General features: G+C 38.8%; 2 protein-coding genes across 2 annotated transcripts; both read right to left on the bottom strand.

Annotated features, from left to right (window-relative positions):
* Positions 1-1,624: 1,624 nt before the first annotated feature.
* LOC128739154 (protein rolling stone-like) lies at positions 1,625-61,740 on the bottom strand. Its single transcript, XM_053834571.1, has 6 exons — positions 61,128-61,740; positions 27,897-28,136; positions 27,605-27,827; positions 5,911-6,030; positions 5,649-5,829; positions 1,625-3,270 (listed from the first exon to the last, which is right to left on the bottom strand). Exons 2-6 carry the CDS (start codon positions 27,990-27,992, stop codon positions 2,994-2,996), a joined length of 897 nt encoding a protein of 298 aa, XP_053690546.1. The 5' UTR covers positions 27,993-28,136; positions 61,128-61,740; the 3' UTR covers positions 1,625-2,993.
* An 8,063-nt stretch (positions 61,741-69,803) lies between these two features.
* Positions 69,804-106,344, bottom strand: LOC128740516 (uncharacterized). Its single transcript, XM_053836060.1, has 4 exons — positions 104,581-106,344; positions 98,054-98,114; positions 71,168-71,815; positions 69,804-71,104 (listed from the first exon to the last, which is right to left on the bottom strand). Exons 1-4 carry the CDS (start codon positions 106,187-106,189, stop codon positions 70,201-70,203), a joined length of 3,222 nt encoding a protein of 1,073 aa, XP_053692035.1. The 5' UTR covers positions 106,190-106,344; the 3' UTR covers positions 69,804-70,200.
* Positions 106,345-107,503: the final 1,159 nt, after the last annotated feature.

The raw sequence follows: 107,503 nt of genomic DNA, 5'->3' as shown, positions 1-107,503 counted from the left end.
ACTTTTTTAGACGTAGATTAGAAATATAAACCATATTTGCAATGTGCACCGCTTAGTTGGTTTCGAGGTACGATGCTGGTCTGACACGCCAGTTGTCGTATGTTCAAATCTCGACTAGGCGGTGCTGCTAGATAGACTCAGCAGGATTGTTGCACTAGCACCGTAACTGTTCTGTAATAGCCGGCTGTTAAGTCTGTCGATAAAGAAAGACCAAGTCTTAAAAAGGACGGTTTTTACAATTGATGGAGGGACGGTAGGGGAAAGCAATGAAAATTTTTTTGAGAAAGGAAGGGAAAGAGTGGAAAGGAAGGGGGGGGGTAATAGGTAGCTACGCTTAACGAGTTGTCGTTGTGACTCCTATCTTTTGTCCAATGCTGGAAAGTGCATTGGTCGAACTAAGTTATAATCAGAGATTATGACCGGATTTGAACCCACAACCCCTGCCAGGGCGTGTGGCTCGCTGGTACCCGTATACCTTTGAACCATAGAGGCGCTGAACAAAAGAATTCTGCACAACCCCCCTTATTAATGTAGCGACGTATCTGGTTTTTGGGGTTATTTTTAGACACACAGATTGTGCCTCTTCATCCGACAACTGTAGAAACCACCGACCGAGAAGTTTTAATCTAACTTGTTTTTACTTTCAGGACGACGACACTATGCAGGCCCTTACGACTTGCAAGGTACTGCGTGTGACGTTGTTCGTCCGTAAGCGTGTTAGTCCGCGTTTCTCAGTGCGGGTCTTCGGAGAAAGGCTCCGTTCCTATGAAATTGACCAAACTCGTGTTTTAGTCTTTGACCTTGAAATGCGGTCAGGCATTAATATAAATATTTTTTGAAACGATGGTTTTTACAATTAATGGAGGGAGCCTTTCTCCGAAGACCCGCGCTGGGAAACGCGGACTAACACGCTTACGGACGAACAACGTCACACGCAGTACCTTGCAAGTCGTAAGGGCCTGCATAGTGTCGTCGTCCTGAAAGTAAAAACAAGTTGGATTAAAACTTCTCGGTCGGTGGTTTCTACAGTTGACGGAGGAAGAGGCACAATCTGTGTCTAAAAATAACCACAAAAACCGGATACGTCGCTATATTAATAAGGGGAGTTGTGCAGACTTCTTTTGTCCAGCGCCTCTATGGTTCAAAGGTACACGGGTACCAGCGAGCCACACGCCCTAGCAGGTGTTGTGGGTTCAAATCCGGTGATAATCTCTGATTATAACTTGGTTCGACCCATGCACCTTCCAGCATTGGACAAAAGATAGGAGTCACAACGACAACTCGTTAAGCGTAGCTACCTATTACCTCCCCCTTCCTTTCCACTCTTTCCCCTCCTTTCTCAAAAAATTTTCAATACTTGCCCCTACCGTCCCTCCATCAATTGTAAAAACCATCGTTTCAAAAAATATTAATATTAATGCCTGACCATGTCAAGGTCAAGGACTAAAACACGAGTTTGGTCAATTAAAAAGGACGTTTAAGGCCAAGCAAGGGTTTGCTTTTTTTTGCAGTTTTCCGTTCTATTTTATTACTTTTGTGTTAATTATGTTTGTCTGAAATGGATGTGATTTAAATATCTAGGAATATTTCATTCAATTAAATACTTTTTTTTATAATTGATTGCTAATGTAATTCTATTACCTGATATTTGAAGCTTTATAGAGATAGTGGGTAGATATGTAAAAACTTTTCTACCTTCGATATAAATCCTGCACATTTCTACTTATCAGTAATAAAAAAAATAAACAGCATTTATTCAGCATCCTTAGTTACTATGTCGTAAGTTACTATCTATTACGGGAAGTCATATCAAAAAATCAGTTTTATATGTGTTTCTAAATGTAGCCAGATTCTCCATTTCATTTTTTGTATTATGTTTGTTTGTATCAAAAACAGTTCATTTTATTTTGTAATGAAAAGTTTCCATTAATTTACAAGGTGCTGAATTTGTTGTCTAAAACTATTTGAAAATCTAGATCAGTGATGGCCAGTGATGGGTTTTCTGCGGCCCGCGGACTGATTTGAGAGACTTATGAGTAACTTTTTTGATGACACAGGGGTCACTTAAATCAGCCGTAATGCCTCGTGCATTTTGTAGTTTCGAATGCTTTTCGGTTTAAATCTTGTGGTAATCCCCAGAAAATGGTTTTTATTGCATTTTGTTATGCACAGGAACGGCCAGAGTAATTTGCGGCCCGCGACATCATGGGGCGATCTCATTTGGCCCGCACCATGCCTATACCTGGCAGCACTGATCTAGATTATCGTATACATACATGGTTGATAAATTATGCACAAACTATTTTATTCTATTGTAGATGGATCTACGGATGGACAGTGAAAGACGGTCTGTATGCATGTTGGAATCCCTTAAATCACAGTTTCACTAGCATATCCACGAATCGTTCAAGAGTTTTCGATATAATGTATGTTTAGCAATATGACGAGAAATCTGATAGTTTTGCTATCACATATTTCGTTGGAAATGCTCTTTATTTTGATCGAGAATTTTAATTGTTAACGTATATCGTATGCCTTCTAATCATATATATATTTTTTTACAAATTACAATTTACAATTTACAACCTTTAAAACATTAATATAAATTAATCTCGTGACTTAAACTAACAGTAACGCCTAATATTCATTCATCTTGTCTTATTGTTAATAATATCCAACACAAGCTATGCTTTCTGTTTCGCAACACCAGTTTTAGTAAATGTCCTAAATTTAGCACAAATCCTTGTTTTCTAGAAAAAAGCGTGACGCTTTTTGCTGTAGGGGACATTGTGGGTTGTCGTAAATCAATTCGAACTGCGCTCTAATGCTCAAGAGTTACATCTTCTAATAACACATACCTATTTATTTTATGTAGTTAAACAATTGAAGTTTGTAGCTGTTAATTTGACACATTTCAATACTTTTATTTACATAACTCAAAGCGTGATTTTCATCAAACTTGCGCAGTAGTTGCTAGTACTCCGTATTGCATTTTAATACTTTTCGGAAACGGCAAATCCAGGGTTATCGCCCCCGTACACCATCGATATACCGTCGCAGCCCTTACCCTGCTGCAAGTTGATGGTGGAATTGGTCGGCAGAATTGGTTTCGGGTTGAAGTAGCGCAGATAGCAGAAGCTACGCAATTTGTACGTAAAGAGCATCAGCAGCTGAACCAGGATGGCCAACACGATTGTCCCAACGACGGTCACCATGGCTCCGCTTGGTTTGCTCCAATCCAGCACTTTGTAGATGTAATGGCGACCTTTTCTGGAATGGGAAATGAACGTTGTATCAATTCTAGTTAATAACTCGTATAAACCCTTTTAGAGGTTCCAGCGTAGTAATAGTAGTAGAAAAAATATAATGGCTGAAATCATTCGGAATACACTTAAATTTATCCTTGTACTATCAAGCAATACAAGGAAACCAGTTCTTGGAGAATACTACCCAAACCTGACCGCAAATGCACTGTAAGGACACCGAAAGCCATCAAACGAGTAAGAGAGCGAATTCGACGGAAGTCAGATAAACATGGGCGTAAGATGGCCAAGGAACTAGGAATTTCCATGTCAACCTTGAAGAATATTTCGAAAGCTGCTCAATCACGGCACTGCTGCTGGCACGGTGCCAATGGACCATTTTAAGTAGCTTTTGCACATGCTTACCGCTAGATGGGCACTAAAGCCGCACGTAGCATATTTAGAGTAAACTTTAAGGCTGATACAGATTACACGTCATAATTTCTTGCCGTTCCGTTGTTGTTGACGGTGGATAACGGTTAAACTGAGCCGATCTTTTTAGGTGGACCAATCAGATTGCAAGGCAGTTTGACAGTCGTTCACAGACGTTCGTCGAGTGTGTTTGACAGAACATGTCTATGCTGGAGCCATCTGTGAATTTTTTTAGCTTTTTCTATGATCCATTGTGAAATTCTGTTTTCGGACGAAAAAATGTTCCTTGTACAGGATCACCACAACCAACAAAATGGTCGGATATATGGGCACATCTTTCTGATCTTCCTCGGAACCAACTAGTTGTTCAAAGGTTCCAGAATGTTTCCAGGGTGAAAGTAATGGAATGTTAAAATCAACACTAAATATTACATCAATAACGTTTTGAATTTGCTTCCCATTGCCCAAAACACTACAAGATTGCACCATACTGCTCCCAACAAGTTTCTGCACCGTCTCACCAGGAGAAAACTACACAGGCTTTGTGTGAGAGTAATTTTCCGGATTTTATTTCTTCGAAAGAGTTGCCTGCGTCTTCGCCTGATTTGAATCCTCTCGTCTCGACGACTATGCATGAGGTTACATGCTAGGAAAACTAGCACGCACCAAAGGATTGACTGCGGATATTTTGAAGCAACTTTTGAAAAAGATTTGGGATGAAATGCCTCAGGATGTCGTGCGTGTCAGTTATAACGCTTTTCAACAACGATTGCGACCAAAGGAAGAAAGATTTGAAATGCACTAAAAGACAAATGTTATGGATATACACTCGAATCTCGTTTCACGTCCACTATTGGAGAGACGTAAAAAAAATTGGTCGCAAAAAAGAGGACGTTAATTCAAATTTTGGACGTAAAAAAGTGGACGAAATCACGCGAAATGAATGGACGTAAAAAAAAATTCTAGTGTACTTTATACTCAAAAATTAAATCTTTTGCAAGCGCCTTTTTTGTGACCATTAACTTTACTGACAGTTATTACTACTCACGCTGTAATGAAAAGTAAATTTATGAGATTCAACTCGCTGGAGTGGGTTTTACCGCACTGTTAAATTGCTCTCAATCTCTTCAGATTCTACCATATAATAAAGTTCAATAAAACAGCAATGTTAAAAATTATAATTGTTTGCAATTTTCTTGAAAAAGACACAAATACGAGATTCCACAGAGTCACCGATTATTAGATAATAGTGATTAACTGGGGGGTCATTAGAAGACAGTAAGACCTAGTAAGGAAAGGCCCTATTCAATTGATCAAGATTACCCATTTTTCTCTTAGCAAGTGGACAGCGGAGTGCTTTTGTTCGTATGTGGCTTTTCTCCCCGTCAGACAGGAATGTTGGTTGGCACCCTTAGCAATAAATAGCAAACATTCCTCTACATTAGGCTCCTCGACATAACGGTGAGTATAAACTCTAATGCAACGCTAATATCTTCAATATGGGATCTCTGACAAATTTCTCGTTACCGTTACAGGCGCCGCGTTTGCGTTATGTAATTCGTTTAATGATCGTTCTCTGCTTATGAGCAGTCGATAGCTCCAAAGCGTGGTGGACCCTGACACTCGTGCCCACGACGGACGGCACGCAATTATAAGAAACTGTACCAACAAAGTACTTGCAGCACAGTACAGTGGGCAATAATTTTACATTGGACGCACAAAAAAATGCTACAGACATTAGCCGTTTAACAAGAACATAAACTGATCGGTACCGTGGCTTTTAGAGCATAGTTTGCAACGTTGTAGTAGGTACGTTTTCCAACTGCAAGCGTCATTAATCAGTTCTGCTGAAAAGAAAAAACCGCGGTAACATTTTCTTTGTTGGTGATCAGCGGTTAGTTTTATGTGGGAAAACACCATTAATGAAGCGCTCGGCTACAAACTTCTGCCACGAATCCTCATGAGGATACTTACTTGTCGGTTCCATCGCACAGATAATATACCACCGAAAAGAGGCAGTAAATCAAACCGAAGAGGATCGGTTGCACCACATGCCAGAACCGCACCGGATAAGCCACAATGATCAGATCTATGATCATGAACACACAGTTGGTTGCGTGGATTAGGATATTGTTTGCATCCACTGGCATCTCCTCTGCAATGCGGAAAACAAAATGTTGATGTTCAACTATAGTTGAAGAGCGTTACTCGTCGAGAACATTCCAGAAAAACTCACCATTGTGTAAAATGCCCCAGTAGATGACGGTAATGCACATCGATACGACCAGCGTTATGTTGTGCATCATCCAGTAGACCTTGAAGATGCGTGGCATATCCTCGCAGTTGCATATTTTTTCTGAAAAGATTATGAAGAAACAGCTTAGTTAGCCTCATCTGACCACTGCACTGGTAAGCCGAATTGGTTGATGTCACTCCTTTAGAGCATTTTTCTTTAAACTTCATTGTTAAGCTCAAAGCGGAGTTTTTATCGTAGTCTTTAGTTTGTAAATGGTTGCAACATTTTATGCTGATGTTATATTATCGCTGTTTTGAGCTTGACCTATGGCATGGGCCCCTAACTGGAAAGGGTTGTTTTTGTTGAAGTTGTGATTGAGATAGCCTAATTTATTCGCATCTGAAACCTGGCTGTGATTCAACGTTTTACTGGCAAAGCCTTTCGACCGAGTCTCTCACGATAAATGACTACACGGGCCCGAGAGCAAAGCAAACAGCATGAACTCTATCAATCCTTCGGTAGATAATAATCAATGAGGTTTGAAGGTGCGTCCGATCGGCTGTGCCACTGTTACAATCGATGCAGCCGACACGACACGATGTTATGTAAAGATGTCGCGACATTGGTGGTCATTCCGTGGCCTCCGCTCAAAATCACTTGAATTGTTTGCATATATTTTACAGTCAACTCTGTTGTAGAGATTGATTGGAAAACAAGTAGAGTGTTCCTGTCCGAAGCCTCCAGCTATCTGGGAGTTTGTTTGCAACTACCTACAAGGTTTTATTTGTACCGTATACCGGATCGTCATAAATTTATAGGGTATTACAATATCACATTCCGCTTCCTAACATATTCAGTGGGATGTATAAAGGATATTTATGAGTTAAAAATGTTAAAAATAATTAACTCACATTAGAAAGAAGCTAAGGTTTCCATTCGCACCAAACAAGAATAATTTCAATTTTCCGCTATTTTCCATTCGCGTGTTGTCTCACTCTATTGAGTACTATAAACATCTTTAATTTGATTACTTTCTTCTTATCATTTAATGGAAAGACTACCGTTATGAAAAATTATAAAAAAAAATAATTATTTGGTCGAGCACCAGGTGAAGAATAGTCTACAGACGGTCTTTTATTTTTCTTATTCAAACTTCAACTACAGATATATCGGAAAACACGAGTAAACCATTTAAAGGACCTACAATAAAGTGGTAAAATCCACCATTTGAATCTAACTGTGAATAATTGAGTCGGGCACGATTTATCAATGCGGTGTGGACCTGATAGGTATTATACTCAGCAGGTCCACGTCTTGTTGATAAAAATCTTGCCCGACTCCTACTTGCAATCATTTTTTCTGTATAAAGTTCATCTGTCCTACGACTACTATTTTCATCTATTATGTCATCGTGTTTTTCTGTATTCCGTACTTCATTCTTTTGCACTGTCGCTATCGAGTGAACGAACTATTTATTATCCATATGTCGATATTTTCACGCTTTTTCTTTTAGGTTTTTGTTACTTTTCAACCCCATTCTCTAGTCCAGAAAGTGCAGAAATTCCGGCACCAGTTTTATCTACAACCCACATGAAAGGTTCAGTTCTGAAAGTAAAACAAGTCTAGTCAGGTTTGAATGCGCAAAACTGACACTGCAATGGACATCTTTAGAAAATACGTACATAATATTTTGCGTCAAAACTAGCTTATGAAAAAGGTCAGTTGACTAAAAATTATCATTTTGATTCATTTGACTATATCGTCCCAACCAAGCATAATAACGGGTGGCAACTAAAATTTTAGAATTTTTTCGCGGCCCTTATGCTCAACAACGCTGCCCTTATACTCAGAGAAAAATGAGAGTATGTATGTGTTAGCTCTCTTTCTCCTCTTTTTGTTAATATTTTTTGTTTTGTTTATGATTGCCCAGTTTTGCTAAAAATGGCATCAAAATAAGAAGCACTTCGGTAGCGCGTTGTACACTTCTACGAACTGCAACCGAAATCTTGGCAAAAAGTATACGGTACAACATTTATAAAGCAAACATGTTGCAGCTTCGACTGTTTACCACCCAGATAACCAATAAGCATTTTCAATGCAATTTAAATGCAAACCAATACTTAAATTATATTTTGGCAAAATATGCGGCTACTTTACAGCTAGCCCTCTTGTAGTGGTGAAAATGCTTATTTGCAGCTAGTTACCGACAAGAAAAATTTAAATAGTATTGTGGATGCCAATTTACAAGAATTATGCAGTCAACCTGCAGTAAAAAACGCCAGGGATGCTAATGAACGATTGATTTACTGCTTATATATATGCTTATTGATTACCTGGGCATATCCTAAGATGCCCAACAACTATTCGCAAGCAAGGTAGTGGAAGACCAGCCAAAATTATGGACGCAGAAGGACATCGTTCTCTTTCTCGTTTCTTCAACAACAAGCCCTCTGGTTTGGCTATCAATTACGATGCAGCAGACGAATGTTTGAAGAAAATTTTGATCCCGTTTCTACAAAAACATCGTGCAGATGGACAATACGTGTTTTGGCCGGATAGAGCATCATCGCATTACGCCAATAAAACACAATCGTTCCTGAATACCCATTCGATCCCATTTTTACCCGAAAACCACGACCCGAAAAATCTGTCTCAGTGCGTCCAATCGAAGAATTCATCGGGACTTTGAGTTCATTGGTGTACAAAAACTGCTATAGTCCTACGTCACTCTTTCGTACAACACTTAGGGCTGTATCTCCTTTTTCGGAAGTTCTCTAGAACATCAAACTTATCCTTGGCAGTGAAATACTGGTTCGCCGGAAGATATCGAAGTTTGCGAAAAAACTACAAGGTATACAGCCCTAAGGGCTGTACGAAAGGGTGACGTAGGACTATATAAGATCATTAGACCAAAAACTAATATAAACTGGATTTTTGGCATATGTATGTTTATAAGAATCTGTGAGTGCAATTGTTTAAATGAATATTTAAAAGAGAAGAGCGAAATGTTCATATTCAATTCTTCATTGAATGCAAAGGTTTCATTTGCTTGATTAGCTCTCGAGTTATGAGGAACTTTGTATTTCATTTGTATAGGAGCCCCCTCTCCTAAAGTGAGGAGGGGTCCCAGTTATTCATAGAAAAAATTTTTGTCTCCAAAAACACCCACGTGTCAAATTTGGTTCCATTTGCTTGATTAGTTCTCAAGTTATGAGGAAATTTGTATTTCGTTTGTATAGGAGCCCCCCCCCCCTCTTAAAGTGGGGAGGGGTTCTAATTCACCATAGAAAATATTCATGCCCTAGTAAACTCATGCCAAATTTGGTTCCATTTGCTTGATTAATTCTCGAGTTTTGAGGAAATTTGCATTTCATTTGTATAGGAGCCCCCCTTCCTAAAGTGGGGAGGGGCCATAATTCATCATAGAAAAAAATTTTGTCTCCAAAAACAGCCACGTGCCAAATTTTGTTCCATTTGCTTAACCGTTATGTGTTCGGCTTGGTACCCGGGTACCTTTTGAGACTTTATAGCCTCGAAAAACAAGGTTTACGACAACTCAGCCAGCTAAAACTCGTAGAATGCTCCTAACTAGTGGGAATAAACCATTTGTCATCAACAGATTGCCTGTAGCAGCAGCGGGGGTCGAAGGGGGGGCCTTCGAATTTTTTTACCCCATAAGTGTTCGGATGGGTACCCGGGCACCCACCGAAATGAAATGCTTCTAACTTTATCAATTCTTGACCGATTTTGGATCTTGAACCGTCAAAAGATTGAAAAATTTGTCTATTTTTAGAGCATGAGACTTACCAAGCCTGGGACCACGTCTGGTTCCCGTAAATCCGGATCTCCGGGACCATGTTCCGGATCCAAAACAAATGTGTACAATTGTCAATAAAACCACACAATATTGGTATCAAAATTCATGAAATCACTCCAGGAGTTGACGTTTATCCATTTTGAGTCCATTCAACTTATAGTCTTTGGAATGGCCACTCCGGAACAAATTCCTGTGGGGCCTTACGGGACCGCTAACATATTTGGATAGAAAACCCTAGCAATATGTATATCAAAATTCACGAAATCACTCCAGGAGTTGAGCTTTATCCATTTTAAGTTCATTTGATAAGCTGTCCCTGGAATGGCCACTCCGGAGCAGGTTCCTGTGGGGCTCTATGAGACCAGTAACATGTTTGGATAGAAACCCTAGCAATATGTATATCAAAATTCGTGAAATCACTCCAGGAGTTGATTTTTATCCACCTTGAGTCCATTTGATGAGTTGTCTCCAGAATGGCCATTCCGGAGCAGATTCCCGTCGGGTCCTATGAGGCCACTACCATGTTTGGATAGAAACCCTAGCAATATGTATGTCAAAATTCATGAAATCACGCCAGGAGTTCATTTTTATCCATTTTGAGTCCATCTGACAAGTTGTCCCCGGAGTGGCCATTCCGAGGACAACTCATCAAATGGACTCAATATGGATAAAAATCAAATTCTAGAGTGATTTCATGAGGTTTGATATACAACCTGCCGAGGTTTCTTTTTATATCAAACAAGCTAGTGGCCATATCGGGCCCCTCGGTAAGTTACTCCGGAATGGTCATTCCTAGGAAAACTCGTCAAATCGACTTAAATGGAAAAAAATCAATTCCTGGAGGGATTTCATGAATTTTGACATACATATTGCTAGGGTTTCTACCCAAACATGTTAGTGGCCTCAGGGCCCCATGGGAATCTGCTCCGGAATGGCCATTCCGAAGATAACTCGTTAAATGGACTCAAAATGGATAAACATCAACTCCTGGAGTGATTTCATGAATTTTGATACCAATATTGTGTGGTTTTATTGACAATTGTACACATTTGTTTTGGATCCGGAACATGATCCCGGAGATCCGGATTTACGGGAACCAGACGTGGTCCCAGGCTTGGTAAGTCTCATGCTCTAAAAATAGACAAATTTTCCAATCTTTTGACGGTTCAAGATACAAAATCGGTCAAGAATTGATAAAGTTAGAAGCATTTCATTTCGATGGGTACCCGGGTACCCATCCGAACACTTATGGGTGTTAAATTTCCCGTACACATAACGGTTAATTACTTCTCGAGTTATGAGGAAAATTGTGTTTGTTTGGTACAGGAGCCCTCCCTCTTAAAGTGGGGAGGGGTCCTAATTTACTATAGAAAATATTCTTGCCCTCGAAAACCTTCACATGCCAAATTTGGTTCCATTTGCTTGATTAGTTCTCGAGTTATGAGTAAATTTGTATGGAAGCCCCCCCTTTTAAAGAGGAGAGGAGTTATAATTCCCCTTATAAATAGGGGAGGGGTCTCAATTTACCATAGAATAAATTCTTGTCACCGAAAACACCCACATGCCAAATTTTGTTCTATTTGCTTGATTAGTTGTCGAGTTATGCAGAAATTTGGGTTTCATCTGTATGGGAGCCCCCCCTCTTAGTGGGGGGAGGGGTTTCTAACCATCACTAAACCCTTTCCTGGCCCCAAAAAACCTCTACATGCATATTTTCATGCCGATTGGTTCAGTAGTTTTCGATTCTATAAGGAACATACGGACAGACAGACAGACAGACAGACAGACAGACAGACAGACAGACAGACAGACAGACAGAAATCCTTCTTTATAGGTATAGATTAGCATTTGAAATCTTTCATTCAAACGTTACACTTCTATTTTCGTTTTCACAAAGTGCTACCCAGTCCCAGTATAGTAAACAAAGACGTAGTCCTACGTCAAAATTCTTGATTAGACAAGCAATTTGCTCATGCGGAAAGCGGAGTACACATTTTGTGACCACAGATACCATGAAAGTGTATTTGAAAAAGTGTCTCTAAAAGCGACTTCTTCCTCTTCTAAAGTCTCACAACTATCCTTCGATCTTCTGGCCGGAATTGGCTTCATGTCATCACGCAAAGGACGTATAAGGCAGATAATGTCGATTTCGTGCCAAAAGACCGGAGCAGCGGCCAATCGAGTTACCAATGGATGAGCTACCGTATAGTACCGTAAATACAAAAGTTCAGCAATATTGGAGATAATAATTAGTTCCCATACATACAGTTTTCAAATTCTGATTGACTCAGGTGCTATAGTAAAATAGATCAAAATTGAGTCTTCGCTCCGTCCTTGAACGAAGAAGTTAGCCATCGCAGGGCACTTCGTACCTTTTACTTCTAGCAGTCGAGAGCCGGGGTAGCTCTTGCCGTATCAAGAATTCCTCTCCACAGTACTCAGTCCAGTCCACACCCAAGTCGGCTTCAACCTGGTCGAGTCATCTAGTACGTTGTGTCCTATTCCTGGTGTCGGTGTGGTTCTGGAAGCGAACGGATTGCATTGCACAGTCATCTGGCATCCTTGCGACGTGGTCGGCCCACCGTAGTCACCCAACTTTCGCCAAGTGTGCGATTGGAATCTCTCCAAGTAGTGCTTGCAATTCGTGGTTCATACGCCAACGCCACTCTCCGCTTTCCGTTCGTACTCCACCAAAAATAGTCCGCAACATCGTTCGTTCAAATAAGGTAAGTGCACGTATGTCTTTCGTAAACAAAGTTATTCGCTGCAGTCTGTGTAGGTCTACCGGTCTGATTAGCGTTTTGTACGTCGTCAGCTTTGTGCGGCGGTGTATACTTCTATGCGTCTTGCGGAGGGAAAAGTAGACTTGACTTCCAGCTTGAATGTGTCGTTGAATCTCTCTACTCGTATTATTGTCAGTGGTGACCTGAAATCTCAAATATACTAACTCATCAACCACTTCCAGTTCATCACCGTCAATAGTCACTGTCCGTAGGAGGCAAACGTTGCTTTCTTCCTAGCCTCCGTTTTTAGTCTGGCATAGCTTGCACCCGCCGTCCCAAGGTTTCCAGTAATGATGTCGAGGTCGCCTGCAAAGACTAGGAGTTGGCTACTCTTGCCGAAGATCGTTACTCTCGTTTCGATGCCCTCTCGCCGGATCACACCTTCAATAGCGATATTGAATAACATACAGGACAATCCATTCCCTTGCCGCAACCCTCTGCGCGATTCGAAGAGACTCGAGAGAGTGTCCCCGAAACGCGCACGTAGTGCCCCGATAAAGCCCGCTTGAATTGCTCTACGAACTCTCTTGCTATTGGGAATAGACGACGTAACAAATCTGGGAGAGCACCTTATATGCGACGTTGACCAGCTCACTTCGTATCCACCGGATGAAGCATAAGTTGAAGAATAAAGAAATAGTCGCTAGTGACATTGGTCAGATGAAGAATCGGTAGAACTGGTAGAAGTGTCCCTGAAACGCGCACGTAGTGCATCACTCGCTCCAGCGTAGCTTTGATTAACCACGTCAGTTTGTCCGGAAAACCGTTCTCGTGCATTATCTGCCATAGCTATTCGCGTTCAACGGTATCGTATGCTGCCCTGAAATTCACAAAAACAAGATGCGCGGGCACGTTGTACTCCCGACATTTCTGAAGGATTTATCGGAGAGTAAAAATGTGATCCGTAGTAGCACGTGCCCTCATAAAGCCCGCTTGAACTGCTCAACGAATTCAGTTGAACAATAAGGAAATAGTCGCCTGTGACATTGGTCAAATGAAGAATTGGTAGAACTGGCGGAAAAAGGCGTGTGGCACGTGATGAGTGACTTTTCTATTTTGGAAGGCATTACGCGTGCTTTATATTATACACTTTCATTTGAATTTCATTTTTGAAGTTTTACTATTTGTTCGGTAATATGATGAAATGCTTAGCGGGAGGAAGACTTTATTCAAACGTAGAAGTGTATGTTGTAGTTGGAGCAATCTAAGAAGAAGCGAACAATAAAATTTTAATTTTGTCACGTAAAAAAACAGATTTTGGATCTATATAGGAAATCTGGAGATTATAGTTACAAAAGTTCACCAGGAAAAAGGAAAACAATGACAATTTATTAACTTCTCACGTACAGACTAAAATATCTACGTTTGTCGGATACGGCAGCTTGTTACAGCATTTCATAGTTGTATGACCGTGTCGCTGCACCTTAATTAATTCGGAAATTGTTTTTCATAAACGATATTTGATCAAGACGGCAATAGCCTCTCAGTGATCCCGCACTGGACATACCCAATCATTATTATTTCGCTTTACACACCGAATCCTCTTTTTAAACCCAATTCAAATCTGTAAGTGTTTATTCAGCCCTCGAATGGCAACTTACCAACGTAAATTGTAAACCTCTGACGCAAATAACAAAGTACGGCAGCAATCAATCGTACTCAATTCATCCCAGGCAAGATCAGATTCTCCACTTAACCGCGCCGGACCGGACTGGTACTTCAAATTTTCAAACAGTTCTAAAGAAAAGTAAAGCTTCCAGTGTATGTCCGAGTAAAAGCAACAGTCAGCGTGAGTTGGTTCCAGAGAAATACCTACTCTTACACTTAAGCTCGTGCTTCTTCAGACAGCACACGAGCACTCATGACCTAGCAGGTAAATCAAAACCATCAACACCGACGATGGCGTTGGCCGCAAACGTCATTAGAAGGCGGAACTGAATGATGAATACAGTCTGTGTTTACTAACATTTTCGGAAATTGCGCTACCAGTCGGTGCGGTGCGGTAGTGCCAGTCTTTTAGTTTAGCCCATATGGCTTCCTATGGAGCAAAGAACTTAATTGTTTTTTCAGAGCACACCCGTGCGGGCTCACTTACCGAAACCGGCGAACGAACGAGGTTTTGATTAAAAATATAGTAACGATTGAGGAAATGTATTCGTTGGATGTTAACCTTTTTAAATACTCGTTAGCGGTGCATTAATGACATACGTGCGTCGTGCTGTGCTGCGGGAGGAGACCGGTTTGGAGACATCCAGTTTACCGACCGGCTGCACGACAGTTTCAGCAGACATTTTTGGTCCTAATATTTACCACAAGCATATGATAGGTATGCTGCAATTTTTATATAAACTTGAGCGACAGATAGGTCGTTGACAACCTTTACTGCCTTATAGTAAACGGATAAAATTTTAGTGTCGAAACACTGTGCTAAGTCTGCTTTGAAGGATAAAATGATGCATTATCTATAGGTATAACCATCCTGTTTTGTCTAATAAAATATTTCAGGGCAGCATACGATACAGTCGAGTGGAAAGAGCTATTACAGATGATGCACAAAAATAAATTTCCTAGAAGAACAGCTTTCTAACTTCTAAGTAAAACTCAAGAGTATTGAAAATTTTGAATAAATGTTAGTATTATTCTCAATACTCGTTTATTTTCCACACAATTTTACTAAGGTATTGTAAACTCTGACCAACTCTGGTTGTTCAGGAAAACATCTTTCGTATGCTTCGCAATGTACCGTACATTCTCATTACATCTGCATTTAGGAAATTCTGCCGTAGGATTTACCTAACTGCATGGCGTAAAATAAATGATTTTGACCTTTAAACACGACAGAGCGATTGCCGTATATTATTGCCAGGCATGTTGAATTCTATCTATGCGCAGTGTTAAAGTGCAAACCGAAGCGAGCCTCCGTACGTGCGTTTCTATCCGGTAATTGGGTAAAATGAACAAAACACAAAGCTACATATGTATGAATCTAAACATTTTCGCCGTTTTCAGTTTCAGCTTTTCATCACTTTCCTCATTTTGCTGTGAAATGATTATTAATTTTTGATCGGTTACAAACTGCGTGTTGCAGGGAGTGAACGTTTGTTCCGTTTTGAGTTGTGGTCCATCACATTATTAGGTGAAGATGTTGAAAGCGTTGCAATGCAGGTGCATGAGTATCTCGGTGGGTTGAGGTTATTTAGTGTTTCTGAGAGCAATGATGGCAATTTTTTTAAAAACGTTGACAACGCTTAATAACACTGCTGTTATTACATGGTCAGGATCGAATTGCAGAGTTCTAAATTGCATACATATTTGCATCGTTGCCTATGGGTTCTCATTTTTTATTATCTTATTGAGAAAAGTTTTATGATTAAACAATCCATTTGGAATCATAAACCAAATGTTTGCTCATTCGTGACACTTCATGAGCAACGTATAGCAAACAAAAAGCTTATCACAACTTTACCAACAAAGAAGTTCTACCAAGTGGTTTTATTGCGATAATGTATACTTCATGCAAATTCCTCTTACACCAAAATAAACAAAGATCTTTAAAATGAGCAAAAACTATTTTTATATTGCAGTGCAGTTAACTCAAACCGGTTCTGGTGAATCAATTTTGTTGAATTCTTGGTGGTACTGTGAAATCGAAAATTAGTTTCATTTCATGGCAGCACCTGTGGTCGAAAGGTATGCATACAAGCGAGTTGTGTTTCCATTATAATAAACTTTTGACGTCAATCGCGGACAACATTAAGCTGTTCAATCAGCTATGTCGAACCAATTGTAGTTCAACTGAACACAGCTAAAATTCCCGCTGCAAGTTGAATAAAATGCATCAACTCTCACAATAGCAATTCTTTAAATAAATATTTTGATTTATATACAATAATTGTTATATACACTAATTTACGAAATTAAATTGTCGATATTGGAAGCTTCATTTATTCATGTAATATAAACGGAAATGCTTCATGTACTTACTGAAGCAGCTAAGCTAGGAGGTGCGAACTAGAGCGCCTGTTCTCCAGGTGAGGGACGGCTCACACAGCGTCCGTCTCGTAACGGGCGGCTGAATATGAAATGCTGTATCCCGCAAGCTATACCTAAGATGGCAGACCCATCAGCGAGATGTAGGTATCGCGACCCCGGTGAGGTAGTATACCGAAAACTCAATTACCACGAATAACGAGAAAGAAATTCAGGACGGAACAATCGGTATAGGACACGTCAAGGGACAAGGAAACGATTAAGGGATAACGATTGGAAACTTGGTACCTGGAATGTCCGAAGTCTCCATGAACCAACACGGGCTGGCTTGCTTGCTCGAGAGCTGCATCAACTCGGAGTAAAGATCGCTGCTATTCAGGAAGTTCGGTGGCCAAATTCCGGAGAAAGGGAGTTCCGTGCAGACCCTATTGCAGGCACTTCTTTCAAGTACCACATCTACTACAGTGGCGGCAAAAACAAAAGCAATAAGTTATCCGGTGGAGGCCCGTAAATGACCTGAGATGTATATGCGTGTTGAGGATTAAGGGCAAATTCTTCAACTACAGTCTAATCAACTTATACGCACCGGCAGATGATAAATCCGATGATGCTAAAAATGAGTTTTATGACAGGCTTGAGAATGCCCAAAACACGACGTGAAAATCATCATCAGAGATGCAAATGCACCGATCGGGAGGGAGGAATTCTTCCGTCCAGTCATTGGAAGACATAGCCTTCATCTATCGACCAATGATAACGGTCTGAGGCTCATAAATTTTGCCGCGGCCAGAGGAATGGCCATCTGTAGCACCTACTTTCCACGTTTGAATATTCGGAAACACACCTGGAGGCATCCAAATGGAGACTCTAGCTCTCAGATCGATCATGTCTTGATTGACGGACGACACTTTTCGGATGTTTTCGATGTACGGTCTTTTCGGGGACCAAATATCGACTCTGACCGTAGTCAGTCAGATTCGCGCAAGGCTGTCGAACACGGCGAAAGCTCGCACTGAGAGGGCGCTGCGTTTCAACATCCAGCGGTTAACGGCAGACGGCGTAGCAGTGGAGTACGCCAGGAAGCTTGACCAACGAATCGCAGAACAGCAGGTGGAAGGAGAATATATAAATGGGCTGTGGAGGAACATCCATGGTGCCATCGAAACAGCTGCGAGAGAGGTGGTAGGCACGACGCGTGGAAAACAACGTAACAGCTGGTTTGATCCCGAATGCCAGAGAGTGACAGATGAAAAGAACCAGGCCAGGAGTCGCATGCTCACTGCGGTAACGCGTCAAAACAGAGAGAGATACAGAGAGACTAGAGCTGCGGAAAAAAGAATCAATCGCCTAAAGAAACGCGAGTACGAGGAGCACGTGCTCGCCGGCGCAGAGGAGCGATACGCCAGAAACGACACACGGAGTTTCTATAAAACGGTGAGAAGCAGGAATTTTGCCATGCCTGTGATGTGCAATGATAGTGATGGCAACCTGCTTACCGACAAAACGGCGGTAGGCGCCAGGTGGAAGGAGCACTTCCAGACACTGCTGAATGGAGAGGTAAATGCGGAGATCAGCAGGGACAGGATAGGAATTGTAAGCGATGGTCAAGCTGTGGAGCCACCAACACAGGAGGAGGTTAAAAAGGTAATCAGTGAGCTGAAAAACGGTAAGGCTGCTGGGAAGGACGGTATCCCGGCTGAACTTCTAAAAGCGGGGAGCGAGCGGCTGTACGAAGCAATCCACCGGATCATTGCCAGGATCTGGGAGGAAGAACAAATGCCGGAGGAGTGGTTGGATGGCCTCATTTGCCCAATTTTCAAAAAGGGACATCGAATGGAGTGTAAAAACTATGGAGGAATTACATTGCTCAATTCTGCCTACAAGGTGCTTTCCCGTATCCTGTTCTGCAGACTGAGACCGCTCGCGGAGTTCTTCGTCGGCGAGTACCAAGCTGGTTTTCGTGAGGGATGCTCCACGACGGATCAGATGTTTACCCTGCGTCAGTTGCTAGACAAGTTGCGGGAGTACAACTTGCAGACACACCATGTGTTTGTGAACTTTAAAGCGGCGTACGATTCAGTTAAACGAAATGAGCTGTGGCAGATAGTGCTAGAACATGGTTTTTCGACGAAACTAGTTACGCTGATTCGTGCGACGCTGGACGGATCCAAATCATGCGTTAAAATAGTGGGTGAGACCTCAGGTGCTTTCGTGACGTTGGATGGACTGAAGCAAGGGGATGCATTCTCTAACCTGCTATTCAACATTGCCTTGGAAGGTGCATTACGAAGGGCAAACGTGGAAAGGAATGGAACTATCATCACGAAATCTCACATGCTTCTTGGTTTTGCGGATGACGTTGATATCATCGGAATCAACCGTAGAGCAGTGGAAGAGGCCTTCAGGCCTTTTAAAAGGAAAGCGGCGAGATTGGAACTTACCATTAACACCGCCAAAACGAAGTACATGGTTGCTGGTAGGGAACGTGGAAGCTTAAGTGGTGTTGGTGCCGAGGTGGAGTTAGATGGGGAGCGTTATGAAGTAGTGGAGGAATTTATATACCTTGGTACACTCGTGACTGTGACAACGATGTAAGCCGCGAAGTGAAACGACGAGTTGCTACGGATTACGTAGCCAGCTGAAGTCCCGTAGTTTGCAAATTCGCACAAAACTGGCGCTCTACAGAACACTAATCCTCCCGGTGGCCCTTTACGGACACGAATCATGCACGCTAAAGGAAGCTGATCGGCGAGTGCTTGGGGTTTTTGATCGTAAAATTCTGCGATCTATACTTGGTGGCAAAATGGAAAATGGAGTGTGGCGCAGACGCATGAATCACGAGCTGTACCAAGTATACAAACATGCTGATATAGTGAAGGTAGTGCAATGTGGCAGGCTGCGGTGGGCTCGACACTTGGCCAGAATGCCCGACGAAAGAGTAGCCAAAACTATTTTCAGCAGAGAACCAGGAAGAGGCCGTAGACTCCGAGGCAAACCCCGCACCCGGTGGGTGTGTGCTGTCGAAGACGGTGCACGATCAGCTGGTGTTCGTGGGGATTGGAGAACGGCAGCCCAGAACCGACTCTACTGGAGGACCATAATTCGTTCGGCGCAGGATCGGTAACGGACCGTTGTCACTAAAGTATAGTAAGTATCAACGGAACTTTTTCTTGAAGACAAAATTGTCAAAATACTTACTAGGATTGCTTTTGCTATGAAAAATAATCAAGCGAACTTCCACATTTTCGGGTTTGTCTCTTGTGAACCATTCAAGTTAAAGTAATTGTGTTTTTCTCAAACTTGTTTTTTCGTGCTAGGCCACAAAAACTGTTTGTTAAGCATCTTTTTAATAATGTTATGTACCGTTCTGATTGTATACCACCGGATAGAGGACATTCTAACAAACACGGTGATATATAATAACCATAATATTTTATCATATTAGCGATACTAGCGAGCATTTTACTGAAAGTGTTCGAAGTTTGAGACTGTTTTAAGTTTGAATTAGAACGGTATCGTTTTTAAGATTTTTAATGTAATAATATGTAAGTTTGTTCTTATCACAAGAACACGTAACCAATGGTAGTCTTTATTCTTAGCAAATGTGATTTAAAATTAAAAATCGCCAAATGCGACTTATTGAAAAAAATATAACCAGAAGTAAGAACTAAGGTCGGTTGTAAACCTGTTGGTTGTGTCATTTAGTAACGGTGGAATGTGTATGATAATTTTTTTACGCAGATTGGAACACCTGTGAGAATACCAAAAGATGAACATATTCCACAAAAAATTTAAATTTCAAACCGCTTGAAAGTGAAATCATATATACGCAAATTAACAAAAATAAAATTCCTACAGCAGACCAGACTTCCTGAGATGGGGGTTCGGTATCCAAACGAAATAAGATCAAAACGACCCTGAAAAATGCGTTTTGTATCCAAGTAAAAGGAAGAAGTCGCCGCTTCGCGGTTAATAAACAGCGACTAGCTTTAAAAAAAGCCAATATGCTGCGTCCTGATAGGTTGAATATTCAAGAGTTGTTTTACCACACAACAACTAAACTGGTTTACTTTAGACCACTGCGATGGACCATACGGTAGGTATTTTTTTCCTTTTTCTCTCTTTTATGTACACAGCTTTTGGTATAAGATGAAACCTTGAACTTGATTTGTCGATCTGCAACCTAACTAACTGGCCACATACCTTATTTATTATTGTTTTTTTATTGTTGCTGAGTAGTGAGTCCATTAAAAAAAGCTTACGCTTCGGTTGACGTGATAAATACAATCGACCGCTGCGCTGCTGCTATCACGAACGCCAATCGCGGTGTTGGCCCGTTTCCCTTCTTTTGTTTGATTTTACTTCCACCACCAGACCATCAATTGAATATTAATTATCGTTAATATAAACACGTTCATCCGAAATATCACTTCATGCCGTGATTGCAACCGGTGAGTCAGCGCGTAATTTGAACAGGTACACAGAAAAACCAGCTCATATCTCAAGTGTTGTGATGGGTTCGATGTCCGCTGCTGTTGCAAACTTCGTTAGGGCTTCGTCATCGTATCACAGAAAAAAAGATCAGATCAGAATCCACCTCATAAACATGGCAATTAAAATTAAACTAGATGAATATCAAGTTCCCATCGAACTGTAACATTATGGGAAAATAAGAAGTGAACGATGAGTTTTACTTTGCTCGATTTTCATCGATTAAAATGTGGTTTTAATTGCGTTACGCTATACTACCGTCTATTTATTATGCAAGCATTGTGTTGCTGTATTTATTTGTAAACCTTGAGACAAGGTCAAACCAGCATGGTGGTTAGTGCCTAATGCTTCCGTGAAAAGTTGCTATAAAACTGCTTGGTCGGTCAATGCCGATCGGTTTAGTTCCGATTACAATTGTCGGTTTATTGCTAAAATCTAGAACTCTAGACTGTGACCGCCGTGACCGACCGCGGTCCAGCTAATATATATATTGCATGGGTGGTCACGAATGCAGTGGTTAACATCGGAACTTGCTCATGTCATCACAGGAAGTGTTTCTGTCAAAACTTAAAGCGAACCTATTTAGCTTTAATTAGCGACTAGGTGCCGCTAAACAATGAAAGGTCAGATTTTCTACTTCCGAAAAAGCAGATTTAACCAGCAGAGCTAGTCTTGTTAGTTCAATGAACAAGTCATTGATTAACCAGAAACTGAAAAGAATCACATGCTGTATCGGCTAGAAACATTAAGATCTTTATCTTTTTAGCCTCAGGCGTCGAAAATTAGAGTACTGGGGATCATATTTTTTGCACTACCGCCATTGATTTTTGTTCATTTTCTAGTCAGCTAAATCTAGATAAATATGGACTTACAATACAACCAAATCCCATATCCACCACCCATTGCGAGCCGGAATATCTGTGAGAAAATTATTCCAACATATTTTTCACCTTAATCCCAATTTAATTTGGTTTATTTAAGATTATTTGCATTAAAAAGCCGAAGAGTCAATGTTAACATAATAAAATACCATACCATACCTTACCATACCATTAACACGCTAATTTAGTGCACATAAGTGCGTTCGAAATAACCCCCGATAAGATTCTGGTAGGAGCTAAAAACTGAATCGTTCATGTTGTCCTGGACACGATGGTATTCCAGCTGTAGTCCTGGTTTATTATGCAATGGCGTTAGCAGAACCTTTACGCCAAATATTCAAGGAAATTATTCGAGTGTAAGAAATTACCGACGATCTGGAAGCATGCAATCATGTTTCCTGTTTTTAAGCCGTCAAAACTGTTCGAATCTATCGTGGCATCAATACACTATTCGCGGCGTGCAAACCAGAGCTTCAACCGATCCTTTTTTCCTACCGCTGTCACACCACCGCGCATTCAAATTCACACCGTCTGTTTAGTGGTGGAATACGAGCCTGTAACTGCTTGCATTAGAACATTTTCGACGATGGAAGAGCTATTCGACTTCGGACAACCATCGCATAAGTTTGTACAAAGACTACGTAATAGAAACTTTTAATTAGCAATTAGTATTCATGTAGACATTGTCAGATGAATTTAACAGAATAAATAAATAAAATAACGCCACTAGCAGCAGCGTGCTCAGTCATACCTCCGTTTTGAACGGTAGAACGAACGCATTTTAAACCTTTTTAACATTTTCGTTTCGATCAAGTTGCCTTTACCGTTTGGAGCAGCGAATGACTGCAAAACAGTCAAATGACTGGCAGTCACCACGCTAACGGAATGCAACCGCGCTATCGTATGATTCAATACTACAAAAAACAACTACTACATGTGCATGGAAGAAGTCGGTCGGACTCAGTCCAATCCAAACGAACATTTTGCTTGCGTCGGACCGACGTCCGGGTGACAAACTATTACTGTGAGCAGCCGATTTGGAGACAAAAAGAGAAACGTAAAAATACGTCATCTTATGCTTCCAGTCAGTTTGCAGTTTAGATTCTTCGGTCTGAACGTGCAAAGCGCCAGTACGACTGTTGGCTTTTCTTGAGAGGCCGCATGAATTATGAGACGGCAGCAGCGCAAGCGGCAGATTGACTGGATTTAAAAAACAGTCAAATGATCGTTCAAAAGCGCAGGTTGAATGCGAAAAGCGTACGCATTCACGCAGTCACATTCAACTTATGATCCCTTTTCAAGCCCTGGTGCAAACTATTGAAATAACAGTGAATAATTTTATTCTTGCTAGAACCAAATGCTGCATTTCCACCGACAAACACGGATTTATGCCTAGTTGCTAACTACGCTTGTTTATCATTAAATAGTGAAATATGTCATACGCATACACCGTACTCTTGCACGCCGTCAAGGATTGTTCTTAACACCCACTGTTCGAACTCTGAGTGCTCGTGGGCCCTCTTCTAGCAGTGTCCACGTTTCATGCCCGTGGAGAATAACCGGTCTAATTAGCGTTGTGTACAGTTTGCACTTTGTAAGGGGGCTCAGATTGTTCGACCGCAAGTGTTTGTGGAGTCCGTATTAGGCCCGACTTCCGCTGATAATACGGCTTTTAATGTCACGGCTGGTATTGTTGTCCTCTGTTGGCAGTGAGCCAGGGTATACGAACTCGTCGACTACCCCAAACTCATCCCCGTCGATTACCACAGTACTGATCAAACGGGCCCTGTCGCGCTTGGTCCCGCCCGCCAGCATATACTTCGTATTAGACGTATTTATTTTCAACCCAATCTTCTTTGCTTCGCCTTTTAGTCTGGTGTACTGATCTTCCACCGCCTCAAATGTTTTACCGACAGCATTCACATCATCAGCAAAGCAGACAAATTGACTGTATTTATTGAAAATCGTGCACTGCATTTCGATCGCCGCCGTCTTATGACATCTTCAAGCGCAATGTTGAATAGCAGGCAGGAAAGACCATCTCCTTGTCGAAGTTCCCTGCAAGATTCGAATGGGTCCGACAATCCACTCGAGATTCTCACACAGCTCTGGATCAGCATCCATCGCAGCCATGAAAAGTCTAGTAAGCTTAGTCGGAAAGTCGTTTCCGTCCAAAATTTTCCATAGCTCTTGTCGGTTTACACTATCATATGCGGCTTTGAAATCGATGAACAGGTGATGCGAAGGGACTCGAAATTCGCGGCCCTTCTGGAGGATCTGCTGCAGGGTGAAGATTTGGTCCGTTGTGGACTGACCTTTCATGAAGCCGACCTGATAACTTCCCACAAATCTAATGGCTATTTGCTATAGTCGATGGAAGGTGACTTGGGACAGCACTTTGTAGGCGGCATTCAGGATAGTGATCACTCGATATTTCTCACAATCGAGCTTATCGCCTTTCTTGTAGATAGGACAAATAACCCCGTCTTTCCACTCCTCCGGTAGTCGATCCGTATCCCAAATCTTGACAATCAATTGATAGATAGCCGGCCAACTTGTCCGGGCACATTTTAATAAGTTCCGCTCCAATGCCCTCCTTTCCCGCTGCTTTGTTGTTCTTCAGCCTCTGGATGAATTCTTTAGCTTCCCTTATCGATTGGGGTTGCTTGCTATACCACTGTGGTCATTTTCTCCGCTATCATGGTGTTTCACCTGCACGCCAATCAGATGTTCATCGTAGTCTTAGTGCTGCTTCCTTAGTAGTCCACCTTTCGATCACCGCACGGTCGTCAGTCAACATACCTCCATCTTTGTCTCTGCATATTTCGGCCCGCGGCACAAAGCCTTTGCGAGATTTGTTGAGTCTCTGATAGAACTTCCGTGTGGAGTGAAAGCGGTACAGTAAGGAGAGGGGCATAAGTGTGGTGAGGGTAAAAGTGTGATTGAAGAATTATCAGTGCACATTCCGCATAATTTGACAACATTGGTATGGATGGGTAACTACTTTGGCAGCTTGAATTGCATCGTAAACAAAACACGAAGAATAGTTCCTCATTTAAGTGGCAATGTTTATTTAGTGCTGTTTAGTTGTAAAATTTCGTTTTAGACCATGTTATCCTGTCACGTAAAAAGACACAGTAATTTGCAAATACATATTAATATTGCGCTTTCCTGTGTTGGTACTTGACATAACGCGAGGTGCTACGCGGGATTTTGCTATGTAGAAAGTGTCCTACAAAGTGATTGGGCAAGCTAAAGACCCAAACAGAATGCTGCGTCAACGTATCCGTTACCGTCAATTTGACAGTAAGCCTATGGAAAAACTGTCAGAATAACGCTGACGGACGCGTTGACGCAGTATTCTGTTTGGCCCTTAAGGCAATATGCTATAAAAGCACTTATTGTATAGGTCAGGCCACATGCATAGTCAGGGTTTAGCCACCATAATTTTGAGCGTGGAAGCACAATAACGGGTGACAACTAAAATTTTGGAATTTTTGCGCGGCCCTTATGCTCAACAACAAACGAGCTTAGAGAGAAATGAGAGTATGTATGTGTTAGCTCTCTCTCTCTATGTCCTCTTTTTGTTAATATTTTTAGTTTTGTTTATACTTGCCCAGTTTTGCTAAAAATGGTGTCGAAACAAGAAGCATATCGGGAGCGCGTTATACACTTCTACGAACTGCCACAGAAATCTCGGCAAAAAATATACGGCACAACATTTAAAAAGCGAATATGTTGCGGCTTCGACTGTTTACCATATCCTAAGATGCCCAACAACTATTCGCGAACAAGGGAGTAGAAAACCAGCCAAAATTATGGACGCAGAAGGACATCGTTTTCTTTCTCGTTTCTTCAGCAACCCTCCCTCTGGTTTGGTTATCAATTAAGATGAACCAGACGAACGTTGGAAGAAAATTTTGATCCCGTTTCTACAAAACCATCGTGCAGATGGACAATACGTGTTACTGAATACCCACTCGATCCCATTTGTACCCAAAACAACAATGGATAATGTATCTATAATTTCGGTAAATCAGATCTTCTTCATGTATCTTTGTCTTTTTTGACAGCTTGAGAAAAAAAATCCAAAATTTTAGTTGTCACCCGTTATTCCCTAGAAAATAAAACAAAATTTATATGATAAAAACCTATGATTGTCAATCCCAGTGATAGTTAGTGATTCTAACCTGACGGTCAATGATATGCTGAACTCAGAAATTGTCCGTTTTAACGGGAAACTAGCAGTCATTAACTTTTCGTCGGAAAGCCCAATTTTGGAAGCAGTTTTCGGCCCAAAAGCGGGATTCTGTTTATAACAATGTTAATACTGCATTCTTCTTGGCAATCTGAACACAGCGAATATATTTTCATGAACAGAATTATTGTTTCAAACAAAAAAACTGCTTTTGAAATTGGCAGAATCGATGACGACTAATTTCACCTTAAAGATTCCTATGAACAGCCCGCAGGGTAATTGCATTCAGTATCAATTGGGTAGGGGTACCACAATGTAACCGTATAAAATTTATTTTGAGTGACTTTCACCAGACTTGAATGAGCAAGCCTACTACAGTGCTTACGGTGTTGACTCAAAGTAGAAATGAGTTTGATCCTCTTTATTTAGCAGTTCACTGCTGTTAAAATAAAATAGACTCTAATGGTGCAATTTTGAACAACTTAATGTTACAAATGTTTAGAATTCGTTCATCTTGAATAAACTTTCATCTGAGCTCAAGTGAGATTATTGGTTATTTTATTTTATGTCATGTCATTTTATTTCGTACAATGCATACATCTGTGAGAACAGTGAAAAACTATCAATAAACAACTTGGCTACTACTGTAGTACTATTCAAATTGACCTGATTATTGTGAAACACTACTGAAACAAGCATTGAGAATAGTTTTTCGAAGTTTTTATTGATAATCTTTGAACGAATGTTGGTGTTATGTTAGTGGATCCAGAAGAAGATTTTGTTTAGATTAAAGTTTTTAGGACCAGCAATCAAACTGTACTTTTCTTTTTGTTACACCACGCGTCAAGACTGGATGGTCTTATATTTAGAAACAGACTGTAAATAGCTAGGTATAAGATTAGATAGGTAGGTATAGATTACAGGTTTCATAGTACCGAATCACACGCACACGTAACTCTGCTTCCAGCTCCGGACGCGCGCGTCTATTCACAGAGCTGGGGCTGCTTACTGGGTCATCGCCTCTTGTCTTCGGGTGTTTGACCATTTCAGAAACGCTTGAAATTGTGTCATGCATTTTCGAAAGCCATTTATTGCCGATAGTTTCCCTCCGGTTAATCACTACAATACCTAGCAACATGTCAAGTAGTTTATTGGTCTGCGAATAGAGGCAGAATGAAAAAAAAAAAAATTATGCAAATGCGCAATCAATAGTTTTAATGTCCAAAAAAGTAACACTATTGTTGGCATGTTTCCCACGTGACAAGCGGCTCAGCTGTTTTGGTAGTTTATGCTTGCAGAGTGGTTGTACGGCGTTTCAGTCAAAGTGGTGTGGAAGAGAGAAAAACAAATCCTAATCTAACACTATTTCAACCCACGGGGACTTATTCGACGTTAGCAATAATGGACTATTTATGTCGCCGTGACAGCTTCAGTGACATTACTATTTCAAGGCTAAATTTGGATAGAAGTTATCTGAGCCCGCAAGCTATGCTCTGTCAGTTCAAAGTACCCTCTATCGGATATTTTTTCTCACCTGAGTACTCTGGATGGAAGTACCATCGCGCAACTAGGGCAGCTCCCAGCACACTCGTTGCCATGCACATCATAATGCCCCAATGCGTGAGGTAGATAAAATATTTGCCCCAATCTTCCGGTGTGACGGCCATCACGATTGAGTTGACGACCACCGCCGTGAAGAAGACGGCCAGCGCCAACCGGTACAGCAGGAATATGCTCGATTTAGTTCTGGTTTGCCACTATGGAAGGGGATAATTAATTCAGTTTAATGTTTACTATTTAATATTTAGTATTTAATCTATTAATACCTGTGATTTGACGAATTCTTCGGCTGGAAAATGGCCCATGCCACAGTTGTGGAGTTCCAGCTCCTCTTTACACGCTCGTACAATTTTTCGTGTCATATTTGTTGTGTCACTATCTTCTATGCCAGTCTTGCTTGTTCGGATCTTTGATGTATGCTACTTACTCGCTTAACAAAATACTTTCAAATAAAATGGCGACGACTTCATTCAAATGCTGTTTGACGGTACTTATAATTCGCAATCCTGTAAAGTTTAAATGAACAAAAAAATAGAGCTTTTTAGTAAATGCAATAAAACTTGTTGCATGCGAATATTACTGTAGAAACATTTCAATAAAACATAGATATATACCCAAGCTATACCACATTCCAAACATTCTCTAAACACTGTCATTACTTCTATATACTTATGCTTACTGTAATTTCACAGCCAAGTTTTGACCACTAAATTATAATACGTTTCCGAATGACATTTATGAAAAAAATGTTTTCGTTATTTAATGGCAATCAATGCCCATTAACAATTCCGCTTTATTTTGTTTGTAAGACGATAATTATTTAGCTGGAAAAATAGTACCTCCATCATTTCCTATTGATGTGACGTGAAGCGGTGAAAAATATCATAATACCGAGAGATATAGTCGTTTAATTGCGTTCGTTGCACGTCAATTAGGTACCAGAGCGACTAACTATCTACTAGACTTGGAAACTTTATGGGTGCGGTCAAAATCTAAGTATACGCAATCAATATTGATAAACCATTCGAGCAATGTATCGTCAACAATCGAGGCAGCAATAAAGATAAGTTCAATATAATCTGTCTTTCTTGCATGCGACGAAATTGCATTGATCTAAGTTTAGAAGTAAATGTTAAGGTTGCACAATGAGGAACGGTGTGCTGTCCCAAGTATGCTTTTTCCAGCCATCATTTTGCAATTTTCATCGGTTTTGGTCAATAACGGAGTAGCAGCACACGGGCGGTATCCTATGCTTATGCTTATACTTAAAGGAGACCACATTAAACAGCTGGTGTGGGTGTGTTTAACTATCATCCCTGCCTGTGTAGGAAGGTAATTATGAAGAAAATTTTTGGGGAAATTTGACCTTGAAACTTACATGCATTTTCACTATTAAAAGTGTAAAAGCTTGTTATAAATATGGTACCTGCTGTAAAATTGCTGGGCATCTTAACTGTCGAACTACATATTAATAGTTATGTTTCGTTCAGTAGTATAGTAGCTATTAGCATTTGAAATCTTTCATTCAAATGTTACACTTCTATTTTCGTTTTCACAAATTGCTACCCGGTATAGTAAACAAAGACTAAGTCCTACATCGAAATTTTCCGGTACCATGATCAGTACTGACGGGAGAAAATAAAAGATTAAAGATAAAAGCAGAGAAATACGGAGATACGGTACCCAGCTTCTCAAGCGTTGCTTTAATAACTCTCCCTTACCTAAAGAGAGCAAAACTTTCCTATTCACGCCTTGTCCCATTCTGTTTGGACACTATCAACACCTTTGCTTCATCACTTTTTTCTACCGTGCTCTCTGTCGATTTTAAAAAACTACTGTTATAAAAAACTCAAGTTATAAAAAATTTATGTATATTTTTATTATATCTTTGCACGCATCTGCCTTGCATTGTCAAATTATTATAGAGTAGGGCGAGGCATAGGTGCGATGTTTGAAGTTGTCATCAATTTTCATGAGATATAAGGAAGGACATCAACGTAATATATTTTATAGTGATGCAGTAACTCAATGTCTTCACATTAAACTACAAATTATCTACGGTAACAGTGTTTTGCAAAATAAATTCTTCTTTCTTCTAATCAAGTGCCGATTCGCGCTCTTACCCCACTCGCGGGGTAAAAGTACGAATACCGCGGGGCAAAAGTGCCAAGCTCGAATCCATGAAGCCCTTACCCTCCCTTACCTACTGTACAAACGTTTGGAAAAGTTAGCTATTCTAACAAATCCATATTATCTTCAATCTGCGTTATGTTTCCTTAAGGAATATTCTCAATTTGCACCTTTCTTATTTTGCGCTGGTGTATTGCAGCCTCCGTTAGATCGAAACTCTTCCAAACGTTTGTTTTTTGTTTCATCAGCGGCACACAGTTTTCTGCAGATCTTCCATTTCTAGTATCTGTAATATAGTGCCTAAAGCTGTATATAATTAGCTATACATTTTTGCCTCGTCCATGAATCGCACTTTTGCCCCGTCCGTGAATCGCGCTTTTACCCCGCTAGGCGCTTGACGGGGCTAGATTAAATTACGGAAAAGCGAAATATATTTTGTAAATTCTTTTCACCGTATTTTCAAAACAAATATGTGAGTGGTGTAAAACGCTGCTACAAATTTTCAACAAGTAGTATCCTCCTGTTGATATCGTATTTGCCGTATAACGAAAAATTACATCAAAACCGTCCTAAAATAATATTTGCACATAACTCAGCAACTATGCTTCGTAAGCAACCATAGTTTACGTTAGATTCAAGCTGTCAAAGTAGTCACCCATCCATGCCAATGTAGTCAATTTACTCGGAATCTGCACCGATAAATCATTGAATCGCACTTTTACCCCTCCTTACTCTAATCATAATCTTTTATAGAGCAGCGAACCATTGCATTGTCTAGAAATTTTGTATTTAATTTACCACACACAAAAGGTAGAAAATGCAGCTGATCGAACGGGGTTAATATCGCGGTATCGCAACTACTACTTCCGGATCTCCTTAACGGATGTAGTGTTGGTAGCTAGAACATGGGCGGCAATTCGTTGTGCATGGCAGTAAACTGTCGCTTCCGAATGGACGAACAGCAACCAATTAAATGGATGGTACGGATCATGAATGGCATCTAACTTGGATTTATTGAATGGAATAGTGGCTACAATCAACTATTTCCGTTCAGCGCCTTCCAGCAAAAAAAAAAATTTTCCGGATTGAATCAAGGTCGCCAAACACAACAATCATACTCGTTGTTACAGTAGACAAATGATTAGCAAAGAAAACCGATGCGTTCTTAAAATGAATCAGAATGGTAATTCCTAAACACATGAGATGATAGGTGGGAAATTCCTCACATGCAGAAGAATATAAACTGTGGTGCATTTCAATTCACCATTTCGATTCACAAACGAGGAACACAAACGATATCCACACTCACTACGATTGGTTAAGTATTTGACTTTGAACATTCCAACGAGTAGTAAATCAAAAGGTTTTCAACGCAACTTCCTACCGGTCTTGATTTACTAAATAGGTAGTTAGTTACCACATCATATGAAGCAGAACGCGTGTTTACCGTAGAACCGATAGCGGCTTGAGTAAACGACGAAAAGAACTATCTCGATGGTAAGTGTTTGGGTTTGCCCCCCCTTGTTTATACCAATTGTGGTGGGTACTTGAGGTTCCAAGAGAGGTATCGGTACTAAAGAACCGCCGGCCGGCAGAACGTAGATTCGGTGTGTCCGGTTGCATCATCGAAACAGGTGGTCGGCCGACCGTTCTATGTTTACTTTCCGCCAATTAAAAACCAAACTGTGCCACTTTGTTGCCGCTCCCTCAATCAATCGTGCGTCGTTTCTACGGTTTCGCCTTTTCTGCTCAGAATAAGTTATGAATGGATCATAAATAGAAGAAAAAACTAACGTTCATATACAGCTAACACAGCGAAAAAATAACTTTGCGGCTGTGAGCCTGCGGCAATACTCGTGCGATAGAAATGAAATGTAATCATCCTGTACGTGAGAATCGAGAAAAATGTAACCATTGAAGTAAAGATCAGCTTCGTGCCCTTCTAGAATGTAGGGACTCGTGGATAATGAATCATTTCGTTTCATTTATCATTTTTATGTCATTAAGATGAAAACTTACAACCTATTAGATTTTTAATTTGCGCCGCAAATTTATATAACTAATTTTTTTAAAATAACTAATATAATACGTTTGCATAATATTTCTGATAGTTGCTTCTTGAAAGTTTCATTCAAGTTTCGCTTGTTATTTTCGTAGCATTTTAGAGCACTTGTAAAATTACTACCACTATAAACTTTGATTGAGCACTTACAAAATTTCTTTTGGTCAAGCGCTCTGTTACAAAATGCTATTCTATTAAATAATGAAATAACGACAGCAACTCGAAAGGTTAATGAAATCGTAGTCAAGCTTAACATTGTTAGCATCTAAGATGACACGGAAGGTGCATGGGAAACTCTATCTTGTGAATTGAATGGTGTGCACTTGCAAGCTGTTTTCCCACGTATTTGATTCTTTCGGTTGCGATCGTATTACACTACAGTTGTGGCGAACATGGTTCCGGACAGCGACTCAAATTACGCGGATTGCAAAGGCAAACCTTTATAGACGATCAATATCAATATAAGCATAAGCTTACCGCGGGGATCCTGTATAAAATTATTGCCAAGAGGAAAACACCATGCCAATTTTGCAAACTGCGCAACTCTCTGTGGGTGGTACATAACATAAGCTGTCTTGCAGCTCAATCACTAAGATTTTATCTGAAAATGGTCCTCGTGAAAATGTCTCCATCAAGATGAGGTTATTATATTTAGCAGCATTACTTGTCCGCTCATTTTATTGAAGATCCCGCCCGAGTAGAAGTGCTGCAGTTCGGATGCTGAAGGCCGTTTACAAAACAATTGCCGATGTGGAGTTTTGTAAAACCATGCCTAGATCAAGCAATCTACTACAAAAGTAACTAACGAAGCAATAAAATGAAGACTGTGCATCATAAAACAGCCGAGCATAGAACGGTTTGACCTAAATAATGGACGGATTTGTGTACGAATGACCCTGCTAACCATGCGGCGAGATAGACTGCGTGCCGTACTCCGTCTGCCCTAAATGGATGTTGAAATTTCAAGTCGATAAAATTTGGCTTGCAGAAACGTCAGTTGAACCAAAAACGTGTGTATAATACTATGTACCAACTACTCTTATTTGGGTAGACGAGCGATTCAGGTATTTCCGAAAATGAAAACCTCCCTGCAGCGTTTGAAAATTTATGAGTATTTTCCAGATTAAACTGTTAAAGCGCACGTTAATTGTTATTACAAAGTATCATGAGAATATTTCATATATGTCGACTCAATTTATGTATTCAATACCTTTCTTTTTTGCGTTTTCAGCTTTAAAAGGTGATTTATTGGATATAATCATTTATGATACAAATGGACATTCCACGCTCCATTTCACCAGTGTGCAGCGAAAGCCATACGTTGACCAGCCAACGACCACGATACGATTAATAAAAATGTCAGCAAAAGGTGCTGGAATAAGAAAAAATAGTCATTTATCTACTCTGTTGTCGTGTCTGGGGCTTTCACATTGGCTTGTTGTTTATGTACATTTGAATAGTTTACGATAACCGATGCCACACAAATTTCAAACGAGTTTGCAATGTTTGGCAAAATTTCTGTTTAGTTTGAGCGGCACGTACTGCATATGATTCAACCAACGAACGACTAAAAATGGTTATTGTTTCGTATAGTGGGTTTCCGAAGCGTCATACAAATCGAAACTTATATCATTATATTTTTTTCTCTTAGCCGTCGTGGTTGTTTCTGACTGGTGCTTCCAAACGCTTGATGCTAGCGAAAAATTTGCAGGATTAGACAATTTGGTATATGGCAGGTTTATCAACATGAAAAAAATAGCTTCTTTGCATTGTGCCCTATTTGGCGTTCCACGAACGAGAATGACAAACACTGGCTGCAGAAAGCCAACCGATTTTAAAATTTCCCGAAAATTTACAAAAACTTTGCTGTTGAGCAACTAAACAAAACATTCTTCGTCACCTTCTTTATACATTATACTGGTATAACTGCACATTTGTGAAATGTCAAAATAGGTTGTGGTTAAAGGGTGTCTACGGTAAAATTGCAACACAATCAAATTGCTCTAACTTTTGAACCGTTGCGACTGAATTCAACTGAAAATTTATATGGAGAAAGTTTAAAGTGCATTGTTTATACTGTGCGAAACTTTGCCTGAACCGAACACAGAGTGTAATATTGTGGAAAATTCGGCTACATACCACAGATGGATCGGGAAACACCAGTGAATCATTCGACCATGTTCCGCATGGTGAAATCATTCAGGGTGACCCAGACGAACCAACGGTGGTCAGGCAGTGGCACGGAAAACCGTAGACAGTTGACCTGGTAAAGGCCAGAAAGGAGTCTGTTAAAGCGTTGGCCAAAACTTTCAAATCACAGATGTTTCCATCTGGTTTGTCCAAAAAGCGATTAAACGGGCTGGCCACTACCTCTTCAAAGCCCGGAAAGTACCGAACCGAAACGACAAACAAAACGTGATTGGCAAAATCCGCGCCAGGAACCAATTATACCGAAAGTGACAGACGAAACCGAGGTGCGTCGTGATGGACGACAAGTCTTGCATCAAGACGGACAACAATCAGGAGCTTCACATTGCCGCATCATGGTTGGCCGTTCCTGAGGAGGTAAGGAAGAAGAAAGTGGCCAAGTTCTCCAAAATGTTTTTAGTTTGGTAGACTCTCTGTGATATTCGCAAATCTACGAGGAGAAGTACCCCCAGAAGCTACTGCTGCCCTTTTTACGGCCGCATGGAGGTGAGACGCTGCTGTTATAGCCGGATTTAGCATCATGCTACTACGCTCGATCGACGTTAGACTGGTACAAAGATTACAATGTTGTTGCCAGATGTCAGAATACGTAAAACACCTGAGGTGTTTAATAACAAGCTGGCATTAAAGAAACAGTGGGTGAAATTATCAAAAGTTGGTCCCAACATAGCTCAAAACTTTATAAGTGGTGTTAATGGCAAGGTGCGCGAATTCGGTCATGGAGAGGAGATACTATAAAACAATTCCACGCGAAATCGTCAAAGCAAAGCAGAAATTTAATTCAATTTTCATTCTTTTATTAATAATAGTTTTGTTTTGTTGCTGAGTTGTGGCCGAAAGACTCGGGTTTCCTGAATATTCATCTGATTCAAAAATTTATCACTCTTGAACCAAATAGTACTTACGTTGTACAAGTAACAAAGCAAAGGCTTGGGTCGTCTTTAAGACTTGGCCTTTCTTAACGCCCTCAATTACAGGGCTAGTACAACAATCCTACTGACTCCAGAAGTAGAGAGACTTAGAGAGTCGCCATCTGAATCAAATAATCTGGCAACAATGCAGTTTCATAGGGTTTATTTCTAATTCCCGTCGAAGTAAGGAAAGCCACTCTAATTTTTATCATTTCTTAGGTGGATTTAAAGAATAGTCCAAAAGTTCTGAGCTGATTTGACTCAAACACACTTACCTTCCAATCCGTGCCCTTTGAATTCACTAAATAGCGATTATTAAAGCATTTTATTGAAATTACACGACTGACTTTATATCTTAAATTCGTCGTACCGTTTTGAAATCCGTCCATCACAATTTTTCATCGTCCGAACTAAAAATCACAATAATGTTTACGAAGCTAGCGCGCATTTATTTGTGTATGACGACCTGACAAATGTTATTCTGCAAAATTTCTGCAGGTCATGCCAGTTTTACCGGCTGCAGAATAACGACAATGCCTTGCGTGGGTTATTTTCATTTTATGAATGACGGAAATTGAAACGATTAATCGATATTTTCTTCTTCGTCGCACGAAAAAACGTAGGAAATTTGGCTGCTAGAAATTCTTTAATGAAAAAAGCATTCAAATAGATCTCAGCTCACTTTGATTGATCGCGTATGATAGTCAACAAACTAAAATATTAAGGAATAACTAATTTTGCATTATGTATCATAAAAATCGCTGATATTTTTAATAATTTGTGTTGGATAGGACGCGAATAGACAATTACGACGAAGCAGCAACATTACCCTATGTCAGACGCACAGATTATTCTATGATCAACAGATATTTGGAATAAATTACCTTTATAGAATCTAGATATGAAATTCCTTTTCTTGATAATTTTACTGCGGTTAATGGTCGTACTGTAAATAGTCATGCTGCTGTTGTCGGTTTATTGCGAATTCTTTCGAGAAGCAGCGATTTAAATTAAAAATTTTGAATTTCACGACGCTGCATATGATAATAACACACTCAAGGAACCTTTCTTTGAAGTTTTTATTTAGAATAGTTTATAAAAAACTGCCAAAAAATTTAAAAAATATGTCCAAAAAATGTCTCTGGTTTAAGATTGCGTCTCTCTTTTTATTACACGCTCCCTAGTCGTTACTCTTTTACCGGCTCTCTAATAGGTTTTTTGACAAGTCTCTGGTTCGATTGGACTTACTTTTGACAACTGATTCGGCTCGATTGGAATTTTTAGTTTAAGATGGGGACTCTCTATCCAGAAGTACCGCCCAGCCGAGATTCGAATATACGATGAATGGCTTGTTAGATCAGCATCGTAAGTTGAAGCTAACTGGAAGGTTATACAAGCGAGCAATAAATTTCTTAGAATATTCACAGATGGATTACCAATGAATGTAGGGGTAGTCCGTCTCTTGCTGCTCTTGGAAAATAGGAAAAAAGGAACATGACAAAAACCAAACCAACAGGATAGAAAAAGACGAAAAACGCCAGAAATAGGGAGAAAAAACTGACATGAAAAAAGAAAAACCAAAGAAAAATAGTGACATGGAGGGAAAACGGTACGTATAAAGAGAAACAAGTGAAAAAGAAGAAAACGAAAGAACAAAGGGAAAACAAGGCAAAAAAGAGTAGACATAAAAAGAGGGAGAGCGGAAGAGAAAAGAAGAAAAGAAAGAAAATGAGAAAAAATGAGGATTCATTTCTGAGAATACGAGAAAAACAAAACAGAAAAGAAAGGAATGGGATAGACAAGGTGAAAGAAAAGGTAAAAATATGGTAGCCGGGAAATTGAGAAACGAGAACAGAAAAGAGAAAAATAGAGAGAGAACAAATAAATTTTTTGTGCAACGTAAGAGCACCACAATCACTAGACACAATCGCGGATTACTTTTAACTTACACGTCGACCGGTTTCAGGCATCATATGCCTATCTTCAGGACGAGAGCCGACATCGGTAATTTGTTTTATTTTAACATTTTGTAAGAGTTAGAAGTGTCTTGTCCGCGATTGTGTCTAGTGATAGAGAGAGAAATATGAAACGGAAGACAAACGAAAGAAAACGAAAATAGTATGAAATAGAAAAAACGAGAAAAAGCAGGACATAATAAGAAGCAGAACGGAACAGACGACAAAACAAAACAAAAAATGTTAATGGGACAGAAAACAAAAAACGAGACTGGATAAGAGGAAAAATGGGCCTGAAAATGAGAAAAAATGAAAGAAAAAACAGCAAAAAAACAGAAAAACAAGCGAAAAATCAGGACTGATAAAGGCGAGTGAAAACCGGACAGGTAATGTATAAAAAGAGGACCTTAAAGGACCGTATAAAAAGAGGACTCCTAAAAGTTCTAAGTTGGGAGAGCACTATAAAAGGAAAGCGGAAGGAGCAGAGGAAAAAAAGCCCAAAACAGAATAAACGTGACAGGAAAAAAAGAACGGGGCATCTAAAAAAGGAGAAGAGCAAAACTAAAAAAGTAGAGAAGTAAAACAAGAAGGAGAAAAGTTAGAAAAAGACGAAAACCAGAAGCAAGAGGAAGGAAGAGAAAAGATGGAAAACGGGGGAAAAATATAAAAAATAATAAGAAAAAAGAGAAAAAAAAGTGGAAATACAAAACTGCAAATAAAAAAATGGGGCAGGAACCGATGAAAAACGGTACAATTAAACAGAAAAAAGAAAAATGAGAGAAAAAAAGAAAATGGAAGAAAAAGAACAAAAGCGAAAGCAAACCCAAAACAGAAAAGAAGAAAATGGCAAAAAAATTAGATAAACGGAACTGGAAAAGAGAAAAAAAAATATAAAAGGGGTAAAACATGGAGAGAGTAAGACGAAATATTCCATCCTAATTTTAAAACCTCGTGTCAATCAAATTAAATACTTCGTGTTTAATTTCTTGTGCATGTCCAAATTCATATCCAATTGCATATTTGATTTTAAGCCTAATTTTAGGTCTAATTAATTCCAATTTTAAGTCAGATTTAAACTCTGATTTGTCAATCAGACTCAATCAAACTCAAAACTCTATTCTCGTTCAATTTACGTGCAATTTCAACTCCAGTTGTAAGTTCCATTTTGAGCATAAGTTCAAATCCAATTTCATGTCCAATTTCAACTTTAACTTCAAATCCATTAGACAGACCAACCTTGTGTTTTAGTTTGACCTTGAAATGAGGTCAGGCATATAAACTAATATTTTTTGAAACCGTAGGTCTTTTACAATTGACGAAGGGACGACAGAAGAAAGTAATGAAAATTTCAGAGTGAAGGAGAAAGAGCGGAAAGGTGAGAGGGAGGGTTATTAGTAGCTACGTTCAACAAGTAGTCGTTGTGACTCCTACCTTTTGTCCAATGCTGGTGACCCAACCAGTGAATCCATATTGTCAAGTCGAATTCCAAGTCTAATTCAATTCTAATTGCAAGTAAAATTTCAAGTCTAATTACAAACAAAAACTTTAAAACAATTTCTATTTATAGTCTGATTTCATGTCTAATTCTAAATGAAACTACCAGTCCAATGTATTTCAAATTAAGGTCTAATTCAAATCCTATTTTGAGTTCAATTTCCAGTTTAATTTGGAATAAAACTTCAAGCCCACATGAGTTCAAATTCAAGTCTAATTTAATGCCCTATGTCAAGTTCAACTACAAGTCCAATTTCAACTGTGATCTCTAGCCCGCTTCGAAGTCTAATTTCTAGTCCAATTTCAACTTTGATTTTACATCCAATTGTACACCCGAAAGTTCGGATCTTTTAAACTAATCGGCCGGTTTTTATGTGTCCAGTAATAATAGATTTGCCATCCTATGATTTCTAGATTTTCCAGGCCAAAATATTCTTCTGAAAGGTCAGGTGTCCCCGCTTTCGTTTATGGCTGGGCATTCCAGTGACGATAAGTGACGCACCCAATACATTTAGTTTGTTAAATTACACTGTGGACATACGTGTGTAATGGGATTTTCTTAAAAGAATGCGCTAATTGACAAAAAACTCATAAAACTTTCCAATCGTCCGTAAAACCATGTGAATGTAATAGTTTATAATAGCTGTGATTCGTAAAATCGTCCAATAGCCACGTAAATACCATTCAGCGTAAACTCCCAAAAGAGAAGAGGGAGAAAGTGGGCAATTTGAATGTCCAATTTTGATAATTATGCTAGATTGCTTTCGATATAACTATATCACAAGTATGCAATAAGAAATCAAAAAATATGCCTAAATAATATGATCTTGACAATGTCAATTAACATCAGCAAAGTTAATTTGATCGGAAAGAAATTATTTCCTTCCAAATTAAGACTTTTTATGTAGGGCAACATTAGCTGATTACACATTGATAGAAGAATTTCAGCAATGCTCAAAGCAGAGGTGAACGAACGCAGAAAGCCGATAGAGCAAAAACAAAAAACCCACTTCGCAAGATACCTACTTCAGCTACCACCATGTGCGGATATTCGACGATGACGCTTTTCTGACTTCATTCACCATTGGTTGTGTAGCAAAGCAGGCCCCCAGCCTCCTTTGGAACCAGTCTCCAGTGCATTACCATACCGAGACTATGGTGGGTCTGAAAGCAACACCGCGCTGTCATGTCATGTAGGTTAGTTGCTCATGTTTTTAGCCTTCTACCCGAAGGAAAGCAGGTTTCTCGCCTACTTAAGGGTCTGAACCCTGATGCACGCCATCAAATCCCTTCGTAATTGCACCATCTAGCGTGTAACGTAACACCAGTTCAAACCTTGAAGGAAATAGGTATAAGTGCCCGCCAGAAAGGGGTGAGATTTTAAATAAAATAATTTTAGATGGTGATGCGAACCAAAGCCTTAATTAAAGCCCTTACACTGCAGCCCTTAATAACAGCACAGCAGTCAAATGTGGTCTCTAGTCCACAATCCGTAGCTCGTACCTTAGCCTGAGGTTTGCAACGAACCGCAGCCGGGTTGTCGTTGTCGATCACCTTGGCAATGAATGGTTGAATTGATAGAATCTATTCTCTTATTCGTTTTTTGTCTGCTGTAATGCTTTGTTCCGCGATCAGTGCTCCTATATGTTACCAGCTCAGACAGGTACATCGGACAATTATCGGATGCGCTTTCATATGTGACCGCTCGCGCTGTACATCTGCCGAACAAGTGACAGTAAAGCACTGACTGGCAAGGTCTGTCGTGTAGATTGTATCGAATGGGTAATTTTCCGGTCATGCAATGTGTTCTAATTCTAGGCTTGCATAACTTTTTTTGATAGATAAAGCTTCATATTTTCATCAGCAAATAATTTGAGTTGCTAAAGGTAGAAGCAGTGACGGAGCACAACAGCGAAAAATATGAAAGTGTCATACATATTTATTTGGCTTGACCTACATTGTAACATCGCTGAAGAAAGCGGCTGAAATTAGCAGCAGGAGATTGCCCTATTGGCCGGTTGATTGATGATATTGATTGCATTAGCATTCCATTTAATAGATGACTGTCTGGAAGTAATTGTCATCTTGGGGGTTCGATATCCGAATAGAAATTGCCTTTAATGATCATTTTGAACGTGAATTGCAACGATTGTTAACTCCTTTACTCGTTTGGCGAAATAAAAAAACATTACAGGTAAACGTACATTGTGTGTTCAGCTTTCATTAGACAGGTGCCTCGTTAAATTTTCCCATTTGCCGTATCATTTAATTGCATCACACAAGCAGAGCGCTTGTCGGCAAATTTGTGACGAATCAGGTTGAGGGTATCAATAATTTCGTTTCACATGGGTAACAATCAATTTGTTCAGGGTCAGCTTACAGCAGCGCAATAGCACTGTCTAATAAAATTAGTATAAAAAGTACAATGGCCATTATAATGATAGCTTATTTAGCAAAATTATCTATTATTTTGTTTTACACTGCTTTCTTTCAACTTTCCCATCCGGGTTTTGACGTTTACATCACTATAAAGTAATTCGTAAATTTTCATCCAGACCATTTATAATTTTTCTAACAAAGGTTTGTTTAGAACTCTGGATAGTAGGGAAAAATTCATTTTGAATGTTTCTGTTGTAATCTTTAAATTCAGAAAAATGCTCTAATTTCATTGAGTTGCAAACACCCAGGCACAGAAAATAAAATATGATCAAAAATACCTTTTTTTTGTAAATTCAGTTTTAAATTCCTGAAACAAAAATATAAAGAGTACTGGTGCACGTTTTTTCACATAACAATGAGTTCTACTTATGCTTAAAATACCATTTTAAGGTAAATGGAGTCTATCATGATTCATCATAACAACGCTCCATTTAAGGTAAAGAATGCATATTGACAAAATATTCCACTTTGATTTAAATTGTTACATGCTCCTCGAGCCACAAATGCCAACATTCTAACCAATGCGAAAAGTGTTTCAAAAACATGAATAGTAAGTAGAGTACCTATATCGAATTTTAACAACGGCTATCATTCCATATGTCGTATATTCAATAGATATTTTCTAAAGCACTAGTGATCAACGATGTGTTGACCACAAGTCGCTTGTCTTGAAGTTAGCAATAAAAGATCTGAGTAAAGCCGCTGTTTAAGTGTTTTGTCAAATATCCAGCAGTCAGAGCAGTAAATCGGTATACTATTCAGCTTTTGACGCTGTAATTTCACTCGTGACAAAAAGTAGTCTGTTTAAGATACGTCTTTTGCCGGAGATAAAGTTATAAAAAGCAAATCTGAGATTCTGAGCAACAATGAAAAAGATATTGGGTATATTGCTATATTGTCGGTCATCGGGGTGATTCGTAGCCAATACTGATCGTTTAGTGTTTTCGAGATAATGGCCGATAGCTGGTCTCAGATACCTAGAAAAGCAAATAATTCATGCAGATTTTACGCTATGTTTTTGAATTGCTACCGTCAATGTAGCTAATATCGCTTCAATATAGGTTTATATTAGGAGGACAGTTCTGGTAGCACTGCGCGCTCAATACAGTCGTCATTTTGTATGTGCTTCAAAAAATGTTTTGTGTTCCTCAGTAAAAAGGAATGTCATCGTGAACGTAATAGAAAACGTTTCGTATAAATCATTATGTGTTGTGCTTTGTTGAAACTACATTAACTTTGAGTTTAAGTTAAATTGCAGCTGCAGTACGGACTGCAAAGTGGGGCAGTATCCCAGTAAAAATTTGTCGCACGATGTCGGGCAGACGTAAGCAAAACGTTGGCTTGCGTCGGACGAAAAGGTCGAAACAGCAGATTAGATTGAAAACGCCGGACTTTTGGATGCGATTGGTTTTAAATTCAATCTACTAGAAATAAGAGTTAAAATTGGACTTTGTCGAATTTTACATTGGCGATTAAATTACAAGACTTGAAATTAGACTTGAATTTGGAATTCAATTTGTACTAGAAATTGAGCTTGAAGTTTTAATTTACCTTGAAATTGATCTTAAAATTGGAATTAAATCAGAATTGAAATTGGGTTTGAACTCGCACCTGCAATTGAACTTGAAATTGAGCTTGATATTGGAATTAAATTAGATTTTGGAGTTTAGTTTTTCTTGAAATAAGTATTGACATATTTTGCTTTGCTATTTTCTTTTTTCAGTCCCATTTTTCAACTTTTGGTTCCGTTTTTTCTTCATTCCTGCACCAACTGTTTGGTTTTTGCTCGCTTTTCCTTCGTTTCGTCTTTTTGGAACGCATGTCATATCCTTCACGTTATTCGTCTTCGTCTGTGCCGTTTTCCTCTTTTACATGCCTCGATTTTTTTCTGATACGTTATTTCGTATTTTGGCGAACTTTTTCTTTTTGCTCTCAGGATTTCGCTTTCTATCCTCTCTTTTTATCTTTTTTTCGTCTTCTTCCTATGTGTTTGGTCCATATTTTCTGTTTTTCATTTCTTATTTTTTGACTAATTTCCGCATCTCATTCCCACTTCCCATTTTTCTCTTTTTATATGACCTCTTTTTTACGTTCTCCTCGTTCCCTCTGTAGGATTTTCTCTCTCTCACATTATTCTTTTATTCCCTTTTGGTTTCTCTTGTTTTCTGTTTTGTTCTCGTTTTCTTACCTTTTCTGTTACATTTTTCCTTTTTACCACCCGCTGTATACTCTTTGTCTTCTTTTCGTATCCTGCTGTTCGCCCTTACAGGCTTGATTTTCCTTTGTTTTTCTCTTTACTGTTCCATTTTCGTTTTTTTTTCTCATGTTTTACTTCATTTTCAGCCCGCTTTCTCTTTTTCCAGTCTCGTATTTCGTTTGTTCCGTTTGTTGCATTTCGTTTTATCCTGTATGTCTTTTGTTTTTTCTCTCCATATTCCTCTTTTTCTGTTCTCGTTTCTCAATTTTCGTGCTCATATTTTCTCTTTTTCTTCTCCTCATTTTCTAACCCTTTTTTTAGCTCTTCTGTCCAGTTTTATTATCTTATTTTTCATTTTCATCATTATTTTTCCTTCCTTTCTCTTATTTTTCTACTTTTCTCCTCCATTGTCCGTATTTTTTTGGATCATTTTCCAGTTTCCCCCTTTTTTCCACACTTTTTCCGTCCCATTGTCGCGATTTTCCTTTCTTTTTTTCTTTTTTATGCTTGTTTTTCTTTCTTTTCTATCTTGCGTTTTTTCCCTTTAGCTAGCCCATTTATTCAGTATATGGCTTTCCCCGTGCTCTTTCCCGGTTTTTCTCCAGGAGCAGCAAGAGACGGACTACCTCTAGATCCATCCGTAATCCATCTGTGAATATCCTAAGATTTTCATAGGAAGCTGTTTGGTTCTGAGATATGAATGTTTGAATTAGGTAGTTAAATATTCAAGAAAACCAAGTTTTCCAACCATAACTCAAAAACAACAAAAAATGATTTTTTTTTATTATTATTAGACAAATTGACAAACAAGAAAAAAATATTCCAAAAAATTTGCATGGGACAGAACATAATTTACCGACTTTTCTTTGGAGTTTTCCCCCATCACTTAAAAAAATTAAAGACTGTAGATTACAGAGACGACAAGGCTATTGATCAGTACAAATTCTGCATTATACAACATGTTCGTATGCTTTTCGGATCTTTAAATTCTATTTTTAAATTCTAGCCAAAAACAATTTTCTACTCGCGACATTCGAATTTTATGTTGCTTGATATTTATCTGGGTCCTGAAAATTGGACAGGAGAACTAGAGGACAATACTCCGCTTTGACTCAAATGGTGAGTGCCTTGTCTCTTTAATATACAGTCTCTGTAGAGCAGTTCCACTTGAAATAGGTAAATGACAAAATTTGAACCAAAGACAAACAGACGAGACACTCGCGTTAATTCCATCATCGTCCGTTCAAAAACAACTTATTTTTCAAAAAAGCATGTTTCGCAACATAGCCACACCGCGGCGCTCGAGTGTTACTTCGAGTTTCCAGTATAAAACCATACAAATGTAAAAAACCGTACAGTATAAAACCCTGCAAATGTAAAAAACCTACAGCATAAAACCCTGCAAATGCAAGCTACTCCGTAACATGCATAACAAAGGGCGCTGGTGTGCAAGCAAAATGTGTAGGACGATGGTTTTTCAAGAATTTTCTTCTATGTGTCATGTCAGTTCGTCAGTGTTTGAACCTTTCTCATTTAGATGAAACTTAACAAACGTGTTTGATAGGAGGAAATATGCACCTTCCACGGGTTTTGGCGTCATTTTGATTCAAGACTCATTTTTAAATAGGGCGTATTTATTTTCATGTGTATTATGTTTGATAGATTGTATCTCGAAAAGTATCGATTTTACAAAAAATTATGTCAAAGAAAACGTTGTAGAAAATTGATTTTTGAACATGAAAATCATGATTAAAATCAAGATATCAAAAATATACCACTATCAAATTTTTATAGATAAAATAGAAGTAACTTGCAGTCTTTTAAGGCCGAAGCAGCGCAAGCATCAAACAGCGTTGGTGCGATCGATAGAGATAGCATTTTAAAAATCTTAAATATTTCTTAAATAACCCTACAACATAGTTTTTCGAATACATCATTGTGTGTAAAACGCGTACCTGATATGATACGTCACTACAGCTGAGTATTCAAAACCGTCTAATAAAAGCACACTTTTGTTGAAAATTTTGCTTCGTCTTTTTTCTTTCTCTAGTGCGCTGGCTTGGCCTTTATTTATTTATTTATTTATTTATTTATTAAGTCGACATCAACAGACTATAGTCCCAATGATGGATAAGTAGCTTAATCTAACACACACAGTCAAGAAATTACAATTACAAACACTAACAATTTTCTTAGTCGTCATTTGTTGAAAAAAACATAGAGAAGTTACGACGGACCGTTTCACGTGACAAATTAAAATCAAAAGCGAATGCAACCCGATTGAAAACTCGCTGTATACCAGTCAATGAGCTGTTTCGTCCGTAGTTGGTGCGTTGAAAAGGTACCCTCAGCATTGAGTTGTTCCGCAGTGCCCTGGGACGCACGTTTAGATCAATCGCCCCAAGAATAGCAGGACAATCAATTCTTCCCTGCAATGTGTCGACAGCAAACAGAGCTCTTGCGATGTTCCTTCGTGTCTGTAGTGTCTCCAAATGTATTAATTGGCAACGACTTTCGTAACTCGGCAACTGGAACGGATTTCGCCATGGTAGACGACGGAGAGCAAAGCGTAAGAAGCGGCGTTGAACTGCCTTAAAAGTTATTCTGTGATGGAGCAACTTTCATGAACCAACTTCGTAGAACAACGGCTTTCATGAATTTTTTACAACTTGGGATTTTTCAAGTAATATATGAGAGGTTCATTTCAGATTTTAGCTTTTTTGGACGATTTGGCATAGAATTGCTCTGTAGTTTTACTCGAAACCATGTTTTTTCAGCTGGCGGTACGTGTGCGTGTAACTCAAAACGTAGTGTTTCAATTTAGCTGAAATTTCTTTTAGCTTGTAAAAATAAATTATCTAAATTGTTACGTAGCTCTTTTCTGATATCTCAATTTTTCAATTTTTTATGAGCTCCCAATTGACGATATTTGACCTTTATTTTAGAAAAATTATCACCATTTTAGTCATTTTTCGAATTTTCCTAAAGCTTCAAAATCATTCTTGAGATCAGTTCTCCGATACTCCGTTAGTTCCTGGCACATATCGCCAACAAGGAATTGTTTTCTAGAGATCATATACGCGCCCAACTGCCACCAGCATAATAATTACTATTTTGGCATCCAAAATATACAAAATACATCGCATATATACCTTAACCGATAACCAGAATACCCCGACACTTAACTTTAATTCTAGCATCCGAATTTTTTTTTCGAAAATCCATTATTTTTCGACCTTCCAGAGTAGGGTCCCCACTTCACAAAAGCAAATACAGTGGACTCTCGGAAAAGTTAATCGATTGGGGAATGGGTCGATTAACTTTTCCGAAATATTAACTTTTCTGAGTAGTCCTAAAAATCATTGAAAATGATAAATACAAAGGCGTAAGATGCATTCCAGGATATAGGATACACATTTTTATGTATTTAGAAGTTCTAATTAAAAGAAATATGTAGTAAGATCTTTTTGAAATAATAATTAGTTCCTCTCAGTAAGTTAAAATAGTCGGTTCACTAGTTTACTTTTGTTTTTTCGTAGTCTGACTACGTTTTGATAATGTTCGCGCTTATTTTTAGTTCCTTCTTTTGCATGTAAAATTCAATCTGAGTTTGCGCTTTTCCAGTATGTTATTAATAATCCTGAAGTAACTATGTGCCCGTATTGAACTATTGTTGGAACTGGTCGGTATAAGAGTTTAATTTAATCCCAGTTATGATACTACTCTGTATGAAACTGTGGAAAGGCGACAATAAACCGAAAAATGAGAAATAAAGATAGAAGGTAAACACACGTGTGTGTGTGGACGAACGCTTGGACAACCAATAAATTCAAACTCTCAGGAAAGTTAAGGCAAAAATTAACTTTTTAGAGCGTTGCATGAGAGCTGATATTCGCTTAACTTTTCTGAACAATTAACTTTTCAGAGAGTTAACTTTTCCGAGAGTCCACTGTATTGGTAAAATAGGGTTTATTTCTAATTCTCGTCGTGGTAAGGAAAACCACTCTAATTTTCATCATTTCTTAGGTAGATTTATTGAATACTCCAAAAGTTTTTGTGCTTATTTGACTCAAACACACTTACCTTCCAATCCGTATACTTTGAGTTTACTAAAAAGCGATTAGTAAAGCATTTTATTGAAACTACGCAACTGACTTTATTTCTTAAATTCGTCGTACCGTTTTAAAATCAGTCCATCAAAATTTTTCATCGTCCGAACTAAAAATAACAATAATGTTTACGAAGCTAGCGCGCATGTATTTGTGTAGGACGGCATAAGTTCATGTGTAGGACGGCATGTGTTATTCTGCAAAGTGGGTGCTGGTCCCGGCTGCAGAATAACGACAATGCGTTGCGTGAGTTATTTTCATTTTGTGAATGACGGAAATTGAAACGATTAGTCGACATTTTCTTCTTCGTCGCACGAAAAAACGTAGGAAATTCGGCTGCTAGGAATTCTTTGATGAAAAAAGCATTTAAACAGATCTCCGCTCACTTTGATTGATCGTGTATGATAGTCAACAAATTAAAATATTAGGGAATAACTAATTTTGCATTTTGTGTCATAAAAATCGCTGATATTTTTAATGATTTGAATTGAATAGGACGAGAATAGGCAATTACGACGAAGCAGCAACACACCGTTGGTCCTGTTTTATACAATTCTCGGGTAATTTTTCAAACAGACCTATATGACAATGAGAGATTCTTTTCGCGTCTCTACTATTCCGCTTTTCACGGAAACATAAATGCATAGAAAAGAAAATTTTCAAAACATTTAGCTAACTAGTGACTCCGGCTACCAATTCATGCAAAGCTGATGTGTTAAAATGCATCAGTATCGCTGTAAAACGGAGGAGAGGTGACACGAAGAGAATCTCTCATTGTCACATAAATCTATTTGAAAAATTACCCGAGAATTGTATACAAAAAGAGCGATATTACCAATATTTGCCTTTGTGAAGAGGGAACCCAACTCTGAAAGGTAAAAAAATAATGGATTTTCGAAAACAAATCGGATGCAGGAATTCAAGTTACCCGAGAATTGTAGATCACAATTCTAATATTATTAAACTAAAAATAAGCCAGAATAATGCTTATAAAAATTCTGCTCGCGCATTATCAAAATCCATTTTTTTGTCAAGTCGACTTGGCAAAATCGCTCAAAGTGTCCAAAGCAACTGTGACCAACGTTATTAAAGTATTCGAGTAACGCCTGACGATTACTAAGTAGTAGAAATCAGGTGGAAACTGAAATTGGGATGTTTCAGTGACCGGAAGAATAATGGGTAGTATTTTCAAGTGTAATCCTAACCTTTTCTTGAAGATATTGGAAACAAATTGAGAATATGATACACCACAGTGCAAAGAGCCAAGAATCTAACCGGACTGTCAACCTACAAGGTTACAGTGACAACCAGTCGTTGAGAATATAATCAACAAAGCAAAAGCACCACGGCCACAGTAAGAGCGCATAAGTTGTACCTACACGAGATTGTTGACAAAGTTTGATTGCGTCATGATGGACGATGGAACATAAGTCAAGGCAGATTTCAAGCAGCACCCAGGTCAAGAGTTTCACATGGCTATCGGGAAAGAAAAGTTTCAAGATAGGCGCATAAAATTCTGTTCACAGAGAAAAGCATGTTAACCGTTGATCCTGATGGCGAATGATCGAACCGATCGTAACTAAAAAAATCCCCGTAGACATGGCTGACAAGTGCCACAAATAATGTGCTTAATAAAGTATTCTGTTATGGTGCTGATAAAATGGATACGGGGCTAAACAAAAACGTTCTAAGCAAAGCACATCTCGAACTCGAAGTGGCTGCAATAACATCTCATTTCTAGACGAAAAATATGTAGCCACTATCCATTCCTGATATCAATCCACAGAATTGCTTAGTATGGTACATCATGAAGGTCAAGGCCTGTTGTAAAAGCCACTTAAACACAACAAGCTCCAGACAGACATTGACCTGTGATTGGAGACATATAGACCCGAAATATATTATTAAAACCTGTCACGCATCCAGGAAGCAGGTGCGATAACAATCTGATCGTCAATTAACTACGATAATCTTAGGTGGCAATAAACATATCTTTTCTAAATGAATGGAAAAATTAAATCAAAAAGTCGTGGCTTTTTTTGGTTTTGACACTTTTGGAGTGTACGTACATGTTTGTCTGACGCTCAATGGAAAATCACGCAAAATTCTACCATACCATGGGCATCTGTCAAAAAGACATTAAACCCTGTTTCAAGGAGTTAAAAGCATAATTCTCATTTTCTATCCATTACCATAACCAAACGATTAAGCACAAAAATTTTAATATTCAACGACCTTGTGCCAGTAGTGACCCCGTTTCAACGAAAATTACTCATTACAGAAATCCCCGCCTAACGTAGCGCCATAAGACATATGGTTAATGGCTAGGATATCAGCTAAAGACATGGCTAAGTCCGTTCTGCCTTAAGCAACATAACGGCACCACAATTCAAGGAGCTCAACATACAAGGTGGCTCGTTCAGATTGAAGGTGACTTGCATACATTGAACTCTAAGAGAAACTAGCGACACGTACCTAGTTTAAGACCGGTAATTTTAGCATACTTATCATTAGTAATTATTGCGTACCGGAGTGTAAACGAAGTATGTACCTACTGTGAACTACTTTTGGCAGATTTTGCGCCAACTATTCATCAACTGTTTGTGAGAATAGCCATAACCTTTTAAAATGCATTCAAATTTTATGAATGTATGTTTATCTGATTGTGAATTATCATTACAGAATACTGATTAGTAATTATTGCGTACCGCGTGGCATACTAAGTTCTGTGAACTAGTTTTGGCGATTTTCGCGCTAACTATTCATTAACTGTTTATGAGATTAACCATAGCCTTTCAAAATGCACTGAATTTTTATGGGTGTATATTAACCAATTATGAATTATCATTGGAGAATCATAAATAATGAACTGATATATTGCAACTGAAAAACATATTTTTTTTTTTGACTCGGTAGTTCTTTTACAATTGCCGAAGGGACGGTATAAGAAAGTAATGAAATTTTTAGGGAGTGAAGTAGAACGAGCGGAAAATGAGAGTGGGAGGGGGGGTTATTAGTAGCTACGCTTAACAAGTAGTCGTTGTGACACCTACTTTTTGTTAAGCGTAGCTACTAATACCCCCTCCCCTCTCATTTTTCCGCTCGTTTTCCTTCACTCCCTAAAACTTTTATTACTTTCTTCTACCGTTCCTTCGTAAATTGCAAAAGAACTACCGAATCTAAAAAATTAATTATATAGGTATGCCAGCCCTCTTCAACGTCAAGACTCGTGGTTGGTCATTTTTTTTTATTAACTTTTTCCAAAATTTTGTCTCTTTCGTTCTTACAATTTGCTTTAGGTCCTGCCATTTTTTTAGTTTCTGATCTGTTACAGCGTTACGTTACTTGTTACATCTGGGCTGATCAGCACGGGTTCTATCCTGGCCGTTCAATTAACACAAATTTGGTCGAATTCACTTCATTCTGCATCCGGAATATTAAAAAAAGGAGCTCAAGTGGATACTGTTTACACTAATATTAAAGCCGCTTTTGATCGTGTCAACCATCGTCTGCTTTTAGCAAAGTTAAGATGCCTGGGAGCGTCTGATTCATTCTTACGCTGGCTAACATCGTCCCTCTCCAATCGCTTTCTGACAATAAAGCTTGGAAACTTCAAGCACAGACTAACAAACGTAACACTTCGAACAAATTTTCTAACAAAATATCGTTTCAATGACATCCTTAAAACTTGGAAAAAACACTAGCATCATCTGGTGCAGTCTTCGCGCTACGCAAAGCAGCTTGTTATAAATGAAGCAATGCTATAAATTTACTTGTACATTATGTGACAACAGCGCCAGCGCGTGAGAGTGGCGTTCTCACGCAGCGACTGTTTAAGTTTTGGCTTAAGTGAACATTTGAAATGATCGTTTTTATTGGCGATGGAATGAGGCTTCAGTGTTACGTCTGTTAGTCTGTGCTTCAAGTCTCAGGAGTTCCAGATTAAGTCAGGTGTACCGCAAGGTAGTAATTTGGGACCGCTGTTATTCTCGTTTTTCTTCAATGACGTGTGCCGGATGCTTCCAGTTGGATATCGGACTCTTTATGCTGACGACCTGAAAAATTTTTCTGTCGTACGGTCGAAGAAGGACTGCACGCGGCTTCAACAGTTAGTCGATTTGTTTAACGGATGGTGTGCGTGCAACCGTCTGACTATTAGCGTAGCAAAGTGTATGGTAATTACTTTTACTAGGCAGAAATCGCCTTTAGACTACTGCTACACTATAAATACCCAGCCAATTCAATGTGAAATAGTGGTGAAGGACCTTGGAGTGCTGTTGAATACTGAATTGACTTTCCAGTGCCACTATAGCTACATTATTGCAAAAGCAAACAAAAACTTAGGGTTCATCGTGAGAATAGGGAAGGATTTCCGAGACCCCTACTGTTTGAGATCACTTTTCTACTCGTTAGTTTAGTCTACCCTCGAAACAGCAGTAGTTTGGAGTCCTTATACTACATCGTGGTCTACAAGGATTGAGGCTGTACAAAACAGGTTCATTAAATTAGCATTGCGATTCCTTCCATGGACTAACCCGTTTGAGCACCTTCGTGAACGCGGGTAATTCCGATCAGCTACTAATTCTGATCACTCAACTAAAGTAGTCGATTTTTAGAAGTTGGAATCAAAAACCATAGTTTATGGGAATCCTCATGATCAAAGCTTACCTGAGCTATAAATTTTAATTCAATCTTTTAAAAATCGGTTACTTTAGTTGAGTGATCGGAATTAGGAACTGATCGGAATTACCTGCGTTCACGGTAACTATTTTAGAAACCGTATCTATAATTTTATTAATTTTGACTGATCGTATGTTATTGTTTTAGTATAATCATGTAGACCCTGTTGTGCGATGATGTAAATGAATAAATGTAAATGAAATTAAAAGTTCTATCGTTTAATGGAATTCAAATTTTGATTAAGGCGAAATAAAAAATTTATTTTTCTTCAGCTTCAATATAACATATTCATGTGTTCTAAAAAGTTTAGAAGCATATTATTACAAGAAATTTTGCTATGACAGTAATCCTCTATCTCTTCAGCGAAAATAAAAAAACCTATTTCTTATACCTTCACGTACCATATTCTACGTTCGACATTTTTATGATTCGTCCGCTATTATAAGTATTCTAGATTTGTATTAACAACGCTGATAGCAGCAATGTGTAGTGCTACGGTCTATAATATTTGGTAAAAAATTTGGGTATTTAAAGTCGACCAACAGTTGAGTATATTTTTCGTTTTGTAAACTTGTCCACGGTGCCTAATTCTGCGCATTTTCTTGCCCGTGTTCCTAATTCTGCGCACCCAAAAAGTAACAATAAATACTTATATCAAGTTCTTAATGTCTTTATATACTGAAAGCACACCAAAAATCTGGCATTAGCCATTACCATAATTAAATCCATAAGCCGGCCTTCTTGAGCTGTCCAGGTGGCACAGGAATATTATTATCATTTTGATTGGCTCGTTTTAAATATTTTCTTCTCGATGATAACGTGAAGGGCAAATTGATTCGGGTTTTCTGCATACTGAACATGACACTAGACTTATATTAAAAATTGTGTTTTCATGAAAAACCACTTTCGCACTCCCTGACAGCTCCATGAGGTTGGACATTCAAAAAAAAAAATCAGAAGACATGGTTCCATGAATTGATGCACGTAGGTTTGAACGTCTAGACGCAGCACAGGATGCCAATCAATGGAAGTTAAAGGTTCTACTTGAATTTTTTTGCCTCTATGCCTCAGCCATTTGGGTGAGGTTGCGTATTTTTTCCCGTTTTCTTGGCAGGATATGTTACTGCGCATAATTTCGAGCAGAAATAAAAAATATGTGCCTAAATCTGCGAATACTGCATCGCATTTTTCTAAGAAAAGCACTGAATGCAATCACTCTTTTTGACTGAAACATGACTAAAACTAATCATGCTGGCTAATTTGATTATTGCAAAGAATTTCGATCGTAAAATGGTTAATTTTCTAGAAGAACAGTCTTAGCGTTGATATTAACGACGATGTTTTCTGACAAATAAAATACTTTCAATTTCACTTTATATTATTTCGCTGTCAAATATTATGGCCCGTTTGTAAATAATGGCGTAATATTCAACAGACATTTATAAAAAATACAATGATCATAGTTATGCACAATATTAAAAAATACATGTATAATGAAAAATGCGCAGAATTTGGAGCGGTCACGGTATATAAATCGTTAAAGCATTTTTTTTATTCTAGTTCTTTTTGTAGTTGTTGTATGACTTTTTTATGTTTTACAAAGTTGTCAAATAGTAAAAATACACAACTTTGCTGAATATAGGATACCTCTATCTTTACTTGTTTAGGAGCTGTAGAACTTTTATTATAAAAATACCCTGATTTTGACCCCGAATTAGTCAACTATGCGCAGACGAATACAAATTAAATCACATGAATCAGAAATTATATGGAAAAAATACAAATTCCAGAAGGTTTCATTTGTATCCCCCTATAAATGAAGCCGATAGTCGAGTAATTCGGGATTAAAATTAGGGTATTTTGTATAATAAAAAGTTCTACAGTTCCTAATCATGCAAAGATAAAAGTATATTATATTTAGCAAAGCTGTGTATTTTTACTATTGGTACAACTTTGTGAAACATAAAAAAGTCATACCAACTACAAAAAGAGCTAAAATAAAAAAACTGATTTTAACGATTCGACAGTGGTCCAAAACCAAAAACACGTGATCGTTTGACTTTTTGGTAGGAACGAAAATTAAAACTTGGTGTTAGATTTGAAAAACCTTTGGAAGAGTTTCTTAAAATTAAAAGATCTATCGCCTGGTGGAATTCAACATTTGAGTAATCCCCCTAAAAGTTAAACAAAAAAAAATAACTTTCTTCAGTTTCGATATAACACATTGACATGTCCTGCGTTTAGTTTTAGAACATATTATTATAAGAAAGTTTGCTGAAGACAGTAACGTTCTGCAGATTTCCTACAACGAGTACAACAGTTCAATGTCATAATACACCGGCTAGAGAACATTCTAACGAACACAGTGTACAATATGTATAGTATTTTATTCTGCTAGGCATACTAACGACCATTTTATTCTGAAGTGTTCGAAGTTTGAGACTGTTTGACGTTTGAATCAGAACCGTAAAGCAACCATTTCAGAGCAATTAAAGAAATGCGTGTTTTGATACCTTCGGGATCACTGTGTTCGAAGTTTGAATCACGTTTTGAGGTGTGATTTAAACTTCGAACACCCACGAATAATATCCGGTTTTTCCGAATTTTCCTTCGGGAAAATGAATTATCTGCATTGTAAAGCTGTACAAAGTTAACTTGCTTTAGATGTTGTACATAGGGTTTGAAAATATTAGCAATTGACTATAGAAGTACGGATTGAAACTAATGATTGTGTGAAAAATTTAAATCATACTGTTAGGTGGATTGAGTGTTTAGAAAAAGGATGAAATTTCACTTATTTAAGTTGAATGACACTAAAAACATTAATACTTTCCAAAGTAATACAAGTGTTCGATATCTGAGACTGAAATATTCGAGCTTTGAATGTCGACCATGAAAGTGTTCGAAGTTTGAATCAAAACCGAACAACAGTGTTTTAGTGTTTTTCAATGTAAATTAACATTTTATCCTCATTTTTAAAATTTTAACACGATAATTATTAAATTGTCATGCTATTAAACCATTTACGGGAGTAGAATAAATATGTTTTCAAACTTTTTTCTTTGAAGAAAATTTCAGCATAGCTTAAGTGTTCGAAGATTGAATCACGGTACGCTGCGCACGGTGGATTCAGCCAATTTCAACGACTTCGAGGGTTTTGAAGTGGATGCTCAAAATTAATTTTCGGTTCGCGGCTTCCATCAAGTATAACTTTTTTAAAACAAAAATCGTGCCGAACTTTACAACACAGCACGAAGAAACATTTAAAAAAACACGATAGGGTGACGGATCCATATTTCGCCACTTTTATCTAAAAAATTTACATGAAACAAAACAGAACAAGGTTCGATAAGTTCAGATATTCGATAACATGAAAATATTATATTTCGGACATTTCTTTTACTGATTCAATCATCATATTCATACTAAATTGTGTATTTTTTCGTTATATTGAATATTTAAATGTGTATTCTGGGCCCAAATTTCGCTACCCAGTTGCCAAATTTCGCCAGCCTCTGGACCCAAATTTCGCCACTTTAGAAAAATCCAATTCAAATAGATTTTAATGTCAAATTTATAAATGAATTCTCTATATTCCTAATAAATCCAGTTGTTAAATAGATTTTGCTTCGTTTTCAAGTGATTATTTATGAAACGTTTTTGAAAACCAATAAAATACCAATAAAACCACAAATAAATCAATGAAAAGCAACAAAATAGGAGAAATATTTTTACATATTGAATAAAATTCACTCATAAAGTAACTTAATTTTCTTCTGTATTAACCTCTCTAAGGTCTACATCATTTACAGCATCACAAAATCCACTAGAAAGGTCGTAACTTTTTTATCTTTCAATATTTTTTCAGCAAATTTGGGGGATTTCCCGAATATCTTTTGCATTTTCATAAAATCTATAGATAATGACCATATAACTTATGACCCCGACGTTAGTCCGGAGTTCCCTGGGGTGCCGTGACATGGGTTTTTTAGATGAAGATGCCAAATATTTGAAATTTGTCTGAAATCTGTTGATTTTTGTAACCATATCATCGACCGCGGACATATCAGTTACTTTGCCGTAGTTACGAGTAAAGGGGCATTTCAACGTCAGTAATATATGTCGTGTCGCATGTCAAAAAACGTCACAAAATTCGACAAAATAGCGGTTGGCAACCATCTCGTGTCTCTCAGAAGCCATGTGACCGGTCCCTGCCCCGGGGGGGTTTCTTTTCTGATTCAAGCACGGAACGGATTTCGAAGGAACTTGTCCGAGACCTGACTTCTGAGAGACCTGAGATAATTGCCAATCGCTATTTTGTCAAGTGGTGATGTTTTTTGATATGCGACACGACATATGTTACTGATGCTGAAAATTCCCTTTTTAGGAACCGGTTCCGGATTCATAGTGTCCCCCCGGATCCGGATGCGCGCCATGGCTCGTAACTGCGGCAAAGTAACTGATGAGTCCACAATCGATGATATATTTATAAAAATCAACAGATTTAAAAAAAATTAAATATTTGGCAACTTTATCTAAAAAGCCATGTCACGTCCCCCAAGAAACTCCGGAATAAATCCGGGGCCATAAGACATATGGCCATTAGCTATAGATATGAAAATAGAAAAGATTTTCGGGACATCCCCCAAATTTGGTGAAAAAAATATTGAAAGATATAAAAGTTTTTAAAAAAAACTAATTTAGTGAATTTTGCGATGCTAAAAATGATATAGACCTTAAGTGGTTAATATTATTTTCTGTCAAATTATCAAATTGTATTAGGGGGAAGTCACACACATTAATCACACATAATCGCCATTAAATTTTCTGTTACAAACTTCGCCGACTTTAATTACACTTTATTGAAACACGATTTTCCCTGTGAAACACTTCGTTTAATTTTAAAAATATGTTTTGTATTCCCGAAGATTCCACAACAATAATTCACTTGTCGTCCCATTAAAATTGAATAGCAGGGAATTTCGTGTAGTCAATGGCACTGAAATCCAACTGATGAAGTAATAAAACTCTTAATCCACTTTTAAAACTTTGTACCGTTAGGGAAACTGTAATATTCAAGATAATTGATCGATATTTAGTTAACTAACTTTTTTTATTGATTTTGTTCTAATTTCTGCAATTTTTTAAAAGAAATCACATAACTAGAGACCATACAAAGAAAACCGGTTTAAAAAAATCAAGTGGCGAAATTTGGATCCATGACTAAAAATGGATACCATATTTCGCCACTTTAATTTTGATGAATTTTTTAAAATTATCCAAAATTTAAAGTGAAATCGGCATAAAATTAGTTGAAATATTGTACATAGAATCATATTAGTCAAGAATAATTGAATAATGAAACAGTTTGAGTACATTTTTCCCCAATAGTATTTTCGCCTCTCGTTTTGTTTTTGTAAAAAAATATACACTAAGTATGAGATGGTATTTTCAAATCGTAAGTAATACATGATAAATTAATAACAAGCCAAAGTATCAATTATTTTTGGTAGTACATGCCCTTGATTTTACCAATTCGTCAAATAATTTCTTTTAAGTTGACCAAAAATATGCAAAAAAGCTTTGGATTCATCAAACTGGCGAAATATGGCTCCTGGCGAAATATGGATCCTCTACCCTACTGTCATAATATTTCAGATCCACTAGGAGCACTGCAGTAAAATAAACAGCACGGCCAGATATTAAATGACTTGAGCTTTACCAATGTTCTGGATATCTACCTACTGACAAATAAAATATATTATCACAATAAGATATTGCACAGTGGGGATTTTTTCGGTAAAAAGTCCTTTTGCTCTATATCTCCAAATGCCGCTGAGCTAGGATCAATCTTTTGATGTCGAAAGAAAGATATTTTTATTAGGATTCCAATGGTGTGATGCTTGATTACGGCACGCATCTGTTTCCAATCGTTTTTGCCAAAAGAAGGGCATTTTACCGTACTTTTCTCGGCATGAAAAAATTTAAAAGTGTATATCTCCGGATTCCACTGGGATAAAATTGATCTTTTTCTGCCATAAATAAGCAGTCTTCCAGCGTAATCCGACGGCATGATATTTGTTTACGACAAATGGTTGTTTCTTGTTGTTTTGGTTAAATAAACTGCATTATAGCCTGGTTTTATCAATAAAACTGAATATCTCTGGATTCCGCTGAGATAAATTGAAACTTTTAACGTAGGACTACGTCTTTGTTTACTATACTGGGACTGGGTAGCACTTTGTGAAAACGAAAATAGACGTGTAACGTTTGAATGAAAGATTTCAAATGCTAATAACTACTAAACTACTGAACAAAACTGAACAATGTATATGTCGTTGGATAGATAAAATGACCAGCAATTTTTTAGGGGGTAAGAGAGCAATTTTAAGGGGCGCGTAAAAGGGGGACTCCTATACAAATGAAACACAAATTTCAAAACTCGAGAACTAATCAAGCAAATGGAACCAAATTTGGCATGTGGGGGTTACAGAAGGTAGGATTATTTTTCTACGGTGAACTGAGACCTCTTGTCCTTGGGCTCCCGTACAAATGAAATTCAAATTTCCTCATAACTCTAGAACTATCCAAGCAAAAGGAACCGGGGTTTTTTGGAGGCATGAATTAATTTTGAATTTATTTATTTTATACTTTGAGACCCCTCACCCCTGTGGTAGGAGGATAATTCATTACACTCTAAAAAATCGACACGTCGCATCCACGTGAAAAATCATGTAAACTTCTGTACAGCAACTGATATCAACTTCATGTACTAGTTAATGGGAAAGCTAAACTGGTTAGTATGAGTGCGAGTTACTAATAATTCACGTGAATGTTACATGAAAAGAGTGATGGATGAGAATTACCTATGTTTTCACGTAAACTTGACGTGCCGATTTTTTTGAGTGTACCATTTCAATCTTTATGATGCACACAAGTGATTTTTAAAAGAAATTTCCATGTCTCAAAGGTTGCAGGCGTTGTACTTATGAACCACCGTCCACGTATTTTCAAAGCCACCATTGCATCCAATGAAGACTTGAATCTGAATATTTCGTTCTTCTCTTTTAAACATTCACTTTAACAATGGCACTCACAGATTCTTATAATCATACATATGCCAGAAATGCAGTTTACATTAGTCTTTGATCTGATGATCTGATATAGTCCTACGTCACCCTTTCGTACAACCCTTAGGGCTGTATACCTTGTAGTTTTTTCACCAAAAGCAAGTTATTTCTATATGCATTCAAACAGTTTAGTTTCTTGTAGTTTTGGTCAAATAAAATTCATGCTACCCTAATTTGGCAACGTTAACTGAGAAAATTAAGGTAAAATGTCTAATGGAATGTAGCCCAGCGGCATTTGGAGATATTGAGGTAAAGGACTTTTTTGCAAAAGAATCTCCACTGTGTATTGGTACGATAGCCTTTTGTAATGGCTCCCTTGATTTGTTGATTTATTACCGTTTTACTGATGGTTATGCCGCGATATTGTTTCAACACCAAACCGTGCATCCCTGTTCCATTCAATAGTACACTAGCAGCATCGACAACTTTTAATTTGCTTTTTCCAGAAATTATTATCGCCAGCAATTAATAATCTTGTATATTTTAAGGTCAGTATCACGAAAATGCTCGCTAATCAGTCTTTGCTACTAATTAACCTAATAACGGTCAATGTGTCCTATCTTTTTCATAGTTTCTCAGAATATAATCGTAAGTAAACACATAGATTTGATTATTATTATTCGCTTACTACTGCACGCCGAATCTTAAAACTCGTAGGGGTTCGTCACCTTTGGTTAGATCATTTTTTTTAGAATCTAATATCCGGAAAAGACATGACTTAAACTGCTTACTTTGTCGTCACGAACTAAATCACCTCGTCGTTTGAGCAACTTCTGAACAATAAATTTACTGAGCTATAATCACTCAACACCTGGCAAAACACTTGAACTGTGGTGTCACTCGCGCGCGCTTCATTATTAACTGAGACATTAATCACCTGTGACCAACAAGTCATTAGTTTTTAGTGGTTTAGAAAATATTCATTGAATTTAGTCAGGTTTAGTCAGATGTGGCATATATGGCATCAAACATAATGACACTCGCTGTTATTGAAAATTGTTATTATGGTCCATCACAATTCAGGTTTCTTAAACATGAAGGTTAATAAGAATGTCAGTACTTGAAACTCAGGTAGCAGGTGAGAACATAGAAAATTGCACTAAAAATATGCTTTAATTTTTGATAACTTTGAACTTCATGAATAAATGGTAATTATAAAATCTAAATTAATTACAAAGAATTTATTTGAAGAAAACAAAGCATTTATTGCAATTCTATTTGATAATATTTTAGGAAAACATTATTTTTTGTTTCAAATTTTGGTTATATAGACTTTTCTGTTTATTTAGATACTAGTTTTGTAACGATCCGGAAGTAAATGAAACATCCTTCTATGCCATGTTCCCTTCTACCAAGAACTACAACTTCCTAAGAACCAAAATCATCAATGACAAGTTGTAACGAATAATTTTGAGATAATATTAAAATTACCATAGTTGAAAGTCTTACGAGCGTAAAGAAGGATAACTTGTTGAACCGATAATCGCTGCACACCTGCGTGGTCTATTGCCGCATTTGCAACTGTACACAGTGGAACACACAGATGAATTTGAATAAATGCCACCGTACAGCATACCGGTGTGACTTCGGGGGAAGGAATTAAATTGAACGGTCAAATCGTGAGTGAAATAATTGATGCCATTATTGTTGATGCGAAAAAACCGGCTTAAACTTGCCAACTGTTGATTGGTCCCTAAAATTTTGTTTTTTATAAAGTTTAAAAATTATGAAAAAGTTACGAGAAGCAAAATTTTCTGAAAAATCGAAAAAAAGTATAAATTTTTGTAAAAAGTTTACATTCCTTTGTTTGCATTTTACGGAATTTCAAAAAAGTCATTAATTTTGCTACGGATAACGTAAATATGTATATTGAATGCAAACTTAATTATTAATTTAAACTGTTGCTTTTCTCTCTTGCCCTGAAACAAGAGACACCAAAACTTATCAGTATTATTTATGCAGGTACATATTTGCTTGGTTCTGCACAAATTAAGCGAACACTACTGTAACTCTGATGGTCATGGAGTGTCAGATTTGCTATCTCAGAAATAGCTAAAGAAATATAAACATTGACTTCATGATTTTGCGAACACTTGAGAAAAATATATTGTAAGCAACACATTCATCACCATCGAGTTATACCCGTCACTAACTATAGTTGAATCACTCGTAAGTAACTTACCTATGACAACGGATGTTGCAAAAATGTGGTGATGCTATTCAAAGTTTACAAAAAAAATTATTCTTGATTGTACTAGAATAGCTTCAAGCCATTTAGTGAAGTGACAGACACAGGTTGAACAACGGAACCACAATCAGTATTATTCCACAAAACACTTAACTGCACCAATTGTATCGCTGACCAGCAATTTCAGCGAACGACACGGTTGATGAGTAGAAACTTTTAATTGCAGGCAAGTAGATAGATATATCAAAACACGATAGATGGCTACCTCTCTTACGCGGTTTGATTTCACTGAATATCCTATATCGGACGGAAAAATCAGGCTATTTGCAAACAACAATTTCCACGCACTACTGTTATCAGTAGGAGGTGCGCTTTCAACTTGAGGCAAACACTCAGCGCGGCATTAGAGACAAACTTGCAACATAGAGCTGATAAAGAAGGGGGCGCGAAAACTTCAATTTTCTCACAGCACCATCAATCGAAAGCAAAATTGTTGCACGCAAAATTTTGCAATACAGCAAAACCTATCTTCAGATCCGAAACTGTTTTCTTCAGAACAACCCAACAGTGCGATCTCAAACGAAAACTACAATTCGCGTGTGCAAGCACATCCGTACGCGTAGAGCGATGCGCGAGAACTAACGGAAGCCCCGCGCGTGCAAAGCCGGCAGAAGGCTTCTATACCAACCTGCCTGCACCAGCCAACCGAGCATTGGTGAACAGGGAAGCCCCCTCGGCAGTTGGACACCATCAGTATACACAACGTTGAGCTCCACTAAGAGTGAGAAGTGACCAATTCGTGGTGAGCTGCTGAATTGTGGAAAGCATGCGACGGCGACTGAATAACGACTAGGAAGCTTTAGCGGAAACTTTGGGGAGCTTTCAATTGGGTTCAAGCTTTGCGTATCATAGCAAACAAGTTGTAACTCGGGAAACTAGAGTTTGTTTACCAATAATGGACCCTCTCTGTTATGGAATCTCGCATATTATTTTGGATTATGTGTTTGAATTTCTTATTTGTGGAAATGTCTGAATTGAAACAGGAAAAGGTAAACACAACGTAGCATTTGTTACGTAAAACAAGTTTTACATGCGATAATATAGCATCAAGTCACACATTTCCAATGTTTGCTACATAAACCGCAGAAAGCCCAATTCGCAGCTGAAATTCATCGTTTTACTTCGCGTCTTACGTCGTTGTCACATGTCACGAGCGTTCCAAGGTATATGAATTTCGCTACTATTTCATATCGATCCCAATTCAGTTCCACATCGGCACCAACATCATTTGGACTCCCACGTTTTCTACCAACAACCACTGTACTTCGTTTGTTAATGGTAAGTCATGCGGTAATCTCACTGCCTTCCGCTTTAAAGCCTACAGGTCTCAGGCCTACAGGCATTTTGCACATTTTCCCCTATTTTTAACATTTTTCACCCTTATTGAATTATTCCAAGCAAGGTTTTGAGAAAACAAACCGCAAAAATCGACTAATTTTGTGTAAAAAAGTCCGCAGAATCGAATAGGGCTTATCTCATTTATTTTAGAGCACATTAATTTTTTTGGTTGAATTCCCCTTTGGTATGGTCGGTTTGATAACGGGAGCTCAACCAAAAAAAAAGCTAAATGAGATAAGTTCTATTCGATTCTGCGGACTTTTCTACACAAAATTATTAAGTTTTTAACTTTTGTTTTCTCAAAATCTTGCTTGGAACAGTCCAATAAGGGTGAAAAATATTAAAAATAGGGGAAAATGAGCAAAATTGGGCACTTCCCGATGATAAACAGGAAAGGGGTCGGCATCACGCGATTCTCCGGCAAATTTTACATAAGATCACCTATATTTTATAAGCATGCAGGCCGTATCTTAATTGCGTCCGTTTTTTCTCTCCTTTTTGCCCATAGTGCACTGTCCCATGGTTCGCGATGATAGTCCCGTTCCTTTCCACGTTTGTTTTTCGTATTGCACTTTCCAAGGCAATGTTGAACAGCAGATTAGAGAGACCATCTCATTGGTTCAGTCCATTCAACGCACCCCGCTGTCACAAATGTCATTCCCATACATTTTTCGTGTAGCCAACATCTCATCTAGCCCACAACAAACTTTGTCTCGGACAAAATGTATTTGTGAGTAGCCCGCTCTAACTTCAGCCTCGGATGAATGTGTATTGGTAAAGTTCCCGAACAAAGTTACTTTTTTGCTTTTTTTCTTTTTGTGTCGGACGTGTAGGAAGCGTAAAAAGATGTTAGCTACTTCTTTACCCTTCAGTTTCATACGCCTGATCCAACGTCACCAAAGCGGCTGAGGTTTCACCAGGTATTCTGACGTAAAATTTTGATACATCCAGCGTCGCACGAATCAGCGTAATTAGTTTCGTCGGAAAACCAAGTTCTAGCATTATTTGCCGCTGCTCATTTGGTTTGGCTGAATCATACGCCGCCTGAAAATACACAAACAGATGATAAGTCTGCCGGAATTTGTCTAGTAACTAACATAAGATAAACATTCGGTCCGTTGTCGAGCGACCATTACGAAAATCATTTTGGGACTCACCAACGTAGGACTCCGCTAACGATCTTAGTCTATAGAACAGGATACGGGAAAGCACCCTATAAGCAGAAGTGAGTAATATAATACAGTGGTATCCTGCCATTTATTCTACATTGAAAGGTTTGCCTGAGGTGTGTAATAGGTTATGGTGACTTAATGTTGAGTGGGTAGCGTGTAACTGGCGTTTGGGGCGAGAGAGCAGTGAGGTTATGAGGAGTTTACGAAAGTGGTCGCAATAAGTACCGCTTGATGGCTGTAAGTACGGCTTGCCACAAATACGTCGATAGTTTTTACACTCGAGTCGCTGTCCTTTTTTGAAAATAGACAGTTTTTCTTCCTTCCAGATCCTGACAATGACCTGATGGATTGCTTCGTACAGCAACTCGCTACCCGCTTTTAGAAGCTCAACCAAGTTACCGTCCATCTCATCAGCCTTACTTTTTTCAGCTCAGTGATTGCTTTTTTAACCTCCGTCTGTGCTGGTGGTTCCACAGCTGAGCCCTCGCTCACAATTCGTATCCTTTTTCTGCTGATCTTCGTCTTTACTTTTCCGTACAACAACATCTGGAAGTGCCCCTTCCACCTGGCTGCTACCACATGGTCAGTAAGCAGGTTGCCTACACTACCATTGGCACATAATAGGCATAACCAAATTCTGGCATCTCACCGTTTTGTAGAAACTCATTGCTGGTAAATTTCTCCTCAGTACCGGCGAGTGCATTCTCCTCGTACTCGCGTTTTCTAGAAGGTTCCTCTTTTATTACGTGTCTCTTGTGGTTTTCATGACCAATTTCATAAAACCGCTAATACAACTGAGCTCCACCAGAATTTTCTGATAACCGCTATAAAACTGATTTCCGACCAAGGGGCCCATTCTTTAGAAGATTTTTATAACCTCTTTAAGAATCAGGTTATAAGCTTAAGTCTTATCACGTCCTGCAGAAAGCAACAATAAAACCGATCATGCTTTTCGTTGTTTGGCGGAAACCGCCATAATTTAATAAATCTTTTCGCTACAAAGCTATAAAGCATGCAGCTTGCTCTGGTAAAAAGCCATATCAGTCAATCAGCTTTGTTAACGTGAAAGTACAGCCGTGAGCAGAAAAGTTCAAGTTTTAATGTCAGATTATCCTGATTAATTTCGTTTATGGCGACCATAATAAAATATCCGATATAATAAATGATAAATTTTCAGCAGTTTTCGTAATTGTGTAGCATATGCGCATTAAATTTTATCGTGCATATTATTGTGCCTTGCAACAATTTTACGAGTCCTACGTAAATTCATATTTTAATAATAAATATCCTGTACTTACCAAATACATTGAAAATATGCTTGTCAAACAAGAAGGGCTGCTCTGGGAAGGCCATGACGAAAATGGTTCAAATTGCCTAATTGCAACCGTGGGTGGGACACGCAGAAATTAGTCACGCTAATAATTTTCGCGTGGGAGTCTAAAAATTTGGAAACTCCGCAATATTATGATAGGTGGATTTTGCATTCTGATCGTGATTCTTTGCATTTGGTTAGACCACTACAGCTCATATTCCAGAAGTCCTTCACCCGTCACCTCGTCACCCGTGGTATTTTTCCGTCTTGCTGGAAATTTGCTCATATGCTTCCTGTACACCAAAAAGCATAAAAAGGGCACCAAGCGAGACGTGGACAATTACCGAGGAATTACATCGTTAAGTGCTATCTCGAAATTGCTCGAACTAATCGTCTTGGAGTCACTTTTTTACATTGTAAGCAATATTTGAGCGCAGATCAGCATAACCTAAATGACCTCGACCTGGCCGACGGCATTGTTTTGCTCGCACAACGCCGAAACGATATGCAGAGCAAGTTAGATGACCTCTTCGAGAGCTCCCAGGCAGCAGGTCTCACAGTCAATGTAGCTAAAACTAAGTCTATGGTAGTGAACACTGACTATTCCACCAACATCACAGTAGCGGGACAAAAAGTTGTGCAGGTAGACGCCTTTCAATATCTTGGTAGCCAGACAACGCCCGATGGTGGTACCAAGACTGATATAGCCACAAGGATCAGGAAGGCCAGGGGTGCCTTTGCAGGTCTGCGAAACATTTGGCGCTCAAACCAGATCACTCTACGTACGAAAACTCGAATCTTTAATTCAAACGTTAAATCCGTACTGCTGTATGCCTGCGAAACGTGGTGCGTATCAGCGGAGACAACGCAAAAACTTTAACATTAACCGGTGCCTGCGATACATCCTTCGTGCTTGGTGGCCTGATAACTGGATGTCCAATGAGGAACGGAGGAACGCCATCGTAGGTGTCATCAACGGCCGATAGCCACAGAAATTCGTGAACGTAGGTGGAAGTGGATTGGACACACCTTGAGGAAAGGAGCGAACGAGGTTTGCAGAGAAGCCCTTGACTGGAATCCACAAGAACAGCGTAGAAGTGGCAGAGCCAGAGGCTCATGGCGACGGAGCTTAGCCAACGACATCTGGGCTGTAGACGAGAACCTGTCCTGGCGACAGGTAAAAGCCATGGCGGGTAACCGTCAGCAGTGGAGATCTCTGATTTCATCCCTTTGTTCTGCCGGACCAGCGGACATGGACACATAAGTAAGTGAGATCAGCATGAATTCCTCCCTGGTCGATCCACTACATACTACTAATTTGCTGTGCCTTACTACGCGCATCGTCGACAACATGTCTGCAATGACGCAAACCAACGTCATATATAACGACCTGTCAGCCGCCTTTGATAAGCTCAGTCACGTAATCGCAATCGCTAAACTCGAAAGGCTTGGAATAACCGGAACTTTCCTGTGATGGTTCCGTTCTTATCTAACCGATCGTCAGCTGATAGTTGCCATCGGTGATTGTGCCACCTCAGGTATTCCGGCTGGATATCTTCGCTAATTGGTGTACCTTAAACAGAATGGTTGTAAACCCCTCAAAGTGCTCTGTAATATCCCTCTCGCGTAAAAAAGATGCTGTTATCTTCAACTACACTCTGCTATCAAGCCCTATCGAGCGGGTTGCTCATATCAAAGACCTAGGTGCAATCTTCGATACAAAGCTAGCATTTAGACAGCATGTTTCGTATATCGTCAACAAATCCTCTAATACCCTGGGATTCATTTTTAGAATCGCCAGAAGTTTCACAGACGTCTACTGCTTAACAGCATTATTCTGCTTCCTGGTCAGATCGGCTCTGGAGTACTGTTCTGCGGTTTGGAACAGTTCTGAACTAATCGAATCCGGCCTGCGCTGCGTTTTGCTCTTCGTCGGTTGGCGAAATCCGTATCACTTAACGAGCTACGAAAATCGATGTATAAACCTGGATACTCTCTCCACACTGAGGGATAAATCTAAAGCCCTACTACTCGCCGATACTCTGCGAGGAAAAATTGATTGCCCTCAAATTCTAGATTACTAGATCCCTTCGAAATACTGCTATGCTGAGGATGTCACATCACCGTACGAACTACAGCAAAGACGGGATCTTCAGCGGTCTCCAGAGGACGTTTGACAAAGTAGCATCCATATTCGATTTTCATCTATCGCGCCAAACCCCACGTGAGCGATTCAACTGCTTCTTAAGCCGGTCCAATTAATTTGTTTACACGTTTTTATTTATATTTATGTGAATTTATTAATATTTATACACTTGACCACTAGTTTTAAGAAATTAAGCTATCACTGGGACCATGTACGTCTGTTGATGTAATAAATAAATAAGAAATAAGAAATTTGCATTTTTCATGGTAAATAAGAATTTCATTATACTACCTTGCCGGGGCACAGTGGGACCATTCTGGAAAAAGGCGGTCAAAAGTCTTTTCTCGCTTAGGTGTCTTAGGAGAAGTTTCATAAAAAAGTATTCTGCATCTAATGACATTTTGATATAATTATATATTAAGGGGATAACAAATTTGAAAAAAATAATTTTTTATAGAAACTAGATAGCATGGTCATGTGTTCGGCATATTTCGAGATATAATTGACTTTCTTTCGTGACCCCCTTAAAATCAGTTTTTTAAACTTCTTGTACACAAAACCTTATCTAACAGGTTCGACATGTTCTACAAACTTTTGGATACTATCAAAATACGTAGCTTTCTAGAAGGTGTATATATCATATGTTGCTTTATTGGATTCAAAAATGGATTTAAAGCATAAATTTTACCGTTTTTACAACTAATTTTTTCCGTAAATAGGCAGCTACTGGCAGCTAAAGTTAGCATCGCTTGAACCGCCATAGAATGTAGTATAAGTGTGCCAAAAAATTTTGGCCGGGTCTGGCCGGGCATTTTGGTTATTTCAATTATGAATTACTTACATATATGCTGGTTTTAGTAAGTTATCAGGGTTTTTTTATTCGTACATGTTCATAATAATTTCACAGGACCTCGTCCACGTCTGTTTCGCTATCTGTTGCAGAATTATTTTCGTTCTGGTATTTTTGTAAAAGTTTGTATGCTGCTGGTAACAACCGCATTGATTTTTTTTTACTTTTGGTCTTCTTAAAGTTGAAATCAATGGATCCGACGTCATTAACAATTTTTTGTTAAGCTCGAAGCTCTAGCTCGAAAACGTCAGGAAAAGCAAGAAAAGACTTTTGACCGCCTTTTTCCAGAATGGTCCCACTGTGCGGGGTTGCAATACCTACATCCCGCTGAAGGGTCTTCCATCTTAGGTATAGTTGCGGGATACAGCGCCTTCATATTCAGCCGCTTGCTCCGATACAGACGCTGTCTAAGTCGTAAGGGACAGGCGCAGGTATGGCCATCGGTCATCATCTTTTGGCTTAGATCTTCGAGTAAACGTTAGGTCTTGAGAGGGACTTGAGAGAGTCAAAGCTATGTTTGACGCTCCTTCCGACTCTCCCCATTTCATACCCGACAAAAAACAGTTTGCTACCTATTAGCAAGATATGAACTGAGTAGTCTCATTGCACTAAGGGCGAAGTTAAATCGCGTTCGAAATTTGACGCAAAGTCTGCAGCGTTGAACTCTATCAAACGCTTTGGAGTAATCTAGCAATAGTAATACACTTGTCAGCATTGAGTGACTTGTACTCCAGGTAAAGAGCGGCTCACGACAGCGTTTGATCCGGAGTGGGCTGCTGAATTGAGAAATGTGTTGTCTCGGCACTATAACTAAGTTGGCAGCCCCAACAAGAGGCTCGGTAGCGTGGTCGTAGTAAGGCAACCCACCTAAAATAGACTACGAACAATCAAGAAAATCCGATTCGGAACATTCGACATGGACAAAGGCGACTTAATATGGCAACGTGCAACAGCTGTTTTGCAGAACATCGGCAATTAGACAACGGATAAGTTGCCGCGAACTACGTGCGCTTGCTTAATGAGATTTTGTTTTTTTCAGTATGGCTAGGAGATGGAAAATTGGTAGGCTACGGTGAACCGGACACGTCGTAGGAATGCCGGACAACAGTGCAACGAAAATGGTTCTCTTCATAAACCCCAATGGCAAACCGAGGCACGTGCAGCTTCAGACACGTTCACGAACAAAAACGTAGTTTGCTCGTGAGTGAATCGAATTCATTTTAGACGAATCTTCAATCCTTCTCTCTAATCGAGCTAATATTTTGCTTAGAGGTATTTTTCGAAATAAAAAACATGCCCTAGCATAGGTTTTTCCCGACTGTCTACTTTCAATATGTTACATGAACAGTTTGACCCACTTAAATATTTGTTAATACATCAGTGTTTAATAAATATCAATAAAATGCTTTTAACTTCATAAAGTTTATGTCACTTGTACTCGATATTTAATTGCATACTCTTGAATAGAGATCGAATTTCAATTTTATTTGTCGATTATCTATTGTACCTTTCTTTGCTATGTTGGAAGTTCAGCAAATTCAATAAAAGTAACTAAATAAGAGTTTTTTTAATTCCACTCTTCTTGGTCATTCAAAAGTAAATTATTATAAGAATATGTTTAATCAACTGATTTAACCAATTCGTGCAGTCAAAATTGTTTTTTATGGTGTTTCTTAACGCTGGTATATGTCAGTAGTCTGACGTGATGTTAATGTGACTACACATTGCACATTGCAGTAGTTCAATTTCGTGATTCCGGACTGTGAGATATCAAGGTTTAATTGTTTCAAAGATAATTATTTGTATAAAATTTATATATTTGCACAAGTGGTTATAAATAAATGTGTTTATCGTTTATGAAAAATGAATGTGTTGCTGCTCAGCAATGTTTTATGTACCTAAATATAGTCTAATACATCATCAATGTCAATTCAGTTACTCCACTTTACAAAAGAGATCATCTTTTTTATGATCACTTCATTCCAAGTCACGACACACATAAAACACTTTACTACCTAGCGCTTAGTCACTCATTCGTCTCTTTGGCACGGGTAAAACCTATTACTACAATTTAGCAACCGTAACAAACCCATTTTCCTAACAATCAGTAGCGGAATGGCACGTTAAACATACCGGAAAATGAATCCGGTACGGTACTAAAACTACCGACAAAAGATTCGTCGACTCCTTTAGGATCGTGGATCAAACACCGCCCCGTAGAACAATGGCAAACGGGTGGGATCGTGACGAACATAAATCAGGAATGGCTGGTTCACGTTGAAGTACACCGACGAGCCGGCACGATCGATCAGGGTCACCGTAACCGCAGCACCCTCCGTGCCACGCTCGTCTACGCTGAGGTTCACTTTGTGTTTGATCTGACTCACGTACAGCGGTGACTGTCCCTGGGCGTCGGCAGCTTGATTCAGCATCAGACGCAAATTACTATGCTGGGGGCTAAAGATGGACTTCACGCCTAGGTGACGGAGAGCTTTTTCCACATTGGTGCTGCTTTCCAGTTGCATCCGGGGGAAATTGACCGTACTGGTACGAAGCTGCATTTTCGATAGGATCGAATCGAGTCGGGCTGCCGTTAATTGACCCTGTAGGGTGCGCAACTTTGCTCGAGTCGAATTTTGCGGCATTAGAACGTACATCGTGGTGGCATTGTCACTGTATGGTAAACCTAACACTCGTAGTCCAATATCTCGTTCGAAGTGATAGGGGAGACATGCTGTCAGGGTCATTGTGTCCACCTTGAACGACGGTCGATCTAACCCGTCCGGGAAGAAGTTTTTCGGTTTCGTTGACTTGGCGATGAACTCCGTCATCCAGGTTGCCTTGAAGTAGAGTGAGCTGACCAATACCATATTGGTATCCTGGGGAAAACTGCCACTGATTATTTCGCGAATTTTGTTGTTGGTTGCCTGAGCGACCCATTTGTTGATGAGGGATGTAGCAGCCAGCGAGTCACGGAAATTTACGCTCTGTGTACTAGCACCGTACAGTTGACTGGCCAGTGTGACGGTTTTTTCGTTCAATGGCAGTTTTGTTTGAGCGAAAATAGCATTGGCAATTCGAAGATCCTTAATACTGAAGACATAAAAATATCGTTAAATATCAGTAGCAATTACCCATAGATTAACGGGTACAAACCTCGTTGTAGTAGCTGGTGGTAAGGTTTCTTCGTCGGAGTATTCAGATTCTGCACAGGATCCAGCTTTCCAAGCCAGTTGATCCAATTCCTGAGGGTTGTTGGACAACAAGTTTTTCAACATTCCTGCCGCTCTGCGGTGATAAGCACTGTATGATGTGCGTCCGTCCAGTTTTAATGCATTGAGCAGTTCGGTTCTCGTGGCATCCTGGGCACCCAACAGCAGAAGGTTTAAGACTCCCATGATACTGACGGGTGAAAAAACTTCCGCCGTGCTTGTCTGGTCCGATAAACTGCGACCAATACTCAGGGCCAGATCTACGACGGCACTCGAAAGCTGCTGATCGTTTTTTGGTGGTACGACATTTTGCGGAGCCGTTGAGGTCTCTCCAAGTCGCGAACCGATTCCACCGGAAAACCGAGAGTTGGAGATTGATCCGAGACGAGCTTTGGTGTTTCGAGCAGTGGGAACAAGGTTGGCAAGTTTCTTTGATTCAACTCTGAACGGTCTTCGTTGCTCGTAGCTGTCGTACCACCCATTCGTCCGTAGCACATACCTGTTCGAAGGATAGTTTGCATATTGCTGGGCAGCTGCCACTGATAAGTACACTGCAAATGTTAGCAGTGCGATGTTTGTTATCTTCATGGTTCTGGAAGAGAAAAAAATTGTAATTAATACCTAAGTGATGTAAGTTCTATATCAGCTTCAATCAAATCAAATCTCATCCCATCCCATAATGTAACTATTGCAGGACCGTTTAGATTATCACATTATTTGCTGCCCTCAAATTTAGTTTCTCACTGTTTAAACAAGAAAGGAATTCAGCAAGTGAAATTATCGATCAGACGTAGGAAAACGTGACAAGACATCTTAATGCGCGAACGTAAGTAACTGAATCCGACATTAGTCTTGCACGTTTTCAAAACAAATTGCACGTTAATTAATTCCATGCCAGTGATTTATAGCCTTGCCGTGCCTCTCCGAGGCTAAGCAAGGAATCTAAGTACAGCTACAAATGCATTTAATTAATTATTATGAATGCGCATATCATTGTTAGGGCAAAGCACGTACTACCTGTCATATCAAATTATTCTGTTATCCTGACGATTCTGTCATCCAACCTTGATGAAAAATCAATCCAATGCTCAAAAAATGTGAAATAAGAAATGATGGAAAATTTTAAACTATTAGGTACATTGTTTTCAATGCTTCCGTACATTCAAATTAAAAATTGCGTTCTGAACTTCAAGCACGGAAATCAATACCAAAACAGCTTCTAGAAACACGTCAGTACGGGTCTTCTCTCCATTTAAATTGTTTTGTTAATTAACGACTGGTATTTTTATTTAAATTGTTCAAATTCCCTCACGACGCTGTTTTACTTAGCTGTTAGGCAGAGAATAAACGATTTTCTTCCGCTACTGTCGTTCGTACAAACCCAAGACGTTTAAACACGTTTGGACTAGAAAGCCCCAGATTTCCGGATAGTATCAATACCAACGTGCTTATTATAACCGCAAATATTTATGTGCCTGCCGCTGCCGTTTTCTAAGCCAGGACCCGATTTTAAATGATGGTGTTCAACGTCCTGGGCACGTGTAGGTACAAGCGTTGACAAGTGTGCAGTTTACTCAGTTGATAATTTTTGTAATATTGTTAGAAAAATTCAGCAATTCCATGAAAAAAGATATCAAGATTTCAAAGTGTCTCAGTATTGTTTGGTGTACCTACTTGATACTTTTCATATTTTATATAACATATCAAATATTTGAAAATGTGTTATGTGAATCTATCATGGCTATTTTCGATCAACTGTATCGTATGCTGCTTTGAAATCAATAAAGATACTGAGCATGTCGTATTCCCGACATTTCTCGAAGGTCTGTCGAATGGTGAAAATTTATTTATTTGTTTATTTATGGAAATGCGTTTTTCGTGCAATTGCCCAATTAAATAAACTGCTTCAAACTGCAGTAGATGTGCTAAATTTTTTAAATCGCACAACACTTCTATAACTTTCTTAAATATGTTTTCTGTGTCTACACGCCGAAAATATTCAATATGTCATGAAGATCATAAGTTGCTTACGTAATGCAAAAGCAAGCGATTCAAATAGAAAATTAAAATGTTGAAAATGTTTTACTAGTGGTTGCAGTGAATAAAAGGTTCATGGAGCTTTTATGTTTTACAATAATAGTTACGGCAATTACAAGGCATAGAAAATTTAATTAGTATAAACCTAAACAACATGGAATGACATAAAATTGAAAACTATACAGACGAAAAATAACTGATAAGGAACGTGACAATGAATGTATATTCCGCTTGACATTTTTTAGCCCGCAATCAAAAATTCATTAAAGCAAAGTGTGAATTGCGCAAATAAAGTTGTTTTCAATCTTCATGTCACCGGAAGCAACTAAAATGATTTTGCTAGAAATTGAGATTGAGTAATCAAATATATTTATTTTGTTAAAACTAGTTTGAAAAAAATTGCAAAATGTCGATAACGCGTTAATTTTATCCACCAATCATACTATGATGCACTATAATATTTAATGCGCATATGCTGCACAACTACGGAAACATGAAAATTTAATAGTTATTCCATCGGATATGTTGTTGTGGTCGCTATAAACCGAATCGAACAGAATGATCTGACAGTAAAACTTTAAATTTTCTGCAAACAAACGTACATTTGCAAGTTAACAAAGCTGACTGAAGACTGACTGATTAAGCCTTTTACCAGAGCAAGCTTTATGCTTTATAACCTTGTACAAGAGCTGTCAGGCAGTCATGGTAAAACTACTTGATCCGTGAAGTGTTTACAAGTGACAACCTGATTCGTGAAGTCTTTACAAAAACCTTCTGCAGTGTGGGCCGATTGGACGCATTGGAAGTGTCGATAATCGCATATTGATACGAATGTGGCCTGGACAATTTTACGACATGTAAGTAGTGTGCTTCAATTAATCAGTTGATACCGATCTGTATACGAGGGCAAATCTCTCCAAGGTAGTCGTTGTAGAGCAAACCGAACGAATCGTTATTGTATTTGTTCTATATGTCGTTCCAGTACTCCTGCTATAGGCCCCAGATAATGCAAGCAGTTTCTAGGAGAGGTCTTACCAAAACGCAGTACAGCGATCAAAGCACAGTACAATGGATCACTGAACTCGTTACAAACCTTTTTGATAAACCCCAGCTGCCAGTTTGCTTTTTGTATGATGATCGATCGATGCATATCAAAAGTCAATTTACTATCCAATGTAACGCCTAGGCCCTTTACTTCATGAGCTTTTGCCAAAAAACTTCCTTCAATAGTCGTGAGTCAGATAGTCGTGAAGTATTGGATTTTTGTTACGCATGAATGGTACAACGCAGCATTTCTCGACGTTTATGATGATACGGTTCCACTTACACCACTGTACAAAAAGATAAACAATTTTCTGGAACTCTCGTCATTCTTCAGTGTTTCTAACAACCAGAAAAATTCAACAAACTTCGTTTACGTTAAATAAAAGCTTCAAGGGACCAAGATTACTGCCTTGCGGAGCCCCAGATAAGTTAGTGAAGGCCCGAGATTCAACATTTCCGAACTTAACTCGAAGCGTTCGATCAAACAGGTGAGAACGCAGTCATTGTGTTAGACAACGTGTCGGTTCCGAACTTAGAAATCTTAGTCAAGAACAAATCGCGTTCGATTCTATCAAATGCTGCTCTTAAATCTGTGTAGTTAGTGTCAATATGTTGGTGATTCTACATAGCGTTAAGGCATTTGGAGGTGAATTGTAGTATGTTTATGTTAAACGAGCGACTGGCGTAGGAACCGTTCTAATCGACTGAGATATATCGCTTATATTCAAAGAACAGGTAGTGATAGACAATCAGCTCTAACAATTTGGAGGCACCTCATAATGATATAACTGGTCGATAATTTTCCATGTTTCACTTTTCGCCTTTTTTGAATACAGGGAACAAATATACTTCAAATTGAACTGAAAGTTAGACTTTAAATGAAACTTAAAAATGATCCTAAAGTTGGACTTGAATTTGCACTTGAAATTGGATGCGAAATTGGACTTAAGTTTGGACCAATTCACTAGACTAGTAGCTTTACGACAAACTGAACTGGATTTGTGTCTTAAACAGAGCTTAAAATTGGACTTCAATTTGACTTCAAATTGGACTTGAAATTAAACATAAAATAAGGCATGAAATTTGACGTAAAATTTTACTAGAAATTATGCTTGAAATTTGACTTGGAATTAAACTTAGAACTTTACTTGAAATTGGAGTTAAATCGGACCTAAAATTAATCTTTAAATTGGACTTAAAATTAGACACGAAATCCAACTTGAAATTGGATTTCAAGTTGAAATTGTAATTTAATTTAATACAGGATTTAGGGCTGGATCTATTTTTGCGCATTTAGTTTATTCATCGCAAAAATAAGTGACTAGTGACTTATTCATCGTACTTCACCTCTTATGTAAGTTTCTCAAGCTTTTATTGTGAAAGTATTGATACAAGTATCGGCGTTTGAGTATCGATACTGGCTGATATCGTTGCGCTGAGTATCAATCAACAATATCGAAGTGTCGCCCCAAAAGTATCAATTTTTTTATACCGATGCAGTGTTGCCCAATGCTTTGGTTGCAAGACAGTTTTATAGCGGTCATCATAAAGTTCTAGCGAAGCTCATCGTTTTATTAGCGGTTTTATGAAATTGGTCATGAGAACCACTAGAAGAATGTAATAAAACTTAAATTGCTGCTAGGATATTCGTTGTGTCACAACTTTCAACCATATAGAGTCAATTAAACTCACCCAACTCTATGCAATACTTTTAACTCACGGTTTGTTTTCATTTGATGAATTCATTATTTTAAATGAAAAGAAAATGGAAATCTACACCACAGACAAACAAACATAACACTTGGAAGAAAAACCAACAAAAATTATCGTACCTCGCATTTTGCCTGAACACTAGTACCATATATGATCGACTTTCCCAAATATCAAATAGCAACAGAAGTATCCCTCGAATTAGCAAGTATTTTTTATGGGGTACTCCCCCTCTTTCATTGAGCAAAACGGAGACATTCCCAACTAAGCCCTAATTTGAAATCGGTGCGAAGAATGGAAAATGAGTGTTATGTCTGTTTGTCTCTGCCCACACTGAAACTTGACTATAAAAGGAGTAAGAGGTCAAGCCAAACATCCAAATGCCAATGTAAAATATGATGGTGAAAAATAGCGGTTTATGCTTTTCATGAAGTTTCCGTATCCGGTGTGCTAGGACATAAGATCTATTTTCGTCCAATGAAGCCTGAAAGTTTAAACTATATTCAAAGATTATGATGAAACCATATTTGTCCGAAAAATGTTTTCAATACCACTTTGGTTGCTAACATTTACTAAACATCTGAGTGCATTTTGAGATCCAAATTTTGCTGGTGAAAATCATTTTTCCATTTCCGACGAAGTGCAACGTTGTGACCACAATGGATGTCGAGACCCACTTGAGCCTGGACGACAACGACTGACAGGGAACCGGGCACTTTACGTCCCCCTTCAAGGAGGTAAGCGATGACACCTACTATATCTCCGATGTTCCCGAATAAGGTTCTTCTGTGGCTGACGTCCAGCAAGAAGGGAATGTCCAAGCCCCCAGGCTTGTTATTTCCTCACTCATTGTGCAAAAAGTGCAACTTTTTTTCCAACACAATGAGCAGAGCTGCTGTCAGAAATGAGAAATAAATCCACGCAAGGAGAAACAGACTAAACATAATCTAATCTAATCTAATCTAATCTCACACTAACGCAGCCAATTCTGGAAGGCATCCTGGAAAATGACGATTACTTGAATCAATCATTTTTCTTGTCAACGGCCAGGCCAACTGCGCAGCATGTACCGCAGAGAGAATTCCAAGGAATCAAGTGGAACTAGAAAAAATACCTAATTCCATCAAACTCCTTGAAATCAAGGGAAGGAAGAAAGCGTGGACCTCCCGTACCAAACGCTTCCCATATACATAGATGATTTATTTACAGTCGTTGGGAGTATCTTTGCTAATAAGGGTTAAGTGATACTCCGGACCCTCAGGGATGAACTAATGGCATTTAGACCAGAAGCCAGGCTGCAATTGGCCAAGGATATAGCGCCTTATTTCGCTCTCTGAAAATAGATTAGTTTACCAAAAAATTAGTATAAATCATATAATACTTGAAATTAAAGTCGTGTGGTTTAATGGTTGCCTAAAACTACATTTGTAAGGTTAGGAACTGAAAACCGCACGACCCCGCACCTCCTAGCTTGGCTACTCAATTATACAAATTGAAGTATTTCCAGGTATGGCCACGTGGAGGCGCTAGGTAGGGGCTTGGGATGGCTAGAGCTATGTTGGGCGCTTCTTCCTAGTTGCCTTCCCCATTTCATACCCGCAAGGAGAAACAGACTAAACATAAAGAGAAAAACTAACGCGCAGAAAAACTTCTTATTGCGCTCTTCAAATGAGCAACTTTCGGTTTTGCTCTTGGTCTTCTCGATACCTTCAGCAGTAAGTGTGAAAACGAAACAACCGGTGCGCGTACAGAAACTATAGACTCAGAGGCGTCAAGGCAAACAAAAGTTGTTGAATTTTGAATCTTAGCAGAGAATTATCTTTGTTTATAATGGGACTTTCCTGTAGGTGCGCGTCAAGAAGCAAATGCATGGAAATTCCGATGTTACCATATCTAAATAACATTTTTCGCACTGTTGCCGTTGTGACATGCCTGACCAAATAGATACAGTTGCGTCCACAAGCAGCCAAACTCAACTGAATATACTAAATGTAAGAATCATGATTCAACTGCATTAACGAATTAATATTTTTCTGATGGCAATGACCGCTATTTACAATCGTCGTTTTTTCTCAACGCACTAGCCATGTTAAAACTTCCCGTAGTTGCCATACGTCAGCGCATCGCATCAACGTATTCAAAGTGTATTATCATACTGTTGCTCCTCAATGAGTAGCACAATGTGCGTTTGCTCATACAACTACGTTCAGTAAGAAAGAGAAAAGTCAAAATGAAACGGAGAAGAATATATCGCGTTGAAAACTGTGCACAGTTTGAATTTTTCTCTTCTCTTTTTTTCTTCTGAGGAGCAATCATCCCTGCAAACCCCTATACAACGGGGAGATACACAGTACGAAGTACCAGTCGCAATTTGCCGCCTTCATCAAGAAGTAGCACGCGAAGAAGATGGATCTGTCCTCGGTCCGTTGTGCCAAGAGATAACCGGAGCAGATGGACCGGCTGACGTTGAACGTTTTCCGAAGATCGCCAACCCTCTCAACGTACTTCAGCTGCGACCGATTGGAAATTTTTGGACGACGGACGGAGGATCTGCATCGATAATTTCGTAGCTAAAACGGAAAAGTAGATGGTCACGAAGAAAACAAAAGAGCTGAAGATTATGTCGGCTCCCAACTGTCCATCGAGCATGGCTAAGGTTCAGGCCAACATCCGTAAGGCTGCCCAAAAAGCATGTTTCTAGAAGGGTTAACCAACGTGCGTTTAACCCTACTTTTCTCGAAATAAAAAGATGTAATGATATTTGTATAGTGTAAATGTAGATCTTTTCTTTTTTAACCCTTAAATGCGCAATGTTGTTTTAAAACAACATAGTGAAAAACATCCCCAAAGTGTATTATGTTTACCGCCTTTAGATAAGTAAGTTTTCTTTTTAAACGAATTTTTTCAGCGTGCGCATTTACGAGTTAAAGAAATTCATTCTCATCCTTACATCACATCGGTAATTAGCTGGGTCAGGCAGATCTTTCTGTGTAACAAATATATTCAATGACCCAGATTTTGGTACGTATTTTCCGAAAAAAAACCACAGATTAAAAATGTTTTCACCTCTTCCAGTGCAGATGAATATGAGGCAAAACTGGTTCTAGTTTCGTTGAGCATTTCAATGATGTCATACTGTTTGACAGATTTGACTAGTTCTAGTCATCCAATTTATTGTGCCAGCAAGTTAGAAGACTGCCCTACTTAAGCGGTATTGACGCAAAGCGCTTCAATATGAAGAAAAGCGGGAAGGTATTTTTGATGGATCATCTCTATAATCTATTAAACAGGTGAGAGGTTGCACGTAAAACCTCTCCAAATGCAAATGCATTGTAATTATCACTCCCGAGGGATTTTCCCTATTCGGCCAGCGAAAACTGGCTTCGTTAACCCTTAAAAATTTGAATAAAGAACGAGCAATTCGAATATTCACAACATTTTTGTTAGCACCTATCTTAAAAAAAACTATGTTTGTTAGCATTTTTACATATAAACAAGTAGATAGATAGCGCAAAATTGTTGAACCGATTTGTTGAATGAAAAAGATTTATTTTCCAAATTAGGTAAGTGTTACATTCACGTCAATGGTTTTTCAGTTTCGCAAACCAAACCCTTTCAAATCATTTGCTATCGTCATTCCAGCACGAGCTTTGCAGACTTAACGATTTTCTCGTCCTATCAAACCCATGGCAATGACACCGGTTATTTGTGGTTACAACGCACTTTCAAATATTTGACTAAGCCACCAGTTGTAGCTGAAGCATGATGCTGGTGGTTGCTTGGTATAATTCCAGCAATTGATTCATTACAATAACTGCTTACCCAGAAAGTGAAGCTGTTTGTAAACATTTACATAACATTCGGGTGATGGCCACCGTCGGCACTAGCGAACTATTTGACGACCGCTGCTGATGCAAATTGATTTAACACCTATTCAAACCGTTTAGCAACTGATCGGTAGCTTGCTTACTATCATCGATAGAACCATTGATCAATTGATTGAACAAATTTAAAAATCGGCAGATTCCAAGAATCTCTTATTACCCACCATATTTGTAGAACATGATTTGCGTCTAATTGGGATTATTAGAAATGATGATTTTTTCTCTAAAACAATATTTGAAAATCCGGAACAATTCATCGATTTCAGATGGTTTAAGTCACTGCTTTTAATTTAGATTGGCCTATGAAAGTTTTTCCAACTAAACCTTTCTGAGGAATGAAAGATTCAGATTGATGATTTTCTTCAGTTCAGAAAGCGCTTGGAACTGCCGACGTTATTAGATACCATGCGTCATCTTTACTTCTGAGTTGAGACGGGAGATGCCTTATTGATCAAGGATCAGCGATGCCGTAGAAATAACGTCCACAAGTTGAAGATTTAATTCTCAATGAAAAGGGTAATTAGTGAACGTCTCAAGAAATCACTTTATTAATTGGTTGTACTTCTATCGATTTCATTTGAGCTGGATGGCGCCTCCATCGATCGATTTGAAGGGATGGATTGTTGGTTTTCAACTGTAAAAAATCAACGCAACAAATCAATAGTTGTTTAAAATTTGTAGTCGTTCGTTTCTCAAAATTTGATGCACTTGAGAGAACATTATTTATTATTTTAAGCAAATGCGGAATAATGCATAAAACACAAACCAAATTAAAATTGGTTATTTTGTCTGGAAATTTTTAACCATTTACAATCGATTTTAAATGAGTTGCACAAAAAACACAACGCAAACAACTACTATTACTATTTTCACCCAGTTCCAGTCCCAATGAACGAAAATTTTAGTTGAATTTCTAAAATTTCGTGGTACATTTCCAACTTTTTCGGAATACACGCGATGATGTAACGGAAAAAATTTCCCTTCACCTTGTCACACCATTCCCAGACATTCGAGCACCATTGGTATAACTAGATATCATTTCCATATTGGCTCAACTCGAATTGATTAAGGCAACTGCCGTTTCTGGGATTTGATTTCTTAAACTGCAACTGCCAAGTAAAGCACTTTAAATGTACAATCGCGTAAAACACTTAACTGTATGTACTTGGAGATTATCTGATCAGAATCAATTGCGTTGAATCTTCCAAATGATCTAACCACACCGTTTTTTTCTACTCTCACTGGCATTTAAATTACAATCACGTTTAAGTTACACGGCCCAAGCTGTAAGCTGAATAAATTTCATACAGCACTGTCCACTGCCGGTCGGCACCCAACCGGTCTAACTAATTTATCTTCCACCATCAAACGCTTAAGCAGACCAATTATAATTAAAACTGGCTTAAAACACTCTAATTATCCCCACAGGACGCCATTTCAATTTAACTTACGATTTATTATTCTTCCACTCGGCTCAGTCTTCAACGTCGAGTTCGTCAACTGGTCAAATTATTATTGCTCCGCACGAAAGTAGCTACTTTCGGTCCGTTTTATTCACATGCGCGTGCGCGTACCTTTCGAATGTGCTGCGGCGGCTCCCTCGGTTGCGATACTGAAGGTTCGCCAGCTCGAGCAGTCGATTATATAGAGAGATGAATCATTTTCATGCATTCGCGCTGCAAGCAAGCGCTGCTGTAGTTCTAGTATAGTAAGTATCCATCACCGCAGATAAACAACCCGAAGCCCGCATCTGTCCAAGCGAGCTCGCTGTGACGCACGGAAAGTAAACAGCAAGCAGTTGAGGAGACGCTTTCCGACCGATCGTAAAGATTCCGAGAGTGAATTTTAAAAAAGCGCGGATAGAATAAACACCCAAGGGTGATAAGTGTAGATGTATCGACTTCGTGAACAGCGGAACGTAGGGGAACATGTGCATTGGATAAAGCTATTTACCTTTGAACCCAAACATTAGCAACGCTTACCAGCCTAATTGGTATTCATTACGAATCTGGTTCGGACAGTAGATAAACACAATGTATCCGTTGTTAGTTCTGTGAATCATTCCAATTTCTTTTAAAAAGTTTAAAGAATAGACTGATTATGCAGCTTTTTATGAAGATGTATACCGTTTATTCTATGGAACACTCTTTTCACTTCGAAACACATACCTACGTTTTAATCGAAATGTAGTGTTCTATCTTTCCCAATTTTTTCCTATTTTTTTTGTTCTGTGGTACTGAAAAAAGATACTCGCCGGAAAATTGAGTTACAATCGTCAAAATCATATTTTAGTGTTTCATCGATCTTAGACCCAAAAAATGCCGCGAAATTGTTACTCCAATTGATTCATTTAAATATAATTGTGCGTTTTAATGGACAACTTGTAACTCATATTTACAATTCAGTGGATGTCTTGGATGTTTAACACGACCAGAATGTTCGTTTTAGTAATTATCACATTAACTACATTTTAAATGTCCAAAGAAGGTTATATTTTTATAAAGACTAGAATCAATTATAGTTGGTAATATTTTGCAGGGCAGTCTTCAAAGAATCTTTAAAGAAAACTTACCTCCCAGTTGGCTTCGAGGTATGACGCTGGCCTAAAAAGCCAGTCGTCGTATGCTCGAATCTCGGCTGGAAGAGGCTATTAGAGTCAAAAGGATCGTAGCAACTGGCCCTGCAGTTGTTCTGTACTCTAACAGCGGGCTGCGAAGTCTGTCATATAAAAACAGAAGGTCAAGTTTCGATAACGGAATGTAGCACATAGGCTTTGGTTCAAAGAATTACCAAGACAAAAATCTTATGTTCTCTCGACGTTCCGATATTGTATTGTTGGCTTTTTCCAGCTAACAAGGAAACATCACTATCGGTCACAGGCTTAGAGCTTAACCATATATTCCGTAGTGTAGTCCTGTCGATCCAGAACTTCACTGCACTGCTCGTATAGGTGTAGCCTATAGAACTTTTTTGAGAAAACATAACTTGCAATTAGTATGGGAATGCGACTCAATGGAGGCGCATGGTACATTGTGAATATTGTAACAGAACAAAAAGAAAACGATATCGCTTCAAAAAGTATGATTTTATTATGCAACAAACGTTTCTAAAATCACTCTTTTGTTCACCTGGAAGTGGTATTATACTTGTCTCCTGCTACAGGATTGAATTTCCTCTCTATTAAACTTGATACTGTGGCATAATTGGAGCAAACTTTCAACAATGTTTATAATACGTTTGCTGCAGACAGAGGTGGGCACAATTCCGCTAATCCGCTAACAGCTAATTAGCTCAGCTAACATTTTGGTTAGCGGTTAGCGTTTTCGCTAATTTTTATAACCGTTAGCGTTTTTGTTAGCTTCCGCTAAATTTATGTACCGCTAAATAAACCGCTAACTTTTTTTTGGCAGAAGGAAAATTTGTGAGAAATATCACACAGGCTTCGGTTGAAGGGTTCCAAATTCCAAACTTTTGTACGTACTTTCCCAGCCAAGAGCCGGGGTGGCTCTTACCGTATCAAGAATTCCTCTCCATTGTACTTCTGGGGTGACATTGCGATTCTCGTTTCGAGTGATTTTGGTTCGTTTCGCCCATTCGTTTAACGTGGTCGAAACGAACCAAAATCATTCGAAACGAGAATCGCAATGTCACCCCTGGGTCCTGGGCTACTCGTTTCCAAATCGTTACGCGTCTCGGCACATGCAAGTCGGCTTCAACCTGGTCAAGCCATCTAACTCGTTTGGCCCCTCTATTCCTGGTGCCGGTGGGGCTCTTGTAGAGAACAGATTTTACTGCACAATTGTTCGGTATCCTTGCGATGCAGCCGGCCCACAGTAGTCTCCCAACTTTTTCCAAATAGTGACTACAACTCATGGTGCATACGCCTATGCCACTCTCCGCTATCCGTTTGTACTCCGCCAAAAATAGTTCGCAATACCTTTCGTTCAAATACGGCAAGTGCACTTCCGTAAACAAAGATGCTGTCTCAAGTCCGCAGAGGACTACTTTTGTACGCGGGCTCAAATAAATCGATATTTAAAAAAATTCGAGGCCTCCTACATTCACTGAAAACATCAAGGGAGATTTTTCAATTTTCTCGGACATCACTAGTTTAATAAATTCATAAGTGTTGGGCCAAGTATCAACGCAATAAAGTTTTCACAACAACCAAGGACAATTATTATCAACAAAATATGTTTTTACAAATTTTCTACCTGCTAATTCCCTTTATTCTGATTTCATTGTATTTTTACTAAAAACTTGAAATTTTATTACTACCTTTGAAACAAAAATTATCTTTTATTGCCGAAATCAGCGCTTTTCGCTTAAGTGTTGATTCTACAGTGCTAACAAATTTAGCTGTTAGCGGTTAGCGTTAGCTTCCGCTAAATTGTTGATTGATTTAGCGGTTAGCGGTTATCGAAGCTAACGTTTTGATTTAGCGAATTAGCTGTTAGCGAAGCTAAAATTTCGGTTAGCGGTGCCCACCTCTGGCTGCAGATAACCGAGTCAAGCTTTCTTCTATATCTTTTCTGTATTACGTATCATGTTGTATAAAACAGCAAGAAACAAAGCTTATGATTTTTATGTACCAAACTTCGTTTTGTGTTGTTGTTGTATTAATCATTTTCCCCCTTGTCAATTGCTATAAACGGTTGTCGGTGTTCCTACGAGTTAGGTGAAAGTCGAACCTAGCTGATCCTTGGCCAAAAACTCGTTATAGCCTAACGATGTCCCCGTTTGCTGTATAATTAGTCCTTTGCAACGGTACTTGGAGGAACATTCTGCTACGAAGAAATCGTGGTTGAGCTCGTAGATTAATATGATTGAGAAGCCATGGGCAATCGGCCCTCGCCATCAGTATATCAGCTACAAGGATTGCTCGGTACAGATTTCTCCTGGTTGCTGGGGTGTCCAGTACAATTAGCATCAGGCGCGATCGTATCTTGGTAGCTGGAGCTGGTTGTTCCATGGTAGGCGGCGGAGCACAAATCGAATGAATCTGCATTGTATTTTCTCTAATCGGTCAACGCCGTTGAGATAAAGGGAATTCCAGACCACCGAGCTTTATTCCAGCGTCGAATGGACAAGCGCGCAGTATAAGTTCTTTCGCAGTTCTCATGATTAGGCCAAGACTGCAGGATGCTTAGGGGCAGGCCCAACAAGCCGCCCTGGAAAACAAAAAGTTACCAACAACGAAGAAGAAAATAGGGATCGGAACAATCGGCGTCGACCTACGCGACGAAATAAGGACTACGATTGGAAACTCGGGACATGGAATTGCAAATCGCTCGGCTTCCCGGGTTGCGATAGGATAATATATCACTCCGTAGGACGCTGCGATCGAACAAAATTCGCCACCGCACGAAGTTAACAATCGTCTTGTAGATTGTTGATTAGACCGGTAGTCCTTTACGGCCATGAGACATGGACTATGCTCGTGGAGGACCAACGTGCCCTTAGTGTTTTCGAACGGAAGGTGTTGCGCACCATCTACGGCGGAGTGCAGATGGAAGACGGAACGTGGAGGAGGCGAATGAACCATGAATTGCATCAGCTGCTTAGGAAACCACCCATCGCCCACACCGCAAAAATTGGTCGCCTGCGATGGGCTGGGCACGTCGTGAGGATGTCGGACGACAGCCCGGTTAACCCATTATGACCCAGCGTATGATATATCATACCTCGTCTTCAAAACCTGTTTACTGCTGAATGTCAATAGTTAGCATTGTTAATATATCACTACAAGAGAGATAAGACATCAATCTGATGTGTGTGTGCTATAATTTGTCAGTTTTTGTCATTTCATCTGTATTTTCAACAGTGCAAAGTTGTGACAAATGGCGGAAAAAAAGTTGAAAAAATGGCGAAAAAATTTTTGTCTCCAAAACGCATGAAAAAGTCTACATTTAGTGACGAAACATTACCTGACATGTAAATTAGTATTTATATGTAAAGTCTATCACAAAATTCGATAAGAAATCTGTAAAAAACTTTGTAATTTGTTTGTTTGAAACTGAGGCTATAAAATATTTAACCTGCGATATTTTGGCCTTGAAAGCATTCCAAATGACGATTTTGCGTTTCCCGACACATTCGAGCCATAATATAATAGATTACAGAGTTTCACTTCATTTGGTCCAAATTTAGGTATACCCGGGTCATAATGGGTTAAAAAAGTTCTCAATAACGATCCGACTGGAACGAGACGGCGGGACGCGCAGCGAGCAAGGTGGATCGATCAAGTGGAAGGCGACCTGTGGACCCTACGTAGACTACGTGGCTGGCGAATTGCGGCCATGGACCGAGTGGAATGGAGACGACTTCTTCGTACAGCAGAGGAAACTACGGCCTGGAGCTGATTAAGTAAGTTAAGTAAGCGGGATGCGTTAGCAACGATGCAGCTAATGTGCTGCTTGTAGGTGAGCTGTGAGTCAAGGAAAACTTCCAAGTTCTTGATGCAGGACTCTCGTTTAATCAGTTCCTCGCCTAGACCCTAGATGACAGTTGAAAAGGATTGGCTGTTTTTTCCTGGAGAACCACACAGCCGAAGAATTGCAAATGTTGAGCATCATTCTATTTTCGTTACACCATCTAGGAAAGCTCTACAGTTGCTGTTGAAGGAACATGGCGTCTTCCACTTTTTTGACCGCGAGATAAATCAGATCATCAGTAAAGGAAAGCCTGAGTCCTCGTAGTGAGTTTACATCGTTGAAGTAGGGTAAAGTGGTCCAGAATGCACCGCTTAAGCAAAGCATCATTTTGCAAAGCAACGGCTCGTTTGTTCCACGTTTTTCAACTTCTAAAAGACTTTGAGATCTTTTTTACACTTACTGCTGGTGAAATTTCCTAACAACAACCAGTATTTTTTGTTATTTTTGACGATTTTTGGCAAGAGTCAAAATCATTATGTGAGGCAAAACACCAAAGCCCGTGAACAAAACGCACCAAGTGTGCGCAACTAGGCGTTAAACGAAACCAGCATATAATGCACATAGAGTGACTATATACAGAGTGGCGACAATGTCAAAATTGGAATGATAATTATCTGTCAGTGTCATTCCAATCGAGCAGACGACCTATCCAACGCGTATGCAGGAAAGAGAAAGAAAAACCTTGGAAAAACCGTATTGCATACATTTGGGATGACTTGTCGCCACTCTGTATATAGTCACTCTAAATGCACATAATCACGTGTTGTATAAACTCCTAAAACTAGGCTGCCAAAATGGCGTTCGTTATAGCGTTTGTTACATATGCTTGTTTGCTGGGATACAATGGGTTCATATCTCAACATAATTGGCAATAAAAATTAATCATGTACTTTTCTCCAACTGATGTGTGATGAAATATTGTAAGTTAAACAATGTACAATTAGGTTTAAGGCAAATTGTAAGTCCTATACCATACATAATATTGCTACATTTTTAATAAATAATCCGAAACAAAAGATGTACTGCAAATTAAAAATATTTTATAACTGTTCGATCCCGCTGTGATGCATTCTACCCTTGTTTTGTATTTTGAAGTTTTTTGCAATATATGTGAAAAATGCCTGGTTAATGCCGTTTTTATGATGAATCATCGAGTATGACAGTATATCAATTAGATAGACTGTATTTATTATGAAATTTGCATACCAAAAAGCTTCAGAGAAAACCGTGATTTCTTACATGTGGAATGAGATCGCGGATAATCGCTTGATTTTATTGGATCTAGCTATGTTTGATGCTTTTACATTCTACACAATTATGAATTAGTTTCTTTTACACCAAAATAAAATGCGCATTCATAATTTTACTAAATAGTTTCCGCGTTTTTAAACAATTAATAGCATGGGCCATTCTGCCTCTGGTCAATGTAGATTGCATCCGTTTGGAAACGCCTCGACATGGTATCCGTAGTATAAACAGCTTGATAAATAGTAAAGGAGATTCGTCGTGGTTAATCGACGTGGCATGAATTCATGTTGAGAATCGTCGATGAATTGAAATGGTAGAACACTGGTCCCAAGATTACTTTTTCGAATAGCTTGGATGCGGCGCACAAAGCGGCGATATCATGATAATTATAGCTGTCCTTTTCATGGCCTTTATTGTGAACTGGAAATTTAAACACCATTAAAGATAAATTGTAAAGATGGTGAAGAGGAGCAAGCAAACCTGTGGTGCATTTCTTGAGAAGAATAGCGGGGATCTCGTCAGGTCCAACGGGGACGACATAACTTCGGAGTTGGTTTTTTGGATTATAGCATCGCTCACATTAATAACATTCAACGAAAGCCCAGAAAGCGGAACACTATTTGCAGCCAAGGAGATTTGGTCAGCTGACCGTGTCTCATACGAAAAGGCACTGAAGAACGTACGCATCATGCGAAAAAGAAACTTGTACGAATTTTTGCTTTTTGAGATGTTCTCATTGTGAAATACACTAGTGCTTCAATGATGTGCTCGAACATCGGGACACAAAAGTGTTGTAAAATGTGAGCTTCCTAGTTTAAATTGCGACGACAGTAGTGTAACATAAACTTTGATTTATTACAAATACAACTCATGCTTTAAGTCAGAGATTATTTAAATTATTATTGTGCCTTTCAGCCAAATCTGTATTATTTACCCTAATGCCAATTGCCGTTGTTGCTTTTTCTCTTTCTTACGACAGTGATTTCAGTATGTCGCAGTTTGATCGTAGTTCTGCCGTCGCACTTTCAAACTGCGGAGTCCCGTTTAGTGGGAAGTGCGGTGTAAAATAACATGTAAAGAGTAGCGTAATGAAGAGAAAAGATTAATAACACTTCCAGGTGGGCCAAAAATTGATTTTAGAAACGCTTGTTGCATAATAAAATCATACTTTTTAAAACAATAGCGTTTTCTTTTTGTTCTGTTACAATATTCGCAATATACCATGCGCCTCCATTGAGTCGCATTCCCATGCAAATTTCAAGTTAAATTTTCTCAAAAAAGTTCCATAGGCTACACCAATACGAGCAGTGCAGTGAAGTTCGGGAACGACAGGACTACACTACAGTGTATATTGTTAGGCTCTGAGCCTGTGACCGATAGTGATGTTTCCTTGTGAGTAATTCTCGCTGAAACGAGGCCACTACTGACACGAGGTCTTCAAATATTGTAACTTTTGCGCTTAATTGGTTGAAAATAGTTAAAAAATAAGAATTACACTTTTGATACCTCGAAATAGTTCGTTCGCGAAGGGGCCTAACAGTTTCAAAAAACTTGAATTTTGAGCAAACCTTGCACCTTCCAGCATTGGACAAAAGGTAGGAGTCACAAAGACAACTTGTTAAACGTAGCTACCTATTACCCCCTCCCCCCCTTCCTTTCCACTCTTTCCCCTCCATTCCCAAAAAATCCTTCTTCATTACTTTCCCTTACCGTCCCTTCATCAATTGTAGAACCATCGTTTCAAAAAAATGTTAATTTTTTAAGTCCTTTCCAGAAAAAAAGGTATTATAGTATTTTCGAAAACTATAGCACCTACAAAAAAATGACTTTACTTTTAGAAAATCTGATCTGAAAATTAGAATTTTCATAAAAAAATACTGAAAAAAATAAAAAACATTTCTAAACTGAGAAAAAAGGCATTTTAAAAACTGAAGTTTAGTTGGATTAAGTTGTTGATTAATTTAGATTTGGATTAAGTTTGGTTGTTAAGAATCTTCCATAGAAGAAATTTTTCAACGGTGGTAATAGTCACTTGGTGCTGAATGCTGAAGAAAACTTGTTTTGATTTCAACGAATTTACTGCCGTCACCAAAAAATAGATAATCGTGGAGACCCAAGCCTTGCATGTTTAATCGTTTCTCCAGTTTCAACTATCGCTTAAAGCATACAGCAAAAGCAACAAGGGGCATACTACAATAGTTCAAAATAATGGACACAGTGGTAAGAGTACCCAACAGAAGAGGAAGAGGATCACTCAAAGCAATACCGGACCTCCTGCAACGAGGTGTAGGGACGAAACGAAGAGTGGCGCAGCGAACAACACCAGGTTGAATAAAATCGTTTAGTGTCCGGCCAAGTAAGTAACTAAGCTAAAATTATACTAGCCATTGATTCATGTCTGTGTTTATAGGCTTATTTCAATTGTTTATCGTTTTTCACCGGCAGCGAAATTGGCAGTTAGGTTTTTGTTTTGTTTTGTTAGACATCTGGCCAGTGTTTCTAAGTTTCAGATTTCAATCTCGCAAAAATTGCGACGTGCCGAAGGCTGATCTCAGCTTTATTCGTAGCTTCTGTTTACATAAAAAAGTAAACAACGTATGTCACCATAGAAACTGTAAAGTATATCATTGACAGAGAAAAATAATTATTTTATTCATCGGAATCCTATCAGAAAGAGAATCAAATTTTTCGTGTACCAAATATTAAAATTCCTATAACACAGTATTTTTATTCCTTTCTTTTTATTTCTTTAAATCTAATCAAATCATGGTAAACTAAAATCCTGAAATCATCAACATAAATTCATTAAAAAAAAATTCAACAGCGCTTAAATCACTGATCACGGCAGTGAGACAGTGATATGTTCCTTTACATCAAGGAACATGTGTGCCAAGTTTGTTGGAGAATGGTTGAGGGGTTCTGGAGGTATGACAGAACACACAAACATATAAACTTACGGCCACTTTTATATATATAGATATCAATTTAAGTTTCCATAACTCAACTTTAAGCTGTCCGTCCATTTAGATCTTCTTCCATTATTTGAGAGAAAGGAATTTTCCCCTCATAATACGGTCAATAAAATCATATCAAGTTTGTGAATTCATTCCGCATATAAATTGGCTCTGAATCATTTGTCGGCCAGATCAGTTAAAATTTATTTCTCGCTCGTAATTTTCAAAAGAGCTAATGATAAGAAAACTTCAGTTAGTTTATTTGCAAGTCAGCTTATAGCTGCTGAGTCCGCAAACCACTCAGTTATCCAATTATAGTTTTATTTCAATTGAAACTGACCGTAGAATCAAAACTAATTGGCTTTCGTAGTTTATACCAGCATTGCTGGCGGACAGTGTCCAAGAAAATGTGTAAACATATATTGGCAATGGGTTTTTCCAGATTCCAGTCTGGCATTTGCAGCTGCCTGATTATTTGTATTGTTGTTTAACATCCCCAATACAATATGCCGACATGTATCAAGCGTTGTTTGTCGTTATCAGTGTTTTTTTATTAAAAAAAAATATGCTGTCACAGTAATTCAAAAGGTCTCAATTGCAATTGTATATATTCTGCAGAAGCGGCTAATAAAGATAAAAAGATAAAATTTCAATCGATATTTAAACCTAGTTTCAAAGTTATAGAGCAAACCTTAAAGCTTCGAATATATAAAATCAGGCACATTGCGAATATACAATTGAAATAGTATAAATTTTTCGCTGATCTCACCAGTTCCTTTTATTTGAATCAATTCAGGTTATGAAATAATATATTAGTGACGAAACCTAAATGTTGATTAAGCATCTGTCAACAACTTTGCCGAAAAATATATTTTGATTAGAAACGTAACGTCATAGTTATAATTTTTTGAAAACGATAATTCTTAGTCAGTCCTGAAAACAGGAAAGATAGTTATGAAAATGAAAGTTATAATTTTTCGCCAAAACCTGCAGGTTTTACGCAAAGTTAAAACAATTAATAGCCTTGAATCAATCTTTTTCAAATGAAATCCAGAAATAAAGTGAAAAAGAAAATTAAAATACATAGCCGTATAAATATATACGAATAACTGGATAAAGTTGAATACAATACAAAGCATTCAACTATAGAGTTGAAACTTGACGATAACAATTCAATTAACTGGTCTGCTTTCGCTGCCAGACGGTAGTTTGATTACAATTGCTCGGGGGCACGGTCTGATCGAGGGCGAACCTCGTCACGCTTATTGGTTTATGGCAGCGTTTTGGTTTTTCCAGACAGCGTGCTCTCATCAACACTTCGCAGGAAAACAGGATCATTGCACAAGCCGTGCGCGGACTTCGTACCGATCGATGAGACAACCAACGGCAGCCGTGTAGGCTTAGGTGTGCAAAATAGTCATCATAGCTGACGGGTGGCACATTTCGATATTAATATAAACTGTCATCCATGCAGCTAGAATTCTGCTTCCCAGCTTCCCACAATGAAATGAACGCAATATTAAATAACCTTTCGTCGATTATTCTTACGTCAGTCGGGTTGTATTTAACAATATCGCATACAAGCTGTTGTTTTGCTTAAACTCATTGCTTTTGAGATTGCAACGAATCAATTTGAGAAACATACTATCGGGACCTCCCAATTACCCACCATGCGCTGGCAAAGAACATGTCGATCTTATCAAACATTTGAACTAACTCGAATGAAATCACCTGGATGAGTCTGTACATCTTCTACGGTACAACATGATTGCTTGTTAGAAGCGTGACTTGCGGATCCTGTCTGGTTTTTTCGACGGATATATCGAAAATAGAACTCTCCTAATGAAGCCGTGAGAAACACCGATTGACTGGAAAGGTGATGATACGTATAAGGTTAAAGTTCAATTGTGGATAGGATGTTTTAATTGGTTGAAAACAAATATAATTTGTTCTTGAGATTGAAGAGATCTTTTATTAATCACACAATCTGCGCGGTTTACTACGAGAAAGAAGAGAAATTATAACTTTTTCCAGATCAACTGGTATTTCGCGACAGATAAATATTTATCGAATGATTGGGATTTGGCCGTTCAGTTATTAAACTATATTAGACACTCAATTTTCATTTTTACGCCAACGTTTCGATCTCGATTTGGATCTTCATCTAGATCTTTTCGTAAATCAATTTTTTTTCTTGGATAACATTCGATAAGTAATGCATCTACGGCATTTAAAAGAAAGCCATGCACCAATTTGTTACAGCATTCAATAGATTCAACTAAAGACCGGTTGTGCCCGAGGGAAGTGAATTTAATTAAATGAAAGTTAGGGCACTCGACCTTTCAGAAGAATGTTTTGGCCTGTAAAATCGAGTAATCGTAAGGTGGCGAATCTATTATTACTTATCACAAATATACCGACCAATTAAGTTGAAAGCGCCGGACCGCCTAGACATGAATTTTGACTAATTTTGGCTTGAGGGTTTATTACAAATTGAACTGGAAATTGGAGTTAAAATTGACTTGAAATTGATATGGGAAATCCAATTACACTCCCTCCACAATTAAGGATCACCCACAATTATGGATCACTTTTGTGTTTCAAGTTAAATAACTCAGTTAAACAAATTGTTTGAAGGTCTGAAGTATTTTTGCAACAAAACAATTTTAATGAGCGTACAATGTTGTTATCGAGAATCTATCAAAATGTCTGTTATTTTTACCTTTGTTATAGTATACTAGCTGACCCGACAAACTTCGTATTGCCATAAATTAAACTGTGTTGTACATAAATCCTGAATCTCGGATGACCTTTATCACAATTTTGCAATTTTGCTCGAATTTTGCAAATTTCCGAGGAGTTCATGGATGTTTTAATATACAAATTTTCCTCACAGTAAAATAAAAAACAACACCCCCCTTTGCTTAGCCTGATAAAATAAAGCGGATAGAATTTAAATATTCGCCATCATTACAAACCATTTCGCCGAATACCATTTTGCGGAACATCAATTCTCTGTTGACCATAACGCGGAATATAGAGGTTTACAGAATACCATTTCACGAAAAACCTTACGCGGGATGTACCATTTCACGGAAAATCTTTTCGTAGAAAGTACCATTTCGCAGGGGTGACCTAACTGAAGGAAAGTAATAGAGGTCAGTAGATCTAGGAAAATAAATAAACCTAGATAGAGGTGATCTCTACGGTGGGCTGAATCCCTTGTCTCCAAAACCAAACATGCCAAATTTTGTTCCATTTGGTTGATTAGTTCTCGAGTTATGCATAAATTTGTGTTTCATTTGTATGGGAGCCCCCTCTCTTAGTGGGGGAAGGGGTCTCTAACCATCATAAGAACCTTCCCTGGCCCCAAAAACCTCTACATGCAAATTTTCACGCCGATAGGTTCAGTAGTTTTCGGTTCTATAAGGAACATCTCGACAGACAGACAGACAGAAATCCATTTTTATAGGTATAGAAGATAACAAAGGTTTTTTCAGTCAGCATAAGCAGTACGTTCCTCATTTATAAGGTTTCTGTGTGACATAATTACCCATTTTCGTGCAAAATATGACTCATATATAAGATCAAGCTAAGTTCTTTACGATTGAGCGAAATGTTTTCCATTTCCGGTTTTTCATTTTTTGTTTTATTTTTCTTTCTTTTCTGTGCCGTTTTCTTGGTTTTTGCTCTCACTTTTATTTTTATTTTTCCTCCGTTCTACCAGTCTTTCTCACGCTTTTTTTCTGCCCCGTGTATTCTATATTCTATTCTACTTCATTAAACTTTTCTTAGATTCCTGTCCTTATTTCTCTTTTCTATTTTCTCTTATTTTCAATCTTGTTTTTCATCTTATTATTTACACATCACATCGAAAATCCAAAATGAACCACATTACGAATATACAATTAGAATGGTATAAAATTTTTTTCTTATTTTATTACTTTAAGTTTCATTTTTTCTTATTTTTAGTCTAGTTTTTGCTTTTGTTTTCACACATTTTTTGCATCTTTTTCGCGTTTTCCATCTTTTCTTTTCTATTTTTTTCTTTCCTCTTTGACAGTTTTCGACTTTTTCCAGCTCTCCTCCTTCTCACTTTCTGTCTTCGTCTATTCCATTTTTTCTTGTTTTTTATACAGTTTTATCTTTTTTGGACCAAATCGTTTTTCTTGTTTTTCTTTTCTTCTTTTTGCGTCACCTTTTTACCATTTTCATTTTGTCCCATCTTTCTCTTTTTATATCCACCTTGACTTGTTTTCCCTTTTCATCGATTCCTCTATCGGTTTTCTTTTTCCTCTCTTGCTCGTCTGCTGTTTCATTTCAGTTTCTCTTGTATTCTGTTCCGTTTTCTATTTCTTATCTCGTTTCTCTTTTATTCTCTCCAGTTTGCCCACCTTTTCTGTCACGTTTTTTTTTCTATTCTGTCCCTCTTCCCTCTATTTGTTTCCCTCCTTTTCTCTCTCAATTTTCCCTTTTCCTGACCCATATTCACCTTTTCCAGTCTTGATTTTCGTTTTGGTTTTCTCTTTTCATCTCTTTTAGTTTTCTATCCCGTTAACTCTTTTTCATTTTATTTTGTTTTCGTCTGTTTCACTCTTTCTCTTAATATGTTCAACTTTTCCTCTTTTTCTGTCATGTTCTGTTTTTCATTTTGTCTTTTATTTTCCTTTTGTTTCTCCATTTTCCACTTTTTCTGTTTTCGTTTCTCAATTTGCCTACTCCCGTGCTTTTCTTTTAGTTTTTTCTTTCTTATCTCGTTTTTCCTCTTTTCCTCCGTCCCACTCTTTTTATGACCAGTTTGTCTTACTCATTTTCCTCATTTTCTTTACCGTTTTTCCTTCTTTTCTCTAATTTTTTTCTTTTATCTTCCGTGTTTTCCTATTTTTCTATACAATCTCCACTTTTTTTTGCCTCGTTTCATTCTCCGTTTGTTTTTTCTAGTTTTTCGCTATTTACACCCGGTTTTTCCCCCCAATCTGTTTCGTCTTTCGTTTTTCTTTTTTATGCCAGGTAGGGTTTATTTCCGATTCCCGTCGTAGTTAGTAAACCCACTCTAATTTTCATCATTTCTTGGATGGATTCAATGAATACTTCAAAAGTTCTTGTTCTGATTTAAGTCAAACACACTTACCTTCTGATCCGTGCATTTTGAATTTACTAAATCGCTTTTTAGTATTAAAGCATTTTATTGAAATTACACAGCTGGATTTGTTTCCTAAATTCGTCGTACCGTTTTAAAATCCGTCCATTCAAAATTTTTCATCATCCGAACTAAAAATCACAACAATGTTTACGAATCTAGCGCGCATGAATTTGTGTACGACGGCATGACAAATGTTATTCTGCAAAAATTTCCGCTGGTCATGCAAGTTTTCCCGGCTGCAGAATAACGACAATGCGTTACGTGAGTTGTTATCATTTTATGATTGACGGAAATTGAAACGATTTGTCGACATTTTCTTCTTCGTCGCACGAAAAAACGTAGGAAATTTGGCTGCTAGGAATTCTCACCCCATTTAAAATTAGCTTTAAAAATTGGGGTAGCAAAAAAATTGTTGAACATGAGTCAAAGAGTTTTGTGTGAAATAAGCTATTAATAACCGCAAAACGGTAACAAAAATCTTTCGATCTTGTCTCTCTTTTGGCAGGCTTTGGCACGCAATAATAACGTGTATATGAAAAGCAAGACCTGAGATAGCTTTCAAGATTAAAATTTAAATATAATACTTAAATTGCCTAAGTTTTCTGCCTCAGGAACAACAAAAATTCATGAAAATTTTACCATTCAAAGATTAGAAAATGACAAAATAGTGCTTTGATCAGCCTTGAGCCAGTAGAGCCTTGAAAAAGAATATATTATTCGAAACGTTGGTAAAAGAGAAAACAACCGTTTTTCTGCTACATTTTATGACTGCAAACCGAAAAAACTGAGTGACCAATCGATAAAATTGATTGAAAATAAAAAAATTAAAATTCGAACTAGAAGTTGAACTTAAAAGCATGTAAAATTAGATATAGAATCGAATTTTAACTTGTGCTTAATGTTGAACTCAAAATCAAAGTTGAAATCAGACTTGGAAATAGACATAAAATAAACATCAAATTTCACTTAAAGTAGGAATTGAAATAGGCCGTGAAATTGGATGTACAGTTGGATCTGAATTGCATTTGAAATTGGATTTGGAATTAAACTTAAAGCTAGACCTAACATTGAACATGAAATTGGACTTGAAATTAAACTTTAATTAGGCTAAAACTTGAAATTTGATTTATAACTGGGCTTGATATCGAACTTAAAATTATTTTTACGCAATTCCTTATCTATTATTCCTTATATCGCAAAAGTTGTGGCAGATTAAATCAAAATCTGCGACCTTCTGAGTTTGGGAAATTATTTGGCTTTATATTAAATTTTAAAGTAAAGGTTGCCAACCAACGTTGTGGAAACTGCTAAAACTTGCACCGAAACGAAATCCTTAAATATGGGATTTTGAAAAACAAAAGGGGTCCAAAATTTAAGTATGTATTGTATATAACAACCCGATGGATCAAGTCAGTAAACATAAACATCAACAACACTTCATCGCCATGAAGCCATTAGCAAAAACCAGACGACAGCAAAAATGGGACAACACATATAGCGGCATATCGACCAATTCTATCTGAGTATCGTCTCGTGTTAATAAGCAATAAAACAGTTTGATCTTATATTCTAAATTAGGAAAGCAGTCAAAATTTATAGAGATTGAATAAAATGAAAACCTCGTGAATTGGAAATGAATCGAAAATTGAGGATCACATTAAAATTAAATCAGATCAAGTTAAAACAGGTTCAAAAAATAATTCTTTTGGTAAAAAAAAATATTTTGAATCGAAATACACTTATATCTCTCGACATCAAATGACTCACATTAGTCATTAGTGTTTAGTAACCAAACACTTCAAATCCAGATGGCACATCATTTTAGAAATTACTATTCACATGTGACTTCATCATAAAGCTCGTAAAATCGTCACTCAGAAATGATTATACTTTCTACGTCTTGCCAACAGGGCCGTTAGGGCACCGCGGATGACATTCGCATATGTTTGACTCATTATGACATAAATCTTCATCCCGAACAGCTCGGCTGGGAAAGGTTCTTTGATGTGCTGTAAAAGGAAATTCCGAAAACAGTACGTGATTCTAAAAGTCAACAAAATATTATCAGATGACTCAATTGAAAACTGTTTATCGACAGCGCCGGGCTGATAAGAGGTGTTGTTATCTATTCTGATGAGAAAATTCTTTACCACTGTTTCAGCGCGGCGGCGCCGTTCGCTATTATTACAGGTGGTAAATATCTGACGCGTCCCTGGTAGCTACGTCATACGTAGCCTTAAAGCGACTGAAAAGCATAATAAAACTTGAAGTCCACAATTATTGAAAGCTATAAACTTTAGGCCGACTGAAGCCATAAAGCTCGATGCCGAATGTCATTAAGCTGCACACATGACGAGTGGGATTGATGTCACCTACAAGGCTTTACGTTTCTCACACTGGAAGACGACTACACCCTTGAACTCATTCAGATTCCATCCTGGGTAAGTTGATATATTGAATTAATTTTATCGCACGATGGCATTTAAGCCTAAATGATTTAATATTTGTTAGTCAGAAATCTTGCACCTTTGAATTAACATAATATAAAAGATTGGTTTTCCCAGCTACCCAGTCAAACTTTTAAACGAAAAATTTCGCTAAATGCGCCAACTTGATTAAAAGAGTTTTTCCTTTCAACTTAGTATTTTCAACGAACGAATTATGCATTTGAGCATATAATAGTTTAAAAGTCATGATTTGTTATTACTTAAAGAAAGAGTATTAACTTTTAATCAAACATAAAACTCAAATGTTAGCAAAAAAGTAAAAATGCAAGATTATTATTAGGCGGATTATTATTTAGTATTTTGCATCAAAACTCGCGGAATGTAGACTTTTTAGGAATGGAACTGACTGTTAGAAGTCTAAAATTGATGTTTCATGCCAAAATTAAACACCCAGTCTCCGTCTTGTATTCCAAAATCTGTTCCATATCTGTTCTAAAATAGTGTAATTTGCAGGGGTGTTCATGCAAAATGCTAAAAAGTTCGCCATCTTGGATTTCAAAATGGCGCCAAACGTGGATTTCTTACCCCTGCAGTAATGCTCATCCGAAAAAATACACTTTGTATAGGTTAATTATCTAGTGGTGATGAGCAGGCAGGATGCACCAAAATGAACCAAATCGACCATATTCTCATCGATGGTCAGTTTTTCTCAAACATCACCAATATACGCTCCATACGGGGTGCGGATATCGCCTCGGATCATTACCTGATAGCAGCATATGTGCGCTCACCATCGCTATATAACTCGCGAGAAAGCGGCCCTCTTCGGTTAAACATTCGGTAATTAGATAACCCGCATGTTTCTGAGAACTACGCATGCCTACTGAATGAAGCTCTACCTTCCTCTATGAAGCTAGGTGCTTCGACCTCCGAAGAAGGATGGACTAGGATACGCTCGGCCGTTAATAAGGACGCAACCGCGGTGCAAGGTGGAGAAACCTCGTGTTCACAAAATGACTGATTCGACAGGGAATGCCAACAGCCGATGGAGAGGAAAAAAGGGCTTGAGACATTATCTGAGCATTGCCACGAGGCAGAATTTAATAGTACCATCGAGCGCGAGCTAACCACGATGCTGGGGAAGAAAAAGCGTGAGGTCGTAAAGAGCTAGAACAACTATTCCGGGCTAATAAGACGCGCCAGTTTCATGAGAAGGTGAACCCATCTCGGGATGAGGGACGAGAAGGCAAAACTGGTCACAAACGAATAATAAAAGGAGACGCAACGAAAGTCAACCTCCCAAGTAACAATTTGAGTTTTATTACACTCTTATAATGGTATTTAAGACCAAACTTGGTCATGAAAACCAACCATAAAAGTACAATAAAACTCACGTTGTTGCTTGGGCTAGGAGTGCCTACGTGCCGGCTCCCGATTTTGAAGAGATCCGGCGAGAAATCGGTCTGCTGAAGAATGATAGAGCCGCCGGACAGGACCGACACTACAAAAATAACAAAGAACCACTAGCAACGGCACTTTACTAGATAATTTCAAGGATATGGGAGGAGGAGAAACTACCGGAGGAGTGAATGAAAGGTGTAGTCTGTTCCCCATTTACAAAAAGGGCGGCCGGCTAGATTGCTATAACTACCGCGGCATTACGTTGGTCAACGCCGCCTAAAGGTGCTCTCCCAGTTTTTGTTGCGTCGTCTATCCCCAATAGCAAGAGAACTCGTAGGGCAGTATCAGGCGGGCTTTACGGGGACCCGTACTACTACGGAATCTTCCAGAAATGTAGAGAGTACAACGTCCATGCATCATATATTCGTGGGTTTCAGTGCAGCATACGATACAGGTGAACGCGAACAGCTATGGCAGGTATTGCACGAGTACGGGGACACTCTCGAGTCATTTCGAATCGCGCAGAGGGTTGCTGCAAGGGGATGGACTGTCCTGTATGTTATGCTATTGAAGGTGTGATCCAGCGAGCGGGCATCGAAACGAGAGAAACGATTTTCAGCAAGAGTAGCCGACTCCTAACCTTCGCAAACGACCTCGACATCATTACTAGAAACCTTGGGATGGCGGAGGCAAGCTACGTCCGACTAAAAACGGAGGTTATGAGGATAGGGTTACAAATCAATGCGTCGAAAACCAAATATAAGGTAGAAAGAGGCTACAAAGAAAGCAAGGCTTGCCTCCCACGGATAGTGACTATTGACGGCGATTCCCATCGTACACCTGGCGGAAGTTTGGAGCCTACGGAGGGCTGTCCACGTATGCCGAACGACTGTACAGTGAAATTTCTTCTCTTCAAGAACCTCACCGGCATCAGGAATAGAGAGGCGCAATGTGATAGATGGCTCGATCAAGTTTATATCGACTTGCGTGTGTCGAGACGCTCAACTAATTGGCGGCGAGTTACCCAGGACCAAGTACAGAGAAGAGGAATTCTTGATACAGCAAAAGCCACTCCGGCTCTATGCTGTCAGAAGAAGAAGATAGGTTAATTATCTTGAATAGTCATTAGCCTCCCCCGTTCTAGAAAAGTGTATATTCAAGTGTTTTCATGCAAAATGCTAAATAATAACATTTTAGTAACAACTGTATTTACAGTGGACCCGCGTTCGTTTGAACGATTCCTTATGCAAACTAACGGGGTTAGTTTTTAATTTGAACAACTGGCAGCCCCAAATATACTGGAACTTGTATGAACTGGACACCCTGCTCTTTGTTATTGTTTTGGTGGTTTAAATCAGTTGGCAGTTGCAAGCAGCGATATTTCATTCTCCGATCGGATTTCTGTCATAATCGTTGGGAAAACGCAACGTGAAACAGATTAAACACGCTAGATCAGTACAAACAAATCGTGTTTATGTGCATTGTCTGCATAACCAAATGATGCCATGTTGAGAATGACATTTGAACCATTTTTAATTTGCACGTCGTGCAAACCAACGGGGCTCAAATTAAAAAATGTTCAGATTAAAAACGGTCAAACGAATGGGGGTTCACGGTATTGCCAGTTAGTCTGGCAATTTCAAATATATAATCCATATCAGTTTGTTTCCCTTTACCACAGAGGGAACCGATTTTATATGATGGTGAAAAGGTGCCATTTTGTGTTAAAAAGAATGATTTGGAGTACTAGGTATCACTCTTTTAGTATTCACGAATTTCCTACAAAGTTCTAATTCAAAACTTAACTGAGATTCATTTTGTCAACGCGAACCATTACGTACTATCGCCCATTGATAAAAGGGTCCTAATGTAACCCCACAGTCTGTTGACTGGTACGGACTATTGCCAGGCATAGGCTAATGAGCTGTTGGTAAGGTATACCTCTGTTGTGCCGTAATATTATTTTAAAGACGTCTAGGAACGGGAGTCGGCAGTTTTGCTCTATTTCGGATGTAAATCTAATGTCCTTCTTCTTAGGTGGCTTGCCGTCCTAAGACAAAGCCTGTTGAACAAAGTTTCTCCATGTAACTCGGTTGAGGTCTACCGCTCTCCAATTCCTCGAACACCGAGTAATCTCCGCGAGACCTCGCTTCACCTGGTCTAACCATCTTACTCGCTGCGCTCCTGGTCGTCTTGTTGCTACCGGATTTGAGGCGAACACCATCTTTGCAGGGTAGTTGTCCGGCATTCTTGCAACATGGCCTGCCCATCGTATCCGTCCAGCTTTAGCCACCTTCTGGATACTGGGTTCGCCATAGAGCTGTGCGAGTTCGTGGTTCATCCACCGCCTCCATACTCCGTTCTCCTGTACGCCGCCGAAGATCGTTCTTAGCACTCGTCGTTCGAAAACTCCGAGCACTCGCAGGTCCTCGTCGAGCATTGTCCATGTTTCATGCCCGTAGAGAACAACCGGTCTAATAAGCGTCTTGTACAGGGTGCACTTTGTACGGGGACTTAGTCTGCTTGACCGCAATTGCTTGTGGAACCCATAGTAAGAACAACTCCCGCTGATAATAGGCCTCCGAATCTGCCACTGCCACAAATGTTCTGCCGATAATATCCATGTCATCGGCAAAGCAGACGAATTGACTAGATTTGTTGAATATCGTGCCCCGCGTGTTGATATCCGCTCGGTTCATAACACCTTGTAGCGCTATATTGAACAGCAGGCATGAAATACCATCACCTTGACGAAGCCCTCTGTGTGATTCGAATGAACTTGACAATCCACCCGAAATCCGAACACAGCACTGTGTACCATCCATCGTAGATTTAATCAGTTTGATGAGCTTCCTGGGGAAGCTGTTCTCGTCCATGATTTTCCATAGCGCTTTCTAATGTCTTTGTGGATGTTATTAATAATATCTACATTAAGAATAAAGCATGTTTTATAGTGCGAAAACAAACTTTTATTTTACGAATTAGTTCTGACTGTTTCGTACATCTAGACAACGTCATGTCTGTACAAATTATTGTATTTTGAAAAATGATTCATGCATTATACGAATCTACAGAAAAGCTCACAATAAAAATAGTATAATACCGACACCTGTCGAAAAATAGCGAAATCTCTTTTTTTCTCTAAAATAACTGATTCCTTAAGAACAATCGACGACGCCGCAATCCACAGAACCACGAATGCTGCACATTAAGCAGTTCGTAACTGCGCAAATATATTTTCTCTCACCTACAATCATCGCAGCCCGATTTCGTCGATAACGAAGCCAAACAATAACCATACATCGAATGCGAACTGATGCGAAAAGTCCTACGAATGTGTTCTCGTACCAAATACGAACCATTCGTAATAACAATATGTGCGATAGAAAATAAATCTACGAATGTTTTTAAATGGTGTGAAACTTTCTTTTATTAGCTTACTAGCTGATTGCCCGTTCACACTCGGGGTCCCTTTGTCACTCAGTCACTTGTACATCTGCTTTTGGAACGAAAACTCTCATAATGCAAAAAACAAAAAAACCCTTTTTTCATTTGAATATGTTTCCTCCCTTTGTCAGTTCCTCTCACGTTGTCCACCAACCACTTCTAAATCTATCTTCTTCTCGGTAATCCCTGTAAATCGACTCAAAGCTTTTTTTACGTTTTTGAACCTCCCCCTTTTTAATGGCCACTCTATTCCCCCTTTCAGAAATAAAACAACTTATACAACTACTATCGTTCCAAATGCAAGAGAAACGCGCCCGTTTCTCCGTTTGAATCTTTCTCTCCCCTTGTAAGAGACTGTCCTCCTTTTTTGTCAACTCCCCGGTATAAAAGAATCTTGCCAAAAAACATGTGTTTGACAAAAAACAGTCCAGAAGTTCCGAAACTATGGTGGAACATACATTCATACTCACGTTCCTCGCCCCCCCCCCCCTCACCCCTACATGTCGGTTCCTTCCCAGTCAGCTTCCCCTTCTGTCACGTAGCTAATTATGCATCAGTTTGCTCAATGAAAATCGCTATAATGGAAACGAAATAAAGTTTTATTTACCTTATATTCCTCCTCGGTGGAGCCCCCCTCTTTTCTCAATGTCAGTTGCACAACTACAATGGGTTGAAATGCAAAAGAAACGCAACCCCTTCTACTTATTTAGATCTCTTCCCCCCTTTTATCAACTTCCCAGTATCCCTAATGTCAAGGAACATGTGAGCCAAGTTTGGTGAAAATTGTCCAGGCATTCGGAGTTCGGAGTCCTCCCCCCCCTGTTATGAAACCCCACGCTAAAAATGTTTTGAATTTTTGATCCCAGCTGGTGGGAATATAAACACTTCCGGTGCAATGTTTGTAAAACGTTTCTTTGCCGAAGATGTTTAGGTTCAACTTATAAAACTTCACATAGTTTCAAGAATTTTTTCCTTGTTTGATCATACCGTTTATGGGTAGTTAAATATTCGAGTATTTTTTTAAAATTTAACCGCTTCGTCATAAACCACACTGCAATCCGACACATCATTAGAACATAATTGAACATAAATCGCGAGTCCAATCGGCACAAGTTATTCCAGAATCAAATCAAATCCATTTGTACCTAATACTGCGAACTTTTCGCATTTTATTACACAGCTCCCAACAGTTTCCGCACTTGGTCGTAAAATTGTGCAAAAGCCTCGTTGCAATCACCCTAAGTAATTAACGTAGATCACCTAAAACCAGTAGAATTATTATAAACATAAATGCCGATATTCAGGATCAAATGTGCGCTTTTATGACTGAGCACTTAAATGGCTCGCAATACGTTCTCTCGCACACTTCTCCTGAGGAGCCATAATTCACAGGTTTTCCCAGTGTAAAAGATCAAGTTGACTTGCATCGCCACTAAACAAACATTGGAATCTTACGACTTCTTTCCTCTCAATAAGATAATATTTTCAACAAAATAAAACGCGTTCTACGAGATACATTTATTATTAGATAATGAAACACACACAAACACAGCCACACAAGCACACACAACCTGTCGGCCACCAATCCGAGCCGATCGCCAAACTAACTAGATGGATCATAGATGCTTCCATAGAACAGCGGCAGTCTGGTGGCATCGTGACCGAGCAGCATCAAGAACGGTGTATCGATCCGTACGGTTACCGACGGCAGCGATCGGAATATCGTAGACGCCGTGACGGCGCCACCTTCCGTTCCTTTTTCGTTGATTTCCAGTTCTACCTTGTGGATGATATCACTTGCATAAAGCGGCTGCCGCAGAGCGTCGTCGCGAAACCCGTTTCTATTACGATCGAACTGATCCAACATCCCCGATAGATCACTGCTGGACGGGTTGAAAATGGTGCGGAGATTTAGTTTCTGCAGAACATCTCTCAGATTGATCGTGTTGGATATTTTCATTTTCGGCAACTGAATTAGTGCTTTTCTGACGGTCATTTTGACGACCATATTGCCGATGTCTTTACCGGTCAACGTGCTCTGGAAGCGTTGCAATTTTTCGCGGCTTGAATTGTTCGGGATGATTATGTAGAGAGCAGTCTTGTCGCCCTGGTAGGGCAATCCGACAATTTTAGCATCGTACTGAACTGCGTCGTAATATGGGAAGCACCCTATCACAGCCATCGACAAGACCTCTTTTGCCGTCTCCGGGTGAGCATGACCGTCTGGGTAAAACATTTTATAGGTGGTGGCTTGCTTTTCGAACATCTCCTTCCACAATCCTTTAAAATACAGCGCATTCGCGACGATCATTTGAGTATCAGTGTTAATGTTGTTTGACACAATTTGATTAATTTTTCCGTACGTGTTATCGCTTGCCCACCGGTTTATGCTGGAAGCCGACTGCTGCGGATTGTTAGCAAAATCCATCGGATTTACTGTGCTGTTGTAGAAAGTTCGCGATAGCTCTACGTACCTCCCGTTCAGTGGAAGTTCACGCTTGACGAAGATGGCGTTTGCTAAGTGAATTACTTGAACTTCCGGCTGAAAGTCATCGTCATCGTACTCAGTACAACGGTCCGATTGGCGCCATGGAATGGGATAAGCGTCCGGAGCCGATGAGGCTACCTCTCGGAGCATTTTTCCATACTGATGATGAATGTTATTCCGTGTCTGCCTATCCGGCTGGAAATTTAACAGTTGCAATAGTTCCCGTTTTGTTTCTTTGTTTGCCGCAAGCAGCAGCAGGGAAAGAGCACAAGCTATGCTAACCGGAGAAAACACTGCAGCATTACTTTGCTGACCCAGAACCGTACCGATTCTTCTGGCCAAATCTGTAACAGCAAAAGATGCTGAATCATACTGAAATTGTGGTTGACCTTGACTAGGAGGTGGCACATTATAACTTTGCTGTCCCTGTTGTTGCTGTTGCTGTTGTTGCTGCTGTTGCTGTTGTTGCTGCCGTTGCTGCTGTTGCTGCTGTTGCTGCTGTTGCTGCTGTTGCTGCTGTTGCTGCTGCTGTTGCTGCTGTTGCACCGAAGGAGGTGGTTTGCTTAGCTGCTGCAGCTGCGATTGAGGCTGATTTGAAGTCTGTTGATACCATTGCACGTTGTATAAGTTGATTTGCTCTCTCGTCGGTAACTTCACTAGTGGTGAACTGTTCTGTGCATCAATATTGCTTAATACTGATAATAAAGCTACTGCTATCACACTTATCATATTTCGATTAACACTAAAAGTCAGTCTTCACGAATGGCACTGGATCAGAGGTACAATTAATCAATTGTACATACGATCGGACGGTTTCTCCGTAACCCTTCTATATGTAACCTGACTGATCGCTCGAATGATCGTACAAGTAAAACACTCGGAACTTGTTGTTTGCTTCACACATTAGCTTCGACTGAACTTGGCGCCTGCCACCAGCAGCCGAACAAGCAAGACGACATAAACGCATACTCAAAGCAGTTCCCACACACATCCCCAGTCGTAGAGCCGGCTACTTTGGACTGCGTAGTGCAACTCAGGCACATACTACATATGTTGACGACGGAGTAATCTGATGTAAGTATGTCCATGCGGTTGTGTACTGTCGTACGTCATAGTTCTACGATCTTTTTTTGCAAGCTTCGTGTTCTGTTATTCTGTGAGCATGCATTCATACTCTCGAAAGTTCAATTTTATTTCTAATCTACGTGAATGCATCTAAATGGTTGTGTTTACAAAACATAACAGCTACAGATTCATTCAGTAAAAATAATATCAACAAATGATGAAAATAAATACCGTGCTGAAACGTTTCACTCGTTGGAAACCTATTGAAAATCCCAACGAACGACTTATAATAAGCTGATTAAAAAAAATCAAAGCAAAGTCTAGGACTCTGGGTGCCACATTCCGTTTTCGAAAGATTACCTCATATTCGATAGACTTCGCAGCTAGCTAACCGCCCAGTTAACTTCGAGGTACGATGGTAGTCTAACGAGCCAGCCGTCGTATGTTCGAATCTCGACTGGGCTGAGCTGCTAGAACCAGTAGGATGGTTGCACTAGCCCCGTAATTGTCCTGTACTCTAATAACCGACTGCGCAGTCTGTCGATAAAGAACGGTAATGTCTAGATGGTTATACCCAAGGCTTTGCTTTTCACGCTTTGCTTCTCTAAAAGATTAATTTTAAAACTAACAAATTTCTTGTCTATGTCCCATTCCAAGACCAATTTATTGAAGTATATTTTTAATGCCAATTAAGATCTAATTTTACGCCCAAATCAAATCCGCTTTCAAGTTCAATATTCAGTTCGAGTTGAAGTGAAATTAATTAAATTTTAAAGTCCAATGTCAAGTCCAATACTGTATCTGTTTTGCAAGATTAATTTAATTTCAATTAAAAGTAAAAGTTTATGTCCAATTTCGATTCCGCTTTCTGTCCTATTCTGAGTTAAATTTAAGCCCAATTTCAAATTTAATTCAAGGGCCAATTTTAAGTCCACATTCAAATCTGGTTTCGAGCCCAATTTCAAGTTTAGATTAAAG

The sequence above is a fragment of the Sabethes cyaneus genome, chromosome 3, assembly GCF_943734655.1.
Source record: "Sabethes cyaneus chromosome 3, idSabCyanKW18_F2, whole genome shotgun sequence".
Taxonomy (NCBI): Eukaryota; Metazoa; Arthropoda; class Insecta; order Diptera; family Culicidae; genus Sabethes; species Sabethes cyaneus.
The sequence above is the reverse complement of the archived record's forward strand: the minus strand, read 5'-3'. Positions and strand labels throughout refer to the sequence as shown.

What these genes read in the sequence shown, in the direction of transcription:
- LOC128739154 (XM_053834571.1), bottom strand. Translation starts at nt 27,992, where the DNA reads ATGACACGAAAAATTGTACGAGCGTGTAAAGAGGAGCTGGAACTCCAC. An exon ending in CTTCCATCCAGAGTACTCAG is followed by an intron (nt 6,031 to 27,604) that starts GTGAGAAAAAAT and finishes TAATCTTTTCAG; the next exon opens with AAAAAATATGCAACTGCGAG. An exon ending in CTGGGGCATTTTACACAATG is followed by an intron (nt 5,830 to 5,910) that starts GTGAGTTTTTCT and finishes TCCGCATTGCAG; the next exon opens with AGGAGATGCCAGTGGATGCA.
- LOC128740516 (XM_053836060.1), bottom strand. Translation starts at nt 106,189, where the DNA reads ATGATAAGTGTGATAGCAGTAGCTTTATTATCAGTATTAAGCAATATT. An exon ending in AAGCATCTATGATCCATCTA is followed by an intron (nt 98,115 to 104,580) that starts GTTAGTTTGGCG and finishes CAACTTACCCAG; the next exon opens with GATGGAATCTGAATGAGTTC. An exon ending in CCACCAGCTACTACAACGAG is followed by an intron (nt 71,105 to 71,167) that starts GTTTGTACCCGT and finishes TTATGTCTTCAG; the next exon opens with TATTAAGGATCTTCGAATTG.